We start from the raw sequence: 144179 nt of genomic DNA, 5'->3' as shown, positions 1-144179 counted from the left end.
AAGGGCGGCAGGGAAAAGCCTGGGAACGACAGACCAGTGAGCCTGACATCTGTAGTGGGTAAGTTGTTAGAGGTTATTCTGAGGGACAGGATCTACAGGCATTTGGAGAGGCAGGGACTAATTAGGAACAGTCAGCATGGTTTTGTGAGAGGAAAATCATGTCTCACGAATTTGATTGAGTTTTTTGAAGGGGTAACCAAGAATATAGATGAGGGCTGTGCAGTAGACGTGGTCTACATGGACTTCAGCAAAGCATTTGACAAGGTACCGCAAGGTAGGTTGTTACATAAGGTTAAATCTCATGGGATCCAAGGTGAGGTAGCCAATTGGATACAAAATTGGCTTGACGACAGAAGACAGAGGGTGGTTGTAGAGGGTTGTTTTTCAAACTGGATGCCTGTGTCCAGCGGTGTGCCTCAGGGATCGGTGCTGGATCCGCTGTTATTTGTTATTTATATTAATGATTTGGATGAGAATTTAGGAGGCATGGTTAGTAAGTTTGCAGATGACACCAAGATTGGTGGCATTGTGGACAGTGAAGAAGGTTATCTAGGATTGCAACGGGATCTTGATAAATTGGGCCAGTGGGCCGATGAATGGCAGATGGAGTTTAATTTAGATAAATGTGAGGTGATGCATTTTGGTAGATCGAATCGGGCCAGGACCTACTCCGTTAATGGTAGGGCATTGGGGAGAGTTATGGAACAAAGAGATCTGGGAGTTCAGAGTCATAGCTCCTTGAAAGTGGAGTCACAGTTGGATAGGGTGGTGAAGAAGGCATTCAGCATGCTTGGTTTCATTGGGCAGAACATTGAATGCAGGTGTTGGGATGTCTTGTTGAAGTTGTACATGGCATTGGTGAGGCCACACTTGGAGTACTGTGTACAGTTCTGGTCACCCTATTATAGAAAGGATATTATTAAACTAGAAAGAGTGCAGAAAAGATTTACTAGGATGCTACCGGGACTTGATGGTTTGACTTACAGGGAGAGGTTAGACAGACTGGGACTTTTTTTCCCTGGAGAGTAGGAGGTTAAGGGGTGATCTTATCGAAGTCTATAAAATAATGAGTGGCATAGATAAGGTAGATAGTCAAAATCTTTTCCCAAAGGTAGGGGAGTCCATAACGAGGGGGCATAGATTTAAGGTGAGAGGGGAGAGATAAAAAAGGGTCCAGAGGGGCAATTTTTTCACTCAAAGGGTGGTGAGTGTCTGGAACGAGCTGCCAGAGGCAGTAGTAGAGGCGGGTACAATTTTGTCTTTTAAAAAGCATTTGGACAGTTAAATGGGTAAGATGGGTATAGAGGGATATGGGCCAAGTGCAGGCAATTGGGACGAGCTTAGTGGTATAAACTGGGTGACATGGATATGTTGGGCAGAAGGGCCTGTTTCCATGTTGTAACTTCTATGATTCTATGTGGAAAACAATGACCGCGGCTTAATTCCCGCCCGTTTACAGGCAGATCAGAGAATGAACCGGAATGTGAAACAGCTTGAGATTTGAGCTGAGGAGTTGGAAATAATGGAGATTATAAAGAGAGGGGGTTCTTAAATTGCTTGAGGGAAATGAGATTTTCATGAAACTGTTATTTGATGACCTGAAATTGGTCATTGTTTCCCCGGTCATTCATTCTTTGTGAAAGTGTTTGTGAGATTGTTGAAATGTCTGGAAGAGGAAAAACCGGCGGGAAAGCTCGGGCCAAGGCCAAGTCTCGCTCATCCCGGGCCGGACTGCAGTTCCCTGTGGGCCGTGTTCACAGGCACCTGCGGAAAGGGAACGATGCTGAACGTTTGGGTGCCGGAGCCCCGGTCTATCTGGCTGCTGTGCTCGAGTATCTGACGTCTGAATTCCTCGAGCTGGCCGGCAACGCGGCCCGCGACAACAAGAAGACCCGCATCATCCCCAGACACCTGCAGCTGGCCATCCGCAACGACGAGGAACTCAACAAGCTTCTGGGAGGGGTGACCATCGCCCAGGGCGGGGTGCTGCCTAATATCCAGGCCGTGCTGCTGCCGAAGAAAACCAGCAATGTGAGCGCCAAGAGCAAGTAAAGCGGACACGATTTGATCTGATAACCCAAAGGCTCTTTTCAGAGCCACCCACTGTATCGGTGAAAGGGCTGGTTACTGTCGAAGCGAGTCAGGAATCAATTTAATAGGGGCTTGATTCCGATCCCAGAAACTAACAATAACTTGTTCAATACATATGATCCAGATCGGTCTGCTGCAGTACTCGCTTCTGGACAGCAGATGTCGCCAATCTCCCATAGATTGATAATTGCAGATTGTATGGTGAATGAGACAATAAATAACAAAATCGTCAGAATTGTCAATTGGGCGTGAGGGATACAGAAATACCAGGGACGCCTATCATTATTTTCTGTCTCATTCTCGGACAACACTGGCTCAGTCTGAGTTATTTTGCCCAGATTTGAACAGATGCTGACTGATATGCTGATTATTGTGTCAGCGATTGCTGAATTGAGAATGTGAGTGCAATTTCTTTTTGGATGTGAGTGAGGGAATTATTCTGTCCCTGTCCGTCCCACATCTGCTCCCTCCCTTTTATGCATTTCCCATTCAAACAAGTTTCTCACAGCCATGCGATTTCAACCCAGGCGATCACAGCTCTTTCCATCGCCGATTTGGTGGCTCTGAAAAGAGCCTTTGTTGAACTTGGTGCTGAAGCCGGGTCGGGTTTAGGCGCGCTCCCCGCGGATGCGGCGGGCCAGCTGGATGTCTTTGGGCATGATGGTGACTCGCTTGGCGTGGATGGCGCACAGGTTGGTGTCCTCAAACAGCCCCACCAGGTAAGCCTCGCTGGCCTCCTGCAGGGCCATGACGGCCGAGCTCTGGAAGCGCAGGTCTGTCTTGAAGTCCTGAGCGATCTCTCGCACCAGGCGCTGGAAGGGCAGTTTGCGGATCAGCAGCTCGGTGGATTTCTGGTAGCGGCGGATCTCCCTCAGAGCCACAGTGCCGGGCCTGTAGCGATGAGGCTTCTTCACTCCGCCCGTGGCTGGAGCGCTCTTCCTGGCCGCTTTGGTAGCCAACTGTTTGCGAGGGGCTTTCCCGCCGGTCGATTTGCGCGCTGTCTGCTTGGTCCTGGCCATTTTCTGAACAGATCGCAACACAACCCGAGACACAGAGACTCTTAATACAAAGTGCGCACTGGGGCCGCCTTTTAAATGGTCTAATTTGATCCGCCCCTGGCATGTGATTGGCTGAAGTCCCACACCCTGTCAGGGAGGGACCGCCCCGGGACTGTGATTGGTAGATTTGAACCGAGCTCTGTCAGACCGAAACGGCGGGAGGTATTGTGCCCAATTGGCTGAGCTGAAACTAAACATGAATTTCAAAATGCCCGCCAATTTCAGGTCATCAAATAACAGTTTCAAGAAAATCTCATTTCCCTCAAGCAATTTAAGAATCCCTCTCTGTATAATCTCCATTATTTCCAACTCCTCAGCTCAAATCTCAAGCTGTTTCACATTCCGGTTCATTCTCTGATCTGCCTGTAAACGGGCGGGAATTAAGCCCCGGTCATTGTTTTCCTGAACGGGACAAAGTCCAGCATCAATTTCAAAAATCCCGCTAGTTCCAGCCCGGTGAACCGCTCCTCAAACAGAAACTTCACATCGACCTGATAATTGAATGAAACACCGAGCAGAGAGGACACAGCGGGAGAGGTTGTGAGGCGGGATTTTACTCTGAACGGAGAATGTAATGTCTGCGGAAAAACTCTGTATCACCACCTGTTCATTTATACCGGGAATTCCGCTTTCTCTCGGGATGGCTGATCTCCCTTGACTGAATGTTGGGGAATCTCCCCATCGTAATTAAATATCGGAAACTGCTTCCCCACTCCTAAATCTTTCCTCTCCCCGTTCCCAGGTCAGTGCTCTCTCTGTGAGGCGGTGGGTGGCTCTTAGAAGAGCCTTTGTTTTGTGTTCGGTTAGAAAGGGTCCAGTTGTTCAGCCGCCGAATCCATAGAGAGTGCGGCCCTGCCGTTTCAGAGCGTACACCACATCCATGGCAGTGACCGTCTTGCGCTTGGCGTGTTCAGTGTAGGTGACCGCGTCCCTGATCACATTCTCCAGGAAAACCTTCAGCACCCCGCGGGTTTCCTCGTAGATCAGACCCGAGATCCGCTTGACACCGCCACGGCGAGCCAGGCGGCGGATGGCTGGTTTGGTGATCCCCTGGATGTTATCACGAAGCACTTTCCGGTGCCGCTTGGCTCCTCCTTTGCCCAGTCCTTTGCCTCCTTTACCTCTGCCAGACATGATGATTCTTCACTCAGATCGCTGCTGAATGAACAGCGAACTTATGCTGGTTCCCTTTTTATGCAGCCTGTCCCGACCTGACTGAAACATTCACAGGATGATAGAGGGAGGGGAGGAGACAAAGTGAGACATTAAACAGAGAGTGGAGGAGACAGAGTGAGATATTAAACAGAGAGGGGAGGAGAGAGTCAGAGTAACGGACAGAGCAGAGAGCGGCCTCTGATCTTCCAACTCCACCTCCAGCTTTCTCCACCCGCCAATTTCAAACCGTTTATCGATAACTGAACCGAAACACAGCGCTCCGCACAAACCCTTACAGACTCGGGCTTCATATTCAAGGATATGGGAAGTGGCTATTCCCAGACTCGCCCCTTCCTATATCTAACACCGGAATGTTTGCTGTCGAAAAACTTTCACCGGAATTGAAAGCACCAGTTTCGATTTAAACCCGTTTCATTGCTGCACTGATCGCGCTCTCTCACCCGATCGCTGACACGATCTCCGTTTTTCGTCTGAAATCTTGAATTGAACTCAAACCTTACCTTAATTTTTCACTTCGGAGCTCGGCAGGGGAAGAGGGCGATCCTTTGAAAGGGCGATCCTTTGAAAGGGATTTTTAAAAATTTTACTGAAAAGCGACCCGGAAATACGGCGATGTGACCGGCCACACAAACACAGTGACATTAATCTAACCCGCCCGCCCCTTTAACACACTCTCTCTGACACAATGTTTATAAACAATTTTACAACACCAAGTTATAGTCCAGCAATTTTATTTTAAATTCACAAGCTTTCGGAGGCTTCCTCCTTCGTCAGGTAAAGCCTCCGAAAGCTTGTGAATTTAAAATAAAATTGCTGGACTATAACTTGGTGTTGTAAAATTGTTTACAATTGTCAACCCCAGTCCATCACCGGCATCTCCACATCATGACACAATGTTCACATCTTCACATTCACAGGTCAAACTGGTCGCCAGATTGACAATTCCCGGGACAGGCTTTCCTCCCCGCTCGGCCTGTGCTGTAGATTCTCGGGTGTTAGTTGTAGTTTCCCAGCTCAGTAACTGTTAAACACTCTGAGGCAGGCGCTCCTCACAGTGTCTGGTCCCCAGATTCAGGGGCAGGAGCCAATCACAGCTGTTGGTGTGATAATTCACATCTGGTTTTAAAATATTATACTTTCGTACACAGAAATATGTTTGGTTAAGACGATAATACAAATTTTCCGCTCTGGGCTCTTCCAGTCTCTCTGTGTTTCTCTCTCCTCCTGAACTGCCTGACAGACAATAGTAACTGGTGTTCTATCCGTCCCATTCTCAACACCCAGAGACGGCTAGTTACAGAATAAATTCAACACTAACAGGCAGTCCAGTGTCAGGCCGTTCCAGTCTGTTTCTCCCCACCTTTCCTTATTGGACTGGAGACTGATAAATGCACCGTCAATCCGGCTCATACATAATAGAAGGGACAGTAACCGTCTCACCAACAGCACCGGAGGTCTGTTCACAAACACTGAATCAGTCTTTACCTTCCACCAGGGTGTCGATATTAAGCTCAGTAACAGTATTTCGCTTTCATTTACAGCGCTGGAGAGAGAGAAAGACAGACCGACAGATAAACAGACAGACAGAGACACACACACAGACAATGCATCAGTCTCACACTTCCTCTCAGTTTGTCCGTTTCACACTCAGTAACAGTATCCCACATTCATATGCTGTGCAAAAGAGAGAGAGAGAAACTGACCTGGAATGTCCAGTTTTCACCCAGTAACAAATTGGAAAAAATATTCCATTCCAATTGCTATTCCAAGGTGGAGTGACAGAAGATGCAGTCTCATCTCTCACTAAAATTATTTCAGAGACAGACACATTATTAATCCCATTCTCAGGGACAGTGTCACACATTTAACCCTCTCTTGCATGTTTCACCCTTTGTAATCTTGCAGCTCAGGCCCATTCAGTATTTCTCTCAGTGACCGAGAGTTTCATTCCGATTGAAATAATCTGGGACTGTTGCTGTCAGATGTTAATCCCACACGGTCGCAGCAAACATACGGACTCCCACTTTCCTCCGCTGTTTCTCCAGGATTGGTTTGAGAAATCCTCCCTCCAGTTTCGGAGTCACGCGTTGCTTTATCAGTCAGGGAGCCAAGAATGAACAGAACCCATTGGCTCATTTCACAGCCGCCCATTTTATCTATAAAAGGCCTTTTACCATCAAAAGATACCGAGAGAAACAGCAGGGATAGAAACATCGAGTTTAATAGTGAGAGATTGTAAAGTCAGTCTGGATTCCAGCGTTAGGCACTGGTGGAATCCCATCTGTTTTCCATTCTGGTGCCTGTTCCTGCACTGCCTGTGGACCCCATTCCCTCTGACCTTTCTGAGAGTGATAATACACATACTGTGTGTGAGAAGGAGTTGGCTGCACTGTTCCTTTGTCTCGGGGGGAGGAAACTTCACATTCATTCTGGATCCTTCTCGGATTTGCTCAGACTCTGAAAAATTCGAATTGGGGAAAGTTTCCATCGATTTTTGTATTGGGAATTAAACCAGATTTCTGCGCATGCGTGAATCAGCCCCGCCCCCAACGCAGATTGTTGGTGAGCAGAAGAGCGCATGCGCGCTCCCCTCCCCCAGCTCGGCCTGTGGGCGCCATTCACTCAGTGAGCGGAAGAAGATGGTTCAAAACAGCCGGGAATGGAGAGATCACGGCCCCCGGGGGAAGGGAGCAAAGAGCAGCCTCGTTACAGCAGCTCATCGCTTCGGGACCGTGTCCGAAGATGGGCTCAGAGATCGGCATTGAGTCCAGGGTAAGGGCCGGGGAGTCAGGGGTCTGTTTGTAAGAGGCGGAGTGGATCAGGAACTGGTCCCGGAACATGGAGTGAGCGGGGGAAGGGAGAGGTCATTCTCGGGCTGTGTGTGTACAGGGTGTGTCCAGGGGAAGGGAGAGAGAATGGGAAGAACGTGCTATTTAAAATCATTGCTGTTTTCTCTCCCCAAACCAGTAGTGAATGGTCCTGGTTTAGTTCCTATCTCACCCTGTTTATTGTTATTGGACAGTGAAGAGTGGAAACAGAGCCGGACAGTAAGGATGTGGGGAGTTATGCAAACAGCATCTATTGAAAGCACCAGGTGAGAAGTGTGAAGGACACATTTCAAACAGCGGCTCTTTGCTTTCTGTTGAACGGTTAGTCCCATGGGAGAGGGGATTAGAAGCCCGACCTGTACAAAGGGCCCTGCCCCATAGGGTAGTCCCATTCATGGATCAGTGCAGGGGTTGCATTTTGTCTGGATGTCACTAAATTGTTCTAAAACAGCCTAACACACCTGGTATGCTGAAGCTGAGTGCTGCAGTACTGCAGTCGAGTCAGACACTGGTTTTCATTTGTCGAAGCACAAAATAATTATTAACAGAGCTATTAAACTGATCACTTTTGTATTTTCTACCTCACCTGTTATTGAGTAACAATAGATAATTTTCTTTCTACAGGCAAATCCGAGAATGATCCAGAATGAATGTGAAGTTTCCTCCCCCCGAGACAAAGGAACAGTGCAGCCAACTCCTTCTCTCACACAGTAGGTATATTATCACTCTCAGAGCACAGAGACACAGACAGGTCATCAGTTCCACATTCTCAGACAGCAGAAGTAGTCAGTTCCACACTGATCCCAAGTTCCAGAGACACATTTTCAATCCAACAGTCAAACAGAGCAGGTGAGGCAGACGCTGTTCCATTGCACCCGAACTCAGTCCCGCTGACAGGAAGATACAAAAATCCCAGTCCAAGATCACACTATCAGATTGTCAATTTCCAAGAAGTGCAGCATTCGCCATGAATTAAAAATCAGATACCCCGAGATTCCAATTGAATACTAGCCCAGAACCCTCACACCCACACGGGAGTTTAATACATGCAGTATCCATTCGAATAGTGTACCATTCGAATACAAATTGCAAGTCCAAAAATCATGTACAATATCAGATTGAGAAATGCTGTGACAGTGTAACCTGAGAAACAAATTAGATACCAGTTTATAATATACTCATAGCATGAGATTTAAAGATACAGTATCAATTCCTTTACTGCAGGCTGATCGACACATTATATACCAATTCAAAAATGTCACCATATCAGTTTGAAAGAAATATTATCATTCACAATAGTACTCACAGAGATACTGATATGATACTAGTCCAAAAAACACAAATCTTCTGATTAAAACCTCCAGCATCAAATCCTAAAGTGTATCCATGTTTACCAATTAAATACTGGGAAAAACTGTTTAAACATTAAGATAGTAAAGCTACAGTATTGAACACCATAATGTAACCTGAGAGAATAATTATATACAGATACAGAATGAATCTCACACTCAGATACAGTACAGAGACACACAAACACAGAATGAATCCCACACTCACATACAGTACTAGAGTTTGCCAGACACAGAGTGAATCCAACACTCAAGTATGGTGCTAGAGATGTCAGATACAGAATGTATCACACACTGACATACAGTACAAGGACTGACAGATAGCAAAACCATCCCACACTCTCATAAAGCACTAGAGACTGAGAGATACAAAATAAATCCCAAACTCAAACACAGTACCTGAGATTGGCAGATACAGAATGAAGACCACACTCACGTACAGTACCACAGTCTGACAGAGTACAGAATGAATCTCACACTCAGATACAGTACAGAGACACACAAACACAGAATGAATCCCACACTCACATACAGTACTAGAGTTTGCCAGACACAGAGTGAATCCAACACTCAAGTATGGTGCGAGAGATGTCAGATACAGAATGTATCACACACTGACATACAGTACCAAGGACTGACAGATAGCAAAACCATCCCACACTCTCATAAAGCACTAGAGACTGAGAGATACAAAATAAATCCCAAATTCAAACACAGTACCTGAGATTGGCAGATACAGAATGAAGACCACACTCACGTACAGTACCACAGTCTGACAGAGTACAGAATGAATCTCACACTCACACACAGTACTCGAGACTGACAGATACAGACTGAATCCCACACTCACACACAGTACCTGAGATTGGCAGATACAGAATGAATCTCACACTCATACACAGTACCAGAGACTGACAGATACAGAATGAATCCCACACTCACACACAGTACCTGAGATTGGCAGATGCAGAATGAATCTCACACACAGCACCAGAGACTGACAGATACAGAATGAATCCCACACTCACACACAGTGCCAGAGACTGAGAGATACAGAATGAATGCCACACTTACACGCAGTACCTGAGATTGGCAGATACAGAATTAATCTCACACTCACACACAGTACCAGAGACTGACAGATACAGTATGAATCTCACACCAACATACATTATGAGAAACTGGATATATGGAAATAATTCAACACCCACACACAGTACTAGAGAATGTATATGCAGAATGAATCCCACAGTCAAATAGAGTACCAGAGAGTGACAGTTACAGCATGAATCCCACACTCACAGTCAGTACCAGAGACTGAGAGTAACAAAGTGAATCTCACAGTCACCTACATTAGTGCAGGCTGAGTTACACATTACGTACCAGAGCAAAAATCTCACAGTCGCAGATCGAAAGATACCTCATCAATTCCATCAATGCTGTCTTAGTTACACATTACATACCAGTCCAAAAATCTCATAGTGTCAGATTTAAAGGTGCAGTATCAATTCTATTAGCGCAGACTGAGCTACATATTAGATATATTGGTAAATACTCATGGAGTATTATACTGAAATAAACAGTATCAATACCATTGGTACAGACTGAACTACACATTACATACGAGTCCAAAAACCTCATAAATGATCAGACTGGAAAATAGAGTTTCAATTCTATTGGCACTGCCTGAGCTGTACATTACATACCAGACTGGAAATCCCATAAAATATTAGACTAAAAGATGTAGTATCGATTTCATGAGTGCAGACTGAGCCACACATTATATAGCAGTCCAAGAATCTCATACCTTATCAGACTCAAAGATACAATATCAATTGCATTAGCACAGACAGAGCTACATGTTACACACCAGTCCAAAAATCTCATACAGTTTAGACTGAGATACAGAATTAATCCCATTATTGCAGAATAAACTAAACATTACATAAGGGTCCAATAATTTCACCGGGAACAGATTGAAAGGTACATTATCATTCACAATAAAGTTCATAGATTAAGATGTAATACTACTCCAAAACTCACACACATTGTTTGATTAAAGAAAATTGAAAAGTGCATCCATATTAACAAATTAAATACTCGATGAATAACTGTATATAATTTAAAGTATTAAATCTACAGTTTCAAAAACGATACTGTAAACTGAAATAAGAACACCGAATGAATCCAGACTTGCACATTGTCTCAGAGACTGAATTACAGAATGAATCCCACACTGAGATAAAGTAGCAGAGAATGGCAGATACAGAATCAATCCCACACACACAGATAGCACTAGAGACTGAGAGATTCAGAATGAATCCATCACTTATATGTAATACCCCTGAGACTGAGAAATGCAGAATATACCCCATGCTCACACTCAGTACCAGAGACTGACAGATATAGAATGAATCCTACACTCACATACAGTATCCGGAACAGAATGAATCTCACTCGCGCACAGTACCAGGGACTGACAGATACAGAATGAATCTCTCACTCAAAAAGTACCAGAGACTGATGGATACAGAATGAATGTCACAGTCACATTACTGCTGACTGAGTTACACTTTACAGACCAGTCCAAAGATCTCATAGTATCAGATTGAAAGATAAAGTATAAATTCAATTAGTGCAGACTGAGCTACATATTAGATATATTGGTAAATACTCAGTATTATACAGATATAAATATTATCAATACCATTGGTGCAGACTGAGCTACACATTACATACGAGTCCAAAAATCACATAAATGATCAGACTGAAAGATATAGTTTAAATTCTTTTAGCACCGCCTGAGCTAAACATTATATAACAGTCCAACAATCTCATACAATGTTAGACTGAAAGGTACAGTATCGATTTCATTAGTGCAGACTGAGCCACACATTATATAGCAATCCAAGAATCTCATACCTTATCAGACTCAAAGACATAATATCAATTCCATTAGCACAGACTGAACTACATGTTACTCACCAGTCCAAAAACTTCATACAGTATAAGACTGATAGATACAGTATCAATTCGTTTAGTGCAGGATGAGCTACATATCACATATCGTGTCCAAAAATCACATGTCGTGTTAGACTCAGATACAGAATTAATCCCATTATTGCAGACTGAGCTACTCATTACATACCAGTCCAATAATTTCACCGGGAACAGATTGAAACGTACATTATCATTCACAATACAGTTCAGAGATTAAGATATAATACTGCTCCAAAACTCTCACACATTGTTTGAATAAAGAAAATCGAAAAATGTATCCATATTAACAACGTAAATAATCGACGAAGAACTATATATAATTTAAAGCATTAAAGATACAGTTTCAAATACGATACTGTAAACTGAAATAAGAATACAGAATGAATCCAGACTTGCACATTGTCTCAGAGACTGAATGACAGAATGAATCCCACACTGAGATAAAGTAGCAGAGAATGGCAGATACAGAATGAATCCCACACTCACATACAGCACCAGAAAATGACAGATACAGAAATAATCCCACACTCACATAAAGTACCAGAGACTGACAGATACAGAATGAATCCATCACTTATATATAGTACCTGAGACTGAAAGATGCAGAACATACCCCATGCTCACACTCAGTACCAGAGATTGACAGATACTGAATGAATCCCAAACTCACGCACAGTACCAGAGACTGACAATGACAGAATCAACCCCACTCTCATGTACAGTGCTAGAGATGACATCTACTGGCCGTAAGCGAGTACTGTAATGAGGGAACAAATTCACATGATCTGTCGTGGTCAGAGAAACAGGATAATGTGCAATGTGATGGAAGTTTCGGTCTGCAACTTTTACTCTCGTATTTTTGCACTTTTTGACGGTGAAAAATGAAGACAATTGATTCATAATAAAGTTTTTGTTTCACTCATTCGATAGTTGTGAATTTACCCCATTGTATTTCGCTTTACATTGCGAAGTATTTCTCGCTGATATCTCAGGATGATTTACATTGCACCTCTACCCCATTTAGACTCTTATTTTCCATGCAGTATGTGGCCTCCTTATTCCCCCGAGCGAAATGCACCACCTCACACTTTTCTATATTGAAATTCAATGGCCATTTGCACGGCCGTTCTGCAAGTTTATTTTGTACCAGTCTTCCTCAATATTGACTATACGCCCTAAATCGATTACAAGAATTTAACACAGCATTACAAGTAGTTTTTGGTCCAAAAAAAATGTACTTGCAGCTCGTCTCCATTTTTTCTAAATCCCACTCGTGCAATATAATGTGAAGAATGAGTTTATCTTCTGTCCCTCTCTCATCTGTAAACTTCAATGACCCGGGGTTTGGGGACATCTACTGGCCGGAAGCAGAACTGCAACAGTTCGGAACAAATTGCTGAAACCGGACAATGTGCAGTGTGAGCGTGTTTGTGATTGGTGGCAGGTACAAAATCTGATTTTTTAAACCTGCCCATTAACCTTTAGTGTTTGTTATTGAACAGTAAACAGAGCCGGACAGTAAGGATATGGGGAGTTATACAAAGAGCATCTATTGCAGGCATCAGGTGAGAAGTGTGAAGGTCACATTTTAAACAGCGGCTGTTTTGTTTCGGTTGAACGGTTAGTCCCATGAGAAAGGGGAGTGGAAATCTGATATGTACAAAGGTCCCTGCCCAATCGGGTAGACCCATTCATGGATCAGTGCAGGGGTTGGGTTGTGTCTGGATGTCACTAAATTGTAATATTGCCCAACACACCTGGTGTGCAGAAGCTGAGTGCTGCAGTACTGCAGTGGAATCAGACACTGACACTGTTTGTATCGCTGTTTTTCCTTTGTGGATATTACAATGATTATTAACAGAGAGATTCAATTGATCACTTTTGGTTTTTTCTACCTCACCTGTTCTTGAGTTAAAAGAGACAGTTTTTTTTTCCATCAGTCAATTCGTTGAAGGACCCAGAATCAGTGTGATGTTTACTCCACCCGAGGCACAAGGAGCAGTCAGTGCAGCCAGCTCCTTCTCACACACAGTATGTACATTAACACTCAGAGCATACAGACACAGACAGGTCATCAGTTCCACATTCTCAGATAGCAGAAATGGTCAATACCACACTGATCCCAATCCAACAGTCAAACAGAGCAGGAGAGACAGACGGAATTTCTATTTCACAATGACTCAGTACCGCTGACAGGCAAATAAATAATTCCCAGTCCAAAATCACACCCAGTTTCAGATTGAAAGGCACTGTTTCAATTCTCACATTATTTCAGCCTTAGCTACAAATTAAATACCAGATAGAACTGACACATGGTACTGATTGATAGATACAGAGTGAATAACAATAGTGTACTCCAAGATTAAAATTAAATACCAGCCCTCAATTCACACACATTTTGAGTTTAAAGGTGCAGTATTCATGCCAATAGTGCACCCTGAGATACAAATTAGATACCAATTCAGATGTTACCCATATTTGACTCACATATATGTTCAAAAACCTCATGTTGTCAGAATGAAATGTACAGTTTTAATTCCTTTACTGCAGATTGAGGTACACGTTAGATACCAGTCCAAAATTCTCATACAGTATAAAACTGAAAGATATAGTATTGATTTGATTAGTACAGACTGACGTACACATTACATACCAGTACAAAAATCTCTCACAGTATGGGACTGAAAAATGCAGCATCATCCCATTAGTGCAGATTGAGCTACACATTATATACCCGTCCAAAAATCACATTCAGGGTCAAACTGAAAGGCACAGTATGAATTCCATTACAGCAGACTGAGCTACACATTATATACCAGTTCAAAAAACAGATTCAGGGTCATGCCGAATGATGCAGTATCAATCCCATTAGTGCAGAATGAGTTACACATTACACACCAGTCTAAATATATTCCGCAGCATCAGACTGAAAGATACAGTATCAATTCCATTATTGCAGACTGAGCTACACATTATATATAGTCCAAAATTCGCATGCAGTGTCGTACTGAAATATACAGTATGAATCCTATTAGTGTGGACTAAGCCACACATTACAAACCAGTCCAAAAATCTCTCTCAGTGTCTGACTGAAAGCTAGAGTGTCAATTCCATTCGTACAGACTGAACTACACATTACATATCAGTCCAAAAATCACTTCAAGCTCATGCTGAAATGTACAGCATCAATTTCATTAGTGTTGACTGAACCACACATTGCATACTAGAACAAAAAAAATCACAGTGTCAGATTGACAGAAAACGTATCAATTCCATCAATGCTGAATGAGCTACAAATTACAAACAACCCATAAATCTCATACAGTGTCAGACTGAGCTACACATTACCTACCAGTCCAAAAATCACATTCTTGGCCATGCTGAAAGATACAGTATCAATCCCATTTGTGCAGACTGAGCTACACCTTACACACCAGTCTAAATATATTACACAGTAGCAGACTAAAAGGTACAGCATCAATTCCATTAGTGCAGACTAAGCGACACATTACATACCGGTCCAAAAACCTCACACGGTATCGGACTGAAAGATACAGTATCATTCTTATTATAGCTGATTGAGCCCCAGTATCAATTTGATTTGTACAGACTGAGCTACACATTCCATACCAGTTCAAAAACCTCATACTTCATCTTTAAGTCTGTTACTGTATCAATTCCATTATAGCTGACTGAGCTACACCTTACAGACTAATCTAAATATATTACACAGAATCAGACTGAAAGATACAGTATCAATTCCATTAGCGCAGACTGAGCTGCACAAGAAATACCAGTCCAATAATTTCACAGTAAAAGATGAAAGGTAAATTATCATTTACAATAGTCTTCAGAGATTAAAGTGTAATCCTACACCAAAACTCACACACGTTGTTTGATTAAAACAAAATCCAAAAGTGTATCCATAATTACAAATTAATGCTAGACAAAAGATTGTGCATACATTAATGAATTAAACATACAGTTTCAAGCAATATACTGTAACATGAAATAAGAATACAGAACGAATCCAGACTTGCACTTTGTCCCAGAGACGGAGTTACACAATGAATCCCACACTCACACGCAGTACCAGAGACTGACAAGAACAGAATGAATCCTACATTCACATAAAGCACCAGAGACTGACAGATAAAGAATAAATCCCACACACACACATACACACACACAGTACCAGAGACTGACAGACACAGAATGAATCTCACACTCACATACAGTCCCAGAAACTGACAGAGAATGAATCCCAAACTCACATACAGTCTGACATCTACTGGCTGTAAGGGAGAACTGTAACAGAGTGGAACAAATTCACATCATCTGTCGTTGATCCAGATTCAGGACAATGTGCAATGGGAGGAAATAGTTTCTCTCTGTAACTTCTGCTCTCGTATTTTTTCATATTTTGTCAGTGAAAATGAAGACAATTGATTCATAATAATGTTCTTGCTTTGCTTATTCGAAAGTTGCCCCATTATATTTCACTCTACATTGCTCAATATTTCTGTCTGATTTCTCAGGACACGATTTATATTAATTCAAATAAACCGAACTGAAACACAAATAAAAACTGAGCGCAAATCTGGTAGTTCCAATGACCGTCAAAAGTGAAAGGGATAAAACATAGAAAAAATTGAAACCGAAAATGCTGGAAAGACCCAGCAGGTCCGGCAGCATCTGTGGAGAAGGGAAGCTCGGGTTAACGGTTCACGTCAATGACCCTTCTATAGATCAGAAAGGTTAATCCGACATAATTTAAATAAGGAACTGGAATCTGCAGAGGGAAAAACTTCAGGAAATCAATTAATTTCACTGAATCCGGGCAATTGTGTCCTGTATCCACTGTACAGATCAGGAGAAATAATAATACAAAGGAACAAAGTTAAATTCAACGTTATGGGGGAAATAAATGAATATTTAAAATATTTTTTAAATATAAATTAGACCCGTTTGTGTTTTGGAAACACGATCCCTCTGAACATCATCAAATTTGATTCCAGTCTTGGTGTTTCTGAATTCAGCGTGCTGGGATTCAAACCTGTTGGAATTAACTGTTTGGAAGGCAGCTATACTCACCACGAAAGCGCCTTATTTCACGAGGAGAGAGAAGTCGAGTGTTTCTGTGGAGTTTCACACTGAATTGCGCCCTTTGGGTTTTTGGTACTTTAATCACAGACAATAAATCGTTCCCAAACATCAGCCCCTGAACAGACACAACAAGCTGGTGGAATTTCTCATTCATAGATATTAACTAAAAGGATGACAAAAGCAAATAGGAAGAGGTTAGGAAGAAGTCACAAAAACAATTACGGAAGAAAACAGGAACCACGAAATCAAATTATCAAGGAATATGAAAAGAAATAATAAATTATTCGACAGACACAAAAATAACAAAATGAAAATCAGAATAGTTTGAGTGCCACTGAGGGATGCACAAGATAAACTCACAGGTAACGTCAGCGAAATGGCAGAAATATTGAATTATTACTTTGCTCAGTATTTACCCGGGAGATTAACAGGGTGAACATGATATTAAAGGAAGAGGTCAATAAAGATATCAAGACATTTAAGTTAGAAAGGGTGGTTAAACTGGTCCTGATGGATTGTATCCGTGCATATTAAATGAAGCAAGGGAAGAGATAGCAGAGGCACTGTTACATATATAGACAAAATCATCACAAAGTGGAATAGTGCCAAAGGACTGGATGACAGCTAATGGGATTGTTATATTTTAAAACAGGAGATAGAACAAGTGCAGGGAACTATAGACCAGTTAACGAAAGGTCTGTGGTGGGGATGATCATGGAATCCTTTACTCAATGATGCAGTAGATAAACATATAGAAACCGAATATATAATAAAGAATAGTCAGCACGGATTTCAGAAAGGGAAGGTTTAATAGTTTGACAGAAGGTTTGACAGTTTAATTTACAGTTCAACAGAACTTATCTCCTTTTCAATTCTGTTCCATTAGAAATAAACCTCTGTGTTTGTTTTCTATGACATTATCAACCTGAGTTGCTACTTTAATGATTTGTCAATCTGTACCCCTAAATCCCTTTGCTCTTCGACCCCATTTAGACTCTTATTTTCCAAACAGTGTGTGGCCTCCTTATTCCCCCGAGCAAAATGCACCACGTCACAACTTTCTATAAGGAAATTCAATGGCCATTTACACCGCCTTTCAGCAAGTTTATTAAAGTCTTCTTGAATTTTGTTACATTCTTCCTCAGAATAGGCTATACCCACTAAATAATTACAAGCATTTCACACGACATTACAACAAATGTTTGCTCCAACAAAATGTTCTCCATTCCCAGTTTCTCTGAATCCCACTCGTGCAATATAATGTGAAGAATGAGTTTATCTTCTGTCCCTCTCTCATCTGCAAACTTCAATGTCCCGGGGTTTGGGGACATCTACTGGCCGGAAGCAGAACTGCAACAGTTCGGAACAAATTGCTGAAACCGGACAATGTGCAGTGTGAGCGTGTTTGTGATTGGTGGCAGATACTGAATCTGATTGGATATCTGAAGAAACCTATCAGAGAGTGAAAGGAAAAGGTGACGTTTATCACTCCCAATGTCCCAATCACAATCATTGCCTTCCACCATCCCTTATTAGCATAGGGTTGTGGGGCTGCCTATTTAATCCGAGCTCGGAGTGGATTTGTGTCATTTCTGGGTCTGAAATTGAGTTTTGAGATGCCTGAGGACAAGAAAGCAGCTCCCAAGAAGGGCGCCAAGAAAACCTTGAGTAAAGCACCAGCCAAGGGCGGCAAGAAGCGGAGAAAGTCGAGGAAGGAGAGTTACTCCATCTACGTCTACAAAGTGATGAAGCAGGTTCACCCCGACACCGGCATCTCCTCAAAGGCCATGAGCATCATGAACTCCTTTGTGAACGATATTTTCGAGCGCATCGCGGGTGAGGCTTCCCGCCTGGCCCATTATAATAAACGCCACACCATCAGCTCCCGGGAGATCCAGACCGCTGTGCGCCTGTTGCTGCCCGGAGAACTGGCCAAACACGCCGTGTCGGAAGGGACAAAGGCGGTGACCAAGTACACCAGCTCCAAGTAAAACTCCACAATCAACTGAAAAAAAATAAACACAAAGGCTCTTTTAAGAGCCACCCACAGTCTCTCTGAAGACGCTGTGCCGACCCCTCTGTATGGAATCATTTTACTGTAGATAGTTTGATAGTAACTGTCTCTCTATAACTCTTGTGCTTTTCTAATTTCTCTTGAAATCTGGAAGATTCTCATAATCACTGCCAGGTATAATAATCTATGTGTCGCTTTCTGTTTAGTTCCAATAACCAAAAACGTGTCCCTGATCCTCTCATTCCCGTTCATATTCCGCCCCTTCCCCCGCGTCTGCCCCTTCATAGCCGTCTTAAGGCGATGGATTAGACTTCATTTCTTTCTCCTTTTCACGTTTGTTTGTTCGTTATTCGGGAATATCACTTTGAGAACCGCAATCCTTTGAAATGCAGCAACCCTGAAAGGGACGTCACACCGAGTACAGAAAAGTCGAAAGGCTCTGTCACTGTTCGACTTCTTACACCAGGAGTCTGTGTTTGTTACTTTTACAAAGATTGAGCTGGAATCTGTCCCGTTACAAAATGTTACTTTACTCCCGCCAGATTGAAAGCGAACGGTGAAGGGAGCCGGATTTTAAACGGATTGTAAAAGATTCTGGAAGTTGTGACGGGAAATGTGCAATAACAGAGTAAAAGGAGAGAGATTTTTTAAACTTTGTCTTAAGGCGACATTATTTACTAAATCCGCTTCTTGTGTTACAAATATTTTGGCGGGCTTTTCAAATTTCAAAAAAACGGTTCAGTTCGGTATTTTCCGCCCTTTTCTCATTGCCGGCTATTGATTGGCGAATAAAACAGCTCTCTGATTGGGCTGTTCGCTAAACCAATGAGAGTGAAAACAGATTGACCAATTACAAGTGCCCCCACTTTATACCTCCAGAAGGTAAAGAAGGGCGAGTGCGGGAAGATTTCTTCATTCTTTGTGAAAGTGTTTGTGAGATTGTGGAAATGTCTGGAAGAGGAAAAACCGGCGGTAAAGCTCGGGCCAAGGCCAAGTCTCGCTCATCCCGGGCCGGACTGCAGTTCCCTGTGGGTCGTGTTCACAGGCTCCTGCGAAAGGGGAACTATGCTGAACGTGTGGGTGCCGGAGCCCCGGTCTATCTGGCTGCTGTGCTGGAGTATCTGACGGCTGAAATCCTCGAGCTGGCCGGCAACGCGGCCCGCGATAATAAGAAGACCCGCATCATCCCCAGACACCTGCAGCTGGCCATCCGCAACGACGAGGAGCTCAACAAGCTGCTGGGACGGGTGACCATCGCTCAGGGCGGGGTGCTGCCGAATATCCAGGCCGTGCTGCTGCCGAAGAAAACCAGCAATGTGAGCTCCAAGAGCAAGTAAATCGGCCAAGATTTAATCTGATCAACCCAAAGGCTCTTTTCAGAGCCACCCACTGTATCTGTGAAAGGGCTGGTTACTGTCTGAAGAGACTGACCTATTGATCACAGTTGACCCCGGTCTACGTTGATATATTACATCACTATAGCGGTTGAAGGAATGGGAGCCAATGTAAGTCACCGAACACAAGGGTGACAGGTGAACGGGAGTTGGAGGGAGTTAGAATAGGGCAACGGAGATTTGTAGGAGTTCATGTTTACAGAGCGTGGAAGATCGGAGGCTGACCAGGAGAGCATTGGAATAGCAAAGTCTGGAGGGAACAAGGGAATGGATGAGTGTTTCAGCACCAGATCAGCTGAGGCAGGGGCGGAGACGCGCGATGTTTCAAAGGTGGAATTAGGTCTTGGTGATGGAGCGGATATGTGGTCGGATGCTCATCTCAGGGTCAGATAGGACACAAAGGTTGCGAACGGTCATATTCCGGCTCACACAGTGGCCAGGGTCAAGTCTCTGTCCATCCCGGTCCCTGAATCGATCCAGTCCCCAAACAGGACCTGGGTCTGTCCATCCCGACCACTGAATCTATCCAGTCCCCACACAGGACCTGGGTATGTCCATCCCGGTCCCTGAATCTATCCAATTTCACACTGACTCCAGCTCTAATTCAATTCATAATAGCCACACATGACCAATCTCCATCCATTCCGGTCCCTGAATCTATCCAGTCCCCAATGACCTCAGCTCTAATTAAACTCATTTTACCCACACAGGAACTGTCTCTGTCCATCCCGGTCCCTGAATATATGCAGTCCACACACAGGAACTGGGTCTGTCCATCCAATACCTGAATCTATCCAGTCCACACACAGGACCTGGGTCTGTCCATCCAATACCTGAATCTATCCAGTCCACACACAGGACCTGTGTCTGTCCATCCAATATCTGAATCTATCCAGTCCCCACACAAGACCTGGGTCTGTCCATCCTGGTCCCTGAATCCATGCAGTCCCCATACAGGACCTGGGTCTGTCCATTCCGTTCCCTGATTCTGTCCAGTTCCCAATGACTTCAGCTCCAATAAACGCATTGTACCCACACAGTAACTGTCTCTGTCCATCCCAGGACCTGAATCTACCCAGTCCCCACACAGGATCATTCTCCATTCATCCCAGTGCCTGATTCTATCCAGTCCCATACTGACCCAAGCACGGAAAGGTACAGATTGCCTTCCACACCGATTGATGTTTATTAAACTATTGGGCGCCTCCTGTCAGCTACAAATCTGAAACTAAAACTATCCCTCTTCCAACGGTTCCGTAGCGGCATTGATTGATTTTATTATGAAAGTGATTGTGTTGGAACTGTAGTGTGCCTCATTTATTGAATTTAAATTATATATTCCGCCTTTTTTTCTGGAAACCCTTGAATATCAAGCCGGAGTCTGTAAGGATTGTCTCTGAATTTGTATTTCCTATTTGATGCTGGTGAAAATTTTATAAAGGACGGTAACTAATTCCTGGAGGCGGAGCTTGAAGTTGCACGTCCGCTTGTCCGTCATTCTGAGCCAGTCTCCTCCTCTCCCGCACTTCATGCTCTGTCTGTCATTCAAACACTCTTCCCCGGACTCTCCGATAATGTGCATTTCTCAACCAGGTCGGGGCGGGCTTTATAAATGCAGAAGAAAGGCGAGAGTCTTTCATTCAGCAGCGATCTGAGTGAAGAATCATCATGTCTGGCAGAGGTAAAGGAGGCAAAGGACTGGGCAAAGGCGGAGCCAAGCGGCACCGGAAAGTGCTTCGTGATAACATCCAGGGGATCACCAAACCAGCCATCCGCCGCCTGGCTCGCCGTGGCGGTGTCAAGCGGATCTCGGGTCTGATCTACGAGGAAACCCGCGGGGTGCTGAAGGTTTTCCTGTAGAATGTGATCAGGGACGCGGTCACCTACACTGAACACGCCAAGCGCAAGACGGTCACTGCCATGGATGTGGTGTACGCTCTGAAACGGCAGGGCCGCACTCTCTATGGATTCGGCGGCTGAACGACTCGACCCTTTCTAACCGGACACAAAACAAAGGCTCTTCTAAGAGCCACCCACCGCCTCACAGAGAGAGCACTGACCTGGGAACTGGTGCGGGGTTATATGGGGCTCGGGAATAGTTTTACAATTGAAGAGTTTTCTGTGACACACAGTACGGTGAGGTGGGATCGGCGGCGAGCTGCACCGGTTACTGAGAGGGAACTTTCCCTCATTGAGTGCACTGAATTGTCCAGGAAACGTTACAAGTGAGTTTACCCGGAGCTGAATTCCCCCCCCCGCCCCCCACCTCGCTGAAATGTTCCTTCACTCCATTCGCTCTGTTTTGGTTCTATTTATCAGTCAGATGTTGTGATGTGGGACCGGGGGTTTCCATGGGAGAACAGGTTGAGCTGAGCCGCTGTGATAAGGGCCCAGCTTGTGATATGGATTTTCTCTCTGACGGTTGTTTCTGACACTGATACTGAGAGGGTTTGTGAAATTGAACCGTTTGAGCTCAGTCATTGGGGACCTGGAATTACCACAGGCCCAACTGGCAAACCCCGCTGTAAATAGAGGCTACTTCTCATTGGTTGCTTTGCTTGAAAACTAATTTCCTTAACCAATCGGAGAGACGACAATAAGAAAACGGAGCAAATTGTTGGCCACAATTGACCGATTTTTTTAAATTTGAAAAAGGCCGCCAATTTCAGTGTATGAAATAAGTGAATTACTCGGCCATGTCGTTTTTACACAAAGACTTAAAATCTCTTTGTAATAATGTTATTCCGTATTACACGTCCCAAATTCCGAGCGCTGTTTCAAAAACACATTGTCTATAACTTGCGGAATATAACCCCAATCATAGATTGCTGATATGGACAAATTTCACTTCTACCTGTAAAAATAACAAACTCCAGGTTATCAATTGATTCCGTTGCAGGGACTGAACAGGAACCCTGTGTCCTGAAAACGGAATCATGGACGAAGCCTGAAAATGAGCCAATTCTTTTCTCCAATCGTTCATTCTGGATTGTTACACTGCGGGGAACGTGCTGCTAATATGCGGGATATTAAGATCAGTAATTAATTATTTCAGAGATTGGCTCCACAGTGAGAAAGAGGAAGGAACTAAATTCTGATTCATAGCCCTGAAAGTGGTGGTTAACGGGAAAACCGGGGGCGGTGTAAATCTGAATGAGAGCGAGAGCAAAGCAAAAGGGAATTGAACGGACCCCGGACCCGTGTTCACTTTATTGGGCAGTAAATTCTACAGAGACAAACATTAAAATGGAGTAGTTTCACTGACTTTCTTTCAATTTATCTACCAGATTCAAAGGATGATGACCGAGTAAAGCAGCAATTCTGTATCTGTCAGTCTCTGTTCCCGTATGTGAGTCGGATTCATTCTGAATCTGTCAGTCTCTGGTACTGTGTGTGAGTATCGGATTCATTCTGTATCTGTCAGTCTATGGTACTGTGTGTGAGTGTGGGATTCATTCTGTATCGATCAGACTCTAGTACTGTGTGTGAGTGTGGGATTCATTCTGTATCGATCAGTCTCTGGTACTGTGTGTGAGTGTGGGATTCATTCTGTATCTGTCAGTCTCGGGTACTGTGTGTGAGTGTGGGATTCATTCGAGATCTGTCAGTCTCTGGTACTGTGTGCGAGTGTGGGATTCATTCTGTATCTGTCATTCTCTGGTACTGTGTGTGAGTGTGGGAATCATCCTGTATCTGTCAGTCTCTGGTACTATGTGTGAGTGTGGGTTTCATTCTGTATCTGTCAGTCTCTGGTACTGTATTTGAATGTGGAATTAATTCTAAATCTCTCTGTCTCTTGTCCTGTGTGTGAGTGTGGGGTACATTCTGTATTCGTCAGTTTCTGGTACTGTGTGTGAGAGAGGGATTTATTCTGTATCTGTCAGTCTCTTGGCCTGTGTGTGAATGTTGGATTCATTCTGGATCTGTCCGTCTCTGGTACTGTGTGTGAGTGTGGGATTCATTCTGTATCTGTCAGTTTCTGGTACTGTGTGTGAGTGTGGGATTCATTCTGTATCTGTCAGTCTCTTGGCCTGTGTGTGAGTGTGGGATTCATTCTGGATCTGTCCCTCTCCCGTACTGTGTGTGAGTGTGGGATTCATTCTGTATCTGTCCGTCTCTGGTACTGTATTTGAATGTAGGATTCAATCTAAATCTGTCAGTCTCTTGTCCTGTGTGTGAGTGTGGGGTGCATTCTGTATTTGTTCGTCTCTGGTACTGTGTGTGAATGTGGGACACATTCTGTATCTGTCAGTCTCTGGTACTGTGTGTGAGTGAGGGATTTATTCTGTATCTGTCAGTCTCTGGTACTGTGTGTGAGTGTGGGATTCACTCTGTATCTGTCAGTCTCCAGTACTGTATGTGAGTTTCGGATTCCTTCTGCATGTCAGTCTCTGTACTGTATCTGAGTGTGAGATTCATTCTGTGTCTATATTTATTCTCTCAGATTACATTATGGTGTTCAATATTGTAGCTTTAATATCTCAATGTTTAAATAGTTTTTATCAATATGGATACACTTTAGGATTTGATGCTGGAGGTTTTAATCAGATAATTTGTGTGCTTTTTGGACAACTATTAAATCTGTATCTCTGAGTAATATTGTGAATTGATACTGCATCTTTAATTTTAATTTTGTAAGATTTTTGGACTTGTGTGGAATGTGTATCTCAGTCTGTGATACTGCGTCTTTAAATCTCTTAATACGAGTATATTATAAACTGGTATCTAATGTGTTTCTCAGGTTATACTGTCACAGCATTTCTCAATCTGATATTGTACATGAGTTTTGGACTTGCAATTTGTATCCGAATGATGCACTATTCGAATGAATAAGGCATGTATTGAACTCACGTGTGTGTGAGAGTTCTGGGCTCGTATTCAATTTGAATCTCGGGGTATCTGGTATTTAATTCACGGCTAATATTGCCATTTTGTGAAATTGACAATCTGAAAACGAGACTTTGGACTGGAATTTTTGTATCTACCTGTCAGCGGGACTGAGTTCGGGAGAAATGGAACAGAGTCTGCCTCACCTCCTCTGTTTGGCTGTTGGATTGAAAATGTGTCTCTGGAACTTGAGATCAGTGTGGGACTGACTACTTCTGCTGTCTGAGACTGTGGAACTGATGAGCTGTCTGTGTCTCTGTGCTCTGAGAGTGATAATGGACATACTGTGTGTGAGAAGGCGCTGGCTGCACTGTTCCTTTGCCTCGGATGGAGGAAGCGTCACATTCACTCTGGCTCGTTCAAGGGTTTGCCTGTAGAAAGAAACGTATCGCATGTAACTCAAGAACAGGTGAGGTAGAAAATACGTAAGTGATCAGTTTAATAACTGTTAACCCATCAACACATCCAGTGGCACATTTGGACAGGGAAACTACTGGCAAACAGGTACAGAATGGTCTGATTCCGGTCCTACACTTTCACGTGAGGCATCTACACCCCCAGTGTCAATCTAACTCGGACATCGATACAGGGAGAGGCTCGGGCACGCGTGCAAAGTACAAGAGATGCAAGTTTTCATTTCCGATATAGTATCAGCTTGGCACTGTTGGAAATATTTTCATCTCTAATGAACCAGACTTGGATCAAATAAAGTTTGTCTATTTTTCCTCTCCAGTTATTGTGACAGAGGCTGTTTCACTGTAACTCGCACGAATAGAACTTAAGTGTTTTCGCTCAGCGCTAGAATCAGAAGCAGTGTAAAACTTAGTGTCACATTCACTGCGGTACTCGTCACTGACACAGGAACAGACTGACAGGGACAGAATAAATCCCTCACTCAGCCAATAATAGACAAATTTCATTCATTGATTCAGCAATCGCTGACACAATAATCAACACATCCGTCACCTTCTGGAGGACAAATCTGGGTATTGGAAGTCAGACCGAGTAAGTGTTCTGGGAGGATGAGACTGTAAATAACACTTACTATAATGGCCGCAACACAATAGAGTGCCTCTTGTTGCCGATGATCAAACTCACCTGTAATTTCTGTATTCCACCCTCCCAGTTTAATGAACTGATTATTTTGTGCCTCATTTCCTATACAATCTGTAAATTTCAACCTATTGGAGGTTGGCGACATCTACTGTCCAGAAGCGAGTATTGAACAGATCATTTGTATTCAACAACATATCGTTAGTTTCTAACTAAGCGATTTATTATTAAATTAAGCTCTGACTCGCTTCAGCCCTTTCATAGATACAGTGGGTGGCTCTGAAAAGAGCCTTTGGGTTACCAGATTAAATCTTGACCGGTTTACTTGCTCTTGGTGCTCACACTGCTGGTTTTCTTCGGCAGCAGCACGGCCTGGATATTCGGCAGCACCCCGCCCTGAGCGATGGTCACCCGTCCCAGCAGCTTGTTGAGCTCCTCGTCGTTGCGGATGGCCAGCTGCAGGTGTCTGGGGATGATGCGGGTCTTCTTGTTGTCGCGGGCCGCGTTGCCGGCCAGCTCGAGGATTTCAGCCGTCAGATACTCGAGCACAGCAGCCAGATAGACCGGGGCTCCGGCACCCACACGTTCAGCATAGTTCCCCTTTCGCAGGTGCCTGTGAACACGACCCACAGGGAACTGCAGTCCGGCCCGGGATGAGCGAGACTTGGCCTTGGCCCGAGCTTTACCGCCGGTTTTTCCTCTTCCAGACATTTCCACAATCTCACAAACACTTTCACAAAGAATGAAGAATGACGGCTGTATTCACCCTTTTTATTGACTGAAAGATCATCTGATTGGTTGGGCATTATTACACCTCATTTGCCTATTTCAATAACCAATCAGATAGCTGGAAATTAGATGAGGGCGGGATTTAACGGCCTCAACGGACAGATCAGGAATTTTATGAATTTCAAAAAACCCGCCAGTGTCGTAAAGGACCGGATTTAGATCAATGTCGCCCTGAGCACAATATTTTAAACCCGTTCAATTTATCTTGTCTTATTCAGCGCTACCCGTCACCAATCGCTGGCGCTGTTTTAAAATCTGCTTTAATTTATGGCTCATTCTATTATCGCTTACAAACTGTACCGGACGGGACTAAAGCCCCATTCACAGCATTCCGTGAAGTGACACGTTTCAATTCAGTCTTTCTGAAAGTGACACGTTATAGTTTGTTCCCTTCTCACAGAGCAGGGAGTGCTTCTATGAAACGAGGGACCCGGACGGAATTCTCATTCTGCCCCTATTCCGCTGTGTTTCTGCAAGGGGTGCGTTTGCTTTTAATATGGGGATTTTCACCTCAGACATTAAACATTTCTGAGATTGAATTCATAGAGATAATGGAATTGCTCCCGGGGTCATTCAGGGTGTGTTCGTGGCTGGAATAGTAACGCTTCAAGAACAAAACGAATGGGAAGTAGCGGATCAGAAACTCGCGTTCAGTTTATGGGTCAGAAATTTCAACGGTGCAGTTACAGTATCAGTTTTGGATTGTAATAATATCGCGGTATTAAAAGATACTAAGCAATTATATAGGAAATGCAGCTCTTTCAGAGAGGTTGTGGGTGGCTCTTAAAAGAGCCGTTGTGATTTTTTTTCAGTACATTGTGGAGTTTTACTTGGAGCTGGTGTACTTGGTCACCGCCTTTGTCCCTTCCGACACAGCATGCTTGGCCAGTTCCCCGGGCAGCAGCAGGCGCACGGCGGTCTGGATCTCCCGGGAGCTGATGGTCGCCCGCTTGTTGTAATGGGCCAGGCGGGAAGCCTCACCCGCGATGCGCTCGAAAATATCGTTCACAAAGGAGTTCATGATGCCCATGGCCTTGGAGGAGATGCCGGTGTCGGGGTGAACCTGCTTCATCACTTTGTAGATATAGATGATGTGGAGATGCCGGTGATGGACTGGGGTTGACAATTGTAAACAATTTTACAACACCAAGTTATAGTCCAGCAATTTTATTTTAAATTCACAAGCTTTCGGAGATTTTCTCCTTCCTCAGGCAAATGATATAGATGGTGTAACTCTCCTTCCTCGACTTTCTCCGCTTCTTGCCGCCCTTGGCTGGTGCTTTACTCAAGGTTTTCTTGGCGCCCTTCTTGGGAACTGCTTTCTTGTCCTCAGGCATTTTCAAACTCAATTTCAGACCCAGAAATGACCCAAATCCGCTCCGAGCTCGGATTAAATAGGCAGCCCCACAACCCTATGGTAATGAGGGATGGGGGAAGGCAATGATTGTGATTGGGTCACTGAGAGTGATGTCGCAATAATTATTCACTGTAACTCTCTGATTGGATACCTGAAGAAACCAATCAGATTTAGAACCTGCCACCAATCACAAACACGCTCACACTGCACATTGTTCGGTTTCAGCAATTTGTTCCGAACTGTTGCAGTTCTGCTTCCGGCCAGTAGATGTCCCCAAACCCCGGGTCAATGAAGTTTGCCGATGAGAGAGGGACAGAAGATAAACTCATTCTTCACATTATATTGCACGGGTGGGATTTAGAAAAACTGGGAATGGAGACGAGATGCAAATACATTTTGTTAGACCAAGCATTGGTTTTAATGCTGTGTTAAATTCTTGTAATTGATTTTGGGATTATAGCCAATACTTCGACAAAATATACTTGCAGAACGGCCGTGTAAATGTGTATTGAATTTCAATATAGAAAGTTGTGAGCTGGTGCATTTTGTTAGGGGGAATAAAGGAGGCCACATACTGCTTGGAAAATATGATTTTAAATGGGGTAGAGGAGCAATGTAAATCGTGTCCTGAGAAATCAGAGAGAAATACTGCGCAATGTAAGTGAAAAATAACGGGGTAAATTCACAACTATCGAATGAGTGAAACAAAAACTTTATTTTGAATCAATTGTCTTCATTTTGCAATCACAAAACGTGCAAAATTACGAGAGTAGAAGTGACAGACAGAAACTTTCTTCACATTGCACATTGTCCTGTTTCTGCAACCACGACAGATCATGTGAATTTGTTTTCCGCTCTTTCACAGTTCTCGCCTACGTCCAGTAGAGGTCAGTCTCTTGTACTTTGCATGAGAGCGGGATTTCATCTGTATCTGTCAATCTCTGATACTGTGTGTGTGGGATTCATTCTGCATCTGTCATTCTCTGGTACTGAGTATGAGCATGGTATTTATTCTGTATCTCTCAGTCTCTGGCACTACATATGAGTTTAGGATCGTTCTACATCTGCCAGTCTCTTTCACTGTATATGAGAGAGGGATTAATTCTGTATCTGCCAGTCTCAGGTACTGTGCATAAGTGTGGAATTAACTCTGTTACTGTCAGTCTCTGGTGCTATCTGTGAGTGTGGGATTCATTCTGCATCTGCCATTCTCAGCTACTTTATCTCAGTGTGGCATTCATTCTGTAATTCAGTCCCTGAGACAAAGTGCAAATCTGGATTCACTCTGTATTCTTATTTCAGTTCCCAGTATTTTACTTGAAACTGTATCTTTAATACTTTAAAGTATATGCAGTTTTTCGTCAAGTATTTAATTTGTAAATATGGATATATTTTTCGATTTTCTTTAATCAAACAAAGTGTGTGGGTTTTGGAGTAGTATTACATCTTAATTTCTAAACTCATATGTGAATGATAATGTACCTTTCAATCTGTTCATGGTGAAATTATTGGACTGGTATGTAATGTGTAGCTCAGATCTGCAATAATGTCTGTGAGTACTGTCTGTGAGTGTGGGATTCATTGTGTTCCTGTCAGTTTCTGGTACTGTGTGTGAGTGAGCTTAATTTTTTATCTGTCAGTCTCTGGTGCTGTATGTGGGTGTGGGATTCATTCTGTATCTGTCAGTCTCTCGATCTGTATGTGAGTGTGGGATTCATTCTGTATCTGTCAGTCTCTGGTACTGTGTGTGAATGTGGGATTCATTCTGTATCTGTCAGTCTCTGGTACTGTGTGTGAGTGTGGGTTTCATTCTGTATCGATCAGTCTCTGGTATTGCATGTGAGTGTGAGATTCATTCTGTATGTCAGTCCCTGGTACTGAATGTGAGTGTGGGATTCATTCTGTATCTGTCAGTCCCTGGTACTGAATGTGAGTGTGGGAATCATTCAATATCTGTCAGTCCCTGGTACTGTGTGTGAATGAGGGTTTTATTCTGTTCCCCTCAGTGTCAGGCGATATATGTGAGGGAGTCATTCATTCTGCATCTATCAATTTCTAGTACTGTTTGTGAGTGATATGAATGTTGTCTCCGTCAGTCCATGCTACAGTGTGCGAGTGTGGGTTTCATTCTGTTTTTCAGTCTCTGGTACTGTGGAAGTATGTGATTCATTCTATGTCTGTCAGTCCCTTGTACTGTGTGTGAGTGTAGGATTCATTCGGTATCTGTCAATCACTGGTATATTGTGCGAGTGTGAGTTTCATTCTATTTGTCAGCCTCTGGTACTGCGGGAGTGTGTGATTCATTCCATGTCTGTCAGTCCCTTGTGCTGTGTGTGAGTGTCGGATTCATTCGGTATCTGTCAGTCAATGTTACATTGTTTGAGTGCTGGTTTCAATCTGCATCTCAGTATCTGGCCCTCTAACTGAGTGTGAGATTCATTCTTTATCTGTATGTAATTTGCATCTCCGTTTACACTATGGTGGTCAAAACTATCTTTAATACCTCAATGTATCAATATTTTTTCCCAGTGTTTAATTGGTAGATAATGATACATTTTAAATGTAATGTTGTAGGTTATAATCAGAGAATGTGGGCACTTTTTGGACTTCAATTAAATCTGTATCGATGGGAAAACAATTGTGAATTAGTTTATCTTCCAAAATGATATGGTGACATTTTTGAACTTTTATATCATGTGCAGCTCAGTCTGCATGAATGGAACACAGTGTATTTCAGTCTGAATCCGTATCAGTTTTTTGTAGTGGTTTATAATGTGTAGATCAATTGATAATGTATCTTTCAATCTGACACTATGAGATTTTTGGACTGATAAGTATTGTGTAACTCAGACTGCATTAATGTGTGTGACTGTGAGATTCATTCTGTATCTGTCAGTCACTGTTACATTGTGTGAGCGCTGCTTTCCTTCAGTTTGTCAGTCTCTGGCCCTCTATCTGAGTGTGAGATTCATTCTTTATCTCTATGTAATTTGTATCTCCATTTACAGTATGATGTTCAAATCTGTATCTTTAATACCTCAATGTATGCATATTTTTCCCAGTGTTTAATTGGCTGATAATGAAATTCTGTAGAATACAGTCAGAGAATGTGTGCACTTTTGAGAATACTATTAAATCTGTATCGATGTGAACACAATTGTGCATTAGTTTATCTTCCAAACTGATAAAGTGACATTTTTGAACTTGTATATGACGTGTAGCTTAGTCTGCATGAATGGAGTAATGTATATTTCAGAGTGAATTTGCATCAGTTTTTTGTCGTGGTTTATAATGTGTAGATCAGTCTGCACTAATGGAATTGATAACGTATCTTTCAATCTGATACTTCTTGGACTGGTAAGTAATGTGTTACTCAGCCTGCACTAATATGTGATTCATTTTGTATCTCCCAGTCTCTGGAACAGTGTGTGAGTGTGAGATTCATTCTGTATCTTGTCAGTAGTGTGTGTGAGTTTGTGATTTATTCCATATATGCAGTCTCTGATACTGTGAGTGTGGGATTTATTCTATGTATTTCAGTCTCCAGTCTTGTATGTGGGTGTTGAATTCATTCTATATATGCAGCCTCTCAGACTGCATGTTGGTGTGGGATGCATTCTCTATCTGTCAGTCTCTGGTACTTTGTGTGAGTGTGTGATTCATTCTCTATCTGTCAGACTCTGGTACTGTGTGAATGTGGGTGTCATTATTTATCTGTCAGTCTCTAGTACTTTATGAGAGTGAGTAATTAACCAGATATCTATCAGTCCTTGGTACTGTATGCCAGTGTGGGATTCATTCTGTATCTGTCATCTCTGGTACCATATGTGAGTTTGGGATACCTTCTGCATCTGTCAGTCTCTGGTACTGTATCTGAGTGTGAGATTCATTCTGTATTTGTATGTAATTATTCTCTCAGATTGTATTATTGGGTTCAAAATTGTAGCTTTAATATCTTCATGTTTAGGTCATATTTCTCATTATTTAACTGGTAAATATGGGTACACTTTAGGATTTGACGCTGTAGGTTTTAATCAGATAATTTGTGTGCTTTTTGAACTACTATTAAATCTGTATCTCTGTAAGTACAATTGTGAATGATAATGTACATTTCAAATTGATATGGTGACACTTTTCAAATGGTATTTTATGTGTATCTCAGTCTGCACTAATAGAATTGATACTGTATCTATAAATCTCATACTATGAGTGTATTATAAACTGATATCTAATTTGTTTCTCAGGTTACACTGTCACAGCATTTCTCAATCTGATACTGTATATGAGTTTTGGACTGGTATGGAATTTGTATCACATGATACATGCAATATCCATTCGAATAGTGTATTAAACTCACATGTGTGTGTGAGTTCTGAGCTGGTATTCAATTGGAATCTCAGGGTACATTATTGGGATACATTCTATACCTTCCAATCGGGTGCCATGTGTGATTTCGATCTGTGATTTAATTCGTACCTAATGTTGCCCTATTGTGAGATTGACACAGTGCCTTTCAATCTGATAGTGTGATCTTGGACTGGGATTTTTGTATCTGCCTGTCAACGTGACTCAGCTCGGGGGAAATGGAACAGCGTCTGCCTCACCTGCTCTGTTTGAACGTTGGATTGAAAAAGTGCCGGTGGAACTTGGGATCAGTGTGGGCCTGAGTGTTTCTAATGTCTGAGACTGTGGAACTGATGACCTGTCTGTGTCTCTGTGCGCTGTGTGTGATAATGTACTTACTGTGTGGGAGAAGGAGTTGGCTGCACTGTTCCTTGTGCCTCGAGTGGAGGAAACATAACACTGATTCTGGGTCCTTCGAGGATTTGCCTGTCGGAAGAAATTTATCTCTTGTAACTCAAGAACCAGTGAGGTAGAAAATACAAAAGTGTTCGAATTAATACCCATGTCAATGATTATTTTGAATATCCACAAATGAAAACCAGTGATACAAACAGTGTCAGTGTCTGACTCCACTGCAGTACTGCAGCACTCAGCTTCTGCACACCAGGTGTGTTGGGCAATTTTACAACAATTTAGTGACATCCTGACACAACCCAACCCCTGCACTGATCCATGAATGGGACAACCCGATGGGGCAGGGAACTTTGTGCAGGTCAGGTTTCTAATCCCCTCTCCCATGGGACTTACCGTTCAAATGAAAGCAAACAGCCGTTGTTTAAAATGTGTCCTTCACACTTCTCACCTGGTGCCTGCAACAGATGCTCTTTGTATAACTCCCCACATCCTTACTGTCCGGCTCTGTTTCCACTCTTCACTTTCCAATAACAATAAACAGGGTGAGACTGGAACTAAACCAGGACCATTCACTACTGGTTTGGGGAGAGAAAGCAGCAATGATTTTAAATAGCAGGTTCTTCCCATTCTGTCTCCCTTCCCCTGGACACACCCGGTACACACACAGCCCGAGAATGACCTCTCCCTTCCCCCGCTCACTCCATGTTCCGGGACCAGTTCCTGATCCACTCCGCCTCTTACAAACAGCCCCCGGACTCCCCCTGACCTTCCCCCGGACTCAATGCCGATCTCTGAGCCCATCTGCGGACACGGTCCCGAAGCGATGAGCTGCTGTAACGAGGCTGCTCTTTGCTCCCTTCCCCCGGGGGCCGTGATCTCTCCATTCCCGGCTGTTTTGAACCATCTTCTTCCGCTCACTGAGGGAATGGCGCCCACAGGCCGAGCTGGGGGAGGGGAGCGCGCATGCGCTCTTCTGTTCAGCAACAACCAGCTCTGGGGGCGGGGCTGAGTCACGCATGCGCAGATATCTGGTTCAATTCCCAATACAAAAATCGATGGAAACTTTCCCCAATTGTAATTTTTCAGAGTCTGAGCAAAGGAAGTGGGTCTGGGGGAAAGGTCAGAGGGAATGGGGTCCACAGGCAGTGCAGGAACAGGCACCAGAATGGGAAACAGATGGGATTCCACCAGTGTTTAACGCTGGAATCCAGACTGACTTTACAATCTCTAACTATTAAACGAGATGTTTCCATCCCTGCTGTTTCTCTCGGTATCTTTTGATGGTAAAGAGCCTTTCAGAGATAAAGTGGGCGGCTGATAAATGGCTTTGATTCATTCTTGCACTCTTTACTCATAAAACAGACGCGTGAGGAAGAAGCTGGGGCGGGGGGAGGATTTCTCAAACTAATCCTGGAGAAAAAAGTAGGAAAGAGTGAGTCGATGTGTTTGTTGGGATCGTGTAGGATTAATTTCTGACAGCACTGGTCCCAGATTAATTTAATCAGATTGAAACTCTCGATTACTGAGAGTAATACCGAACGTCCCTGAGCTGCAAAACAGAATAAAGTACAACAGGCAAGAGAGGGTTAAATGTGGCCCATTGTTTTTGTCACTCTCTGAACTGAGTGTGGGATTAATAGTGTGTCTGCCTCTGGTACAATATCAGTGAGAGATGAGATTGCATCTTTTGTCTCTCCAATTGGATATTTCTGGATTAAACGAAACTTTACAGGTTCGTCTGCAACTGATACTGTGGCACTTTGTCTCTCCGTGTTCTCTCTCACCGTGTCTGTCTCCCTGTCTCCCTCTCTCTGTCTCTCTCTGGTGCTGTATATGAATGTGGGATGCTGCTATTGAGCTTGATATGAACACACTGATAGGAAGTGTACGACTGTCAGTGTGTGTTTGTCTCTCTGTTGTGCTGGACATGAAGGTGGGATACTGTCTGACATAAAACAGAGAGAATGTGTTGTCCGGGCCGGGCCGCAGTGTAACCGGGGATGCATTCGGCTTCAGTCCCAGTTCATGGTCATTTCTTTTTCACAGATTCAGGGTGAGAGTCTCGGTGAGACGGTACCACTAGCGGAGAAACTTCGCGTCACAACTCAAACCCCAACACATGAGATTCTGGAAATCAGCTGGAATAAAGTGTTTGTAAACTGCTGAACCCGTCCGGGAGGGGATGTGTGGGGAGATAGAATCGGGTGAGACTGGGACTGAAATGGAAGGCGGTGGGTTGACTTGTTATAGAAGGGACTGTATTTAGGCAGGAATATTACAGACTGTTAATTGCAACGGGGCTTATTTAAAAGCTCCGGGTTTCTGGAAATTCTTGAAGATGAAGTCCGAGTCTGTAAGTGTTTGTACAGAGCGCTGTGTTTCGGTTCTATTATCCATAAACGGTTTGAAATTGGCGGGTGGAGAAAGCTGGAGGTGGAGCTGGAAGATCAGAGGCCGCTCTCTGCTCTGTCTGTCACTCTTTCTCCTCCACTCCCGCCCTCTCTGTTTAATCCCTTACATGGAAGCAACGCGGGTAGTTGGACTCTAAACACGGTTGACAAGTTAACAAGACGAAAGGCGAGTAATGTTTCTGATCTCCTGGGCACCAGGTAATTCACTGTCATTTGTTTCTGTACAGAGTTACATTTCAGTGATTCCCCAGTGAGTTTGATGCGTTATTTAAATAATCCAACAAAATATAACAGAAACGGAGCGAAGCGCTGAATCCCACAGATGTAGAAAGGTTAGTCGAACAGTTCTGGAGATGCTTTACGAGCCCAGCATGGCAACTATTTTAAATAAATGCAAGAAATCTGATGATGCGTGGGCTGGGGTGTGCAGGTCACCGATTAAAGTACCGGACTGTGGTCGGTGCCCCGACTCCAGTCCCAATAATACCCCATCGCGTCTGCACCGAGACAAAAGCAGCTCAAAGGAACACTGGTAGCATGATATCAGCGACTCCCTCAGACAGTAACCAGCCCTTTCACACATAGAGTGGGTGGCTCTGAACATGAGCCTTTACATCGAGTTACATCGAAACCAAGGCACAGAAACTGGCCAGTCGGCCGAATTGGTCTGTGCCGGTGTTCATGCTCCACGTGAGCCTCCTCCTTCCTTACTTCATCTAACTCTATCACAACACCCTTCTGTTCCTTTCTCCCTCATGTCCTTCTCTATCTTCCCCTTAAATGCCCCTATGTTATTTTCCTCAACGACTCCTTGGGTAGCGAGTTCCACATTCTTCCCAATCTTTGGGTAAAGCAGTTTCTCCTGAATTCCCTATTGGATTTATTAGCGATTATTTTATATTTATTACCTGAAGTTTTGGACTACCCGCAATTGGAAACATTTTCCCTGCGTCTCCCCTTTCAAACCTGATCATTATCCTGTGGACTTCTATCAGGTCAACCCTCAGCCTTCTCTTTTCTAGTGAAATGAGCCCCAGCCTGTTCAACATTTCCTGATAAGAATATCCTCTCATTTCTGGTATCACCTTTGTGAATCTTTTTTGCACCTTCTCCAATCCCTCTCCGTCCTTTCTATAACATGGAGACCAGAACTGTGCACAATACTTCAAGTGTGGTCTAACCAAGGTCCCATACAATTTTAACATAACTTCTTTGTTTTCAAATCTATCCCTCTCGAAATGAATCTTAGTGTTTGATTTGTCTTTTATGACCTTATTGAGCTGCGTCGCCACTTCTTGTAATTTTTATATCTGTACCCCTAGATCCCTTTGCTCCTCTATCCCGCTTAGACTCCTATTATCCAAGCAGTGTGTGACCTCCTTATTCTTCATTCTGCAAGTTTATTAATGTCCTCTTGCAATTTGCTACATTCTTCCTTTGTATTAAATACATCCCCCAATTTGGAGTCGTCCACACATTTTGAATTGTATTTCCGATTCCCGTATCCAAATTGTTAATGTAAATTGTGAAGAACAGTGCTCCCAGCAACTGGAACATCACTTCCCACCTTTTGCCAGTCTGAGTAGCGACCCTTAACCTCTATTCTCGGTTTTCTGCTTTGTCGCCAGCTGACTATCCATTCCACCACCTGTCCCCTGACTCCACGTGCTCTCAACTTAGCCATGAGTGTGCAATGCGGTACCTTATCGAAGGCCTTCGGAAAATCCAAATATATTCAATCTATTGCTTTAAACTTTTATTCACTTTCTGTTCCTTCTTCAAAGACTTCAATAAGGTTGGTCCTGTCCTTTGGGTTATCACATTAAATCTTTGCCGCTTTACTTGCTCTTGGAGCTGACAATGCTGGTTTTCTTCGGCAGCAGCACCGCCTGGATATCTGGCAACACCCTGAGCGATGGTCACCCGTCCCAGCAGCTTGTTGAGCTCCTCGTCGTTGCGGATGGCCATCTGCAGGTGTCTGGGGATGATGCGGGTCTTCTTGTTGTCCCGGGCTACGTTGGCGGCCAGCTCGAGGATTTCAGCCGTCAGATACTCGAGCACAGCAGCCAGATAGACCGGGGCTCCGGCACCCACATTCAGCGTATTTCTCCTTTCGCAGGAGCATGTGAACACGGCCCACAGGGAACTAAAGTACCGGCCCTGGATGTGCGAGGCTTGGCCTTGGCCCGAGCTTTAACGCCGGTTTTTCCTCTTCCAGACATTTCCACAATCTCACAAATACTTCATGCAGAATAAAGAAATCTCCCGCTCTCGCCCTTCTTATACCTTCTGGAGGAGTACAGTGGGGGCATTTGTAGTGGGTCTTTCTCAGAGTGTTTACACTGCCCGCTCACCCTCACTGACATTCTATCTTTCAACTGCTGTAATATTGTCCTTCTGCAATATTGCTGCTCCCCCTCCTTTCTCTACTTCTCTGTCCTTTCTAAAGATCTTATAGACTAGAATATTGAGCAGCCAGTCGTGCCCAGCTGGTAGTCCGGTCTCCGTAATATTTTAATGTAATTATTTAACCTCACGAAATGGGTGATGCGGCCGAGAAAAGGTGAAAGATTACTGGCTGTTGTGAAATTTCAATTGATTGGGGGGTTTGCGACATCTGATGGGCGGAGACGTGAACTGCAACAGAGCGAGAAATGATCAGTCAGAAAGCGGTTCAAATGAAGAAAAAAATCCAACATCTTGCAGTGTCTGTTCTTGGTCTGTTGTTTATCAACTATTTTATGATGCTGGGTGGTCAGCGATGGTGGTATAGTGGTGAGCATAGCTGCCTTCCAAGCTGTTGACTCGGGTTTGATTCCCAGCTATCGTAATTAAGTGTTCTCATTAGTTTATTTCCTTCAGAAGCTCTTAAGTTTGCAATTGAATTTGATGCAGTTCAGTTGGGTATTGTTTCCAAAACATAAACGGGAGTAATTATCGTAAAATGATTTCAGCCTTCATTTATTTCCCGACAGAAGGAATAGAGGAAAAACATGCTGGAAATAACTAGCTGTAAAGGATCGAATGAGAGTTAGGAAGGCAAGTGATATGGTAGCATTTATTGTAAGGGTTTTCGTATATAAGATTAAGGAAGTCTTGCTGCAATTGCAGTATGAGAAAATATTGTGTAAAATTGGCCTGTATTCTGTGGAGTTTAGAAGAATGAGAGGTGATCTCATTGAAATGTATAACATTCTTTGAGGGCTTGACAGGGTAGATGCTGAGAGGCTGATTCCCCTGGCTGGAGAGTCAAGAACTGGAGCTCATAGTCTCAAGATAAGGGGTCGGCCATTTAGGACCGACATGAGGAAAAATTTCTTAACTCAAAGGGTTGTGGATCTTTGGAAGTCTCTACCCCAGAGGGCTGTGGATGCTCAGTTGTTGAGCATATTCAATGCTGAGATCGATAGATTTTTGGAATCGAGGGGAATCAAGGGATATGGGGATCGGGAGGGAAAGTGGAGTTGAGGTCGAAGATCATCCCTGATCTGTTTGAATGGCAGAGAGGGCTCGTGGGGCCATATGGCCTACACCTGCTCCTATTTCATACGTTCTTATGTAGAGAGCCTTATATCCAAGTGTGCTGATGACACTAAGTTAGGTGGCACAATTAATATTGTAGATGGGAGCAGAAAGTTTCAAAGGGACATTGATAGATTCAGTGAGTGGGCAAAACTGTGGCAGATGAAGTTCAACGTGGGTAATTGTGAGGTCATCCACTTTGGACCATAAAAAAGATAGATCAGAGTATTTACTAAATGCGGAAAAGCTAGGAACTGTGGGGGAGGAGAGAGATTTGGGGACCAAATACAGAATTCACTAAAAATGCAAAAAAACGTTAAAATGGTAATGGAATTTTGAATTTTATCTCAAGGGATCCGGAATAAAAAGGACTGGAAGTTATGTCACAGTTATACAGAGCTCTGGTTAGACCTCATTTAGAGCACGGTGTTCAGTTCTGGGCACCGCACCTCTGGCAGGATAAGAACAGATGAAATATGAGCAGCAGTAGGCCTTACGGCCTTACGAGCCTGCTCCGCCATTCAATCGATCATGGCTGATTTTGTACCTCCACACCACTTTACTGCCCGTTCCCCATATCCCTTGATTTCCTTGTCCTAAAATCTATCAATCTCAATCTTGAATACACTAAACGACTGAACATCCACAACCTCTGGGGTAGAGAGAACAGCATCGAGGAAGATAAAGGGAATGAAGTGAAATGTGCCATACAGTTACATCTCGCTGCTCTGTCTGACCATTTTGATCACTACATCCCTGCAGAAGGATTTGAAAATTTGATGGAAAAGCGTTGGATGAAAGATCCTTTTGCTTTCGAAAATCCTGAATAAATAATCAAGCTAAACTTGATGCTTGAGCAAGAAAACGAGCGGATGCGACTCACCTGTGAGCACACTGAAAACACGCCACAAGTCATTCAGTTTGTCATGTTTTTCGATCAGTGTTTTCAAAGAATGTCCTCTGTTAAGTAAGATTAGTGTTCTGTTGTTGCTGCCGTTCAAAAAAAACTACATCTGCGAACTGGGATTTTCGACTCTGACAAGGTTAAAAACAAAAGAAAGAAACCGACTCAACAGCGCACCTGATATGCGTGGAGCGCTTTCATCTTGTGATCCAGATTGGAACGAGATCATGTACAACAGGCGGAACCATCCGCCACATTAAATAAGTGAAACTCAACCTGACCGTTTCTTATTGTACTTAAACTGTATTTAAATTGATTTTCAAGGAACGTGGATGTCTAATTTTAGTTATTACTTGAAGTGAAGTGAAGAGAAGAGCGAGCATGTATTGACCTTTATTGCGATTTGATGAAAACTCCAGTCAGAAGATATTATTGTTTTGGGTCCCTGGGGGAAGTGTTTTTCTTCCACTGGGTCACGAGGAAAAAAGTTTGAAAAACACTGTTCCTCATTGTACGGTCAGTGTCTGTTCAGCAAACCGGCTCTGAATTCCTCAGTCTGCATTTCGAGAAACGGTTCTGTGCGCGACACGGGCAATAAAAACGCTGACCGACGCACTGCGACTAATGTCGACCGGAGGCCCCACAATCCCCCGGGCCCCAGAAACCCCTCTATCACTCCAAGATGCTGATTTTCCGCTCAGACTGCGCATGCTCCCGAGGCCCGCCGTGTATTCTGGGAACGCATCGCTCATTTCCTTTGTTCCCGAGTTGGACTCGGTGGAAACGGGAGAAGAAACCGGGAAGCGGCGGGTAGGACGGGGGAGGCGCTGGATGATGGGTGTAATGGAGTCCCGGGACCCCCGCCCGCCCGATCCCCCGGGTCCCCCGGCTCTGATTCGTGGTCTGAGCCGCACTCGGTGTTGCTGAGACTCCGCTCAGTGCAAATGCAGGTTGTTGTTGATCTGCTCCCGTTGGCCTCAGCTTTGCCGGTCAGAATCAGCCAGGGACGGTGACTGTGCTGCTCCCCATGGTTGAAATGCCGGCAGCTCGCTGTACAGGCTCACAGGTGCAGAATTACCACTTGGCCGGGTACTGGAGGGCAATCAGTGGCTGGGGTCGAAACCCAACTTCACGCAGAACCTTCAGGAGAGAAAAGGAGGAAAAATAGATCCTGCGATGAATCTGGATTTCAAACAGCGAAGACGTGTCACGGAGGGAGAGTGTGTGGGACGGGGGAATTCACAGCTTAATAGGGGCAAGGAGGGAGAGTGTGTGGGACGGGGGAATTCACAGCTTAATAGGGGCAAGGAGGGAGAGTGTGTGGGACGGGGGATTTACATCCCAGTAGGGGCAAGGGGGGAGAGTGTGGGACAGGGGTTTTACAGCTTAATGATGGCAAGGAGGGAGAGTGTGTGGGACGGGGGATTTACAGCTTAATAGGAGCAAGGAGGGAGAGTGTGGGACGGGGGATTTACAGCTTAATCGGGGCAAGGAGGGAGAGTGTGTGGGACGGGGCATTCACAGCTTAATAGGGGCAAGGAGGGAGAGTGTGTGGGACGGGCCATTCACAGCTTAGGATGGGCAAGGGAGAAAAGAATGTTCCAGAGAAACTAGAACTGTGTGTTCTGAATTTCTATCCTGTATTTATGGTGATGAATTATGTAAATATGAGCACAGATGCGTAGAGGCTTGTATTCTCTTGAATATACAAGATTAAGGACTGATCTAATTGAGGTGTTTAAGATGATTAGAGGTTTTGATAGAGTAGATGGAGATAAACTATTTCCTCTGGTGGGAGAGTCCAGAACAAGGGGGAATCATCTTAAAATTAGAGCTCGGCCATTGAGGGGTGATGTCCGCAAGCAAGTCTTCACACAAAGAGTAGTGGAAATCTGGAACTCTCTTCACTCCAAAAAGCTGTTGAGGCTGGGGGTCAATTGTAAATTTAAAAATTGAGTTTGATAGATTTTTGTTTGGCCAAAGTATTAAGGGCTATGATACTAAGTAGGGTAGATAGAGTTAAGATATAAATCAGCCATGATCTAATTGAATGGCGGAACCGGCTCGTGGGGCTGAATGGCCAACTCCTGTTCCTATGTTCCTAAATGCAGCCATCCGCAATAAGATTGTGGATGGCAAGGGCCTTGCTCACAAGTGAACGGACATCTGGAGGGAGATGCGGTGAGAGGAGGTGACTGGTCAGGGAGTGTCTGTAAATGAAGTAGAAATGGGGACGGTCAGGGAGCGTCTGTCAATGAAGGAGAAATGGTGATTGGTTAGGAAGTGTCTCGAAATGAAGTCGTAATGGGGACGTTCTGGGAGCGTCTGTCAATGAAGTAGAAATGTTGACTGGTCGTGGCGTGTCCGTAAATGAAGGATAAATGGTGACTGGTCATGGAGTGTCTGTCAATGAAGGAGAACTGGTGACAGGTCAGGGAGTGTCTATAAATGAAGGAAGAATGGGGACGGTCAGGGAGTGTCTGTAAATGAAGGAGAAATGCTGACTAGTTAGGGAGTGTCTGTAAATGAAGGAAAAATGGTGACTGGACAGGGATTGTCTCTAAATGAAGGATAAATGGTGACGGGTGAGGAAGTGTCTGCCTATGAAGGAGAAACAGTGAATTATCAGGGAGTGTCTATCAATGAAAGAGAAATGGGGTCAGGTCAGTGAATGTCTGTAAATGAAGAATAAATGGTGATCAGTCAGGGAGTGTCTGCAAATGAAGGAAAAATTGCCTGATTATGGAGTGTCTGTAAATGAAGGAAAAATAGTGTCTGGTTAGGGAGTGTCTATAAATGAAATCGAAATGGTGACAGGTCAGGGCGTGTCTATAAATGAAGGAGGAATGCTGACGGGTCAGGGAGTGTATATAAATGCAGGTGAAATGGCACCTGGTAAGGGAGTATCTATAAATGGGAGAGGACTTGGTGACAGGTCAGGGAGTGTCTATAAATGAAGGAGAAATGGTGACGGGATAGGGAGTATCTATAAATGTCGGAGAAATGGTGACAGTTCAGGCAGAGTCTGTAAATGACGGAGAAATTGTGACAGTTCAGGCAGAGTCTGTAAATGATGGAGAAATGGTGACTTGTCAGGCAGCGTTTGTTAATGAAGGAGAAATAGTAACTGGTCAAGGAGTGTCTGTCAATGAAGGAGGAACGGTGATTGGTCCGGGAGTGTCTATGAATGCAGGAGAAATGTTGACAGGTCAGGTATTGTCTACAAATGAAGAAGAAATAGTGATGGGCCAGGGAGCGTCTATTAATGAAGGAAAATGCTGACTGGTGAGAAAGAGTTTGTAAATGAAGGAGAAATGGCGAACGTTCAGGGAGCGTCTATAAATGAAGGAGAAATGGTGTTTGATCAGGGAGTGTCTGTAAATGAAAGTGAAATGCTGACTGGTCAGTGAGTGTCTGCAAATAAAGGAGAAATTGTGATAGGTCAGGGATAGTCTTTAAATGAAGGAGAAATGGTGACTGGTCAGGGTGATTCCGTCGCAAAATTTTGGAGATATTACATATGGACTGCTTACAGGCAGCTGTAGGGAGGGACATAGTGTCGAAATGAGGGGCAGACCATATATACACACAGCAAGAGTGAGCATCTTCAGGAGAGGAGAGGGGAACCAGTGAGTGTAGAACTGAATCCAACCAGAGTCAGCACCTTCAGCGGAGGAGAGGAAGGGGGACCAGTGAGTTTAGAACTGAATCCAGCCAGAGTCAGCACCTTCAGGGGAAGAGAGGGTTGGGAGCAGTGAGTGTAGAACTGAAACCAGTCCGAGTCGGGATCTTCAAGACAGAAAAATTAAATAGAAGGAAAATTGTTGCAAGTGATGCGATGGGTTTGCGTTTCAGCAGACGGAGGAGGGTGAGTGTGCGGGACGGGCATTTACAGTCTGTGGGAATGAGCGGGTAGAATGTTCCATAGAAACTAGAATTGCCTGTTCTGAATTTCTATCCCGTCTTCACAGTGAGGACTTTTGTTATCTCCTTTTACAGGGCATTAGAAGGGGAGGATTTGCAGACGACAAACTCAAACCAAACATCACGTCAAGATCTGACAGTCACTCGATTCACCAGCCCCTGAAGATTATCGGCCTTAAAATATAGGAGAAATGTTGATCTGTTCCATCTGTGGGAAAAGATTTCAAACATCACTGTGACTGGAATAGCAGCGAGACACACACACCCGAGTGAGAGTGTTCCAGTGCACTGACTGTGGAAAGAAATTTAACCAGTTACACAGCCTGAAAAAACATCGTACCATTCACAGTGGGGAGAAACAAGACAAATGTTCTCTGTGCAGACGAGACTTGAACTGATCGTCCAACCTGGAGAGACACGAGGACGCCCGCACCATGGAGAAACCGTGGAAATGTGGGGACTGTGGGAGGGGATTCAGTTACTCGTCCCGGCTGGAAACTCATCGACACAGACACACTGGGGAGAGGCCGTTCACCTGCTCCGTGTGTGGGAAGGGATTCACTCAGTCATCCCACCTCATTGAACATCAACTTGTTCACACTGATAAGAGACTTTTTAAATGTTCTGCCTGTGAGAAGAGCTTTAAACGAAAAAGTGATCTGCTGACACACCAACGTACTCACACTGGGGAGAGGCCGTTCACCTGCTCCGTGTGTGGGAAGGGATTCATTCAGTCATCCAACCTGCTGACACACCAGCGAATTCACACTGGGGAGAGGCCGTTCACCTGCTCCGTGTGTGGGAGCGGATTCACTCAATCTTCCCACCTCATTGAACATCAACTTGTTCACACTGATAAGTGTCTTTTTAAATGTTCTGTCTGTGAGAAGAAATTTAAAAGAAAAAGTGATCTGCTGACACACCAGCGTACTCACACTGGGGAGAGGCCGTTCATCTGCTCCGTGTGTGGGAAGGGATTTACTCGGTCATCCAGCCTACTGACACACCAGCGAGTCCACACTGGGGAGATGCCGTTCACCTGCTCTGTGTGTGGGAAGCGATTCACTCGATCATCCCACCTCCTGAGACATCAGCAAGTTCACATCGGGGAGAGGCCATTCACCTGCTCCCTGTGCGGGAAGGGATTCGCTCAGTCATCCACCCTGCTGACACACAAGCGAGTTCACACTGGGGAGAGGCCGTTCACCTGCTCCGTGTGTGGGAAGAGCTTTACTCAGTCATCCACCCTGCTGACACACCAACGAGTTCACACTGGGGAGAGGCCATTCACCTGCTCTGTGTGTGGGAAGGAATTCACATGTTCATCCGGCCTCATTGAACACCAACTTGTTCACACTGATAAGAGACCCTTTAAATGTTCTAACTGTGAGAAGAGCTTTAAAATAACATGGGATCTGATGAGACATGAACGTATTCACATTGAGGAAATTCCGATCACCTGTTCCGTGTGTGGGATGGGATTCACTCAGTCTTCCCACCTGCTGAGTCACCAGCGGGTTCACATTTGACTGCAGGAGTTGGATTCTGCTGTTATTGCTGTATCCAGGACTAAACCACGTTCATTCTGACAGTTGGAGTTTGTTTCTGATGTTAATGACCCCCTTTAACTGGGCTGCAGTTTAGTATTCTGTACAAGTGTCAAATAAATCAGCTTTCTTTTAAACACAGTGTTTTTGACCTTCATATCTCGATGATAAAAGAAACAGTTGGAGGACTTATGACGACGTGAGTGGAATACATCTTCGTACTGAGCTCCTCCACCTTTTTAAAAGATGGATCTTCAAGATATCCAAGTCTGACAGGACATAAAATTCTATTATATCACAGGGTCCAGTTCAATCAGCCTGAGCAGGTTTCCACTCTCCTTGTGTGAAAAAGAGCTTCCTGATTTCAATCCTTGACGCCCTAGCTCTAAATTTAAGGTTATGTCCTCTTGTTCTGGATTCCCCCACCAGAGAAAATAATTTCTGTTTCTACCACTTCGAATCACTTTATCATTTTAAATCCCTGGATCAGATCACCCCTCAAACTTCTAAACTCAAAGGAATGCAAAACCAAGTTTATGCAACCGGTCCTCATAATTGAACACTTCAATGCCCAGTATCATTCTGGTGAATCTGCACTGTCCCCCCTCCAAGATCAATATATCCTTGGTGAGGATCAGTACACCAGATGGGCTCTGACCAAGGCTATGCAGAACTGAAGCATCACTTCCTTTCCTTTGTATTCCAACACTAGCATTTAGTGATTTTTGTACATGGACACCCAAATCCCTTTGCTCCTTCACCATTCGCAGTCTCTCACTTTAAGAAAATACTCCAATGTTTCCTTTTTGCATCCAAAGTGAATGATCTCACACTTCCCCACATTGAACTCCATCTGCCACAGTTTGTCCATTCACTTAAACTTTCCCTTTGTAACTTCCTGCTCCCATCTACACAACTTACTGTGCCTCATAACTTAGTGTCATCTGGAAACTTGGATCTACAACTCTCTATTCCTCCATCCAAGTTATTGATAAATATGGTGAAAAGCTGAGGCCCCAGTACAGATCCATGGGGACACCACTAGTCATATCCCGCCAATCAAAGAAAATTCCCTTTCTCCTTACTCTTTTCTCCGACCTCCCAACCAAGGTCACTTTCAATTTTGTGCCTTTTATTTATTCCATTAATCTCTTGTGCTGAACCTTTTCAAATGCATTCTGTAAGTCCATATAGAAAACCTTCATAGACAATCCCCTGTCCACCTTGTTAGTTTCCTCAACAAATCCAACGAAATTAGTCAGATATGACCTGCCGTTCACAAATCCAAGTTGACTCTAAAATGACAGGTCTGTATTGTCCTGGTTTCTCCCTCCTTCCTTTCTTAAATAAACGGAGTGACATTTTCAACATTCATATCCAAAGGCACAATTCCTGAGTCTGGAGAGCTTTGGGAAATTATGATGAATGCATCTGCAATTTCCCCACCTGTTTCCTTTAAAACTCTGGGGTGGAAACCGTCACATCCTGGAGATTTCATTCTTAGTTTGCAGTTATTTATTTATCTGACTGTGTATAACAGGACAGAGTGTCCCAGCACTGACTGTGTGTATAACAGGACTGAATGTCCCAGCACTGAATGTGTCTACAACAGGACTGAATGTCCCAGCACTGACTGTGTCTATAACAGGACTGAGTGTCCCAGCACTGACTGTGTGTTATACAGGACTGAGAGTCCGAGCACTGAGGATGGCGAGACATGCGGTTGTCGGTGGAGATTAAATAGGTTGCAGGGGATTACAGAGATAGGGAGAGGCTGAGGGCCATGGAGGGATTTGAACACGAGGATTGTAGGGCTGGAAGAGGGTGCAGAGATAGGGAGGGGGTGAGGGCCATAGAGGGATTTGAACACGAGGATGAGAATTTTAAAATCGAGGCATTGCCACACCGGGAGCCAATGTAATAGAACACGAACAGAGCAAGACACACACAGAGGCCTCAAAACAGAGCATGGACGGTCTGAAAGACCACCTCCCTCCAGGGGTCACGATACCTCCATCGCGGGTTCGTGGTCACACCATCCCGGGGTCGCGGTCCCTCCGTCCCTGTGGTAGCGGTCCCTCCGTCCCTGGGGTCGCGGTACCTCCGTCCCTGGGGTCGCGGTCCCTCCATCCCGCGTTCACGGCCCCTCCCTCCCGGGGTCGCGTTCCCTCCGTCCGCGGGGTAACATTCCCTCCATCCCTGGGATCGCAGTTCCTCCATCCCGGGGTCGACGCCCCGCTGTCCCAGGATCGCGGTCCCACCATCCCGGGGTCGCGGTCCCTCCATCCCCGGGTCTCAGTCCCACCGTTCCAGGGTCTCGGTCCCTCCATCCCGGGGTCTCGGTCCCACCATCCCGGGGTCGCGGTCCCTCCGTCCCGGGGTCTCAGTCCCACCGTTCCAGGGTCTCGGTCCCTCCATCCCGGGGTCTCGGTCCCTCCATCACGGTGTCTCGATCCCACCGTCCCGGGGTCTCGGTCCCTCCGTCCCGTGGGTTGCGACCCCATTAACGCCGATCGGGCCTGAAGTCGGAGGAGCTGTTGCCCGGGCCGGCCTCACGGCGCCATTCCAAGGCCCCGGGGCCCAGGCCACTTCCAAATGCCGACCCTCCCTCTGTCGGTCTCGAGCCCGCCCACAGCAGCGGCCCTCCGACCGCCGACCCGAGGCCGCCATCATCATCCTCCCGGGACGCGCCTGTTGCTGAAGGAACGCGGCATAGGGACCGCGCGGCGCATGCGCGGCGCCCCTCGGGCCGGAGATGTATGTGCTCATCGCGATGTCAGCGCGCAAAGGTGAGAGACGGTGCCGCGTGTCACGTGATAGGAGGAGTCAGCCCAGGACGAAGGCGGGCGGAGGTGAGGGCTGTCAATCAAAGGGCCCGGAGTCAGCACTCACTGCGCACAGGGTTTGGAGAATTTGTTCAAAAAATAAAAATAGAAATGTACAAAAAAGAGGATAAATTGCAAATTCAATAAGCTGAATTAAAAACAGAAATGTCCAAAGTCACATAAGACTAATGGTCTGGGTCCTCCTGCCTCTCTCAGTCTTCTCAACCTGGGGCACAGGATGAGCAGAATGCTTGAATATATATTTTTTAATGCAGAGTGCGCTGGATGTATGGAATGGACCAGCAAGGGAGGCAGTGGGGCCTGATTGTATCAGCAAATTCCACAGAGTTGGGAAAGTACCTGATAGCGCTACCTTGGGATATGACAGCCTAGAAATTGGGATCTTTCATTCATTTTTTACACTTGTGCACTTATTTTTATTGATTGGTGCACCTGGACACCTAAACCCCTCTGCTCCTCCACAGTCCCCAGTTTCTCACCCTGAAGAAAACACTCCCTATTTCTCACCTGATGCCTGCAATAAATGATATTTGTATAACTTCCAACATCTTTACGATTCGGGTCTGTTTCCACTCTTCAGTGTCCAATAAGAAGAGAAATAGTGAGACTGGAACTTTATTTAATATTTCAAAATATACTTTATTTCATAAAATTCATGAATATACACAGTTCAATGTGAATATTACAATTACAATTCAAAACAAATACAATAGACATCATACGATTCCATTATTACAAGTCAAAACACAGTAAATATCTTCTAACACATGCTGTACAATACAAGGTGGGATAGCCTTACACGTTTGCCTTTCCCAATAAAGCCTTTGTGTCGGCCGCACCTCGCTTCAGTGTGCACCTCAGCATGAAATACTGGACCTTGGATTGTGCCAGTGGCCAACACTTGGCCGCGGACAGTTCCCTCGGCAGGAAGACCAGCAAGTTTCGGGTGAACAAAGGGCCTCCTTGACCGAATTGATGGTCTTCCAGCAACTGTTGATATCTGTCTCGGTGTGCATCTTGGACAACTGCCCATAGAGGACAGTGACCTGTGTTACCGAGCTGTTGGGGATGAACTCCTCTTCGACACCACGGTATAGGGGTCCAGTCTCCGTGGAGGGGGTTATCAGCTTTTACCCGAATACACGGATCCATTCGCCCACATTCATGTTAGTGTTTGGCAAACACTATCTGATGTCTTTCACACACCTGTCGAACCTTGGGGTCAGAGACGTAGGGGGTATTTTCACCTACACATCTTGGGCGGTAAACTGACGGAGCAAGAATTAAAATCGGGTCGGGTGATCCGCTCTACCAGTTCAGTCCCCAGCGATGGTGAAAATTTCCCTCCACGTGTTATGAACCAATGTAATTTGAGAAAATGGACCAGCTTGTGGGCTTCGAAGATTCATTCTTGGGCGTAAGTCAGGAAAGGTGTGGCCGATTTTAAGTACCCTCGCCTGGCGGAAATAGGGTGGTCGAGGCTTGTAAATGGTGTCAGGTCATTACCGCCCCTTTAACACTGTCGTTCCTGCCTCCACCATCGTGGGTCATGTCCTGAGAAGAGCGGCCCGAGCAACACCCACCTGTTTCCGGTCAGGCCACGTGTAATATGTAAATCAGAGTATTATGACGTACAGGGGCAACCATTTAATGCTGGCTAAAAATGGTTGGAGGAGCCGCCCTTTCGATGGGCATTGAGTGGTCCAGAACACTGAGAAGTTTCTTTTTAACTCATATTTTGTGGGGCAAGGAGGAGCAGGAGAGCTTTCCCTTGGCCTGCTGCGGCCGTGTGAAATCTCCCGCCCCCAGATCGTCTCAGAAATGTATCAGCAGGTTTCCTTATAGATCTCTGTAACCAGGCCCAGCCTCATGTCCCATTAAACTCCCTGCAGTGAGCAAACATTGCTGCACAGCAGCTCAGAGAGGAAACGATCTCCGGAACTCCCCACTGGAGTTTGAAATTACATTAATATTTTACCAGTTAGTAACGGTCCGGGTGTTGGTCCATTATTATTCTGTTCTGGTCAAAACAAATGTCCCAATGAACAGGACGCTGTCTGACCCTGACAGCTCACCCTCAGTCCATCCCACAAGACAGTGTGTGTGATGGGAAATAATCATCAACCGAAATGGAGCATTTGATTTTATTCATTACAGGATTAAACATTTAATATTGAAATCATATTATTTCCCGACTAATAACAGCAAACCATTTCATGTTCGAATCACATCTTGTATTATTTCTCAAAAAGCATTTGTTGGATAAAATATAATTCCTGTCTGTTATTTCCAAATTTATTTGAAGTATTGGATTGATATCAGTTACTTCAGTGAACTCATTGGTGGCAATGGATAGTAAAATCAGGCGTAGTGAACAATGGGGGCCCGATCCGCTATCGCCGACTTACTCCACCGCCAAAGCGGAAAATCCACTCTCATTCAGCAGTTTACAAAAATCTTATTCCAGCTGATTTGTCGAATCTCATGTGTTGGGGTTTGAATTGTGAAGCGGATTTTCTCCGCCAGTTTTACCGTCTCACAGAGACTCTCACCCTGAATCTGTGAAAAGGTTATGACCATGAACTGGGACTGGAGCCGAACACATCCCCAGTTACGGTGTGGCCTGGACACCCCATTCTCTCTGTTTTATATCAGACAGTATTCCACCTTCAAAATTAGCACTCGAGAGAGAAAGCGAGACACACACCGTCAGTCTTACACTTCCTATCAGTATGTTCATATCACGCTCAATAGCAGTATCCAACCTTCATATACAGCACCAGAGAATGAGAGAGAAAGGGAGACAGATACGGTGACAGAGCGAGCGGAGAGGCACAGTGCAACAGTATCAGTTCCAGACTGACTTGTAAAGTTGCGTTTTATCCAGAAATTCCCGTTGTGGAGACAGAAGATGTAGTCTTATCTCTCACTGATATACCAGAGACGGACACACCATTAATCCCACACTCAGGGACAGTGCAGAGAGTGACAAAAACAATGTTGGCCGAATTTAACCCTCTCTTGCCTGTTGTACTACATTCGGTTTTGCAGATCAGGGCTGTTCGCTATTACTCTCAGTGACCGAGAGTTTCAATCTGATTATATTAATATGGGACTGTTGCTGTCAGATATTAATCCTACACGCTCCCAGCAAATACACGGACTCCGACTTTCATCCCATTTTTCTCCAGGATTGGTTTGAGAAACCCTGCATCCAGTTTCGGAGTCACACGTTAATTAATGGTTAATGGGGCCAAGAATGAAAAGAATCCTTTGGCTCATTTCAAAACGTCCCACTTTATCTATGAAAGACTATTTACCATCAAAATATAACGAGAGAAACAGCAGGGATGGAAACATCTAGTTTAATAGTTAGAGATTGTAAAGTCAGTCTGGATTCCAGCGTTAGGCACTGGTGGAATCCCATCTGTTTCCCATTCTGGTGTCTGTTCCTGCACTGCCTGTGGACCCCATTCCCTCTGACCTTTCCCCCAGACCCATCTCCTTTGCTCAGACTCTGAAAAATTCCAATTGGGGAAAGTTTCCATCGATTTTTGTATTGGGAATTAAACCAGATATCTGCGCATGCGTGAATCAGCCCCGCCCCCCGCGCTGCTTGTTGGTGAGTGGAAGAGCGCATGCGCGATCCCCTCCCCCTGCTGGGCCGATTGGGGCCATTCCCTCAGTGAGCGGAAGAAGATGGTTTGAAACAGCCCAGAATGGAGAGATCATGACCCCCGGGCGAAGGGAGCAAAGAGCAGCCTCGTTACAGCAGCTCATCGCTTCGGGATCGTGTCCGCAGATGGACTCAGAGATCGGTATTGAGTCCGGGGGAAGGTCAGGGGGAGTCCGGGGGCTTTTCGTAAGAGGCGGAGTGGATCAGGAACTTGTCCCGGAACATGGAGTGAGAGGGGGAAGGAAGAGGTCATTCTCGGGCTGTGTGTGCACCGGGTGTGTCCAGGGGAAGGGAGAGAGAATGGGGAGAAACTGCTATTTAAAATCATTGCTGCTTTCTCTCCCCAAACCAGTCGTGAATGTTCCTGGTTTAGTTCCAGTCTCACCCTGTTTATTGTTATTGGAGAGTGAATAGTGGAAACAGAGCCGGACAGTAATGATGTGTGGACTTCTACAAAGAGCAACTATTGAAGGCACCAGGTGAGAAGTGTGAAGGACACAATTTAAACAACTGCTGTTATATTTCTGTTGAACGGTTATTCTCCTGGGAGAGGGAATTAGAAACCTGACCTGTAGAAAGTCCCCGCCCCATCGGGTAGTCCCATTCATGGATCAGTGCGGGGGTTGGGTTGAGTCTGGATGTCACTAAATTGTTGTAAAACAGCCCAACACACCTGGTGTGCAGAAGCTGAGTGCTGCAGTACTGCAGTGGAGTCAGACACTGACACTCTTTGTATCGCTGATTTATATAATTATCATTAACAGAGCTATTAAACTTATCACTTTTGTATTTTCTACCTCACTGGTTCTGGAGTTACAACAGTTACTTTTTTCATCTGACAGAAAAATACTTGAAGGGCCAAGAATAAATGTGATGCTTCCTCCATCCTAGGCACAAGGAACAGTGCAGCCAGCTCCTCCTCACACACAGTAGGTACGTTATCATTCACAGAGACGCAGACAGGTCATCAGTTCCACAGTCTCAGACAGCAGAAGCAGTCAGTCCCAAACTGATCCCAATATCCGGAGGCACATTTTCAATCCAACACGGAAACAGAGCAGGTGAGGCAGACGCTGTTTCCATTTCCCCCTAACTCAGTACCACTGACAGGTAGATACAAAAATCCCAGTCCAAAGTCATGCTTTAAGATTGTCAATCCCACAGTAGGTTAACAGTAGCTACGAATTAAATACCAGATAGTAATCACACATGGTGCCCGATTGAAAGTTACGGAATTAATTGCAATAATGTAACCCGAGATTCAAATTGAATACTTGACCAGAACTTCACACACATGTGAGTTTAATACATGTCGTATCCATTCGAATAGTGTAGCATGAGATACAAATTGCATACAGGTCCAAAACTCTCATACAGTGTCAGATTGAGAAATGCTGTGACAGCGTAACATGAGAAACAAATTAGATATCAGTTTATAATACACTCATGGTATGAGATTTAAAGATACAGTATCAATTCTATTAGTGCAGACTGAGATACACATTACACAGCAGTCCAAAAATGTCATCATATCAGTTTGAAAGATACATTATCATTCAAATTTGTGTTCAGAGATACAGATTTAATCATAGTCCAAAAAGCACACAAATTATCTGATTAAAAACCTCCAGCATCTTATCCGAAAGTGCATCCATATTTACAAATTAAATAATGAGAAAAACTATTCAAACATTAAGATATTAAAGCTAAATTATTGAACGCTATAATATAAACAGAGAGAATAATTTTACAGACACAGAATGAATCCCACACTCGCATACCGTACCAGACACTGAGACACGCAGAAGGAATCTCAAACTCACATACAATACCAGAGACTGACAGATACAAAAAGTGAATCCCACACTCACACACAGCACCAGAGACTGACAGGTAAAGTATGAATCCCACACTCACACAAGCTACCTGAGACTGAGATACAGAAAGAATCCCAAACTAACCTACAGTATGAGAAACTGCATATGTGGAAATAATACACACACACAGTACTAGAGAAGGTATATACAGACCGAAACCCACACACAGTACCAGAGAATGTATATACAGAATGAATGCCACACACAGTACTAGAGAAGGTATATACAGAGTGAATCCCACACACAGCACAAGAGAAGGTATATACAGAATGAATCCCACACACAGTACTGGAGAAGGTATATACAGAGTGAATCCCACACACAGTACTGGAGAAGGTATATACAGAGTGAATCACACACACAGTTCTAGTGAAGGTATATACAGAGTGAATCCCACAAACAGTAATAGAGAAGGTATATACAGAGTGAATCCCACACACAGTACTAGAGAAGGTATATACAGAGTGAATCCCGCACTCACATAGAGTACCAGAGTGTGACAGATACAGAATCTATACCACAATCACACACAGTACCAGAGACTGAGAGATCCCAAATGAATCTCACAGTCACCTACATTAGTACAGGCTGATTTACACTTAACATACCAGACCAAATATCTCATAATGTCAGATTGAAAGATACATTATCAATTCCATTGGTGCAGACTGATCTACACATTACATATCACTACAAAAAAACTGACACAGATTCAGACTGAAATATACAGTATTCCATTCACACAGACTGAGCTACACATTATATACAAGTTCAAAAATGTCACCATATCAGTTTGGAAGACACACCAAATCACAATTGTGTTTCCATCGATACAGATTTAATAGAATTCCAAAAAGTGCCCACATTCTCTGATTATAACCTGCAACATTACATTTTGAAGTGTATCAGTATCTACCAATAAAAGACCGGGGAACATATTCATACATTAATGTATTAAAGTACAGTTTTGAATGCTGTACAATAAACGGAGATACAATTTACTTAAATATAATGAATGAATCTCACACTCAGATACAGTGCCAGAGACTGACATGTACATGAATCCCATGCTCACACAATGTACCAGTGACTGGCAGATCCAGAGTGAATGCCGCACTCACACATTGTGGCACAGACTGACAGATACAGAATTTATATCACTCACACACTGTATCAGAAATTAAGAGGTATGGAATGAATATCTCACTCACTTACAGCACCAGATACAAACAGAAACAGAATGAATCACTCATACACGCGCGCGCGCGCACACACACACACACACACACACACACACACACAACCAGAGACTGATAGGAACACAATTAATCCCACATTCACATACAGTACCAGTGATTGAGAGATACAGAATGAATCCCACACTCGCACACAGTACAAGAGACTGACAGATACAGAATGAACCCCACACCCACACACAGTACCAGAGATTGACAGATACAGACTGAATCCCACACTCACGCACAGTACCAGAGAATGACAGATACAGGATGAATCCCACACTCACACACAATACCAGGGACTGAGAGATAAAGAATTAATCACACACTCACACACAGTACCACCGATTGACAGATACAGAATTAATCTCACAGTCATGTTACTGCAGACTGAGTTATACATCAGATACCAGTCCAAAAACCTCATAGTGTCTGATTGAAAGATGCAGTATCAATTCCATTAGTGCAGACTGATCTACATTTTATATACATTGCAAAATACTCATACAGTATTATACTGAAACATACAGTATCAATACCATTGGTACAGACTGAGCTACACGTTACACACAAGTCCAAAAACCTCATAAATGATCAGACTGGAAGATGTAGTTTCAATTCTATTATCACAGACTGAGACACAGATTACATGGCAGTCCAACAATCTCATAAATGATGACTGGAAGATACAGTATCAATTCTATTAGCACAGACTGAACTACACATTACATATCAGTCCGAAAATCTCATACAATATTAGGCTGAAAGATACAGTATCAATTTCATTAGTGCAGACTGAACCACACATGATATAGCAATCCAAGAATCTCATACCTTATCAGACTCAAAGATACAATATCAATTCCATTTGCACAGACTGAGGTACATGTGACACACCAGTCCAAAAATCTCATAGAATATCACATTGAAAGATTCAGTATCACTTCCATTAGTGCAGACTGAGCTACATCTCACATTCCAGGCCAAAAATGTCATACAGTATCAGACTGATAGAGACAGTATCCACTCCTTTAGTGCAGGATGAGCTACATTTAATACCAGTTCAAAAATCTCATACAGTGTTCGACTCAGATACAGAATTAATTCCATCAGTGCAGACTGAGCTGCACACTACATACCAGTCCAATAATTTCACTGTGAACAGATTGAAAGGTACATTATCATTCACAATAGAGTTCAGAGATTAAGATGTGATCCCACTCCAAAACTCACACACGTTGTTTGATTGAAGGAAATTAATATTTACAGATTAAATACACGATGAAGAACTATATCATTTAAAGTGTTAAAGATACAGTTTCAAATACAATGCTGTAAACTGAAAGAAGAATACAGAATGAATCCAGACTTGCACATTGTCTCAGAGACTGAATTACAGAATGAATCCCAAACTGAGATAAAGCAGCAGAGAATGGCAGATACAGAATGTATCCCACACTCAGATACAACACCAGAGATTGACAGATACATAATGTATCCCACACTCAGATACAACACCAGAGATTGACAGTTGCAGAGTTAATTCCACACTCACACATAGTACCAGAGACTGACTGATACAGAATGAACCCATCACTTATATGCAGTACCTGAAACTGACAGATGCAGAATATACCCCATGCTCACACTCAAAAACAGAGTCTGACAGATACAGAATGAATCCCAACGTACCAGAGACTGACAGATACAGAATGAACCCATCACTTATATATAGTACCTGAAACTGACAGATGCAGAATATACCCCATGCTCACACTCAATAACAGAGTCTGACAAATACAGAATAAACCCCACCAGACACAGTACCAGAGACTGACCTCTACTGGACGGAAGCGAGAATTGTAAAAGAGCGGAAAAAAATTCACATTTCCTGTCGTGGTTACAGAAACAGGACAATGTGCAATGTGAGGAAAGTTTCTGTCTGTAACTTTTATTCTCGTATTTTTGCACATTTTGATAGTGAAAAATGAAGTCAATTGATTCATAATAATTTTTTTGTTTTACTCATTCGATAGTTGTGAATTTGCCCCATTATTTTTCACTTACATTGCGCAGTATTTCTCTCTAATTTCTCAGGATGATTTACATTGCTCCTCTGTCCCGTTTAGACTCTTAATTTCCAAGCAGTATGTGGCCTCCTTAATCCCCCTGGCAAAATGCACCAGCTCACACCTTTCTATATTGAAATTCAATGGCCATTTACACGGCCGTTCTGCAAGCTGATTTTGTCGTAGTCTTCCTCGATATAGACAATATACCCGAAATTAATTACAAGAATTTAAAACAGCGTTGCAAGTAGTGTTTGGTCCAACAGCTCGTCTCCATTCCCAGTTTTTCCAAATCCCACCCGTGCAATATAATGTGAAGAATGAGTTGATCTTCTGTCCCTCTCTCATCTGCAAACTTCAATGATCCGGGATTTGGGGACATCTACTGGCCGGAATCAGAACTGCAACAGTTCGGAACAAATTGCTGAAACCGGACAATGTGCAGTGTGAGCGTGTTTGTGATTGGTGCCAGGTACTAAATCTGATTTTTTTTCTACCTGCCCTGTTTGTGATTGAACAGTAAACAGAGCCGGACAGTAAGGATGTGGGGAGTTATACAAAGAGCATCTATTGCAGGCATCATGTGAGAAATATGAAGGACACATTTTAAACAGCGGCTCTGTGGTTTTGGTTGAACTGTTAGCCACATCGGAGAGGGGATTAGAAGCCTGATGTGTGCAAAGGTCCCCGCCCCATCGGGTCGTCCCATTCATGGATCAGCGAAGGTGTTGGATTGTGTCTGGATGTCACTAAATTGTTGTAAAACAGCCCAACACACCTGGTGTGCAGAAGCTGAGTGCTGCAGTACTGCAGTGGAGTCAGACACTGACACTGTTTGTATCACTGGTTTTCATTTGTGGATATTACAATGATTATTAACAGAGAGATTCAATTGATCACTTTTGTATTTTCTACCTCACCTGTTCTTGAGTTACAAGACTTAATTTCTCTTTCTACAGGCAAATACTTGAAGGACCCAGAATCAGTGTGATGTTTCCTCCGCAAGGAACAGTGCAGCCAGCTCCTTCTCACACACAGTATGTACATTATCACTCAGTGCACAGAGACACAGACAAGTCATCAGTTCCACAGTCTCACACTTCAGAAATAGTCAATCCCACACTGATCCCAATCCAACAGTCAAACAGAGCAGGAGATACAGATGGAATTTCCATTTCTAAACAACTCAGTACCGCTGACCGGCAGATAAATAATTCCCAGTCCAAAATCACACCCACTATCAGATTGAAAGGCAATGTGTTAATCTCACATTAGTTCAGCATTAGCTACAAATTAAATACCAGTTAGAACTGACACATGGGACCGATTGATAGATACAGAATGAATCACAATAGTGTACCCCGAGATTCAAATTAAATACCAGCCCACAACTCACACACATTATGAGTTTAAAGATGCAGTATTCATGCCAATAGTGTACACTGAGATACAAATTAGATACCAGTTCAGATGTTACCCATATTTGACTCACATATATCTCCACGAACTTCATAGTGTCAGTGAAATGTACAGTGTCAATTCCTTTACTGCAGACTGAGATACACATTAGATACCAGTCCAAAATTCTCATACAGTATCAGATTGAAAGATACAATATCAATTCCATTAATACAGATTGAGCTGCTCATTATATACCAGTGCAAAATTCACATGCAGTATCGTACTGAAATATACAGTTTCAATTCCTTTACTGCAGACTGAGGTACACAGTAGATGCCAGTCCAAAAATCACATTCAGTGTCAGACTGAAAGACACAGTTTCGATTTGACTCGTATAGACTGACCCACACGTTACATGCCAATATACAAATCTCACTGTATCAGGCTGAAAGATACAGTATCAATCCCATTAGTGCAGACTGAGCGACACATCCTATACTGGTCTAAAAATCTCAGTGACAGGTTGAAAGATACAGTATTAATTCCAACAGTGCAGATTGAGCAACACATTATATATGGTCCAAAATTCGAATACAGTATCGTAATGAAAGATACAGTATCAATTTCATTACTGCAGACTGAGGTACACATTTGTTACCAGTCCAAAATTCTCATACAGTATCAGATTGAAAGATGCATTATCAATTCCATTAGTGCAGACTGAGCTACACATTACATACAGTCCAAAAATCACATTCAGGGTCATGCTGAAAGATACAGTATCAATCCCAGTATTGCAGACTGAGCCACACCTTACAAACCAATCTAAATATATTACACGGTATTAGACTGAAAGGCACAGTACGAATTCCATTAGTACAGACCCAGCTACATATTGTATGCAGTCCAAAATTCGTATATACATATTATCATATTGAAACATACAGTCTGAATCCTATTAGTGTAGACGAAGCTACACATTGCAAACGATTCCAATAATTACTTCAAACTCATGCTGAAAGGTATGGCATCAATTCCATTATTGCGGACTGAGTTATTCCTGACATACCAGTCCAAATATAGCACAAAGTGTCAGCCTGAAAGATAAAGTATCAATTCCATTAGCGCAGACTGAGCTGCACAATAAATACCAGACCAATAATTTCACGGTAAAATATTGAAATATACATTATCATTTACAATAGTCTTTCAAGAGATTAAGATGTAATCCTACACCAAACCTCACACATTGTTTGATTGAAACAAAATACAGAAGTGTATCCATATTTAAAAAATAATGCTAGACAAAGGACCGTGCAAACATTAATGAATTAAAGATACAGTTTCAAGTAACATGCTGTATCCTGAAATAAGAATACAAAACGAATCCAGACTTGCACTTTGTCCCAGAGACTGAGTTACAGAATGAATCCCACACTGAGATAAAATTCCAGAGACTTCCAGTCACAGAATGAATCCCACACTCACAGGTGGCTCCAGAGACTGACAGATACAGAATGAATCCCACACTCACACACAGTACCAGAGACTGACAGATACAGAATGAATCCAACACTCACACACAGTACCAGAGACTGACAAATTCAGTATTAATCCCACACTCACACAAAGTACCTGAGACTGACAGGTTCAGAATGAATCCCACACTCACACAAAGAACCAGAGACTGACAGATACAGAATGAATCCCACACTCACACAAAGTACCAGAGACTGACAAATTCAGAAAGAATCCCACACTCACATACAGTACCAGAGAATGACAGATAGAGAATTAATCTCACACTCACAGACAGTACTGGAGGCTGACAGATACAGAATGAATATACAGTCTGACATCGACTGGCCGTAAGCGAGAACTCTAACAGAGTGGAACAAATTCACATTTTCTGTCGTTACAGAAACAGGACAAAGTGCAATGTGAGGAAATAGTTTCTCTCTGTAACTTCTACTCTGTTTTTTTAAAATATTTTGACAGTGAAAAATTAAGACAACTGACTCATAATAAAGTTTTTGTTTTGTTGATTCAAAAGTTGTGAATTTGCCCCATTATATTTCACTCTACATTGCGCAATATTTCTGTCTGATTTCTCAGGACATGAATTAGATTAATTCAAATAAATCGAACTAAAACACAAATAAAAACTGAGCACAAAGCTGGAAGTTTTAATGGCGACCGTCAAAAGTGAAAGGGATGAAATAGAGAGAAAAAAATACCAAAAATGCTGGAAAGACTCAGCAGGTCCGGCAGCATATGTGGAGAAGGGAAGCTCGGGTTAACGGTTCAGGACTATGACCCTTCAATAGATCAGAAAGGTTAATCCGACATAATTTAAATAAGGGACGGGAATCAGCAGAGATAAAAAACTTCAGAAAATCTATTAATTTCACTGAATCCGGGCAATTGTTTCCCGTATCCACTGTACAGATCAGTGCAAATAATAACACAAAGGCAAAGAGTTAAATTCAAAGTTATGGGGGAAAGAAATGACCTTTCAAAGTATTTTTTTAAATATAAATAAGACCCGTTTGTGTTTTCGAAACACTATCCCTCTGAACATCATCAAATTCGGTTCCAGTCTTGGTGATTCTGAATTCAGCGTGCTGGGATTCAAACCTGTTGGAATGAACTGTTTGGAAGGCAGCTCTGCTCACCATTATATATTTCACTAGGAGGGAAAAATCGAGTGTTTCTGTGGAGTTTGGGTTTGGGGTATCTGGTACTTTAATCATAGACAATAAATAGTTTCCAAACATCAGCCCCTGAACAGACACAACAAGCTGGTGGAATTTCTCATTCATATATATTAAATAAGAGGAATGCAAAAGCGAATAGGAAGAGGTTAGGAAGAAGTCACAAAAACAATTAGGGAAGCAAACAGGAACTACGAAATCAAATTATCAAGGAATATAAAAAGAAATAGTAAATTATTCCACAGACACAAAAATAACAAAAGGAAAACCAGAATAGTTTGAGTGCCACTAAGGGATGCACAAGATAAACTCACAGGTAATGTCAGCGAAATGGCAGAAATATTGAATTGTTACTTTGCCTCAGTATTTACCAGGCAGATTAACAGGGTAAATATGATATAGAGGAAGAGGTCAATAAAGATATCAAGACATTTAAGTTAGAAAGGGTGGTTAAACTGGTCCAGATGGATTGCATCCGCACATATTAAATGAAGCAAGGGAAGAGATAGCAGAGGCACTGTTACATATATAGAAAAAAAATCATCTCAAAAACGAATAGTGCCAAAGGGCAGGATGATAGTTAATGTGATTCATATATTTTGAAACAGGAGATAGAACAAGTCCAGGGAACTATAGGCCAGTTAACAAAAGGTCGGTGGCAGGAATGATCATGGAATCTTTTACTCAATGAAGCAATCGAAAAACATCTAGAAACCGAAAATATAATAAAGAATAGTCAGCACGGATTTCAGAAAGGGAATGTTTAACAGTTTGACAGAAGGTTTGAAAGTTTAAATTACAGTTCAACATAACTTATCTGCTTTTCAATTCTATTCCTCGAGAAATAAACCCCAGTGCTGTGTTTGCTTTCTGTGGCCTCATCAACCTGTGTTGCTACTTTTAATGATTTGTCAATCTGTACCCCGAAATCCCTTCGCTCTTCTACCACATTTAGACTCTTATTTTCCAAGCAGTATGAGGCCTCCTTATTCCCCCGAGCAAAATGCACCATCTCACACCTTTCTACATTGAAATTCAATGGCCATTTACACCGCCTTTCATCAAGCTTATTAAAGTCTTCTTGTATTTTGTTGGATTCTTCGTCAGTATAGACTATACACCCTAAATTAATTACAAGAATTTAAGACAGCATGCAACCAACATTTGGTCCAACCAAATGTTTCCAATTCCCAGTTTTTCTAAATCCCACTCGTGCAACACAATGTGAAGAATGAGTTTATCTTCTGTCCCTCCATCATCTGTGAACTTCAATGTCCCGGGGTTTGGGGACATCTACTGGCCGGAAGCAGAACTGCAACAGTTCGGAACAAATTGCTGAAACCGGACAATGTGCAGTGTGAGCGTGTTTGTGATTGGTGGCAGGTATTAAATCTGATTGGTTTCTTCAGATCTCCAATCAGAGAGTGAATGGAAAAGGTGACGTTGTATCACTCCGAATGACCCAATCACAATCAATGCCTTCCTCCATCCCTCGTTAGCATAGGGCTGTGGGGCTGCCTATTTAATCCGAGTTCGGAGCGGATTTGGGTCATTCCTGAGTCTGAAATTGAGTTTGAAAATGCCTGAGGACAAGAAAGCAGCTCCCAAGAAGGGCGCCAAGAAAACCTTGAGTAAAGCACCAGCCAAGGGCGGCAAGAAGCGGAGAAAGTCGAGGAAGGAGAGTTATTCCATCTACATCTACAAAGTGATGAAGCAGGTTCACCCCGACACCGGCATCTCCTCCAAGGCCATGAGCATCATGAACTCCTTTGTGAACGATATTTTCGAGCGCATCGCGGGTGAGGCTTCCCGCCTGGCCCATTACAACAAGCGGGCGACCATCAGCTCCCGGGAGATCCAGACCGCCGTGCGCCTGCTGCTGCCCGGGGAACTGGCCAAACACGCCGTATCGGAAGGGACGAAGGCGGTGACCAAGTACACCAGCTCCAAGTAAAACTCCACAAAGCAACTGAAAAAAATGAACACAAAGGCTCTTTTAAGAGCCACCCACAGTCTCTCTGAAGACGCTGTAACGACCCCTCTGTGTAGAATCATTTTACTGTAGAATGTTTGATACTAACTGTTTTTCTCTAACTCTTGTGCTTTTCTAATTTCTCTTGAAATCTAGTAGATTCTCATCATCACTGCCGGTTATAATCTGTGTGTTGCTTTTTTATTTAGTCCCAATAACCAAAAACGTGTCACTGATCCTCTCGTTCTCGTTCATATTCCGACCCTTCCCGGCTACTGCCCATTAAGAGCCGTTTTAAGGGGGTGGATTAGACATCAGTCATTTTTTTCTCATTTTCACGTTTGTTTGTTCATTATTCGGGAATATCACTTTCAGAACCGCAATCCTTTGTAAAGCAACAGCCTTGAAAGAGACTTCACACCGAGTACAGAATAGTCTAAAGGATCTGTTACTGTTCGACTCCTTGCACCAGGAGTCCCGGCTCCGGTTTCGATCGCGATGCAGCTCCTGCGAACAGGGATCAATCCACAATCTGTCGTTTGTTCCTTTCACAAAGATTGAGCTGGAATCTGTCTCGTTACAAAATGGGTCTTTATTCCCGCCAGATTGAACATGAACGGTTAATGAAGCCGGATTTTAACCGGAATGTATAAGGTTCTGGAAGTTGTGACGGGAAATGTGGAACAACAGTGTAAAAGGAGAGAGATATTTAAATTTTTGTCTTTCGCGACATTATTTACTAAATCCGATTCTTGTGTTACAGAAATATTGGCGGGCTTTTCAAATTTCAAAAAAACGGTTCAGTTCGATATTTTCCGTCCTTTTCTCATTCGGCTATTGATTGGTGAATAAAACAGCTCTCTGATTGGGATGTTCGTTGAACCAATGAGATTGAGAACAGATGGACCAATCACAAGTGCCCCCACTGCAATCCTCCAGAAGGTATAAGAAGGGCGAGTGCGGGATGATTTCTTCATTCTTTGTGAAAGTGTTTGTGAGATTGTGGAAATGTCTGGAAGAGGAAAAACCGGCGGTAAAGCTCGGGCCAAGGCCAAGTCTCGCTCATCCCGGGCCGGACTGCAGTTCCCTGTGGGCCGTGTTCACAGGCTCCTGCGAAAGGGGAACTACGCTGAACGTGTGGGTGCCGGAGCCCCGGTCTATCTGGCTGCTGTGCTCGAGTATCTGACGGCTGAAATCCTCGAGCTGGCCGGCAACGCGGCCCGCGACAATAAGAAAACCCGCATCATCCCCAGACACTTGCAGCTGGCCATCCGCAACGACGAGGAGCTCAACAAGCTGCTGGGACGGGTGACCATCGCTCAGGGCGGGGTGCTGCCTAATATCCAGGCCGTGCTGCTGCCGAAGAAAACCAGCAGTGTGAGCACCAAGAGCAAGTAAAGCCGTCAAGATTTAACCTGATAACCCAAAGGCTCTTTTCAGAGCCACCCACGGTATCAATGAAAGGGCTGGTCACTGTCTGTGGGCTCAGGTATTAACTTCAAAAGGACTTGATTCCGATTCGAGAAACTAACAATAACTTGTTATGCACAAATCATCCATTTCGGTCTGTTGCAGTAATCGCTTCCGGACCGCAGATGTCGCCAACGTCCAATCGATTATAATTTGCAGTTTGTCTGGTGAATGAGACAAAATACCAGAACCGTTAGAATTGCCAACTCGGGCGGGTGGGATACAGAAATACCAGGGACGCTTAATATTATTTACCGTCCCATCCTCGGACAACACTGGCTCAGTCTGTGTTATTTTACCCAGATTTGTACAACGGATGCTGACTGATGTGCTGTTATTGTATCAGCGATTACTGAATTAAGAATGTGAGTGAAATTTGTGTTTGGATGTGAGTGAGGTATTTATTCTGTCCCTGTCCCTCTTATATCTGCTCCCTCCCCTTTATACGTTTCCCATTTAAGCAAGTTTCTCACGACCCTGCCATTTCAACCCAGGTGATCACAGCTCTTTCCATCGCCGATTTGGTGGCTCTGAAAAGAGCCTTTGTTGCACTTGGTGCTGAAGCCGGGTCGGGTTTAGGCGCGCTCCCCGCGGATGCGGCGGGCCAGCTGGATGTCTTTGGGCATGATGGTGACTCGCTTGGCGTGGATGGCGCACAGGTTGGTGTCCTCAAACAGCCCCACCAGGTAAGCCTCGCTGGCCTCCTGCAGGGCCATGACGGCCGAGCTCTGGAAGCGCAGGTCTGTCTTGAAATCCTGAGCGATCTCTCGCACCAGGCGCTGGAAGGGCAGTTTGCGGATCAGCAGCTCGGTGGATTTCTGGTAGCGGCGGATCTCCCTCAGAGCCACAGTGCCGGGTCTGTAGCGATGAGGCTTCTTAACTCCGCCCGTGGCTGGAGCGCTCTTCCTGGCCGCTTTGGTCGCCAACTGTTTGCGAGGAGCTTTCCCGCCGGTCGATTTGCGCGCTGTCTGCTTGGTCCTGGCCATTTTCTAAACCGATCTCAACACAACACAGAGACACAGAAACTGTGAATACGGAGTCAGCTCTGGGGCCGCCTTTTAAAGCGTCTAAGGGTATCCGCCCCTGGCCTGTGATTGGCTGAGGTTTCACCCCCAGACAAGGAGGGACTGCCCCGGGACTGTGATTGGCAGGTTTGATCCGAGATCTGTCAGTCAGACCAAAACGGCGGGAGGTATTGGGTCCCAATTGGCTGAGCTGAAATTAATCTTCAATTTCAAAAAGCCCGCCAATTTCAGAGCATCAAATAACAGTTTCAAGAAAATTTCATTTCTCTCCAGCAATTTAAGAATCTCCCTCTTTATAATCTCCATTATTTCCTTCTCCTCAGCGCAAATCTCAGGCTGTTTCACATTCCGGTTCATTCTCTGATCTGTTTGTAAACGGGCGGGAATAAATCCCCGGTCATTGCTTTCCGTAACGGGACAAAGTCCAGCTTCAATTTCAAAAATCCCGCCAGTTCCGGCCCGGTGAACCGCTCCTCAAACAGAAACTTCACATCGAACTGAAAATTGAATGAGGGCAGGAAATAAAGACCGAGCAGAGAGGACACAGCGGGAGAGGGAGTGAGGAGGGATTTTACTCTGAGCGGAGAAGGTAATGTCTGGGGAAAGACTATGTATTACCGCCTGTTCATTTATACCGTGAAACCGGGAATTCCGCTCCTTCTCTCGGGATGGCCGAGAACCCCGGCCGTTGTTTCTGATCTCCCTGTACCGAGTGTTGGGGAATCTCCCCATACTAATTAAATATCGGAAAATGATTCCCCATCCCGAGATCTTTCCTCTCCCCGTTCCCAGGTCAGTGCTCTCTCTGTGAGGCGGTGGGTGGCTCTTAGAAGAGCCTTTGTTTTGTGTCCGGTTAGAAAGGGTCGAGTCGTTCAGCCGCCGAATCCATAGAGAGTGCGGCCCTGCCGTTTCAGAGCGTACACCACATCCATGGCAGTGACCGTCTTGCGCTTGGCGTGTTCAGTGTAGGTGACCGCGTCCCTGATCACATTCTCCAGGAAAACCTTCAATACCCCGCGGGTTTCCTCGTAGATCAGACCCGAGATCCGCTTGACACCGCCACGGCGAGCCAGGCGGCGGATGGCTGGTTTGGTGATCCCCTGGATGTTATCACGAAGCACTTTCCGGTGCCGCTTGGCTCCGCCTTTCCCCAGTCCTTTGCCTCCTTTACCTCTTGATGTGGAGATGCCGGTGATGGACTGGGGTTGACAATTGTAAACAATTTTACAACACCAAGTTATAGTCCAGCAATTTTATTTTAAATTCACAAGCTTTCGGAGATTTTCTCCTTCCTCAGGCAAATGTTTCAAGATCTCCTTGAAGCCTACGCATTTATACATATTGAACAATAATACATGGTGTTTACAGACTGCCCCTGCAACTGCCCGTTGCCAAGGCAATCACCGTGTTCAGACAGAGAGGTGTTACCTGCAGAACCTCCGAATACACATTCAACAAAAAAACAAACAGGGAAAAAAAACAGAGAAAAAAAAAAACACAGAGAGAGGCAGAAACATCCGGAAGGCAGAGAGAGCCAGCAAATGACCCATTATATTAAAAACAGATAACATTTGTTCGCTGGTGGGGTAACGTGTAGCGTGACATGAACCCAAGATCCCGGTTGAGGCCGTCCTCATGGGTGCGGAACTTGGCTATCAATTTCTGCTCGACGATTTTGCGTTGTCGTGTGTCTCGAAGGCCGCCTTGGAGTACGCTTACCCGAAGGTCGGTGGATGAATGTCCATGACTGCTGAAGTGTTCCCCGACTGGGAGGGAACCCTCCTGTTTGGCGATTGTTGCGCGGTGTCCGTTCATCCGTTGTCGCAGCGTCTGCATGGTCTCGCCAATGTACCATGCTCTGGGGCATCCTTTCCTGCAACGTATGAGGTAGACAACGTTGGCTGAGTCACAGGAGTATGAACCATGCACCTGGTGGGTGGTGTCATCTCGTGTGATGGTGGTATCTGTGTCGATGATCTGGCATGTCTTGCAGAGGTTACCGTGGCAGGGTTGTGTGGCGTCGTGGACGCTGTTCTCTTGAAAGCTAGGTAGTTTGCTGCGAACGATGGTCTGTTTGAGGTTGGGTGGCTGTTTAAAGGCGAGTAGTGGAGGTGTGGGAATGGCCATAGCGAGGTGTTTGTCCTCATTGATGACATGTTGAAGGCTGCGGAGAACATGGCTTAGTTTCTCCGCTCCGGGGAAGTACTGGACGACAAAGGGTACTCTGTTGGTTGCGTCCCGTGTTAGTCTCCTGAGGAGGTCTATGCGATTTTTTGCTGTGGCCCGTCGGAACTGTCGATCGATGAGTCGAGCGTCATATCCCGTTCTTACTAGGGCGTCTTTCAGCGTCTGTAGGTGTCCATCGCGTTCCTCCTCGTCTGAGCAGACCCTGTGTATTCGCAGGGCCTGTCCATAGGGGATGGCCTCTTTGACGTGGTTAGGGTGGAAGCTGGAAAAGTGGAGCATCGTGAGGTTGTCCGTGGGCTTGCGGTAGAGTGAGGTGCTGAGGTGCCCGTCTTTGATGGAGATTCGTGTGTCCAAGAAAGAAACTGATTCTGAGGAGTAGTCCATGGTGAGCTTGATGGTGGGATGGAACTTGTTGATGTTATCGTGTAGTCTCTTTAGTGATTCCTTGCCGTGGGTCCATAGAAAGAAAATGTCGTCGATGTATCTGGTGTATAGTGTTGGTTGGAGGTCTTGTGCAGTGAAGAAGTCCTGCTCGAACTTGTGCATGAAAATGTTGGCGTATTGGGGTGCGAATTTGGTCCCCATGGCTGTTCCGTGTGTTTGGGTAAAGAACTGGTTATCGAAGGTGAAGACATTGTGATCCAGGATGAAGCGGATGAGTTGTAGGATGGCTTCCGGAGATTGGCTGTTGTTGGTGTTGAGTATTGATGCTGTCGCAGCGATGCCGTCATCGTGGGGGATACTGGTGTATAGTGCCGAGACGTCCATCGTGGTGAGAAGTGTTCCTGGTTCAACTGGTCCGTGGGTGCTGAGTTTTTGTAGGAAGTCTGTAGTGTCACGACAGAAGCTGGGGGTTCCCTGTACGATGGGTTTCAGGATGCCCTCGATGTATCCAGAGAGGTTCTCACACAGGGTTCCGTTGCCTGATACGATGGGACGTCCGGGTGTGTTGGCTTTGTGTATCTTTGGGAGGCAGTAGAAGTCTCCCACGCGGGGATTACGTGGGATGAGAATGCGTAGGATGCTTTGAAGGTCTGGATCGAAGGTCTTGATCAGTTTGTTGAGCTGGTGGGTGTGTTCTTTGGTCGGATCTGCGGGTAACCGTCTGTAGTGTTCCTGGTTGTCCAGTTGTCGGTATGCTTCTTTGCAATAGTCTGTTCTGTTCTGTATGACTATGGCTCCTCCTTTGTCCGCTGGTTTGATGACGATGTTGCGGTTGGTCTTGAGAGCGTTGATGGCGTTGCGTTGTGCTCGGGTGACATTCTGGACTGTCTTCTGAGTGCGGCTGATGAATCTGGCATTGACGCATTTCCTGACAGCTTGAGCATACATGTCCAGCTGAGGGCAGCGACCCTCCGGAGGAGTCCAGTTTGACTCTTTCCTCTTCGGTTGCTGTACCGCGGATCCCTCTGTCTGCTGTTCCGGATCGTCGATTGTCTCATTGGGTTCGCTGCTGAAATCTTGGGGTTTGTGGTAGAATTCCCGGAGCCTCATTCTCCTGATGAATTCCTCTGTGTCCGCCGCGAGACTAGTGGGGTCCATTTTGGTAGTTGGGCAGAAATTGAGCCCTCGGCTGAGAACTTCGATTTCGTCTGGTTGAAGGGTGTGGTCGGATAAATTGACAATAGACTTCCCTGTGGTTGCAACCGTGGTACCAGGGGAAGCTTGGTCGTTGCTGGTGGTGATGCCGAGTTTCTCAAGCTTCCTGCTCTTGGTTTTCATGTAGGCAGCGTAGTTCCATTGCCTCGTCTGTTTGGCGGTATAACGTAGCTGGTCTGCTGTGTCCTGAGTACAGGTTGAGAGTATGGACTCTATCTTGGTTTCGAGGTTGTGGCGTCTGCTGTAGAGTTGGTGTATGAGATGGTTGCGGAGTGTGCGAGAGGTACGGCGGCAGAGTCTCTCAGCGTAATCCGAGTTGTATGTGGACTTGAGTGGGTTCGTGATCTGGAGTCCTTTCGGGATCTTGTCTGATTTCTTGCAGCTCTGTAAAAACTTGATGTCTGTGTCTAAATGCGCGATCTTCTTGGATATCCTTTCCACTGTGAGCCGGCAGTTTGTGGTGTCGATGGTAGTCATGATGTGGAGATGCCGGTGATGGACTGGGGTTGACAATTGTAAACAATTTTACAACACCAAGTTATAGTCCAGCAATTTTATTTTAAATTCACAAGCTTTCGGAGATTTTCTCCTTCCTCAGGCAAATGTTTCAAGATCTCCTTGAAGCCTACGCATTTATACATATTGAACAATAATACATGGTGTTTACAGACTGCCCCTGCAACTGCCCGTTGCCAAGGCAATCACCGTGTTCAGACAGAGAGGTGTTACCTGCAGAACCTCCGAATACACATTCAACAAAAAAACAAACAGGGAAAAAAAACAGAGAAAAAAAAAAACACAGAGAGAGGCAGAAACATCCGGAAGGCAGAGAGAGCCAGCAAATGACCCATTATATTAAAAACAGATAACATTTGTTCGCTGGTGGGGTAACGTGTAGCGTGACATGAACCCAAGATCCCGGTTGAGGCCGTCCTCATGGGTGCGGAACTTGGCTATCAATTTCTGCTCGACGATTTTGCGTTGTCGTGTGTCTCGAAGGCCGCCTTGGAGTACGCTTACCCGAAGGTCGGTGGATGAATGTACATGACTGCTGAAGTGTTCCCCGACTGGGAGGGAACCCTCCTGTTTGGCGATTGTTGCGCGGTGTCCGTTCATCCGTTGTCGCAGCGTCTGCATGGTCTCGCCAATGTACCATGCTCTGGGGCATCCTTTCCTGCAACGTATGAGGTAGACAACGTTGGCTGAGTCACAGGAGTATGAACCATGCACCTGGTGGGTGGTGTCATCTCGTGTGATGGTGGTATCTGTGTCGATGATCTGGCATGTCTTGCAGAGGTTACCGTGGCAGGGTTGTGTGGCGTCGTGGACGCTGTTCTCTTGAAAGCTAGGTAGTTTGCTGCGAACGATGGTCTGTTTGAGGTTGGGTGGCTGTTTAAAGGCGAGTACCTCTGCCAGACATGATTATTCCTTTACCTCTGCCAGACATGATTATTCTTCACTCAAATCGCTGCTGAATGAACAGCAAACTGATGTTGGTTCCCTTTTTATGCAGCCTGCCCTGACCTGACTGAAACAGACACAGGGTGAGAGAGGGAGAGGAGGAGACAGAGATAAATATTAAACAGGGAGGGGAGGAGACAGAGTGTGATATTAAACAGGGAGGGGAGGAGACAATCAGAGAGACGGGCAGAGCGGAGAGCGGCCTCTGATCTTCCAGCTCCACCTCCAGCTTTCTCCACCCGCCAATTTCAAACCGTTTATCGATAATAGAACCGAAACACAGCGCTCCGCACAAACCCTTACAGACTCGGGCTTCATAGAATCCCGGAGCTTTTCAATAAGCCCCGTTACAATGAACAGTCAGTAATATTCCTGCCGAAATACAGTCCCTTCTATAACAAGTCAACCCGCCTCCTTCCATTTCAGTACCAGACCCGATTCTATCTCCCCGCACATTCCCTCCCAGACGGGTTCAGCAGTTTATAAACACTTTATTCCAGCTGATTTGAAGAATCTCATGTGTTGGGGTTTGAATTGTGATAGCTGCCGATCTCCGCCAGTTTTACCCTGTCACGGACTGTCGCCCTGAATCTGTGAGAAAAAATGAACTGGGACTGGAGCCGAACACACGCCAGTTCCAGTGAGGCCCGGGCCGGACATCCCATTCTCTCTATTTTATTAGACATTGGGGGTCGGGCGGGGATAGCGAATGTCAGCGAGTCACCAGGACCCTGGGTTTATTTGAAATGATTTCTATCTGAAATCTGAGCCCGGCCCCGGGACAGGAATCATCTGATTCCGGGGTCAGCTCTTTTCTGAGAGACGTGGGTGGCTCTGAGAAGAGCCGTTGGGTTCAGATGGTCACAAGTTGCACTTGATTTTTTACTTCTTTTTGCCCGCTGCTTTCTTAGGCTTTGCTGACTTCGGCTTGCGCTTGGCCCTCGGTTTTTCCATCTTCTTCGCCTTCGCCTTCACTGGCTTGGGGGTCTTGGGCTTCTTAGCCGCCGCTTTCTTCTTAATTGGTGATTTCGCCGCCTTTTTCGTGGTCGATTTCTTGACCGCTGGTTTCTTGGCCATTAATTTCTTGAGGGCTGTTTTTTTGGCCGCTGGTTTCTTTCCGGGAGATTTCTAGGTCACTTGTTTCTTCACCTTCTTTCCCACTTTTGCCTGGGTTTCCTTCTTAGCGACTCTGAAGGAGCCCGAGGCGCCCGTGCCCTTGATCTGCACCAGGGAGCCTTTTTCCACATTTCTCTTGATACTTAATTTGATCTGGGACCGGTGCTTCTCCACATCCAGGCCTTTGGCAGCCAGAACCTTCTTTATCGCGGCCAGGGATATCCCCTTGCGATCCTTGCAATCCCCCACAATCTTGAGGATCTGTTCGCCCAACGGGGGTCTTGGGTCGGGGAACCGCCTTCTTCTTCTTCGGAGCCTTGGGTGGAGCGGCGGCGGCAGGAGGAGCCGTTTCGGCGGCTGCAGTGTCTGTCATGTCCGGGACTCTGTCGAAAATCTCTCTGACAGTCAGAGCTGGGTCAGAAATGAAACGAGAGGCGGCGGCACAGAGCAACTTAAAGGCACAGAGCGGACGGGGCGGAGACATCCTGCTGTCAGCTCCCGGCCCCTCCAGCCTCTCTGTGTTTCTCTCTCCTCTGAAACTCCCCGATTCCAATTGAAATCGGGCACTCCAGAGTCCCAGACTAGCCCCTTCCTATATCTCACACCGGTATGTTTGCTGTCGAAAAACTTTCACCGGAATTAAAAGCACCAGTTTCGATTTAAACCCGTTTCATTGCTGCACTGATCGCGCTCTCTCACCCGATCGCTGACATGATCTCCGTTTTTCACCTGAAATCTTGAATTGATCTGAAACTTTACCTTAAATTTCCACTTCGGAGCTCGGCAGGGGAGGAGGGCGATCCTTTGACAGTGATTTTTAAAAATTTTACTCAAAAGGCACTCGGAAATCTGGCGATGAGTCCGGCCACACAAACACAGTGACATTAATCTAACCCATCCGCCCCTTTAACACACTCTCTCTGACACAATGTTCACATCTTCACATTCACAGGACAAACTGTTCGCCAGATTGACAATTCCCGTGACAGGCTTTCCTCCCCGCTCGGCCTGTGCTGCAGATTCTCGGAGGTGAGTTGTCGTTTCCCAGCTCAGTAACTGTTAAACACTCCGAGCCCGGCGCTCCTCAGTGTCTGGTCCCCAGATTCAGGGGCAGCAGCCAATCACAGCTGTGGATGTGATTATCCATATCTGGTTTTACATGATTATATTATTCACACTCAGCAATATGTTTGGTTGAGACGATAATACAAATTCTCCTCTCTGGGCTCCTCCAGTCTCTCTGTCTTTCTCTCCCTCCTCCTAAACTGACTGACAGACAACAGTAACTGGTGTCCTATCCGTCCCATTTTCAACACCCAGAGACGGCCAGTTGCTGAATAAATTCAACATTCATCGGCAGTCCAGTGTCAGGCCGTTACAGGCTATTTCTCCCCACCTTTCCTTATTGGACTGGAGACTGATAAATGCACCGTCAATCCGGCTCATACATAATAGAAGGGACAGTGACCGTCTCACCAACAGCACCGGAGGTCTGTTCACAGACACAGAATTAGTCTTTACCTTCCAACAGGGTGTTCATATTACGCTCAATAACAGTATCCCGCTTTCATGTACAGCGCTGGAGGGAGAGAAATACAGACGGACAGATAAAGAGACAGACAGAGACAGGCATACAGACAAAGTATCATTCTCACACTTCCTCTCAGTGTGTCCGTTTCACACTCAGCAAACAGTATCCCACCTTCGTGTACAGCGCTAGAGAGATACAGACAGGCAGAGTATCAGCCATACGCTTCCCATCAGTCTCTCTGTATCACGCTCAGCAGCAGTATTCCACCTTCATATGTTGGACATAAGAGAGAGAGAAACTGACCTGCAATGTCCCGTTTTCACCCAGTAACAAATTGGAAAATTCTCCATTCCAATTGCCATTCCAAGCTGGAGTGACGGAAGATGCAGTCTCATCTCTCACTGATATTATTTCAGAGACAGACACATTATTAATCCCACTCTCAGGGACAGTGTCACGCATTCAACCCTCTCTTGCATGTTGTACCCTCTGCAATTTTGCAGCTCAGGGCCCTTCTGTATTTCTCTCAGTGACCGAGAGTTTCACTCCGATTGAAATAAACTGGGACTGTAGCCATCAAATATTAATCCTACACGGTCCCAGCAAATACACCGACTCCCACTTTCCTCCCATGTTTCTCCAGAATTGGTTCGAGGAATCCGGCCTCCAGTTACGGAGTCACAAGTTTCTTTATCAGTAAAGGGACCAAGAATGAACAGAACCAATTGGCTCATTTCACAGCCGCCCACTTTATCTCTGAAAGACTCTTTTCCATCAAAAGATACCGAGAGAAACAGCAGGGATGGAAACATCAAGTTTAATAGTAAGAGATTGTAAAGTCAGTCTGGATTCCAGCGTTAGGCAGTGGTGGAATCCCATCTCTTTCCCATTCTGGTGCCTGTTCCTGCACTGCCTGTGGACCCCATTCCCTCTGACCTTTCCCCCAGACCCACTTCCTTTGCTCAGATTCTGAAAAATTCCAATTGGGGAAAGTTTCCATCGATTTTTGTATTGAGAATTAAACCAGATATCTGCGCATGCGCGACTCAGCCCCGCCCCCAGCGCTGATTGTTGGTGAGCAGAAGAGCGCATGCGCGATCCCCTCCCCCAGCTCGGCCTCTGGGCGCCATTCCCTCAGTGAGCGGAAGAAGATGGTTTAAAACAGCCGGGAATGGAGAGATCACGGCCCCCGGGGGAAGGGAGCAAAGAGCAGCCTCGTTACAGCAGCTCATCGCTTCGGGACCGTGTCCGCAGATGGGCTCAGAGATCGGCATTGAGTCCGGGGGAAGGTCAGGGGGAGTCCGGGGACTGTTTGTAAGAGGCGGAGTGGATCAGGAACTGGTCCCGGAACATGGAGTGAGCGGGGGAAGGGAGAGGCCATTCTCGGGCTGTGTGTGTACAGGGTGTGTCCAGGGGAAGGGAGACAGAATGGGAAGAACCTGCTATTTAAAATCATTGATGCTTTCTCTCCCCAAACCAGTAGTGAATGTTCCTGGTTTAGTTCCAGTCTCACCCTGTTTATTGTTATTGGACAGTGAAGAGTGGAAACAGAGCCGGACAGTAAGGATGTGGGGAGTTATACAAAGAGCATCTATTGCAGGCACCAGGTGAGAAGTGTGAAGGACACATTTTAAACAGCGGCTGTTTGATTTCGGTTGAACGGTTAGTCCCATGGGAGAGGGGATTAGAAACCTGACGTGTGCAAAGGTCCCCGCCCCATCGGGTCGTCCCATTCATGGATCAGTGCAGAGGTTGGGTTGTGTCTGGATGTCACTAAATCGTTGTAAAATTGCCCAACACACCTGGTGTGCAGAAGCTGAGTGCTGCAGTACTGCAGTGGAGTCAGACCCTGACACTGTTTGTATCACTGGTTCTCATTTGTGGATATTCAAAATAATCATTGATATGGATATTAATTCGAACACTTTTGTATTTTCTACCTCACTGGTTCTTGAGTTACAAGAGATAAATTTCTTCCTGAAGGCAAATCCTTGAAGGACCCAGAATCAGTGTTATGTTTCCTCCACTTGAGGCACAAGGAACAGTGCAGCCAACTCCTTCTCCCACACAGTGAGTACATTATCACACACAGCGCACAGAGACTCAGACAGGTCATCAGTTCCACAGTCTCAGACAGCAGAAGTCGTCAGTCCCACACTGATCCCAAGATCCAGAGACACATTTTCAATCCAACAGTCAAACAGAGCAGGTGAGGCAGACACTGTTCCATTTCCCCCGAGCTGAGTCCCGCTGACAGGTCGATACAAAAATCCCAGTCCAAGATCACACTATCAGATTGAAAGGCACTGTATCAATCTCACAATAGGGCAACATTAGCTACGAATTAAATACCAGATCGAAATCACACATGGTACCCGATATAAAGGTGCAGAATGAATCCCAATAATGTACCCTGAGATTCCAATTGATTACTCGCCCAGAACTCACACACTTGTGAGTTGATACACTATGCGAATGGATATTGCATGTATCATGTGATACAAATTGCATACGAGTCCAAAACTCATGTACAGTATCAGATTAAAAATGCTGTGAGAGTGTAATCTGAGAAACAAATTAGATATCAGTTTATAATGGACTCATATTGTGAGATGTAAAGATACAGTATCAATTCTATTAGTACAGACTGAGCTATACATTATACGCCATTTGAAAAGTGTCACCATATCAATTTGAAAGATACATTATCTTTCACAATAGTACTCACAGAGATACAGATTTAATAGTAGTTCAAAAAGCACACAAATTATCTGATTAAAACCTACAGTGTCAAATCCTAAAGTGTATCCACATTTACCAATTAAATAATGAGAAATATGATCTAAACATGAAGATATTAAAGCGAAATTTTTTTATGCCATAATGCAATCTGAGAGAATAATTAATACAGATACAGAATGAATCTCACACTCAGATATAGTACCAGAGACTGACAGATGCAGAAGGAATCCCAAACTCACATACAATAATAGAGACTGACAGACACAGAGCGAATCCTACACTCACATATGGTACCAGAGATGACAGATATAGAATGAATCCCACACTGGCATACAGTACCAAGTGCTGATAGATATCTAGTTAATTACTCACTCTCATAAAGTACTAGAGACTGACAGAAAGATAATGACTCCCACATTCACACAGTACCAGAGCCTGAGAGATACAGAATGAATCACACACTCACACACAGTACCAGAGTCTGACAGAGAGAGAATGCATCCCACACCAACATGCATTTTGAGAGGCTGCATATACAGAAAGAATTCAACACCCACATACAAGACTGGAGACTGAAAGACACAGAATAAATCCCACACTCACAGTATCAGAGACTGCATATATCGATTAAATCGCAAACTCACACACACTACTGACAAGATACAGAATGAATCGCACACTGACACACTGTTCCAGATACTGAGAGATACAAAATGAATCACACATTAGTGCAGGCTGACTAACATTATTTACCAGTCCAAGAAGTATCAGATTGAAAGATACAGTATCAATTCCATTAGTGCAGACTGATCTACACATTATATACCACTAAAAAAACTGATGCAGATTCAGACTGAAATATACAGTATTCCATTCATGCAGACTGAGCTACACATCATATACAAGTTAAAAAATGTCACCATATCAGTTTGGAAGATAAACTAATTCACAATTGTGTTCCCATCGATACAGATTTAATAGTAGTCCAAAAAGTGCCCACATTCTCTGACTATATTCTAAAGCATTTCATTATCAACCAATTAAAAACTGGGAAAAATATGCATTGATTGAGGTATTAAAGATAAAGTTTTGAACACCATACTGTAAATGGAGATACAAATTACATACAGATAAGGAATGAATCTCACACTCAGATAGAGTGCCAGAGAGTGACACACAGAATGAAACCAGCATTCACACAATGTAACAGTGACTGACAGATACCGAATGAATCCTACATTCACACACAGTAAAAGGGACTGACAGATATAGAATGAATCACACACACCCACAGTACCAGAGCCTGACAGATACAGAATGAATCACACACGCACAGACAGTACTAGGGACTGACAGATACAGAATGAATCCCACACTCACAGACAGCACGAGGGACTGACAGATATAGAATGAATCCCACACTCACAGACAGTACTAGGGACTGACAGATACAGAATGAATCTCACAGTCACAGACATTAATGCAGTCTGAGTTGCACATTACACATCAGTCCAAAAATCTCATAATGTCAGATTGAAAGATACAGTATCAATTCCATTAGTGCAGACTGATCTACATATTATAAAGCACTATTAAAAACTGATAAAGATTCAGACTGAAATATACTGTATACCTTTCAAGCAGACTGAGCGACACATCATATACAAGTTCAAAAATGTCACCATATCATTTTGGAAGATAAACTAATTCACAATTTTTTTCCCATCGATACAGATTTAATCGAAGTCCAAAAAGTGCCCACATTCTCTGATTATAACCGAAAACATTATATTTTAAAATGTATCATTATCTACCAATTAAACACTGGGAAAAATCATTGATACATTGAGGTATTAATGAGAGAGTTTTGAACACCATACTGCAAACAGAGACACAAATTACATACAGATAAAGAATGAATCTCATACTCAGATAGAGGGCCAGAGACTGACATGCAAATTGAATACAGCACTCAAACAATGTAACAGTGACTGACAGATACAGAATGAATCCTACACTCACACACATTACAAGGGACTGACAGATACAGAATGAATCCTACACTCACACACATTACAAGGGACTGACAGATACAGAATGAATCCCACACTCACACACATTAGAAGGGACTGACAGACATAGAATGAATCACACACTCCCACGGTACCAGAGACTGAAAGATACAGAATGAATCCTAAACTCACACACTGTAGCACAGACTGACAGAGACAAAATTTATATCACTCACAATCAGTACCAGAAATTGATAGATGCTAAATGAAAGTCTCCCTCACATATAGCACCTGACACTGAGAATGAGAATGAAACGCTCATTCACACAAAATACCAGGGACAAACAGATATTGAATGAATCCCATACTCACACACAGTACCAGAGACTGACAGATACAGAGTTAATTCCACACTTATACACAGTACCTGAGACTGGCAGATACAGAATTAATCCCACTCTCATATACAGTGCCACAGACTTGCAGATACAGAATGATCCCAAACTCATATGTAGTGCCCGAGACTGAGAGATACAGAATTAACACCATGCTCACACTCAGTACCAGAGACTGGCAGATACAGAATGAATCCCACACTCACACAGTATCAGATATTGACAGATGCAGAGTAAACCCCGCTCTCACACACAGTACTGGAGACTGACTTCTGCTGGACGTAAGCGAGAACTGTAAAAGAACGGAACAAATTCACATTTTATGTCGTGGTTGCAGAAATCGGACAATGTGCAACGTGAGGAAAGGTTCTGTCTGTAACTTCTACTCCCGTATTTTTGCTCGTTTTGTTATTGAAAAATGATGACAATTGTTTTATAATAAAGTTTTTGTTTCACTCATTCGATAGTTGTGAATTTGCCCCATTATATTTCACTGTACATTGCGCAGTATTTCTCTCTGATTTCTCAGGACAAGATTTGCATTGCTCCTTTACCCCATTTAGACACTTATTTTCCATGCAGTATGTGGCCTCCTTATTCCCCCTGCCAAAATGCACCAGCTCACACCTTTCTATATTGAAATTCAATGGCCATTTGCACGGCCGTTCTGCAAGCTGATTTTGTCGTCGTCTTCCTCAGTATTGACTACACCCCCTAAATTAATTACAATCATTTAATACAGCATTACAACCAATGTTTTATCGAAAAAATGTTCTCCATTCCCAGTTTTTCTAAATCCCACCCGTACAATATAATGTGAAGAATGAGTTTATCTTCTGTCCCTCTCTCATCTGTAAACTTCATTGACCCGGGGTTTGGGGACATCTACTGGCCGGAAGCAGAACTGCAACAGTTCGGAACAAATTGCTGAAACCGGACAATGTGCAGTGTGAGCGTGTTTGTGATTGGTGGCAAGTATTAAATCTGATTTTTTTAAACCTGACCATTAACCTTTAGTGTTTGTTATTGAAGAGTAAACAGAGCCGGACAGTAAGGATGTGGGGAGTTATACAAAGATTATCTATTGCAGGCATCAGGTGAGAAGTTTGAAGGACACATTTTAAACAGTGGCTGTTTTGTTTCGGTTGAACGGTTAGTCCCATGGAAGAGGGGATTAGAAATCTGATATGTGCAAAGCTCCCCGCCCCATCGGGTAGTCCCATTCATGGATCAGTCCAGGGGTTGGGTTTTGTCTGAATGTCACTAAACTGTTGTAAAACAGCCCAACACACCTGGTGTGCAGAAGCTGAGTGCTGCAGTACTGCAGTGGAGTCAGACACTGACACTGTTTGTATCGCTGATTTTCATTTGTGGATATTCAATATTATTATTAACAGATATTAATCTGATCACTTCTGCATTTTCTACCTCACCTGTTCTTGATTTACAAGAGATACGTTTCTTTCTACAGGCAAATACTTGAAGGAGCCAGAATGAATGTGAAATTTCCTCCACCCGAGGCAAAGGAACAGTGCAGCCAGCTCCTTCTCACACACAGTAGGTATATTCTCACTCTCAGAGCACAGAGACACAGACAGTTCATCAGTTCCACAGTCTCACACAGCAGAAGTAGTCAGTCCCACACTGATCCCAAGTTCCAGAGTCACATTTTCAATCCAACAGTCAAACAGAGCTGGTGAGGCAGACACTGTTCCATTTCTCCCGAACTCAGTCCCGCTGACAGGTGGATTCAAAAATTCCAGCCCAAAATCACACTATCAGATTGTCAATTTCACAAAAGGGCAACATTAGCCATGAAATAAATACCAGATATCCCGAGATTCAAATTGAATACTAGCCCAGAACTCTCACACACACGTGAGTTTAATACATGCAGTATCCATTCGAATAGTGTATCATTCAAATACAAAATGAAGGCCGAAACTCATGTACAATATCAGATTGAGAATTGCTGTGACAGTGTCACCAGAGAAACAAATTAGATACCAGTTTATAATATACCCACAGTATGAGATTTAAAAATACAGTATCAATTCTATTAGCACAGACTGAGATACACATTATTTACCAATTCAGAAATGTCACCATATCAATTTGAAAGATAAATTACCATTCACAATATTACTCACAGATTTACAGATTTAATAGTAGTCCAAAAAGCACACAAATTATCTGATTAAAGCCTCCAGCTTCAAATACGAAAGTGTATCCATATTTACCAATTAAATAATGAGAAAAGCTATTCAAACATTAACATATTAAAGCTACAGTATTGAACATCATAATGTAATCTGAGAGAATAATTATGGACAGAAACAGAATGAATCTCACACTCCGATACAGTACAGAGACAGACATGCAGAAGGAATCCCAAACTCGCATACAGTACTAGAGGTTGCCAGACACAGAGTGAATCCCATACTCAAGTATGGTACCAGAGATGACAGAAACAGAATGAATCCCACTCCGGCATACAGTACCAAGGACAGACAAATAACGAGTTCATCCCACATTCTAATAAAGCACTAGAGACTGAGAGATAAGGTATGAATCGCAAACTCACACACAGCAGCAGAGACTGACAGACACAGAATGAATCCCACACTCACACACAGTACCAGAGAATGACAGATCCAGAATGAATCCCACACTCACTCACAGCACCTGAGACTGACAGATACAGAATGAATCCCACACTCACTCACAGCACCCGAGACTGACAGATACAAAATGAATCCCACACTCACACACAGTACCAGAGACTGAGAGATACAAGGTGAATCTCACAGTCACCTACATTAGTGCAGGCTGAGTTATAAATTACGTTCCAGTCCAAAAATCTCAGTGTCAGATAGAAAGATACAGTATCAATTCCATTAGTGCAGACTGAGCTGCACATTAGAAACCACGACAACAAAACTGATACAGATTCAGACTGAAATATACAGCATTCCATTCATGCAGACTGAGCTACACATTATATACAAGTTCAAAAATGTCACCATATCAATTGGAAGAAGCACAAATTCACAATTGTGTTCCCAATGTAGATTTAATAGAAGTCCAAAAATAGATGCCCATATTATCTTATTACATTTTTAAAAATGTCATTATCTACCAATTAAAACTGGGAAAAATTATTCAAACATTTAAGTATTAAAGATACAGATGTGAACGCCATCCTATAAATGAAGATATAAATTAGATACAGATAAAGAATGAATCTCTCACTCCGATAGAGTGCCAGAGACTGATATGTAGAATGAATCCCAAACTCATACAATGTACCAGCGACTGACAGATTCAAAATGAATCCCACACTCACACACTGTAGCACAGACTGACAGATACAGAATTTATATCACTCACATACAGTTCAGAAATTGATAGATACAGAATGAATGTCTCACTCACATATAGCACCAGAGACTGACAGGAACAGAACGAATCGCTCACACATACAAAATCAGAGACTGAGAGATATGGAATGAATCCCAAATACACACACAGTACCAGAGACTGATAGATCCAGAATGAATACCACATTCACATAGAGTATCAGGAACTGACAATCACAGAATGAATCTCACAGTCACACTACTGCAGACTGAGTTACATTTTACATACCAGTTCAAAGATATCATAGTGTCAGATTGAAAGCGACGGTATGAATTCCATTAGTGCAGACTGAGCTACATAGTAGAAATATTAGTGAATACTCATAGAGTAATATACTGAAATAAACAGTATCAATATCATTGGTTCAGACTGAGCTACACATTATATACCAGTCCAAAAACCTCATAAATGATCAGACTGGAAGATACAGTATCAATTCTATTAGCACTGCCTGACCTGTACATTACATACCAGACTGAAAATCCCATAAAATCTTCGACTGAAATAAACAGTATCAATTCCATGAGTGCAGACTGAGCCACACATTATATAGCAGTCCAAGAATCTCATACCCTATCAGACTCAAAGATACAATAACAATTCCACTAGCACAGATGACGAGTCCAAAAATCTCATAGAATATCAGATTGAAAGATTCAGTATCACTTCCATTTGTGCAGAATGAGCTACACATCACATTCCAGTCCAAAAATCTCATACAGTATCAGACTGATAGATACAGTATCAATTCCTTTAGTGCAGGCTGAGCTATATATTACATACCAGTTCAAAAATCTCATACAATATTAGATTGAGATGCAGAATTAATCCCATTATTGCTGACTGAGCTATACATTACATACCAATCCAATAATTTCACCACGAACAGATTGAAAGGTACATTATCATTCACAATAGAGTTCAGAGATTAAGATGTAATCCCACTCCAAAGCTCACACACGTTGTTTGATTAAAGAAAATTGAAAAGTGTATCCATATTTACAAATTAAACACTGGACGAAGAACTGTATATAATTTAAAGTATTAAAGATACAGTTTCAAATACGATACTGTAAACTGAAATAAGAATACAGAATGAATCCAGACTTGCACATTGTCTCAGAGACTGAATTACAGAATTAATCCCACACTGAGATAATGTAGCAGAGACTGACAGATACAGAATAAATCCCACACTCACACACAGCACCAGAGACCTGCAGATACAGAATGAATCCCACACTCACATACAGTACCAGAGACTGACAGATACAGAATTAATCCCACACTCACACACAGTACCAGAGACCGACAGATACAGAATGAATCTCCACACTCACAGACTGAACTGGAGACGACAGATATAGAATGAATGTCACATTCACATTACTGCAGACTGAGTTACACTTTACAGACCAGTCCAAATATCTCATAATGGCAGATTGAAAGATACAGTCTAAATTCTATTGGTGCAGACTGAGCTACATATTGGATATAGTGGTAAATACTCGTGTTTGCTGAAATAAACATTATCAATGCCATTGGTACAGACTGAGCTACACATTACGTACTAGTCCAAAAATCACAAATGATCAGATTGGAAGATACAATTTAAATTCTATTCGCACTGCCTGAGCTGAACATTATATATCAGTCCAACAATCTCATACAATATTAGACTGAAAGATAGAGAGTCGATTCAATTAGTGAAAACTGAGCCACACATTATATAGCAATCCAAGAATCTCATACCGTATCAGACTCAAAGATACAATATCAATTCCATTAGCACAGACTGAGCTACACGTTACTCACCAGTCCAAAAATCTCATACTGAATCTTTCAATGTGACACTGTATCAATTCCATTCGTGCAGCCTGAGCTATACATTGCATTCAAGTCGAAAAATTTCATACAGTATAAGAATGATAGATACAGTATCAATTCCTTTAGTGCGGGATGAGCTACATATTACATACCAGTCCAAAAATCACATAAAGTGTTAGACTCAGATGCAGAATTATTCCCATTATTGCAGACTGAACTACACATTACACACCAGTCCAGTAATTTCAACGTGAACAGATTGAAAGGTATATTATCATTCACAATAGAGTTCAGAGATTAAGATGTAACATGACTCCAAAACTCTCACACGTTGTTTGATTAAAGAAAATCAAAAAGTGTATCTGTGTAAACAAATTAAATGCTCGATGAAGACATGTATATACTTTAAAGTTTCAATACAATAGTGGAAACTGAAATAAGAGTATGGAATGCACATTGTCACAGAGATTGAATTGCAGAATGAATCCCACACTGAGATAAAGTAGCAGAGAATGGCAGATACAGAATGTATCCCACACACAGACAGTACCAGCGACTGATGGATGCAGAATATACCCCATGCTCACACCCAGTTACAGAGACTGACAGATACAGAATAAACCCCAGTCTCATATCCAGTACCAGAGACTGACCTCGACTGACGGGAAGCGACAACTATAATAAGGCAACGAATTCACATTCTCTGTCGTGGTTCCAGAAACAGGACAATGTGCAATGTGAGGGAAGTTTCTGTCTGTAACTTTTACTCTCGTATTTTTGCACTTTTTGACGGTGAAAAATGAAGACAATTGATTCATAATAAAGTTTTTGTTTCACTCGTTCCATAGTTGTGAATTTGCCCCATTATATATCACTGTACATTGCACAGTATTTCTCTCTGATATCTCAGGATGATTTACATTGCTCCTCTACCCCATTTAGACACTTATTTTCCATGCAGTATGTGGCCTCCTTATTCCCCTTGGCGAAATGCATCACCTCACACTTTTCTATATTGAAATTCAATGGCCATTTACAAGGCCGTTCTGCATGTTTATTTTGTCCCAGTCTTGATCAGTATTGACTATATCTCCGAAACAAATTACAAGAATTTAACACAGTATCACAACTCGTGTTTGCTCTAACAAAATGTACTTGCAGCTCGTCTCCATTCCCAGTTTTTCTAAATGCCACTCGTCCAATATAATGTGAAGAATGAGTTTATCTTCTGTCCCTCTCTCATCTGCAAACTTCAATGACCCGGGGATTGGGGACATCTACTGGCCGGAAGCAGAACTGCAACAGTTCGGAACAAATTGCTGAAACCGGACAATGTGCAGTGTGAGCGTGTTTGTGATTGGTGGCAGGTATTAAATCTGATTTTTTAAAACCTGCCCATTAACCTTTAGTGTTTGTTATGGAACAGTAAACAGAGCCGGAGAGTAAGGATATGGGGAGTTATACAAAAAGCATCTATTGCAGGCATCAGGTGAGAAGTTTGAAGGACACATTTTAAACAGCGGCTGTTTAGTTTTGGTTGAACGGTTAGTCCCATGGGAGAGGGGATTACAAATCTGATATGTGCAAAGGTCTCCGCCCCATCGGGTAGTCCCATTCATGGAACAGTGCAGGGGTTGGGCTGTGACTGGATGTCACTAAATTGTTGTAAAACAGCCCAACACACCTGGTGTGCAGAAGCTGAGTGCTGCAGTACTGCAGTGGAGTCAGACACTGACACTGTTTGTATCACTGGTTTTCATTTGTGGATATTACAATGATTATTAACAGAGAGATTCAATTGATCACTTTTGTATTTTCTACCTCACCTGTTCTTGAGTTACAAGAGATAATTTTTCTTCCCACAGGCAAATCCTTGAAGGGCCCAGAATTAGTGTGATGTTTCCTCCACCCGGGGCACAAGGAACAGTGCAGCCAGCTCCTTCTCACACACAGTATGTATAGAGTCATAGAGTCATACAGCATGGATAGAGGCCCTTCGGCCCATCGTGTCCGCGCCGGCCATCAGCCCTGTCTACTCTAATCCCATATTCCAGCATTTGGTCCGTAGCCTTGTGTGCTATGGCATTTCAAGTGCTCATCCAAATGCTTCTTGAATGTTGTGAGGGTTCCTGCCTCCACAACCATTTCAGACAGTGAGTTCCAGACTCCAACCACCCTCTGGGTGAAAAAGTTCTTTCTCAATTCCCCTCTAAACCTCCCGCCTTTTACCTTGAATCTATGTCCACTTGTTATAGAACCCTCAATGAAGGGAAAAAGCTCCTTAGTATCCATCCTATCTGTGCCCCTCATAATTTTGTACACATCAATCATGTCCCCCCTCAGCCTCCTCTGCTCCAAGGAAAACAAACCCAATCTTCCCAGTCTCTCTTCATAGCTGAAGCGCTCCAGCCCTGGTAACATCCTGGTGAATCTCCTCTGCACCCTCTCCAAAGCGATCACATCCTTCCTGTAGTGCGGCGACCAGAACTGCACACAGTACTCCAGCTGTGGCCTAACCAGTGTTTTATACAGCTCCATCATAACCTCCTTGCTCGTATATTCTATTCCTCGGCTAATAAAGGCAAGTATCCCATATGCCTTCTTTACCACCTTATCTACCTGTTCCGCCGCCTTCAGGGATCTGTGGACTTGCACACCAAGATCCCTCTGACCCTCTGTCTTGCCTCGGGTCCTCCCATTCATTGTGTATTCCCTTGCCTTGTTAGTCCCTCCAAAGTGCATCACCTCGCACTTTTCCGGGTTAAATTCCATTTGCCACTGTTCCGCCCATCTGACCAACCCATCTATATCGTCCTGCAGACTGAGGCTATCCTCCTCGCTATTTACCACCCTACCAATCTTTCTTAATATACTCTGTGAGTATATTATCACTCACAGAGCACAGAGACACAGACAGGTCATCAATCCCACAGTCTCACACAGCAGAAATAGTCAATCCCAAACTGATCCCAATCCAACAGTCAAACAGAGCAGGAGAGACTGACGGAATTTCTATTTCACAATGACTCAATACCGCTGACTGGCAGATAAATAATTCCCAGTCCAAAATCACACCCAGTATCAGATTGAAAGGCACTGTGTTAATCTCACATTCGATCACAATTAGCTACAAATTAAATACCAGATAGAACTGACACATGGTACTGATTGATAGGTACAGAATTAATCACAATAGTGTAGATGTGGAGATGCCGGTGATGGACTGGGGTTGACAATTGTAAACAATTTTACAACACCAAGTTATAGTCCAGCAATTTTATTTTAAATTCACAAGCTTTCGGAGACTTCCTCCTTCCTCAGGTAATGTTTACCTGAGGAAGGAGGAAGTCTCCGAAAGCTTGTGAATTTAAAATAAAATTGCTGGACTATAACTTGGTGTTGTAAAATTGTTCACAATAGTGTACCCCGAGATTCAAATTAAATACCAGCCCACAACTCACACCACATTATGAGTTTAAAGATGCAGTATTCATGCCAATATTATACACTGAGATACAAATTAGATACCAGTTCAGATGTTACCCATATTTGACTCACAAATATGTCCAAAAACCTCATAGTGTCAGAATGAAATGTACAGTTTCAATCCTATTGTTGCAGATTGAGCTACACATTATATACCAGTCCAAAATTTGCATAAAGTATCATACAGGAAGATACAGTATCAATCCCATTAGACTGAGGTACACATTAGTTACCTGTCCAAAAATCATATTTATCAAACTGAAAGGCAGAGTATCAATTCCCTTACTGCAAACGAAGGTTCACATTAGATCCCTGTCCAGAAATCACGTACAGTACCATACTGAAAGAAATAGTATTGATTTAATTAGTACAGACTGACCTACACGTTAATTACCAGTACAAAAATCTCACACAGTTTCAGACTGGAAGATACAGTATCAATCCCATTAGTGCAGACTGAGGTGTACATTAGATACCAGTCCAAAAGTCACATTCAGTGTCAAAATGAAAGATACAGTATCAATTCCTTTAGTGCAGACTGAACTACACCTTACAAACCTGTCTAAATATATTACACAGTATCAGACTGAAAGGTACAGTATGAATTCCATTAGTACAGACTGAACCACACATTACATACCAGTCCAAAAATCTCAGACAGTGTCAGACTGAAAGATACAATAATTATTCTATTAGCACAGACTGAGCTACAAAATAAATACCAGTCCAATAATTTCACAGTAAAAGATTGAAATACACATTATCTTCACGGAGATTAAGATGTAATCATTCAACAAAACTCGCACACATTGTTTGATTGAAACAAAATCCAAAAGTGTATCAATATTTACAAATTAATGCAGCACGAAAGATTTGCATACATTAATGAATTAAACATACAGTTTCAAGTACCATACTCTAACCTGAAATAAGAATACAGAACGAATCCAGACTTGCACTTTGCCCAGAGACTGAGTTACAGAATGAATCCCACACTGAAATAGAATACCAGAGACTGACAGATACAGAATGAATCCCACACTCACAGACTGTATTGGAGACTGACGGATACAGAATGAATATCACACTCACATACAGTACCAGAGAATGACAGACATAGAATTAATGCCACACTCACATGCAGTCTGACATCTACTGGCCATAAGTGAGAACTGTAACTGAGTGGAACAAATTCACATTGTCTGTCGTTGTTCCAGATTCAGGAGAATGTGCAATGTGAGGAAATAGTTTCTCTCTGTAACTTCTACTCCCGTACTTTTTCTAATTTTGTCAGTTAAATATTAGACAATTGATTTCGAATAAAGTTTTTGTTTTCCTCATTCGAAAGTTGCCCCATTATATTTCACTCTACATTGCGCAATATTTCTGTCTGAATTCTCAGGAGACGATTTATATTAATTCAAATAAACCGAACTGAAACACGAATAAAAACTGAGTGCAAATCTGCAAGTTTCAACGGCGACCGTCAAAAGTGAAAGGGATAAAATATAGAAAAAAATCAAACCGAAAATGCTGGAAAGGCTCAGCAGGTCCGGCAGCATCTGTGGAGAAGGAAAGCTCGGGTTAACGGTTCAGGACAATGACCCTTCTATAGATCAGAAAGGTTAATCCGACATAATTTAAATAAGGAACGGGAATCAGCAGAGGGAAAAACTTCAGAAAATCAATTAATTTCACTGAATCCGAGCAATTGTGTCCCGTATCCACTGTACAGATCAGGGCAAATAATAATACAAAGGAACAGAGTTAAATTCAACGTTATGGGGGAAGAAATGAATTTTAAAAATATTTTTAAATATAAATTAGACTCGTTTGTGTTTTGAAAACACTATCCCTCTGAACATCATCAAATTCGGTTCCAGTCTTGGTGTTTCTGAATTCAGCGTGCTGGGATTCAAACCTGTTGGAATTAATTGTTTGGAAGGGAGCGATACTCACCATCATAGCACCTTAGTTCACTGGGAGGGAGAAATGGAGCGTTTCTGTGGAGTTTCGGACTGAATTGCTCCCTTTGGGTTACTGGCACTTTAATCAAAGACAATAAACAGTTCCCAAACATCAGCCCCTGAACAGACACAACAAGCTGGCGGAATTTCTCATTCATAGATATTAAATAAGAGGATGACAAAAGCGAATAGGAAGAGGTTAGGAAGAAGTCACAAAAACAATTAGGGAAGCAAACAGGAATCACGAAATCAAATTATCAAGGAATATAAAAAGAAATCGTAAATTATTGCACAGAGCCAGAAATAACAGAAGGAAAATCAGAATATCTTGAGGGCCACTAAGGGATTGACAAGATAAACTCACAGGTAACGTCAGCGAAATGGCAGAAATATTGAATTATTACTTTGCCTCAGTATTTACCCGGGAGATTAACAGGGTGAACATGATATTGGAGGAAGAGGTCAATAAAGATATCAAGGCATTTAAGTTAGAAAGGGTGGTCGAACTCCTGGTCCAGATGGATTGCATCCGCACATATTAAATGAAACAAGGGAAGAGATAGCAGAGGCACTGTTACATATATAGAAAAAATAATTACAGAAAGGAATAGTGCCAGAGGACTGGATGACAGTTGATGTGATTCTTATATTTTGAAACAGGAGATAGAACAAGTCCAGGGAACTGTGGACCAGTTAACTAAAGGTCGGTGGTAGGAATGATCATGGAATCTTTTACTCAATGAAGCAACAGAAAAACATCTAGAAACCGAAAATATAATAAAGAATAGTCAGCACGGATTTCAGAAAGGGAAGATTTAATAGTTTGACAGAAGGTTTGACAGTTAAAATTACAGTTCAACATAACTTATCTGCTTTTCAAATATATTCCTCCAGAAATAAACCTCTGTGTTTGCATTTCATGGCCTTATCAACCTGTGTTGCTACTTTTAAAGATTTGTCAATCTGTACCCCTAAATCCCATTGCTCTTCTACCCCATTTAGACTCTTATTTTCAAAGCAGTGTTTGGCCTCCTTATTCCCCCGAGCAAAATGCACCACCTCACACCTTTCTATATGGAAATTCAATGGCCATTTACACCGCCTTTCAGCAAGCTTATTAAAGTCTTCTTGTATTTTGTCGTAGTCTTCCTCAGTATAGGCTATACCCCCAAAATTAATTACAAGCATTTAATACAGCATTACAACTCATGTTTTGTCGAACAAACTGTTTTCCATTCCCTGTTTTTCGAAATCCCACCCGTGCAATATAATGTGAATAATGAGTTTATCTTCTGTCCCTCTCTCATCTGTAAACTTCAATGACCCGGGGTTTGTTGACATCTACTGGCCGGAAGCAGAACTGCAACAGTTCGGAACAAATTGATGAAACCGGACAACAAGCAGTGTGAGCGTGTTTGTGATTGTGGCAGGTATTAAATCTGATTGGATATTTGAAGAAACCAATCAGAGAGTGACAGTTAATTATTGTGACCTCACTACGAATGACCCAATCACAATCATTGCATTCCTCCATCCTTCATTACCATAGTAAACAATTTTACAACACCAAGTTATCGTCCAGCAATTTTATTTTAAATTCACAAGCTTTCGGAGGCTTCCTCCTTCGTCAGGTGAACGATGTAAAATTGTTTACAATTGTCAACCCCAGTCCATCACCGGCATCTCCACATCATCATTACCATATGGCTGTGGGGCTGCCTATTTAATCCGAGCTCGGAGCGGATTTGGGTCATTTCTGAGTCTGAAATTGAGTTTGAAAATGCCTGAGGACAAGAAAGCAGCTTCCAAGAAGGGCGCCAAGAAAACCTTGAGTAAAGCACCAGCCAAGGGCGGCAAGAAGCGCATCGCGGGTGAGGCTTCCCGCCTGGCCCATTATAATAAACGGCGCACCATCAGCTCCCGGGAGATCCAGACCGCCGTGCGCATGCCGCTGCCCGGGGAACTGGCCAAGCACGCCGTGTCGGAAGGGACAATGGCGGTGACTAAGTCCACCAGCTCCAAGTAAAACTCCACAATGCACTGAAAAGAAAATAAACACAAAGGCTCTTTTCAGAGCCACCCACAGTCTCTCTAAAAAACTGTACCAACACCTCTATGGAATCATTTTACTGTCGATAGTTTGATACTCACTGTCTCTCTAACTTGTGCTTTTGTAATTTCACTTGAAATCTGGAAGATTCTCATAATCACTGCCCGGTATAATCTCTGTCGTTGTTTTATTTAGTTTCAATAACCAATAACGTGTCCCTGATCCTCTCGTTCCCGGTCATATTCCGCCCCTTCCCCCGCATCTGCCCCTTCAGAGCCGTTTTAAGGTCATTTCTTTCTCCTTTTCACGTTTTTTTTGTTCATTATTCGGGAATATCACTTTCAGAACCGCAATCCTCTTTAAAGCAACAACCCTGAAATGGACTTCACACCGAGTACAGAATAGTCGAAAGGCTCTGTCACTGTTCGACTTCTTACACCAGGAGTCTCGGCTCCGGTTTCGATCGCGCTGCAGCTCCTGTGAACAGGGATCAATCCACAATCTGTGGTTTGTTACTTTTACAAAGATTGAGCTGGGATCTGTCCCGTTACAAAATGGGACTTTATTCCCGCCGGATTGAAAGCGAACGGTGAATGACGCAGGATTTTCACCGGATTGTAAAAGATTCTGGAAGTTGTGACGGGAAATGTGGAATAACAGAGTAAAAGGAGAGAGATTTTTAAATCTTTGTCTTAAGGCGACATTATTTACTTAATCCGCTTCTTGTGTTACAAATATATTGGCGGGCTTTTCAAATTTCAATAAAACGGTTCAGTTCAGTATTTTCCGCCTTTTTCTCATTGCCGGCTATTGATTGGTGAATAAAACAGCTCTCTCATTTGGCTGTTCGTTGAACCAATGAGATTGAGAACAGATGGACCAATCACAATTGCCCCCACTGTACTCCTCCAGAAGGTCGAAGAAGGGCGAGTGCGGGAAGATTTCTTCATTCTTTGTGAAAGTGTTTGTGAGATTGTGGAAATGTCTGGAAGAGGAAAAACCGGCGGTAAAGCTCGGGCCAAGGCCAAGTCTCGCTCATCCCGGGCCGGACTGCAGTTCCCTGTGGGCCGTGTTCACAGGCTCCTGCGAAAGGGGAACTACGCTGAACGTGTTGGTGCCGGAGCCCCGGTCTATCTGGCTGCTGTGCTGGAGTATCTGACGGCTGAAATCCTCGAGCTGGCCGGCAACGCGGCCCGGGACAACAAGAAGACCCGTATCATCCCCAGACACCTGCAGCTGGCCATCCGCAACGACGAGGAGCTCAACAAGCTTCTGGGACGGGTGACCATCGCTCAGGGCGGGGTGCTGCCTAATATACAGTCCGTGCTGCTGCCGAAGAAAACCAGCACTGTGAGCTCCAAGAGCAAGTAAAGCAGCGAAGATTTAATCTGATAACCCAAAGGCTCTTTTCAGAGCCACCCACTGTATCTATGAAAGGGCTGGTTACTGTCTGAAGAGACTGACCTATTGATCACAGTTATCCCCGGTCTACGTTAATATATTACATCGCTATAGCGGTTAAACTTATGGGAGGCAATGTGAGTTACCGAGCACATGGGTGACAGGTGAACGGGTCTTGGTGGGAGTTCGGATAGGGGAACGGAGTTTTGGAGGAGTTGAAGTTTGCAGAGGGCGTCAGATAGGAGGCTGACCAGGAGAGCATTGGAAGAGCCAAGTCTGGAGGTAACAAGGGCGTGGATGAGGGTTTCAGCACCAGATCAGCTGAGGCAGGGGAGGAGACGCGCGATGTTTCGGAGGTGGAAGTTGGCGGTCTTGGTGGTGGAGCGGAAATGGGGTCGGATGCTTATCTCAGGGTAAATTGGACGCTGAGGTTGCGAAGTTTTATGATTCCGCTTCACGCAGTGGCCAAGGACAAGTCTCTGTCCATCTCAGTCCTTGAATCCAGTCCCCACACAGGAAATGTCTCTGTCCATCCCAGTACCTGAATCGATCCAGTCCCCACACAGGACCAGTCTGCATCCATCCCAGTACCTGAATCTATCCAGTCCTCACACAGGACCAGTCTCCATCCATCCAGGTCCCTGAATCAATCCAGTCCCCACACAGGACCAGTCTGCATCCATCCCGGTGCCTGAATCTATCCAGTCCCCATACAGGACCAGTCTCCATCCATCCAGGTCCCTGAATCTATCCAGTCCCCACACAGGACCAGTCTCCATCCATCCCAGTGCCTGATTCTATCCAGTCCCCACACAGGACAAGTCTCCATCCATCCCAGTGCCTGATTCTATCCAGTCCCCACACAGGATCATTCTCCATCCATCCCAGTGCCTGATTCTATCCAGTCCCCACACAGGATCATTCTCCATCCATCCCAGTACCTGAATCTATCCAGTCCCCACACAGGACCAGTCTCCATCCATCCCAGTACCTGAATCTATCCAGTCCCCACACAGGACCAGTCTCCATCCATCCCAGTGCCTGAATCTATCCAGTCCCCACACAGGACCAGTCTCCATCCATCCCAGTGCCTGAATCTATCCAGTCCCCACACAGGACCAGTCTCCATCCATCCCGGTGCCTGTATCTATCCAGTCCCCACACAGGATCATTCTCCATCCATCCCAGGACCTGAATCTATCCAGTCCCCACACAGGACCAGTCTCCATCCATCCCAGTGCCTGATTCTATCCAGTCCCCACACAGGATCATTCTCCATCCATCCCAGGACCTGAATCTATCCAGTCCCCACACAGGACCAGTCTCCATCCATCCCAGTGCCTGATTCTATCCAGTCCCCACACAGGACCAGTCTCCATCCATCCCAGTGCCTGATTCTATCCAGTCCCCACACAGGACCAGTCTCCATCCATCCCAGTGCCTGATTCTATCCAGTCCGCACACAGGACCAGTCTCCATCTATCCCAGTGCCTGATTCTATCCAGTCCCATACTGACCCAAGCACGGAAAGGTATAGATTGCCTTCCACACCGATTTATGTTTATTGAACTATTGGGCGCCTCCTGTTAGCTACAAATCTGAAAACTAAAACTCCCTCTTCCAACGGTCCCGGAGCGGCACTGATTGATTCTGTTATGATAGTGATTGTATTGGAACTGTAGTGTGCCTCAATTATTGAATTTAAATTGTATTTTCCGCCTTTTTTTTCGAGCAAACCTTGAATATCAAGCCGGAGTCTGTAATGATTGTGTCCGAATTTATGTTCCGCATTTGATACTGGTGAAAATTTTAAAAAGGACCGTAACTAATTCCTGGAGGCGGAGCTAAAAGTTGCACGTCCGCTTGTCCGTCATTCTGAGCCAGTCTCCTCCCCTCCCGCACTTCATGCTCTGTCTGTCATTCAAACACTCCTCCCCGGCCTCTCCGATAATGTGCCTTTCTCAATCAGGTCGGGGCGGGCTTTATAAATACAGAAGAAAGGCGAGGGTTTTTCATTCAGCAGCGATCTGAGTGAAGAATCATCATGTCTGGCAGAGGTAAAGGAGGCAAAGGACTGGGCAAAGGCGGAGCCAAGCGGCACCGGAAAGTGCTTCGTGATAACATCCAGGGGATCACCAAACCAGCCATCCGCCGCCTGGCTCGCCGTGGCGGTGTCAAGCGGATCTCGGGTCTGATCTACGAGGAAACCCGCGGGGTGCTGAAGGTTTTCCTGGAGAATGTGATCAGGGACGCGGTCACCTACACTGAACACGCCAAGCGCAAGACGGTCACTGCCATGGATGTGGTGTACGCTCTGGATTCGGCGGCTGAACGACTCGACCATTTCCAACCGGACACAAAACAAAGGCTCTTCTAAGAGCCACCCACCGCCTCACAGAGAGAGCACTGACTTGGGAACTGGTGCGGAGTTATATGGGGATACGGAATAGTTTTTTTATTATAAGGAGTTTTCTGGAACACACAGTAACGTAACGTGGTATCGGCGGCGAGCTGCACCGGTTACTGAGGAAAATTTCCCTCATTGAGTGCACTGAATTGTCCAGGGAACGTTACAAGTGAGTTTACCCCGAGCCGAATTCCCCACTCAGTGAAATGTTCCTTCACTCCATTCGCTCTGTTTTGGTTCTATTTATCAGTCAGATGTTGTGATGTGGGACCGGGGGTTTCCATGGGAGAACAGGTTGAGCTGAGCCGCTGTGATAAGGGCCCAGCTTGTGATATGGATTTTCCCTCTGACGGTTGTTTCTGACACTGATACTGAGAGGGTTTGTGAAATTGAACCGTTTGAGCTCAGTCATTGGGGACCTGGAATTACCACAGGCCCAACTGGCAAACCCCGCTCTAAACTGAGGCTACCTCTCATTGGTTGCTTTGCTAGAAAAATAATTTCCATAACCAATCGGAGAGTCGACAATAAGAAAACGGAGCAAATTGTTGGCCACAATTGACCGATTTTTTAAAATTTGAAAAAAGCCGCCAATTTCAGTGTATGAAATAAGTGAATTACTCGGCCATGTCGTTTTTACACAAAGACTTAAAATCTCTTTGTAATAATGTTATTCCGTATTACACGTCCCAAATTCCGAGCGCTGTTTTAAAAATATATTGTCCACAACTTGCGGAATAAATCCCCATTGATAGATTGCTGATATGGACAAATTTCACTTCTACCTGTAAAAATAACAAACTGCAGGTTATCAATTGATTCCGTTGCAGGGACTGAACAGGAACCGTGTGTCCTGAAAACGGAATCATGGACGAAGCCTGAAAATGAGCTAATTCTTTTCTCCAATCGTTCTTTCTGGATTGTTACACTGCGGGGAACGTGCTGCTAATATGCGGGATATTAAGATCAGTAATTAATTACTTCAGAGACTGGCTCCACAGTGAGAAAGAGGAAGGAACTGAATTCTGATCCATAGCCCTGAAAGTGGTGATTCACGGGAAAACCAGGGGCGGTGTAAATCTGAATGAGAGCGATAGCAAAGCAAAAGGGAATTGAACGGACCCCGGACCCGTGTTCACTTTATTGGGCAGTAAATTCTACAGAGACAAACATTAAAATGGAGTAGTTTTACTGACTTTCTTTCAATTTATCTACCAGATTCAAAGGATGATGACAGAGTAAAGCAGCAATTCTGTATCTGTCAGTCTCTGGTGCCGTATGTGAGTGGGATTCATTCTGAATCTGTCAGTCTCTGGTACTGTGTGTGACTGTGGGATTCATTCTGTATCTGTCAGTCTCAGGTACTGTGTGAGTGTGGGATTCATTCTGTATCTGTCAGTCTCTAGTACTGTGTGTGAGTGTGTGATTCATTCTGAATCTGTCAGTTTCTGGTACTGTGTGTGAGTGTGGGATTCATTCTGTGTCTGTAAGTCTCGGGTACTGTGTGTGAGTGTGGGATTCATTCTGTGTCTGCAAGTCTCGGGTACTGTGTGTGAGTGTGGGATTCATTCTGTGTCTGTCAGTCTCTGGTGCTGTGTGTGAGTGTGGGATTCATTCTGTATCGATCAGTCTCTGGAACTGTATTTGAATGTGGGATTCATTCTAAATCTCTCAGTCTCTTGTCCTGTGTGTGAATGTGGGATTCCTTCTGGATCTGTCCGTCTCTGGTACTGTGTGTGAGTGTGGGATTTATTCTGTATCTGTCTGTCTCTGGTACTGTATTTGAATGTGGGATTCAATCTAAATCTGTCAGTCTCTTGTCCTGTGTGTGAGTGTGGGATTCATTCTGGATCTGTCAGTGTGTGGTACTGTGTGTGTGCGTGCGATTCATTCTGTATCTGTTAGTCTCTGGTACTCTCTGTGAGTGTGAGATTCATTCTGTATCTGTCAGTCTCTGGTACTGTATTTGAATGTGGGATTCAATCAAAATCTGTCAGTCTCTTGTCCTGTGTGTGAGTGTGGGGTGCATTCTGTATTTGTCAGTCTCTGGTACTGTGCGTGAGTGTGTGATTTATTCTGTATTTGTCAGTTTCTGGTCCTATGTGTGAATGTGTCGTACATTTTGAACCTGACAATGTCTGCTACTGTATGTGAGTGTGGGATTAATCATTTTTCTATCAGTTTCTTGTCCGGGATGTGAGTGTGGGATTCTTTCTATCTCGGCAATCGCTGGTTATGTATGAGTGTAGAATTCATTCTGTATCTGTCAATCTCTGGTAATGTATGTGAGTGCTCGATTCATTCTATTTCTGACAGTTTCTGGTGATGTGCGTGAGTGTGGGATTCATTCTGTATCTGTCAGTCTCTGGTGCTGTGTGTGAGTGTGGGATTCATTCTGTATCTGTCAGTCTCTGGTGCTGTGTGTGAGTGTGGGATTCATTCTGTATCTCTCAGTCTCTGGTGCTGTGTGTGAGTGTGGGATTCATTCTGTATCTGTCAGTCTCTGGTACTGTGTGAGAGTGTGGGGTTAATTCTGTAGTTGTCAGTCTCTGGTACTGTGTGTGAGTGAGGGATTTATTCTGTATCTGTCAGTCTCCTGTACTGTGTTCGAATGTAGGATTCATTCTGGATCTGTCCGTCTCTAATACTGTGTCTGAGTGTGGGATTCATTCTGTATCTGTCAGTCTCTGGTCCTGTGTGTGAGTGTGGGATTCATTCTGTATCTGTCAGTCTCAGGTACTGTGTGAGTGTGGGATTCATTCTGTATCTGTCTCTCTCTGGTGCTGTTTGTGAGCTTGGGATTCATTCTCCATCTGTCAGTCTCTGGTACTGTATGTGAGTTTGAGATTCATTCTTAATCTGTCAGTCTCTGGTCCTGTGTGTCAGTGTGGGATACATTCTGTATCTGTCAGTCTCTGGTACTGTGTGTGAGTGTGCGATTCATTCTGTATCTGTTAGTCTCTGGTACTCTGTGTGAGTGTGAGATTCATTCTGTATCTGTCTGTCTCTGGTGCACGACATGAGCGAGGGAATCATCTGGTTACTGTCAGTCTCTGATACTGTGTGTGAGTGTGCGATTGATTCAAAGCCTGTCAGTCCCTGGTACTCTATGTGTCAGTGTGATTCATTCTGAATCTTTCAGTCTCTGGTCCTGTGCGTGAGTGTGTGATTTATTCTGTATTTGTCAGTTTCTGGTCCTGTGTGTGAATGTGTGGTACATTTTGACCCTGACAGTGTCTGCTACTCTCTGTGAGTGTGGGATTAATCATTTTTCTATCAGTTTCTTGTCCGGGATGTGAGTGTGGGATTCTTTCTATATAGGCAATCTCTGGTTATGTATGAGTGTAGAATTCATTCTGTATCTGTCAATCTCTGGTAATGTATGTGAGTGCTCGATTCATTCTATTTCTGTCAATCTCTGTACTATAAGCGAGTGTGGGTTTAACTCAGCATCTGTCAGTCTCTGATACTGTGTGTGAGTGTGGGATTCATTCTGTATCCGTCAGTCTCTGGTACTGTGTGTGAGTGTCGGATTCATACTGTATCTGTAAGTCTCTGGTACTGTGTGCTGGTAATATTCATTGTGTTTCTCTCAGCCTCTGGTAATGTGTGTGAGTGTGCGATTCATTCTGTATCTGTCAGTCTCTGGTACTGTATGTGAGTGTGGGATTCATTCTGCATCTGTCTGTCTCTGGTACTGTGTGTGGGTGTGAGATTCATTCTGTATCTGTCAGTCTCTCGGACTGTGTGTGAGTGTGGGATTCATTCTGTATCTGTCAGTCTCTCGGACTGTGTGTGAGTGTGAGATTCATTCTGTATCTGTCAGTCTCTGGTGCTGTGTGTGAGTGTGTGATTGATTCAGTATATTTATGTCTGGTGCTGTGTGTTAGTGAGATTCATTCTGTCTCTCAACCTCTGGTAATGTGTGTGAGTGAGATTGCTTCTGTTTCTGTCTGTCCCTGGTAATGTATGCGTGTGTGATTAATTCTGTATCTGTCAGTCTCTGGTACAGTGAGAATCTGGGATTCATTCAGGATCTGTCAGTCTCTGGTACAGTACAAAAGTCTGGATTAATTCCTTGTCTGTATTTTAATTGGAGATCAGTTGACAGTTTGGTGTTTGAAACTCTATCTTGTATATATAAACCTATAAATAGTTTTCCCCATAGTAGTTAATTTTGTAAATATCGTGCACGTTAGAATTTCTTGCTGCAGGTTTTAATGAGAAAAACTGTGTGCTTTTTGGACCGATATTAAACCTGTATCACAGCGAGCACGAATGGAATTAATACTGGATCTCAGTCTCAAACTGAGATTTTTGGATTGCTCTGTAAGGTGTAGCTCAATCTGCACTAATGCAATTGCTACTCTATCTTTCAGGTTGTCACTGTACGAGACTTTAGCACTTCTATGTAATGTGTTGCTCTGGATCTAATCGAATTGAAATTGTAACTTTCAGTTTCATAAAATGAGTGAGTTCTGAACTGGTATCTGATTTTGTTTCTCAGGTTATACTGTCTTTAAGAATCTCTCACTCTGATACTGTATGTGAGTTTTGGACTTGTATGTACTTTGTATCTCAGGTTACAGAATTGTGATGGATACTGCATCTTTTAATGTCATAATGAGTGTGAGTTCTACTCGTTATTTGAGATGAATCTTGGGGTTACATTATTGGGGCTAATGCTGTATCTTTCAATTGGACACCGTGTGTCAGTTCTATCTGTTATTTAATTTCTAGCTTAGGCCACACTATTGGGAAATTGACACATTGCATTTCAATCTGATGGTGGGTGTGATATTGGACTGGGATTTATGGATCGACCTGGCAGTTGTACTGAGTTGGGTTGAAATGGAAACAACATCTGCCTCTCCTCTGACTGTTGAATTGAAAGTGTGTCTGTGGTACTTGGGATCAGTGTGGGACTGACTACTTCTACTGTCTGAGACTGTGGAACTGATGACCTGCTGTGGCTCCGTGCAATGTGTGTGATAATGTACTCACTGTGTGGGAGAAGGAGTTGGCTGCACTGTTCCTTGTGCCTCGAGTGGAGGAAACATCACATTTATTCTGGGTCCTTAAAAGATTTGCCTGGAGAAAGAAAAAGTATTTCTTGTAATTGAAGAAGACATGAGTTGGAAAATACAAAGTGATCAATTTAATCTCTGTTAAAAATCATTATGAAAACCAGCCATACAAACAGTGTCAGTGTCTGATTCCACTGCAGTACTGCAGCACTCAGCTTCTGCACACCAGGTTTGCTAAAACAATTTAATGACATCCAGAAACAACCCAACGCCTCCACTGGTCAATGAAAGGGACTGCCCGATGGGGCAGGGACTTTTGTCCAGGTCAGGGTTCTCATCCCGTCTCCCATGGGATCAACCGTTCAACCGAAACCAAACAACCGCTGTTTAAAATGTGTCCTTCACACTTCTCACCTGGTGCCTGCAATAGATGCTCTTTGTATAACTCCCCACATCCTTACTGTCCGGCTCTGTTTCCACTCTTCACTGTCCAATAACAATAAACAGGGTGAGACTGGAACGAAACCAGGAACATTCACTACTGGTTTGGGGAGAGAAAGCAGCAATGATTTTAAATAGCAGGTTCTTCCCATTCTCTCTCCCTTCACCTGGACACACCCTGTACACAAACAGCCCGAGAATGACCTCTCCCTTCCCCCGCTCACTCAATGTTGCGGGACCAGTTCCTGAACCACTCCGCCTCTCACAAACAGCCCCCAAACTCTCCCTGCCGTTCCCGCGGACTCAATGCCGATCTCTGAGCCCATCTGCGGACACGGTCCTGAAGCGATGAGCTGCTGTAACGAGGCTGCTCTTTGCTCCCTTCCCCCGGGGGCCGTGATCTCTCCATTCCAGGCTGTTTTAAACCATCTTCTTCCGCTCACGAAGGGAATGGCGCCCACAGGCCGAGCTGGGGGAGTGGAGCGCATGCGCTCTTCTGCTCACCAACAATCAGCCCTGGGGGCGGAGCTGAGTCGCGCATGCGCAGATATCAGGTTTACTTCCCAAGACAAAAATCGATGGAAACTTTGCCCAATTGGAATTTTTCAGAGTCTGAGCAAAGGAGGTGGGTCTGGGGGAAAGGTCAGAGAGAATGAGGCCCACAGGCAGTGCAGGAACGGGCACCAGAACGGAAAACAGATGGGATTCCACCAGTGCCTAACGCTGGAATCCAGACTGACTTTACAACCTCGAACTATTAAACTGATGTTTCCAAACCAGCTGTTTCTCTCGGTATCTTTTGATGGTAAAGAGCCTTTCATAGTTAAAGTGTGCAACTGTGGAATGAGCCAATAGGTTCTGTTCATTCTTGGACTCTGTGCTGATAATTGAACGTGTGACTCCGAAACAGGGGGGAGGATTCCTCAAACCAATCCTGGAGAAATATGGGAGGAAAGTGGGAGTGGTGTATTTGCTGTGACCGTGTAGGAATAATATCTGACAGCAACAGACTCAGTTTATTTTAATCGGAGTGAAACTCTTGGTTGCTGAGAGTAATACTGAGCTGCAAGATTGCTGAGGGTACAAATGGAAGAGAGGGTTAAATGTGTGACACTGTCCCTGAGAGAGGGATGAATAATGTGTCTGTCTCTGAAATAATATCAGTGAGAAATGAGACTGCAACTTCTGTCACTCCACTGTTGTTAGCAATTGGAATGGAATATCTCCCTATTTGTTATTGGATGAAAACAAGCAATTACAGGTCAGTTTCTCTCTCTCTCTTTTGTACTGTAAATGGAGGTGGGATACTGATCTTGAGCGTGATACAGACACACTGAAAGGAACCGTAAGGCTGATACTGTGCCTGTCTGCATCTCTCTGTCTAGCGCTGTACGTGAAGATGTGATACTGTTTAAAATGTGTGAAACGGACACACTGATGGGAAGTGTGAGACTGGTACTGTGTCTGTCTGTCTGTGTCTCTGTCTGTATCACTCTCTCTCTAGCGCTGTACGTGAAGGTGGGATACTGTTTACTGTGTGTGAAACTGACACACCGATGAGAAGTGTGAGACGGATACTATGCCTGTCTGCCTTTGTGTCTCTGTCTATCTGTTTATCTGTCTGTCTGTCTTTCTCTCTCTCTAGTTCTGTACGTGAAGGCGGGATACTGTTACTGAGCGTAATATGGACACACTGAAACAAAATGAAAGACTGATTCTGTGTCTGTGTGGTGTTGTTGAGACGGTCACTGTCCTTTTACTATGTATGAGCCGGCCTGACGGTGCACTTAACTGTCTCCAGTCCTGTAAAGAAAGATGGAGAGAAACAGCCTCAGTAACGAGCCGTCTCTGGGTGTTGAGAATGGGATGGATAGGACACTAGTTACTATTGTCTGTCAGTTAGTTTAGGAGGAGAGATAAACACAGAGAGACTGGAGGAGCCCAGAGCGGAAAATTATTATTATCTTCAGAACCAAACATATTCCTGTGTGCGAACAATCTAATAATGTAAAACCAGATGTGGATTATCACAGCCACAGTTGTGATTGGCTCCTGCCCCTGAATCTGGGGACCAGACACTGTGAGGAGCGCCGGCCTCAGAGTGTTTAACAGTTACTGAGCTGGGAAACTACAACTAACCCCCGAGAATCTGCAGCACAGGGCGAGCGGGGAGGAAAGCCTGTCCCTGGAATTGTCAATCTGGAGAACAGTTTGTCCTGTGAACATTGTGTCAGAGAGAGTGTGTTAAAGGGGCGGGCGGGCTAGATTAATGTCACTGTGTTTGTGTGGCCGGTCTCATCGCCGGATTTCCGAGACCCTTTTGAGTAAACTTAAAAAAAAATCACCGTTAAGCGATCGCCTTCCTCCCCTGCCGAGTTCCGAAGTGGAAATTTAAGGTTAAGTTTCAGTTCAATTCAAGATTTCAGCCGAAAAATGGAGATCATGTCAGCGATCGGGTGAGAGAGCGCGATCAGTGCAGCAATGAAACGGGTTAAAATCGAAACTGGTGCTTTTAATTCGGGTGAAAGTTTTTCGACAGCAAACATTCCGGTGTTAGAGAAAGGAAGGGGCTAGTCTGGGACTCTGGAGTGCCCGATTTGAATTGGAATTGGGAAGTTTAAGAGGAGAGAGAAACACAGAGAGGCTGGAGGGGCCGGGAGCTGACAGCAGGATGTCTCCGCCCCGTCCGCTCTGTGCCTTTAAGTTGCTCTGTGCCGCCGCCTCTCGTTTCATTTCTGACCCAGCTCTGACTGTCAGAGAGATTTTCTACAGAGTCCCGGACATGACAGACACTGCAGCCGCGGAAACGGCTCCTCCTGCCGCCGCCGCCGCTCAAACCAATGCTCCGAAGAAGAAGAACGCGGTTCCCCGACCCACCGGTCCCAAATTGGGCGAACAGGTCCTCAAGATTGTGGCGGATTGCAAGGATCGCAAGGGGATATCCCTGGCCGCGATAAAGAAGGTTCTGGCTGCCAAAGGCCTGGATGTGGAGAAGCTCCGGTCCCAGATCAAATAAAGTATCAAGAGAAATGTGGAAAAAGGCTCCCTGGTGCAGATCAAGGGCACGGGCGCCTCGGGCTCCTTCAGAGTCGCTAAGAAGGAAACCCAGGCAAAAGTGGTAAAGAAGGTGAAGAAACAAGTAACCTAGAAATCTCCCGGAAAGAAACCAGCGGCCAAAAAAACAGCCATCAAGAAATTAACGGCCAAGAAACCAGCGGTCAAGAAATCGACCACGAAAAAGGCGGCGAAATCACCAATTAAGAAGAAAGCGGCGGCTAAGAAGCCCAAGACCCCCAAACCAGTGAAGGCGAAGGCGAAGAAGGTGGAAAAACCGAGGGCCAATCCCAAGCGGAAGTCAGCAAAGCCTGAGAAAGCAGCGGGCAAAAAGAAATAAAAAATCAAGTGCAACTTGTGACCATCTGAACCCAACGGCTCTTCTCAGAGCCACCCACGTCTCTCAGAAAAGAGCTGATCCCGGAATCAGATGATTCCTGTCCCGGGGCCGGGCTCAGATTTCTGATAGAAATCATTTCAAATAAACCCAGGGTCCTGGTGACTCGCTGACATTCACAACCCACGCCCCAAGCCCACTGTCTAAAATAAAATAGAGAGAATGGGATGTCCGGGTCGCGCCTCACTGTAACTGGCGTGTGTTCGGCTCCAGTCCCAGTTCCTTTTTTCACCCAGATTCAGGTCGATACTCCGTGTCAGGGTGAAACTGGCGGAGATCCGCCGCTATCACAATTCAAACCCCAAATCATGAGATTCTTCAAATCAGCTGGAAGACAGTGTTTGTGAACTGCTGAAACCGTATTGGGGTGCGAATTTGGTCCACATGGCTGTTCCGTGTGTTTGGGTAAAGAACTGGTTATCGAAGGTGAAGACATTGTGATCCAGGATGAAGCGGATGAGTTGTAGGATGGCGTCCGGAGATTGGCTGTTGTTGGTGTTGAGTATTGATGCTGTCGCAGCGATGCCGTCATCGTGGGGGATACTGGTGTATAGTGCCGAGACGTCCATCGTGGTGAGAAGTGTTCCTGGTTCAACTGGTCCGTGGGTGCTGAGTTTTTGTAGGAAGTCTGTAGTGTCGCGACAGAAGCTGGGGGTTCCCTGTACGATGGGTTTCGGATGCCCTCGATGTATCCAGAGAGGTTCTCACACAGGGTTCCGTTGCCTGATACGATAGGACGTCCGGGTGTGTTGGCTTTGTGTATCTTTGGGAGGCAGTAGAAGTCTCCCACACGGGGAGTACGTGGGATGAGAGCGCGTAGGATGCTTTGAAGGTCTGGATCGAAGGGCTTGATCAGTTTGTTGAGCTGGTGGGTGTGTTCTTTGGTCGGGTCTGCGGGTAACCGCCTGTAGTGTTCCTGGTTGTCCAGTTGTCGGTATGCTTCTTTGCAATAGTCCGTTCTGTTCTGTATGACTATGGCTCCTCCTTTGTCCGCTGGTTTGATGACGATGTTGCGGTTGGTCTTGAGAGCGTTGATGGCGTTACGTTGTGCTCGGGTGACATTCTGGACTGTCTTCTGAGTGCGGCTGATGAATCTGGCATTGACGCATTTCCTGACAGCTTGAGCATACATGTCCAGCTGAGGGCAGCGACCCTCTGGAGGAGTCCAGTTTGACTCTTTCCTCTTCGGTTGCTGAATGTCGGTGGCTGAATGTCCTTGACATTCAGCCACCGACATTCAGCAACCGAAGGGTAAGCGTACTCCAAGGCGGCCTTCGAGACACACGACAACGCAAAATCGTCGAGCAGAAATTGATAGCCAAGTTCCGCGCCCATGAGGACGGCCTCAACAGGGATCTTGGGTTCATATCACGCTACACGTTACCCCACCAGCGATCAAATGTTATCTGTTTTTAATATAACGGGTCAGTTGCTGTCTTTTCTATGTTTCTACCTCTCTATCTCTGTTTTTTTTTTGTTTGTTGTTTTTTTTGGTGATTTGTATATTCTGAGACCTGGCAGGTAACACCTGTCTGTCTGCACACTGATTGCCTTGGCAACGGGCAGTTGAAAAAACTGTCTGTTATCACCAAGATTGTTCTGTGAATTATAAATGCGACTTCAATTCGAGGACTTCATTTCCACATCGTTCACCTGAGGAAGGAGGAAGCCTCCGAAAGCTTGTGAATTTAAAATAAAATTGCTGGACTATAACTTGGTGTTGTAAAATTGTTTACAATTGTCAACCCCAGTCCATCACCGGCATCTCCACATCACTTTCTAAAGAACTTATAGACTTGCATATTAAGCAGCCAGTCGTGCCCAGCTGATAGTCAGGTAACCGTAATCATTTAATGTAATCATTTAACCTCACTGAATGGGTGATGCGGCCGATATTCGGTGAAGGATTCCTGGCTGTTGTGTAATTTCCATTGATTGGGGTTGGCGACATCTACTGGGCGGATACGGGAACTGCAACAGAGCGAGAAAGGATCCGTCAGAAAGCAGTTCAAATGAAGAACAAAATCCAACAGCCTGCAGTGTCTGTTCAGGGTCTGATGTCTAACAACTATCTTAGCATCCTGCATTGTCAGTGATGGTGGTATAGTGGTGAGCATAGCTGTTTTCCACGCAGTTGACCTGGGTTCGATTCCCAGCCATCGCAATTAAGTGTTTTTATTTGTTTATTTCCATCAAAAACTCTTGAGTTTGCAATCGAATTTGATACAGTTCAGTTCGACATTGTTTCCAAAACATAAAAGGGTTTAATTATAGTAGAATGATTTCAGCCTTCATTTCTTTTCCCTCCAGAAGGAATAGAGGAAAAACATGCTGGAAATAGTGAGCTGCAAAGGGTGTAATGAGAGTGAGGAAGGCAAATGATATGGTAGCCTTTATTTTAAGGGTGTTGGAATATAAGAGTAAGGAGGTCTTGCTGCAATTGTAGTATTAGGAATTATTGTGTAAAATTGGCCTATATTCTGTGAAGATAGAAGAATGAGAGGTGATCTCATTGAAATGTGTAACATTCTTAGACGGCTTGATAGGGTAGATGCTGAGAGGCTGATTCCCCTGGCTGGAGAGTCAAGGACTGAAGCTTATCGTCACAAGATAAGGGGGACGGCTATTTAGGATCGACGTGAGGAAAAATTTCTTCACTCAGAGGGTTGTGAATCTTTGGAATTCTCTACCCCAGAGGGCTATGGATGCTCACTGGTTGAGTATATTCAAAGCTGCGATCGATAGATTTTTGGAATCTCGGGGAATCAAGGGTTATGGGGATCGGGAGGGAAAGTGGAGTTGAGGTCGAAGATCAGCCCTGATCTGATTGAATGGCAGAGAGGGCTCGTGGGGCCGTATAGCCTACTCCCGCTCCTATGTCTTACGTTCTTGTGTAGAGAGCCTTATATCCAAGTGTGCTGATGATACTAAGTTAGGTGGCACAAATAACATTGTAGATGGGAGCAGATAGTTGCAAAGGGACATTGATAGATTCATTTGTAGGCAAAACTGTGGCAGATGGAGTTCAACGTGGGGACGTGTGAGATCATCCACTTTGGATCATAAAAATATAGATCAGAGTATTTTCTAAATGGCAAGAAACTAGGAACTGTGGATGAGCAGAGCAATTAATGGGACCAAGTACAGAATTCACGAAAAGGTGCAAAAAATTTTTAAATGGTAATGGAATTTTGATCTTTATCTCAAGAGATCTGGAATAAAAAGGAGTGGAAGTTATGTCACAGTTATACAGAGCTCTGGTTAGACCTCATTTAGAGTACTGTGTTCAGTTCTGGGCACCGCACCCCTGACAGGATAAGAATACATTAAATATGAGCAGGAATAGGTGCCTCGAGCCTGCTCCGCCATTCAATAGATGATAGCTGATCTTGAACCTCAAATCCACTTTACCGCCCTATCTCCATATCCCTTGATTTCCTTGTCCAAAAATCTATCAAACTCAATCTTGAATACACTAAACGACTGAGCATCCACAGCCCTCTGGGGTGGAGAGAACAGCATCGATGAAGATAAAGGAAATGAAATGAAATGTGTCATACAGTTACATCTCGCTGCTCTGTCTGATCATTTTCGTCGCTATTTCCCTGCAGAGGGATTTGAAAATTTGATGGAAAAGCGTTGGGTGAAAGATCCTTTTGCTTTCGAAAATTCTGAATCAATAATGAAGCTAAACTTGATGCTTGAGTAAGAAAACGAGCTGATGCGACTCACCTTTGAGCACACTGAAAACACGCCACACGTCATTCAGTTTGTCATCTTTTTCGATCAGTGCTTTCAAAGAATATCCTCTGTTGAGTAAGATTAGTGTTCTGTTATTGCGGCCGTTCACAACAACCTACATCTGCGAACTGGGATTTTCGACTTTGAGAACAAGAGAAAGAAACCGGCTTAACAGCGCACCTGATATGCGTGGAGAGCTTTCATCTTGTGATCCAGATTGGAACGAGATCATGAACAACAGGGAGGCCCACCCGTCACATCAAGTAATGAAACTCAACCAGACCTTTTTTTTACTGTATTTATACTGTATTTTAAAAAAAATTCAAGCAACGTCGATGTTAATTTAAGTTGTGAAGTGAAGAGCGAGCATGGATTCACCTTTATTTGGATTTGCTGAAAACTCCAGTCAGAAGATATTATTGTTTTGGGTCCCTGGGGGAAGTACTTTCATTCCACTGGCTCCCGATGAAACCAGTTTGAGAAACACTGTTCCACATTGTACGGTCAGTGTCTGTTTCGCAAACCGGTTCTGAATTCCTCAGTCTGTATTTCTCGACACTGTTCTGTGGGCGACGCGGGCAATAAAACACTGACCGACACCCGGCGAGTAATGGCGGCCGCAGGCCCCACAATCCCCCGCACCCCAGAAACCGCTCTGTCTCTAAAAAGGTGCTCATTTCCTGATCAGACTGCGCATGCTCCCAGGCCCGCCTTGCATTCCACAGCGCCTCGGCCTTGTCGCTTGTCGCGAGTCCGACTCGGTGGAAACGGGAGAAGAAACCAGGAAGCGGCGGGTCGGACGGGGGAGGCGCTGGGTGATGGGTTTAATGGAGCCCGGGGATCCCCGCCCGCCCGTCCACCCGCCGGGTCCCCCGGCTCTGATTCGGGGCCTGAGCCGCACTCGGTGTTGCTGAGACTCCGCTCAGTAAATGCAGTTTGTTGTTGATCTGCTCCCATTGGCCTCAGCTTTGCCGGACAGAATCAGCCGGGGACTCTGGCTGTGCTGCTCTCCATGGTTGAAATGCCGATAGCTCGCTGTGTAGGCTCACAGGTGCAGAATTACCACTTGGCAGGGTACTGGAGGGCAAACAGTGGCTGGGCCCGAACCCCACCATCACGCAGCACCTTCAGGAGAGAAAGGGAGAAAAATCGAGGATGCGATGAATCTGGATTTCAAACATTGAGGACGTGTCAAGGAGGGAGAGTGTGTGGGATGGGTGATTTACAGCTTAATATGGGCAAGGAGGGAGAGTGTGTGGGACGGGGGATTTACAGCTTAATAGGGGCAAGAAGGGAGAGTGTGTGGGACGGGGGATTTACAGCTTAATACGGGCAAGGAGGGAGAGGGTGTGAAACGGGGCATTTACTGCCTAATTGGGGCAAGGAGGGAGAGTGCAGGACGGGGGATGTACAGCTTAATAGGGGGAAGGAGGGAGAGTGTGTGCGACGGGGCATTTACAGATGAATAGGGACAAGGAGGGAGTCTGTGTGCGACGGGGGATTTGCAGCTTAATATGGGCAAGGAGGGTGTCAGTGTGCGACGGTGGATTTACAGATGAAAAGGGACAAGGAGGGAGAGTGTGTGGGACGGGGGATTTCCAGATGAATAGGGGCAAGGAGGGAGAGTGTGTGGGACGGCGGATTTAAAGCTTCATATGGGCAAGGGAGAAAATAATGTTCCACAGAAACTAGAAATGTTTGTTCTGAATTTCTCTCCTGTACTTGCAGAGATCACTTTCGTCGATGATGAGGACAGATTGCATGGACTAGGCTTGTATTCTCCTGAAAACACAAGATTAAGGGGTAATCTAATTGAGGTATTTAAGATGATTAAAGGATTTGATAGGGTAGATCGAGAGAAACCACTTCCTCTGGTGCGACAGTCTGGAAAAAGGCGGGGATCACCTTAAAATTAAATCTCGGCCATTCAGGGGTGATGTCAGGAAGCAATTCTTCACACAAAGTGCAGTGGAAACCTAGAGCTCTCTTCACTCGAAAAAGCTGTTGAAGCTGGAGGTCAATTGAAAATTTGAAAATTGTGATTGATAGATTTTTGTTTGGACAGAGTATTAAGGGTTATGATACCAAGGAGGGTAGATAGAGTTAAGATACAAATCAGCCATGGTCTAGTTGAATGACGGAACAGGATCGTGGGGCTGAATGGCCTACTGCTGTTCCTATGTGGCCAATGGCAGCCATCAGCAATAAGGCTGTCGAAGGCAAGGGCCTTGTTCACAAATGAACGGACGAGGGAGATGTGGAGAGAGGTGGTGACTAGTCAGGGAGTGTCTGTAATTGAAGGAGAAATGGTGATGGGTCAGGGAGTGTCTGTAAATAAAGGAGAAGTGATGATTGGCCAGGTCGTGTCAGTAAATGAAGGAGAAATGGTGACTGGTCAGGGAGTATCTATAAATGAAGGAGAAATGGTGACGGGTCAGGGAGGTCTGTAAATGAAGGATAAATAGTTACAGGTCAGGGAGAATCTGCAAATGAAGGAGAAATTGTGACAGATCAGTGACCGTCTTTAAATGGAGGAGAAATGGTGACTGGTCAGAAAGATTCCATCGCCAAAATTGTGAGATATCACAGATGGACTGCTTACAGGCAGCAATAGGGAGGGACATAGTATCGAAATGAGGGGTCGAGGATATACACCCAGCTAGAGTCAGCATCTTCAGGGGAGGAGAGGGATTGTAACCAATGAGAGTAGAACTGAAACCAGTCAGAGTCAGCACCTTCAAGGGAGGAGAGGGATTGGAACCAATGAGTGTAGAACTGAACCCAGACAGAGCCAGGACTTTCAGGAGAGGAGAGGGTGGGCAACCAGTCAGTGTAGAACTGAAACCAGCCAGAGTCAGGACCTTCAGGGGAGGAGAGTGAGGGGAACCTGTGAGTGTGGAATTGAACCCAGTCAGAGTCAAGGCTTTCAGGGGAGAGAAAAAGCTTAAATAGAAGGGAAAATGTTGGAGATGGTGCGATAGGTTTGGATTTCAGCAGAGGGTGGAGGGTGAGTGTGTCGGACGGGGATTTACAGTTTGGGGGAATGAGCGGGAAGAATGTTCCATAGAAACTAGAATTGCCTGTTCTGAATTTCTATCCTCCATTCACAGTGTAAACTCCTTTTACAGGGTATTAGAAGTGGAGGATTTGCAGACGGGAAACTCAAACCAAACATCACGTCAAGATCTGACAGTCACTCATTTCACCAGCACCTGGAGATCATCGAGCTTTGAATATAGAAGGAGAAATGTTTGTCTGTTCAGTCTGTGGGAAAAGATTTCAAATATCAGTTTAACTGGAAAAGCACCGAGAAACACACACCCGAGTGAGTGTTCCAGTGCACTGACTGTGGAAAGAGCTTTAACCAGTTGCACAGCCTGAAAAAAAATATCACACCATTCACAGCAGGGAGAAACCATAGACGTGTTGTGTGTGTGGACGAGGCTTCTACTGATCGTCCAACATGGAGAGAGACAAGGACAGCCATACCATGGAGAAACCGTGGAAATGTGGGGACTGTGGGAAGGGATTCAGTTCACCGTCCCAGCTGGAAACTCATCGACGCAAACACACTGGAGAGAGGTCGTTACCCGGCTCCGTGTGTGGGAAGGGATTGAATGCGTCATCCAGCCGACTGAAACACCACCGAGTTCACACTGGGGAGAGGCCGTTCACTTGCACTGTGTTTGGGAAGGGATTCACTTGTTCATCCAGTCTTCTGACACAACAACTTGTTCACACTGATAAGAAACCTTTTAAATGTTCTGACTGTGAGAAGAGCTTTAAAAGTACAAAGGATCTACTGGCACACCAACGTATTCAAACAGGGGAGAGGCCGTTCACCTGCACTGAGTGTGGGAAGGGATTTACTCTGTCATCCAACCTGCTGACACATCAACGTACTCACAGTGGAGAGAAGCCGTTCACCTGCACTGAGTGCGGGATGAGATTCACCCAGTCAGCCCACCTGCTGACACACCAGCGAGTTCACACTGGGGAGAGGCCGTTCACCTGCTCCAAATATGGGAAGAGATTCACTCGTTCATCCTACCTCATTGAACATCAACTTGTTCACACTGGTAAGAGACTTTTTAAATGTTCTGACTCTGAGAAGAGTTTTAAAAGTAAAAGGCATCTTCTATCACACCAACGCACTCACACTGGGGAGAGGCCGTTTACCTGCTCTGTGTGTGGGAAGGGATTCACTCGGTCATCCCACCTCATTGAACACCAAATTGCTCACACTGATAAGAGACCCTTTACGTGTTCTGACTGTGAACAGAGTTTTAAAAGAATGGGGGAGCTGCTGACACACCAACGCACTCACACTGGAGAGAGGCCGTTTACCTGCTCTGTGTGTGGGAAGGGATTCACTCGATCATCCCACCTGCTGATACACCAGAGAGTTCATGAGTGACTCCAGGGGTTGGACTCTGCTGTTAATCACATCCAGGACTGAACCACGTTCATTCTGACGGTTGGGGTTTCTTTCTGATGTTAATACCCCCTTTAACTAGGCTGGAGTTAATATTCTGTACAAGTGTTAAATAAATTAGCTTTCTTTTAAACACAATGGGCTCAAAATTGGGTCGTGTAGCGCCCGTTGTTTCTGCGCTACGTGGCATCTCGAAGTGCCAAGATAGCTCCGTGCGGACGTTCCCAGCGTGACGTGCACCGGTCGCCATCTTGGACTAGGTATTAGCACGTGCGCAAATACCGAACGCCGGCAGCTTGTAAAGTAAGGAGATAATGGATACAATCAGTGTGCAACGCTGATTTAAAGTGACAGACACCATTTTGGATCTTAAGGTTCAACTCAATGCAGTCCTACCCATTGACCATCTGATCATGTCTTAGAGTGCCTGGAGGACCCCCGACCAGCGCTTTTTAAAGTGACCATGCAGGATGTACAGGATAGCGGGTGGATTATTGGTCGTGGCTGCTGATGCATTTGTGACTGTTTTTGGAGGTATCCTAAGCTGGGACATAGCCTAACAGTTAGAGCCAGGACTTGCAGGAGTGAAGTTAGGAATCACTTCTACACGCAAAGTGTGGGAGAAGTTTGGAACGTTCTTCTGCAAATGACAGTTGATGCGGGCTCAATTGTGAATTCTAATTCTGAGATTGATAGATTTCTGTGAATCAAGGGTGTGAAGGGATATGGGGCTCAGGCCGGTATACGGAGTTAGGCCACAGGTCCATCATGATCTCATTGAAAGGCGGAACAGGCTCGAGAGGCTAAATGCCACTTCCACTTATTGCCTCCTGTTATGAGCCACCTTCTCCTGCATGAAAGCGAGACATGCATCTGGGTGATGTGCTTGTCATGGGTGAATAGCTATCAGTGAGTGTGTCCTGTGGCTTGCAACAGTGGTAATGTGTAATGGTGAGAGGAAGCATCTGACTGAAAGAGTTGAGTAATGATTGTTGAGTGTGTTGGCATGTGGGCGATGGGGGGAGGAGTGGGTGTACAATGCCTGGTGCAGTTGGTAGGAGACGACACTTGACAGTTGACCTTACTCAACTTTGACCACTCGTGTCAAAGTATTGAATTTCTTCCTGTAAGGCATCCATGTTCATGGTGCTGTGCGCCTGGCATTGACTTCGTCCCCTGGTGGCTCCCACTGCCTTTTGGTCATTTGTCTGGAGGGCGTCTTGACCCCTTGCGGATATAGGATGTCCCTTTGTCTGACCACCTCCTGCACCTCTGCAGAGAGCCATGTTGCACGCACTCTTGCAGGCTCAGATTGGCAGATTGGAGAGGTCTGGCATACAGATTGTCGGATGTGAGATTTCGTAGTGTGCAACCTTTATTCAATGTTTAACACAACTCATCAGTTTGTAAACATAGGGTAAGGGTAAAATAGTGTAAAGCATCTGTGCTTTACATGTGTGATGTGTGATCTCCGTGCTTACATTAGGCTTAGTTTTATCTTCAAAGAGATTTGAAGAGACACACTCTCCCTTTAAGAGATTGGAGCCACCCACCACTCCCCCAACCCCCCCACCCCCCATGCTGGTCGAAAATGAGCATTTCTATATCTACCCTATCGAATTCCTTTATAATTTTAAATATCTGTTTCAGATCACCCCTCAACTTTCTAAACTCAAGGGAATGCAAACCAAGTTAATACAACCGGTCCTCATAATTGAACCATTCAAGCCCCAGTACCATTCTGGTGAATCTACACTGTCCCCCTTCCAAGCCCAATATATCCTTGGTGAGGATCAGTACTACAGATGGGCTCTGACCAAGGCTCTGTAGAACTGAAGCATCACTTCCTCCCCGTTTTATTCCAGCCCTCGATATAACGGCCAACATTCCATTCGTCTATGGTTATTTTTTGTATCTGTGCATTAGCTTTTAGCGACTTGTGTACATGGACATCCAAATCCCTTTGCTCCTCCACCGTCCCCAGTCTCTCACTTTAAGAAAATACTCCAATGTTTCCTTCTTGCATCCAAAGTGAATGATCTCACACTTCCCCACACTGAACTCCACCTGCCACAGTTTGTCCATTCACTTAAACTGTATCTTTGTAAATTCCTACTCCCATCTACATCACTTACTGTGCCTCCTAACTTAGTGTCACCTGGAAACTTGGATCTACAACTCTCTATTCCTTCATCCAAGTTATTGATAAATGTGAAAAGCTGAGGCCCCAGTTCAGATCCATGGGGACAACACTTGTCATATACCAACAATCAAAGAACTTTCCATTTGTCCCTACTCTCTTCTCCAACCTCCCAAACAATTCCAACCCAAGTCACAAAGTCAATTTCAATTCTGTGCATTTTTATTTATTCTATTAATCTGTTGCGCTGAACTTTATCAAATGCCTTCTGGAAGTCCATACAGACAAAATCCAAAGACATTCCCCTGTCCACCTTGTTAGTTACCTCAAAAAATCCAACTAGATTAGTCAGACATGTCCTGCACTTCATAAATCGATGGTGACACTCTTGAATCAGCTCAGACTTGTTAAAGTGCTGAATCATTTTGTAACTTCCCCACAACTGACCTTAAACAGACAGGTCTGTATTTTCCTGGTTTCTTCCTCCCTCCTTTCCTAAATAACGGAGTGACGTTTTCAATTTTCATCTCCAAAGGCACAATTCCTGAGACTAGAGAGATTTGGGAAATTATGACTAATGCATCTGCAATTTCCCCACCCGTTTCCTTTTATACCCTGGGGTGGAAACCATCAGGTCCTGGAGATTTCATTCTTTGTTTGCAGTTATTTATTTATCCGATTGTGTATATCAAGACTGAGTGTCCCAGCACTGACTGTATACATTACAGGACTGAATGTCCCAGCACTGACTATGTACATAACAGGACCGAGTGCCCAGCACTGACGGTGTCTGTAACAGGACTGAGTTTCCCAGCACTAACGGTGGAAATAACAGGACTGAGTGTTCCAGCACTGACGGTGTACATAACAGGACTGAGTGTCCCAGCACTGACTGTGTGTATATAACAGGACTGAGTGTCCCAGCACTGACGGTGGAAATAACAGGACTGAGTGTTCCAGCACTGACGGTGTATGTAACAGGACTGAGTGTCCCAGCACTGACGGTGTATATAACAGGACTGAGTGTTCCAGCACTGACGGTGTATATAACAGGACTAAGTGTCCCAGCAGTGACTGTGTGAATAACAGGACTGAGTGTCCCAGCACTGGCCAGATAACAGGAATCTGTATCCCAGCACTGACTGTGTGCATAAGAGGAGTGACTGTCCCAGCACTGACTGTGTGTCTGAGAGAACTGACTGTCCCAGCACTGACTGTGTGTCTGACAGGACTGAGTGTCCCAGCACTGACTGTGTGCCTGACAGGACTGACTGTCCCAGCACTGACTGTGTGTCTGACAGGACTGACTGTCCCAGCACTGACTGTGTGTCTGACAGGACTGAGTGTCCCAGCACTGACTGTGTGTCTGACAGGACTGACTGTCCCAGCACTGACTGTTCTTCCAGTGTACATGGTCTGTGGTGGAGATAAATGGGTGGGGTGGAATCCATGATAGGGTGGAGTGACATGCGGTTGTCGGAGGAGATTAAATCTGTTGGAGGAGGTTACAGAGATAGAGAGGGGGCGAGGACCATGGAGGGATTTGAACACGAGGATGAGGATTTTAAAATCGAGATGTTGCCGGGTCGGGAGCTAATGCAGTAACACACGAACAAAAACTGACGGTTCACTTCCCGGCGAGTTCGGAGAATCCGCCAGTCAGGTCACAGGTGCAAATGGGAACTGCTGGAAGAAGACACACATACACACTCACACAGATCTTACAACAGAGTACGTGACGGTTTCAAAGACCACCTCCCTCCCTTGTCTGAATCCACGATCACCGTCTTCTCCATCACCCAAAATCAATCTGCGGACTTATCCTCCCACTGCTTTCTACTCACCGAATTACAGCTTCCAGATCCCCAGCGCAACACACTTAATAAAAAATAATAATTGTGGAGACAACAGATAAGTTGAGATTTCTCTCTTTGGAGCAGAGAAGGTTGAGGGACGATTTACCAGAATGGTATCGGGGATGAGGGACTTCAGTTACATGGAGAGACTGGAGAAGCTGGGATTGTTGTCCTTAGAGCAGAGACGGTTAAGGGGAGATTTAATAGAGGGGTTCATAATGAGGAGGGGTTTTGATGGAGTCGATGGGGAGAAACTGTTGCCACTGGCGGGAGGGTCGGTAACCAGAGGACACGGATTGAAGGGAATTGAGAAAAGAGCCAGAGGGAGATGAGGAGAATGTTTTTAGGCAGCGAGTTGTCCTGAGCTGGAATTCACTGCCTGAAAGGGCGGTGGGAGCAGATTCAATAATAACTTTCAAAAGGGAATCGGATTAATCCTTGAGGGGGGGAAATTTGCGGAACTGTGGGGAAAGAGCAGGTGAGTGGGATTAATCGGATCGCTCTTTCAAAGAGTCAGCACGGGCGCGATGGGCCGAGCGGCCTCTTTCACAGAGCCGGCACTGGAGCGATGGGCCGAGCGACCTCACTCTGTGCTTTTTGATTCTCGCTCACTTTTGGGCTGCGACCCACTGCCCGTTTGAATGGGAGGCGGCAGAATGACTCCCCCCACCCAGCCCCGAGCCCAGCCTGACACCGGGCGCTGCCAGAGTAGAGATTCACGGAGCCCGCAGGAGGCTCCGAGTAACTCCGCCCTTCTCCACCACGACCGGCCACGCTCTCCCCTCTCAGGCCACTCCCGGGTGCGGACCCTCCCTCTGTCGGCCTCGCCCCCGCCCACAGCAGCTCCCTCCTGCCCGCCGGCCCAAGGCCGCCAACATCTTCCTCCAGTGGTCGGCCTGTTGCTAAGGGAACGTGGCACAGAGACCGCGCGGCGATATGTGGCATCCCTCGGGTCGGAGCAGCACGTACGCGTCGTGACGACAGCGCGCAAAGGTGAGTGACGCTACCAGGTGTCACGTGATGGGTGGAGTCAGCCCAGCAGCATGGCGGGGGGAGGTGAGAGCGATCACTCAAAGGGCCCGGAGTCAGCACTCACTGCGCACAGGGTTTGCAGAATTTGTTTTAAAATGCAAAATCTGCAAGAATGAAATTAAAATAGAATTGAACAAAAAAAGGAAAAAACTCTAAATGCAAAATTCGGAATTAAAAGCAGAAATGTCCAAACTCACATAAGGCTGATGGTCTGGGTCCTCCCGCCACTATTAGTCTTCTCTACCTGGGGCATAGGATGAGCCGAATGTTTGAATGTAACTTTTTTGATGCAGAGGGTTCTGGATGTATGGAATGGACGAAGAAGGGAGGCAGTGGGGCCTGATTTTAGCAGCAAATTCCAGAGGGTTGGCTAAATACCTGATAGCGGTAACTTGGGATATGATAGCCTCGAAATTGGGATCTTCTAAATTATTTTGGTACATGTGCACTAGTTTTTAGTGATTGGTGTCCCTGGACACCCAAACCCCTATGCTCCTCGACAGTTCATATTTTCCCTCTATTAAGAAAATACTCCTATTTCTCACCTGGAGCCTGCAAAAGGTGCTCTTTGTATAACTCCCCACATCTTTACTGTCCGGCTATATCTCCACTCTTCACTGTCCAATAATAACAGACACGGTGAGACAGGAACAATTTTTTTAATATTTCAAAATATAGTTTATTTCATAACATTGATGAATAGACACAGTTCAGTGTAAATATCAAAGTTACAATTCAAAACAATACAATACAGATCGTACACACTACCATTCCATTATTACAATTCAAAACACAGTACATATCTTCTAACACGTGCTGTACAATTCAAGGTGAAATCGCCTTACACGGTGGCCTTTCCCCATAGAGCCTTTGCATAGGCCGCACCTCGCTTCAATGTGTCCCACAACACTTACTCCTGGACCATGGAGTGTGCCAGTCGGCAACACTCGGTCGTGGACAGCTCCTTCAGTTGGAAGACCAGCTTGTTTCTGGCGGAAAAAAGGACCTCTTTCACCGAGTTCATGATCTTCCAGCAGCAGTTGATATCTGTCTCAGTTTGCGTCCCAGAAAACAGCCCGTAGAGCACAGCGCCCTGTGTCACCGAGTTGTTGGGAATGAACTAGGACAGATACCAACGCATCTCTCTCCACACATTCTGCAGGAGATAGACGATGGTATCGCTCCGCTGCAGCCTCGAGGGAAGCTCACGGTGGCGGTGCAGCAAAGACAGCACTGGGAGGGCCCTTCTCACCACCATCCAGGCTATATCCTGGTGCCTGTTGGTCAGTTCCGGCGATGAGACGTTCCAATAAATAGTTTCTGGTCGGGGAACTGACCAACCGGATCTACCCTCCCCTTTCCCTGCAGGACACTCAAAACGTTCTGTGCCGTCTACTGTTTGATGACCTTGTGGTAGAAAGGGTTAACTTCACGACAAATGGTGGGGTACGGACTTGCTGGACGAGACATCCTGCATCTGCTCGGCCAGCGTGGCCAGACCCAACTTGTTGTCAAACCTCAAACTTGTTCCATTTGATCAGACGGCTTGAGGGTGTAACAGGCAGAGCTGCAGCGTTTCAATTTACATTCATCTGAAGTTCCCATGAATCACTCATTTATATAACTATCTTGGCTCAAATTTGGAATCTGACTACTTTCTGTGAGATTTAAAATTTTTTGGATCCGGGTCAGTAAAAATTCTCCGAACATCTTCTGCTGGTGGGACCTCAAGGGTATCGGTGGGCAATCGGTGATTCGGGCCAATCAGTGATTCGGTTACGAGACATATTTCCCTCTTTAATTCGGTCTTTTGTTTGGAAGAGCCCTGGACTGTGCTGTATGTAAACTTTAACCTTCTGACCTCCAATGATGTGGAGTGACTTAGAGAGGGCGCAGTACAATGGAAGTACCTGCGTCTCTCTTTCTGTTTAGTTTAGCCCAGCTCCCCGGAGACGAGTTGATGTAAAATTAATTGGATTAGTCTTACCATGATAGACCGGTCCAAGCATGGTGACGGAACTCTCTGATGGGAAGGGGTAAAGGGCACAGTACTTTGAATAATGGGGTCGGCAAGCATCGGACCAGTAACAAGTCCAGTATTAAGGGTGGTGATGATGTTGATGTGCCTCTCTGTCCACTGCCGTTCAACTCCCTGCCGGAGTAGCCCATACAGGGGAGCAGCAATTTCTGTATCGTCAGAGATACAATCCCCACACAATCCTGTCATACCCAGAAACAAGTGCAGGGAGGTCTCATCAGTGGACCGTGGTAAGGAGGTGATAACCTTGACTTTATCTTGGTCCACAGACCGGGACCCTGCCTCTAGGATGACACCAAGGAACGTGATCTGAGTTTTCATCAACTGCAGCTTTGTAACATTGATTCTAATTCCAGAGGACTCCAGTCGATGAAAAACCTCACTCACCATTCGCAGGGGATCTTCCCGTGTCTCGGTCTATATTCGGATTTCATCCACAAAGTGGATCACAGCCTGGGGATTCACAGCCCTATCAAAGCTCCTTTCATGTGAGCAGGGAAAATAGCGGGGCTGTTGTGGGAACCTTGAGGGAGGACGGTCCATGTGTACTGATGTCTTTCGAAAGTAAAGGCGAATTGATACTGCGAATCTGGATGGAGCGGCAGGTTCCAGAACCCGTTCGAGATATCTCTCACAGAATATCAGTGAGACCGATGGACCATTCGAGATATCTCTCACAGAATATCAGCGAGACCGATGGACCATTCGAGATATCTATCACCGAATAACAATGAGACCGATGGACCGTTCGAGATATCTTACTGTCGCTCACAAGCTCTCCACCGCCTCTCTCAGATAGGGGTCCTGTCTCAATGGAGGGGGGTTATCACTTATTACACGAATAGACGAATCCATTCGCCCACATTCATGTCAGTGTATGGGAAGTACTATCTGATGTCTTTCACACACCTGTCGAAACTTGGGATCAGAGACGGAGGGGGGTAATTTCACCTTCACTGCTTGGGCGGTAAACTGAAAGAGCAGAAATTAAAATCAGGCCGGTTCTGTAAGGGGTGGGTGATCCGCTCTATCATTTCAGCCCCCAGCAATGGTGAAAATTTCCCTCCAAGTGTTGTGAACCGGTGCAGTTTGAGACAATGGACCAGCTTGTGGGCTTCGAAGATTGATATGAGGGCGTAGGTCAGGAAAGGTGTGGCCGATTTTAAGTATCCCCGCCTGGCGGAAATGGGGTGGTCGAGGATAGTAAATGCTACCAGGTCATTTAACGCCCCTTTAACACTGTCGCCCCTGTTTCCGCCATCGTGGGTAGGGTCCTGAGAAGAGCGGCCGGAGCATCACTCACCTGTTTCAGGTCAGGCCACGTGTAATATGTAAATCAGGGTATTGTGACCTACACGAGACATCATGTTGGTTACAAATCGGTGGAGAAGCCGCCCTTTCGATGGGCATTGAGTGCTCCAGAACACTGAGAAGTTTCATTTTAAATTATATTTTGAGTGGCAAGGAGGAGCAGGAAAGCTTTCCTTTGGCCTGCTGCGGCCGTGCGAAATCTTCCCGTCCCTAATCGTCTCAAAAATGTATCAGGGGGTTTCCTTATAGATCTGTGTAACCAGGCCCAGCCTCGTGTCCTATTAAACTCCCTGCAGTGAGTGAACATTGCTGCACAGCAGCTCAGAGAGGAAACGATCTCCGGAACTCCCCACTGGAGTTTGAAAATACATTAATATTTTACGAGTTAGTAACGGTCCGCGTGTTGGTCCATTATTATTCTGTTCTGGTCAAAATAAATATCCCAATGAACAGGACGCTGTCTGACCCTGACAGCTCACCCTCAGTCCATCCCAACGGGCAGTGTGTGTGATGGGAAATAATCATCAACCTAAAAGGAGGATTCGATTTTATTAATTTCAGGATTTAAACATTTAATATTGAAATCATATTCTTTCCAGACTAATAACAGCAAACCATTTCATAGTAAAATTACATCTTGTATCATTTCACAATACCGTATTTGTCGGGTAAAATATAATTCCTGTCTGGTATTTCCAAATTTATTTAAAGCATTGGATTGATATCAGTTACTTTAGTGAAATCATTGATGTCAATGGATGTTAAAATCAGGCGCGGTGAAAAACGGGCACCCGACGTGCAACCGCCCGACGTACGCCATCGACAAGCGTGTAAATCTACTCGAATTGACTTTAATTCTTGATGACATGTCTTCAGAAGTTTCTATGATTTAACGAATGTAACAATTAGATTTAGTGGGTATTTCACCCCGTTCTTCAGCTCCTCTCTAAATTTACTCTGGGCCACAGCATAAATACACGTGTTGGTGCAGGAACTGAGAAGTTGAAGCATAAATCCGGCTGACTCAATGTCACTGGCCCTGTAGTACTGTACATTTGTTGTATGCACAGAGATAATATAAAAAACTGCTGTGCTCAATAATAATATAAAACTGCCTGATACACTGAAGAGTAAAATGATGGATTTCCTTCGGTTCTCCATCTCTTGATCCTGGTGATTGTCTCCATTGCTGCGGCCCCGGAGTCCCCTGCGGACTCTACTGGCCGCCAAAATGTGCTTGGCGGTGAGAACATTGAACAACAAAATTAGAATGAATGGGAGACAAGGCATTAACACAAGATAAATCAATTGAAACGCTGCCCATGATGGTGAAGTGAAAAGGGTCGGTTTCCAGGCACAACCCCGGGGTAGATTGTCCATTATATATTCCGGGTCAAATGCAAAGTACAAGGGAATGTTTTGTAAACAGCTCAGCGCACTCACCACCCCGATAACAACAGCCGCCGTTTTCTCGGTGCAATATTTTGTTTTCAGCTTCTGACAACTAATGGCCACAAATCGATCAAAGGTGAAAGCGACTGTGAGCCAGACAGAGGTCGATATGGCCGCAAAACTCAGGGTGAGAATGAGGCTGCACACGGGGGTAATGTTCAAAAATGAAACTGGGATGTAAATAACAACAATGCGCCACATTATGACATCAGTGATAACGACCAGGAGATCGGCCGCCGCCATTCCCACCAGGTAGCGAGTGATACATTTGGAGAGTCCGCACTTTCCTCGGGACAGGATCACAATCGCCACCAAGTTAACTGTAAAAGAGAGAAGCGAAAGCAGAAAAATTATTAATCAGACCTGGAGCCAAAGCAGCAGTTTGACAGGATATGGGGTAGAATTTCCAGTTTTGTTGCTGCATCAAACGGTGGAAACTGATTAACTGACTTGTGCAGCGCTTTCGGGCAGAGAAATGTTTGTAAACACAATTATCAATAATGAATTGGGAAATTGATACAGAAAGTGAATAAAGTGAACACCGGATCAACTGGAAGGGTGGAGTCAGGGTGCAGTGCCGGTGGGGAAGGGAGAAACATAGAAACATGGAAAATAGGAGCAACAGTAGGCCATTCGGCCCTTCGGGCCAACTTCGCCATTCAAAATGATCATGGCTGATCACTCGGTACCTTCTTCCCGCATTTTCGCCATATCCCTTGATCCCTTTCGCATTAAGAAATATATCTCTTTCCTTCTTGAATACATCTAATGACTTGGCCTCCACTGCCTTTTGTGGTGGAGAATTCCACAGGTTCACCACTTTCTGAGTGAAGAAATTTCTCCTCATCTCGGTTCTAAATGGCAGACCCCGTATCCTGAGAATGTGACCCTTGGTTCAGGACTACCCAGCCATCGAGAACATCCACCCTGCATCTAGTCTGTCTAGTCCTGTTAGAATTTTATATGTTTCGATGAGATCTCCTCTCATTCTTCTATACTCGAGTGAATATAGGCCTAGACGACCCAATCTGTCCTCATACGTCAGTTCTGCCATCACAGGAATCAGTCTGGTCAACCTTCGTTGCACTCCCTCCATGGGATGGACATCCTTCCTCAGATAAGGAGACCAAAACTGCAAACAATACTCCAGTTGTGGTCTCGACAAGGCCCTGTATAACTGCAGTAAGACATCCCTGCTCCTGTACTCAAACCCTCCTGCAATGAAGGTCATCACGCCATTCGGCTTCCTAACTGCTTGCTCCACCTGAATGCGCGCTTTCAGTGACTGGTGTACAAGGACACCCAGGTCTCGTTGCACCTCTCCTTTTCCCAATCTATCACCATTCAGATAATAATCTGCCTTTCTGTTTTCAGAACCAAATTGGATAACCTCACATTTATCCACGTTATACTGCATCTGCCATGTTCTTGCCCAGTCACCCAACTTGTCGAAATCACATTGGCGCCTCTTTGCATCCTCCTCACAGCTCACATTCCACTCCAGCTTTGTGTCGTCTGCAAACTTGGAAATATTACATTCCGTTCCCTCATCCAAATCATTGATATATATTGTGAATAGTTGGGGCCCAAGCACTGACCCCGGCGGTACACCACTAGTCAATGCCTGCCACCCAGAAAAAGAGCAGTTTATTCCTACTCTCTGTTTCCTGTCTGTCAACCAATCCTCAATCCATGCCAGTATATATCCCCAATCCCATATGCTTTAATTTTGCACACTAACCTCTTGTATGTGACCTTATCAAAAGCCTTCTGAAAATCCAAGCATACCACATCCACTGGTTCTCCCTTATCGATTCTACCAGGTTGCATCCTCAAAAAACTCCAGTAGATTTGTGAAGCATGATTTCCCTTTCATAAACCCATGCTGACTTTGTCCAATCCCGTTAATGCCTTCCAAGTGTTCTGTTATCACATCGTTTATGATAGACTCTAGCATTTTCCCCACTACTGATGTTGGGCAAACTAGTCTGTAATTCCCTGTTTTTTTCTCTCCCTCCTTTTTTAAATAGTGGAGTTATATTTGCCACCCTCCAATCTTTAGGAACTGTTCCAGAGTCTATAGAATTTTGGAAGATGTTCACCAATGCATCCATTATTTCCAGGGCCACTTCCTTTCGTACTCTGGGATGTAGATTTTCAGGCCGTGGGGATTTGTCAGCCTTTAGCCCCATTAATTTCCCTAGCACTATTTTTTTTTACTAATTCTGGTTTCCTTCAGTTCCTCCCTCTCACTGGACCCTTGGTTCCCTAAGATTTCTGGGAGGTTATTTGTGTCCCCCTTTGTGAAGGCAGAACCAAAGTATGTGTTTAATTGTTCTGCCATTTCATTGTTCCCCATTATAATTTCCCCCATTTCTGACTGTAAGAGACCTACATTTGTCTTCATTAATCTTTTTCTCTTGACATATTTATAGAATCTCTTACAGTCAGTTTTTAGGTTTCCTTCTAGTTTACTCTCATACTCTATTTTCCCCTCTTATTAAATCTCCTTGACCTCCTTTGCTGAATTCTGAACTGTTCCAAATCTTCAGGCTTACCACCTTTTCTGGCAATTGTATATGTCTCCTCATTGGATCTAATACTATCCCTAATTTCTTTTGTAAGCCTCGGTTGAGCCACCTTTCCTGTTTCATTTTTGCGCCAGACAGGAATGAATAAGTGTTGTAATTCCTGCATACGTTCTTTAAATATTAGCCATTGCCTATCCACCATTATCCCTTATAGTAAATTTCCCCAATCTATCATAGCCAACTCGCACCTCATACTTTCGTAATTTCCTTTCTTTATATTCAGGATCCTAGCTTCGGATTCAGCTACTTCACTCTCCATCTTAATGAGGAATTCTATCATGCTATGATCGATCTTCCCTAAGGGACCCCGCACATCAAGATTGTTAATTAATCCTTTCTCATTGCACAGTACCCAGTCTAGGATCGTCTGTTCTCTAGTTGGTTCCTCAACGTATTGGTCTAGAAAACCATTACGAACACACTCCAGGAATTCCTCCCCGACAGTATTATTACTAATTTGTTTGACAAATCTATAAGTAGATTAAAGTCACCCATGATTATAGTTGTACCCTTTTTGCATGCGTCTATAATTTCCTGTTTACTCCTCTCCCCTAAATCTCCAGGGGTCTTAAAGACCGGAATGCAACGGAATAAATCAGGATTTGGGCTCCAGCGGATGGGAAAGTGAGCGAGGGCCGGGCAGATTAGCAGCAGGGGAAGGTGCTGCTGGTTTGTTGCTCTGGGTTAAGAGAACCGACACGGGCCGGCACAAAACGGGACAGACTGAGATCCGCGGCCTTGAATTTGAAGCTTCGGATTGGATTGGAAGAGGCAGCTGGACGCCGAGCCAGTGAGCAAGATTGGGAGGGAGACAAAGAAAAGGTCATGTAGGAGGTGGAGGGGAGTCAGGAGTAGATGGTTTGGGAAAGTGGATAAAGTGAAGCAATTGATGAGGAGACAGAGGATTGAATGCAGTGGGAGGAGAGGCTGGGATTCACAGGGAGAGACTGCAGCAGAGTGTTAGAGGAAATCTCAACTATAAGTCCCAGGAACACAACGCAATTGATGAATTCAACCTTAATGTCTGTGGTTATTGATATCAGCGATCAGCTCGTTGGTTCAATAACGTGTTCAACAAATTTACTTTGAACATTCAATTAAAATTAAACTAAAATGCATTCATTAAATTAGCCTCGTTCTTTATTGAAAGAAGCTGTACCATAGCTTCTAGAATAAAATATCCTGATAATTCATTGCGATCAATAAATCACTGATTTTATTCTTTAAATACATTTCAATTCTGTTTTTGTTTTCAGTCAGTAAACAAGTAAAACGAACATTCACATAAACAGACTGAGGACCTCACAGTGATAAACACACCAGAAGAGAGTACAATAAAACTCTCACAATCTGACAAATCCTAATAACACCTTCAATTCACATTTCCTCTTCATAATTGTACTTGAAGTTTCAACAGTTCATTCAGATGAATTGTTCACACCGCTGCTGCTCCTCCTCTCTCCTCCCCTCTCTCATTCTCTGTCTCTCTCTCTTCCCCTCCATACTTCTCCCCCTCCCTCTGGTTTTCCTTCCCAGTCACATTCTACATCTCTCGTCTCTATCTCTCTGCACTCTCTCAACTCTTTTCTCAATGCCCCTTTTCACATCCGAGGAAATCCTCACATCCTGCGCCTGCTTTCTCTTCTCCAGCCCCGTGTTTCAACGATCCTATTCTTAATGTCAATTCGTCAAATGTTGAAGCCTCTGTGAAAAGTTTAATGTTTCTACAGATTATCCAAGTTCCAACTGTTCAACTATACTGTTCACTTTATCTGTACTATAAGGAATAAACGGAATAGAATGCATCTTCCAGACACACCTCTCAATAATTGAAATTCCTTCTCCTGTAATTATAAATTACAGCGTTAGATGGCGGCATTGTTCAATTAACAAAACGTCAACATCACCACTGCCACTGATAACCGACAGATAAATAGAAGGGCTCATGACTCCAACAGACAAAGTGCAAACTTAAACAACATAACCTCAACACATTGCATTTTACAGTGAATTCATCCACAGTGAAGCAGGAAATGAGATGTGAAAGAATCAGCAAGAAGCTTAGATCAGTAACCAGACCTCTGGAGCTACGTCAGATAAAAACATAATTAAATAATATTTCAGAACAGTAACAACCAATAAATACACTGAAATCCCAGTTAAACTGAACCATGTTATTGTGGAGGGAGGACATTGCGCTGCCTCCGTGTAACACTGAAACCGTGAGCTGTCTCATTATCAATCACTGAAAGCAAATTGATGAAAAAATATTGCAGGACAGGTTAGTTCCACAACATGAAATTGTTAACAGCTCCTGATGGTCTGATACCAGCTCTTAGCCCAGACATCTGATTCCAATATATTCAGTACAGTGAATAATCCAGCAACAATGCCAGGGATGGACATTCAACCGTCACTACAGAAATAACACAATTGCTGCAATACCGACGGAGCAGAGATGAAAACAACTCATCATTATGCTAATAGAACTGAACAGGAGGCTGTGTTGTTTTTGTTAAACATGGTGGGAGAAAAAATAATTTGTCAAGTACAGCAGCACTTTTAACACCGATTTACAATATTCACAGATAAGTTAATGGCTTACCGGGCACTCCAAAGACTGCAAGAACAGGATAGTAAATGCGTTCTATCTGAAACATTACTAAATATCCCATTTCTGTGAGAGACAGTGACTTCAGTTGATCTGAAAACCGCAGCTCCAGCAGGCACTCTGAACTGATACATTGCAACAAGCCCTGATTTATACAGGGTATAAATCTCCACTGACACGGTTATACCCCTGATCATTGCTATTAGTTACAGTCACCTGAACAAACACATTACATCAGCAGCTTTCTTTCCAATGTAAATAATGACGTGGCTGTATTACAAATATCTCAAAGTTCAGGACAATATCTTAATGAGACCTCTCTCAGCAATAAAGTTAAAAGCTGTGTTCAGAAAGGACTAGTCCAACAACTATGAGCGGCTTCATTTACAGTTTTCATATAATTGTATTGACCATGTTCACTCCTGCCGATTCATTTATATATTGTACCGATTTCTCCCCGTGTGCACTGAATCCAGGGACACAAGCAGACCCGTTTCACTCTGTTCCTGCAGTTTCCCAGTTAAAATATGATCACTGAGTCTCTGACACGGGGATAGTTAAAGGCCACGTTGAGGATTGCAGCCGAGAAATGACTGTGGGTGATATTAGGGGTCGGACACTGAACGAGCTTCATTGCCATTCCTCTCTCCGTTATTTTACTGCAGATGTTTACCCGTTTAATTTACATTGGTTGACGGCTCCAGTAAAATTGCTCTCCTGCATACCCTGCTTCCCTCAGCCGCCTCCTTTCCTTCCTCAGCCCATTGTCATTGAAACCCTCATCGATGCATTTGTCCCCTCCAGACTCCATCCCTCCAATGCACTCCTGGCCGGCCACACAATCTCCAACTTCCAACCGGCACCAGGTCCTGCTCGGCCTCATTGACCTTCACTGACACCCAGTTCCCCATGCCCTAACATTTTACATTTTCATCCTGGGGTTCAAATACCTTCATGGCCCAACCCTCTCTATCTCCACCCTCTCCACCCCCCGACAGGAAACCCATCAGTGACCTCCTCAATCATCGATCACTGGCCTCTTTTGGTGGGACTACCCTCACTTGGTTCCACTCACCTATCTGATCATAGCCAGGAGAAGCTTCTCTTCCCACCCTGTCACCGTTATATCTGATGTCTGAAAAGGTCCAATCCTTTGCTCCCTCCTCTTCCTCATCTACATGCTGCCCTTTGGTGACATTGTCCTCAGACATGGACCAGCTTTCAGAAGTACTTTGACCCTTAAAATGCATTTGTTTGTCAGACCGACACACTGTTTTAGATGAATCACATTTTCCTCTCGTTTAAAATTGGGAAGTCATGATCTTTGTCCCCACAATCTCCACAACCTGGCAAAAGAGTCCATCACCATCCTTCTCTTTTCGATTGGTTAGTATCTCACCAATCACCCAAGTCCTTACTGACCTGCATTACTTTCCAGCCTTCAAAAGCCAGTAGTTTATTTTTATACGTTTTTGCATTTAAATCCAACAGGGCCTCATCCCTCCCTTTCTCAGTTACTTTCTCCAGCGCTGCAGCCCCTGTCAAACACTCCGCTCCTCCACCTCTGGCCGCTTGTGCAACCGCAGTCCATTTGTCCTACTTTGACAGCCGTGCCTTCAGCAATATCCACGATTCAGAATGCCCTCCTTAAGGACCTCCTTATCTTCCCCCACTTTCAGGTATCAGGCGTGGTTAGAAGTTTGTGAGTTCAAATCCTACTCCAGAGACTTGAACACGTAATCCAAGCTGAGAATGCAGTTCAGTACTGAGGGAGCGATGCACTGCCGGAGTTGCCGACTTACACAGGACACGTCAAATCGAGGGCCCATCTGCGCTCTGAAGTAGATGTAAAATATCTCACGGCAATATTCGAATAAGAGCAGTGGAGTTCTCCCTGGTATACTGGGCAATATTTATCCATCAATCATCAATACCAAAACCGATTTTCTGGTCATTTACCTCATTGCAGTTTGTATGAGATTGCTGTGTACAAATTGGCTGGTACATTTCCTACATTACCACAGTGGCTACATTTCAAATTTCACTTCATTGACCGTAAAGCGTTTTGGGGCGTCCTGAGATTTGGAAAGGCGCTTTTAAAGGCCAACTGTGTCCTGCTTTCATACCTTCCATGAAAGCCATTTCTTGCTTCATGAATTTGTCATCCCTCCTAATATCTCCTTCTTTGGCCAGAGGTCCATTTTTTCCTCATTATAACTCAGTAAATCGGCTCAGGATATTTATCTATGATAAACGCGCTAGATAAATACGAATAGTTATTGTTATATTTTATCATCCTCCACTCTCTTCATCCCACCATTGGTCGCCATTTGTTCAGACATCTGAATTCTACTCTCGAAAAACAGCCTTATCCCCTCCATCTCTCCATTTGCTTCTCCTCCTTAAGCCCGCACTTTGATCAAGGTTTTCGCCAGTCCCCCTGACATCATCATATTCCTTTCGTGCCCGTTTTTACAAACTCCTCCGTGAAGCCACTTGGGAATGTTTATTACATTAAAGGCGGTCAGTGGGTGGGAGTTGTTCTTGACGTTCATTGGAATGTGTTCATTAGTTGTCCACTGTATGAGCAAAAATAATTTTTCGGCTAATATTCTTGTACCAGAAAGAGATTTATACAATAGACGGAATTATTGAGATTAATTAACATTGGCAGATACTCATGGACACTGTTTCGCTCGAACAACATAACTCGGTTTATCTTCAGACATGACACTGAAATAAGTTTGTACAACTGTGAGACAGCCTTTAGGGAGTCCTGTATCTAAGATGAGACCAGCTGCAGTGAGCAGGATGAAGGTTCAATGTTATTTATCTTTTTTCTCTTTGGTTATAACCCATTTTACTGCTTTCTTGGGCTGATGGCAAGGATGTAGCTTAATTATTTATTCTCTTTGGTTAAAGCCCGTAGATCCAGAGTATAGTGTGCAGTTTTGAACGCACCATTACAGAAACAACATTAAACCCATAGCGAGCACAGTGCAGATTCTCTCGAATGAGGTCAGGCAAGGGAAACTGTATGAGGAAAGATTTGAAATATCTGGATTATTGACAACGAAAATGACGAAGATGTTTGATAGATTAATAGAGAATCACTGTATCATCTGTTGTGAGGATCAGCGATAGAGTAATGGAGAATTACTGTATCCTCTGGTTGTGAGGATCAGCGATAGAGTAATAGAGAATTACTCTATCTTCTGGTTGTGAGGAACAGTGATAGAGTAATAGAGAATTACTGTATCCTTTGGTTGTGAGGATCAGTGATAGAGTAATAGTGAATTACTGTATCCTCTGGTTGTGGGGATCAGTGATCGAGTCACAGGGAATTACTGTATCCTCTGGTTGTGAGGATCAGTGATAGAGCAATAGGGAATTACTGTATCCTCTGGTTGTGAGGATCAGTGATAGAGCAATCGAGAATTACTGTATCCTCTGGTTGTGAGGATCAGTGATAGAGCAATAGAGAATTACTGTATCCTCTGGTTGTGAGGATCAGTGATTGTGTAATAGAGAATTACTGTATCCTCTGGTTGTGATGATCAGTGATTGTGTAATAGAGAATTACTGTGTCCTCTGGTTATGAGAATCAGTGACAGAGTAATGGAGAATTACTGTATCCTCTGGTTGTGTTTCACCACACGGAATGGAATAAAACAGAAAATAGACAATTGCAACTTTTACCATTGCATCATTTAAGAGAAAATTGAATATATATTTGAAATTGATGAAGATAAAGTGCATTTAGAAGAAAGTTTGCCATGACATACGTTTTTAATTGCTTTAACCATGAACTGGCACTGACACCATTGGCGAAATTGCCTCCCGCTGTTCTGTAAACCACTAATCTTCTTGTTTTTTCTAGATTGAGATTTGTGATGTGCTTGAATGATCCTGGACGCCGGTGTACTGCCCCTTATCTAACAATACAGTACTGTAACCTATCGCTGTAAAGGAGGTTTCCCTTTATTATCTTAACTGAATATTCCTGTGTCTACATTGCCCAATATCGAGCAATACGATAGCATAACCCAGGGATGTAACAATAGTTCCCATTTCTAATCTGAAGTTGGCGTTCCTATTTCTGCTCTGTCCAATACCTAACAATACGAGAGTGTAACCCGGGAATGTAACAATAGTTTCTTCTTGATAATCTGAACCGGATATTTCTGTTTCTGCACTGTCCAATATCTAAGAATGCGATAATGTAACCCAACGCTGTAAAAAACACTTCCCCTTTAAAATCTGAACCAGATATTCATGTTTCTGCATTGGCCAATAACAATGTGACAGAGTAACCCACTGACGCAACAATCGTTCCCCCTATAATTTGAAGTGGATATTCGTGTTTCTGCACTGTTTAATATCTACCAATATTATAGTCTCACCCAGGGACGCATCAAGGGTTCCCGTTTTAATCTGAACTGGATATTTGTGTTTCTGCACTGCCCCATATCAAACAGTACGACAGTGTAACTCACTGATGTAACAACAGTTCCCTTTTATAATCTTAACTCTATATTCAAGTCCCTGCACTGCCCAATATCCAGCAAAATGACAGCGTAACCCAACGATGCATCCATTGTTCCCTTTTTTATTCTGTCCTGGATATTCATATTTCTGTACTCTCCAAGTTCCAACGATATGAAAGTGTAACACGGGAATGTAACAATAGTTGCCCCTTATAATTAACTGGATATTCGTGTTTCTGCACCGCCCCATATCTAACAATGCGATTGTGTAACCCGGGGATGTAGCAGATACTAGATATTCGTGTTTTTTTACAATCTTTCAATATTCAGACACAGGAAACACTTGGTAAGATGAAACTGATTCCAATCGATAATCTGCTTCATCCCACGCCAAGCAAACTTACAAACCAATCGGTATTATTGGGTTCACACATTCTACCAGTACGATTTAACTGTACCTTTTAATATAAAATAAAGTATATGCCGCATTTCCCCACATCAGCGGGTCGTTTTGATTGACCTAAACAAAATGCCTTCTACCTGTCCTCCTGTTGTGTAACCTTCTGAGTCTGTGAAGGCTTGTCCTCCCCGGAGATCACTCTAACTCTGATAATTCTACACAGTACTTAGCTTTTGGATGAAGTGAACACCTCCCCAGCCATAAACAAGTCCAGCTCTCGCTTGAAGGAATTCAGAGGATCAGCGTCCACTGCACAGCCGACAACCTGTTCCAGAGGTTCACTATTCTCTGGGAAAAGAATCACTTCCTGACATCTAATCTGGACCTGGCTTTGCACAGTTTAAAATTGTGACCCGTGGTCCTCCCTAACCTATTTAGTTGGCACAAACTGCCTACTCGAGCACAACCTACTCCCTTCATAATCTTGTACACCTCGATTAAATCACCCCCTAAGTCTATGCTTCTCTATCGTGTTGAGTCCCGGCTCTTTCAGCCTATCTTGATAACTAAGAGGTTTCAAACTGGGAATTAATCGAGTGGCCCTCCCCAGCACCCTTTCCAAAGCCTCAATATCGATCACCATGTGGGGAGATCAAAACTGGACAAAGTATTCAAACTGAGGCCTGACCATGCCTTGTACAAGAAGAAAATAGTAGGTGTTGTTTTGTAATAAATTGGAGCTCAATGTGGGAAAGTGGGGGTCATCCACTTTGGACCTAAGAAAGATTGATCGGAGTATTTTCTAAATGGCGAGAAGCTAGGAACTGTGGAGGAGCCGAGAGGTTTAGGGACCATTAACTGGAATCAATAAAAGCTAGTGGAGAGTTACAAAAAATAATTTAAAAGCCTAACGGAACGATGGCCTTTATCTTAAAGGGGCTGGAATACAAACGGGGTGCAAGTTATGTTACAGGTGTACAGAGCTGTGATGAGACCCCATCTGGAGTACTGCTTTCAGTTCTGGGCATTGAACCTCAGGAAGTATATATTGGCCTTTGAGGTGGTGCAGCGCTAATTCACCAGAATTATACCGTGGATAAAACGCTTAAATGACGAGGACAGGTTCCATAGACCAGGCTTGTATACCCTTGAACATCGGATATTAAGGGGAGATCTAATTGAGGTGTTTAAGATGATTAAAGGATGTGATATGGTAGATAGGCAGGAACTATTTCCTCTGGAGTGGGAATCCAGAACAATGCGGCATAACCTTAAAATTAGAGCTAGGCCATTCAGGGTGATGTCAAGAAGCACTTCTTCACAAAAATGGTGGTGGAAATCTGGAACACTGTTCCCCCATAGAGCTGTTGAGGATGGGAGTCAATTAAAAAATTCAAAACTGAGATTGACAGAATTTTGTTAGGTAAGGGTTACAAAACCAATGCGGGTAGATGGGATTAAGATACAGATCAGTCATAATCTAAATGATTGGCGGAACAAGCTCACCGGACTGATCGGCCGACTCCTGTTCCTTTGTTCCTCTGTTCCAATGTCCAAAAATGCACCCCAGTACCCTATTCGTTTTCGCTATCGTATCACAGCATTGCTCATGAACCTTTAAAGCTCTATGCACTAAAACACTCAGATCTACTTCTTTCTCCACCTGCTTTAATGCTTTTCCCTGAAGTATGTATGTATGTTCAGCATTCACCCAACTCACATGCACAAAACAGCACTTTTCCAAGTTAAACATCATTGGTCAGTCACGAACCCAAAACCCCAACGCATCAAGATCCGCCTGAAACAGACGAGAATCATCTACAGTCCTGACACTCGCACAAATCTAAATATCATCTGAAAACTTGCCGACCTTACCCTCAACACCAACATCTACATCATTAATAAAAATAGTAAAGCGCAGTGGTACTCACACCGATCCCTGCGTGACACCACTGGTGACTGGTCTGCAAACAGATCGAAATAAATGTGTAACTACTTTCTGCCTAAGGCCTTCCAGTCAGTTCTTAATCCAGCTGAATATATTATCACCAATACCAGAGGCTTCGATCTTGCAGAGCAGCATCTTGTGCAGTACCTTGTCAAAAGCTTATTGGATGTCCAAGTAAAGAATGTTTATTGGGCTTCCCACATCCAACATCTTGGTGACTTCTTCAAAAAATACGTTCAAATTTGTAAGACATGACCGCCTTTCTTTAAAGCTATGTTGGTTGGCCTTAATATGTCGTTCTCTATCTAAGTAGTCATACATTGCATCCCTAATGATGTCCTGAAGCATATTCTCTAATACGGCCGTCTTGTCACTTTTTTTAAAGATGGGAACTTTTAGCCTCCTTCCAGTCTGAGGAAACCGTCCCAGAGTGCAACGAGCTATTAAAGACAAGGACAAGGGGCTCGCACCGTGCCTGCCCCATCGCCCTAAGGACTCCCAGGTGGATATTATCCGGATCGGCTGTCCTAGCTATTTTAAGCTTCGTGATTGCATCTAAAACAATATGTTCATCTACGTCAATATAAACCGTTTGATTATTACAACGTTATTATATTCTTACAGTCGAGCATTGTCTTCAAGAGTGAAGATCGAGGCAAAGTTCTCATTTCATATTTCCGCCATACCCCGTGAGTCCTTCGTAACCTGTCCTTGATCATCCCGCAATGGCCCAATACAGTCTTAAATGTTATGAAATAAAGCATATTTTGAAATTTTAATAAAATCTTGGGGTACAAATACAGCAATCACTAAAAGTTGGTTTACAAAAAGGCGAGTCAAGAACTGGGATTCAATTCTAGAGGGATAGAATTGATAAGCAAAGAAGTTATGTTAAACTTGTATGGAGCCTTGCTTAGGCCACACTTGGATTATTGTGCACAGTCTGATCTCCATATTATAGAAAGGATAGACAGGAATTGGAGAGGGAGCAAAAAAGATTCACAAGGTTGATACCAGAACTGAGGGGATATCCTTATCAGGAAAGGCTGAACAGGCTGGGATTCTTTTCTCTTGAAAAGAGAAGGCAAAGGGGTGACCTAATAGAGGTCTTTAATATAATGATAGGGTTTGATAGGGTAGACGGAGAAAAAATGTTTCCAATTGTGAGGGAGTCCAAAATTAGAGATGATAAATGTAAGATAGTTACAAATGAATCCAATAAGAATTCAGGAGAAACTTCTTTATCCACAGAGTGTTAAGACTGTGGAACGCGCTGCCGCAGGGAGTAGTTGAGGGAAATAACGTAGGTGCATTTAAGGGGAAGCTAGATAAGCACAAGAGGGAGAAAGGAATCGGGTATCCTGATAGGGTTAGATGAAGTATGGAGGGTGGTGGATGTTGTGGTGCACAAAATCTGGCATCAACCAGTTTGGGCGAATGGCCTGTTTCTGTGCTGCAGTTTAGAAGTAACTCGATGAACTTAATGTATTATTTTTGGGGGTGGTGGAAGAGCAGAGGGACCCTGGGGGCGCATATTCACAAATCTTTGAAAGTGGCAGGACAAGTTGATAAGGCGGTGAAGCAAGCGGATGGGATATATGGGTTTGTAAAGAGTGGTATAGAATACACCAATAGGGAGTCATGTTAAACAATTCCAAAAGGCTGGTTAGGCCTTAGCTGGATTATTGTGTATAAATCTGGGCACCACACTTTAAGGAGAATGTCAAGGCCTTGAAGAGGACACAGAAGAGATTTACCAGGGTGATGCCAGGGACGGGGGACTTCAGTTATGTGGAGGGATTGGAGAAGTTGGGATTGTTCTCCTTAGATTAGAGAAGGTTAAGGGGAGACCTGATAGAGGTATTCAAAATAATGAGGGTTTTTTATTGAGAAAATAAGGGAAATCGTTTACTCCAGCAATTGGATTGGTAATCAGAGGTCATAGGTTTAAAACAATTGGCAAAACAACTAGAGGAGAAATTAGGAAAACATTTTTCACACGGATGGTTGTTAAGCACTGCCTGGAAGATGGGGTCCCGTTTAAAGGCTGTCCTCGTATCAAAATTCATATTTTAACTGGGACTCTGCAGGAACAGATTGAAACGGGTCTGCTTGTGTCCCTGGATTCAATGTACAATGTGGAGAAATCGGTAAAATGTATGAATGAATCGGCAGGAGTGAACATGGTCAATACAATTATATGAAAACTGTAAATGAAGCCGCTCATTGTTGTTGGACCAGTCCTTTCTGAGCACAGCTTTTAACTTTATTCCTGAGAGAGGTCTCATTAAGATAATGTCTTGGATTTTGAGGTGTTTGTGATATATCCACGTCATTAGTTACATCGGAGTCAAAGCTGCTGATGTAGTGTGTTTGTTCAGGTGACTGTAACTAATAGCAATGATCATGGTTATTACCGTGTAAGTGGAGATTTATCCCCTGTATAAATCAGGGATCTCTGTAATGAATCCGCTCACAGTACCTGCCGGAGCTGCGGTTTCCAGGACAACAGAAGTCATTGCTACTCAAAGAAATGGGATATTCAGTAATATATCAGATAGAATGTATTTATTATCCTGTTCTTGCAGCCGTTGGAGTTCCAGGTAAGCCGTTATCTCAGCTGTTAATGGCGTAAATCGATATTATCTCTGCTGCTTGACTTGGCACTGTTTTTTCTCCCATCGTGTATTACACAGTGGAATGTTTTGTTCTCAGTCTCTGCTCTTTTGGTCTTAGTTGCATTACATGCGTTACCATCTTCCACATCCAACCCTGGCATTGTTGCTGGATTATTCTCTGTACTGAATGTATTGGAATCAGGTCTCTGGGCTAAGAGCTGATATCAGACCATAAGTAGTTGATAAAAGTTTCATGTTGTTGAATATACCCGCGCTGCAATATTTTTTCATAAATGTGTTTTCAGTGATTGATAATGAGATATCTCACGGCCTCAGTTTTAAAAGGAGGCAGCGCAATGTCCTCCCTACGCAATAACATGGTCCAGTTTAACTGGGATGTCAATGTATCTGTTGGTTATCACTGTGATGAAAGATTACTTAATTGTGCCTGCATCTGACGCCGCTTCTGGTTCAGATATCTGGTCACTGAAATGATTTTGCTGCTGATTCTTTCACATCTCATTCTCTGCTTCACTGTGGATGAATTCACTGTAAAATGCAACGTTTTGAGGTTATGCTGTATCAGTTTGCAGTTTATCTGTTGGAATCATGAGCCCTTCTATTTATTTGTAGATTATAAGCAGCAGCTGTGATTTTGGCGTTTTGTTAATTGAACAATGCCGCCATCTAACGCTGTACTTTAAAATGTCTGGAAGAGGCATTCGATTCTGTTTATTCCATGCATTGTAGATGAAGTGAACAGTGTGGGTGAACAGGTGGAGACTTGGATGATCTTTAGAAACATTAAACTGTTCACAGAGGCTTCACCATTTAACAAACTGACACTAAGAATATGATCGTTAGAACACTTGGCTGGTGTAGAAAAAGCAGGTGCAGGATGTTAGAATTTACTCGGATGAGAAAAGCGGCATTGAGAAAGAGAGTAAAGACAGAGCGGAGAGATAGAGAGGAGAGATGGAGAACGCGACTCAGAAGGAACACAAGAGGGGGTAGAATTAAAGAGAAAAAAAGACAGACAGAGACGAAGAGAGACCAGAAATTGAGCCGGGCTGGGGGAGAGCGCCAGCGGGGTGCATAATTAGAACATAAGAACATAAGAAATTGGAGCAGGAGTAGGCCAATCGGCCCCTCGAGCCTGCTCCGCCATTCAATAAGATCATGGCTGATCTGATCCCAACCACAAATCTAAAGAACACAAGAAGTCGGAGCAGGACCCGGCCACATAGCCCCTGGGCCCTCTCCGCCACCCACAGGGCATTGACCGATCCGAACTCAGCTTCATGTCCAATTTCCTGCCCGCTCCCCATAACCCCTAATTCCCTTTACTTCTAGGAAACTGTCTATTTCTGTTTTAAATTTATCTAATGATGTAGCTTCCACAGCTTCCTGGGGCAGCAAATTCCACAGACCTACCACCCTCTGAGTGAAGAAGTTTCTCCTCATCTCAGTTTTGAAAGAGCAGCACCTTATTCTAAGATTATGCCCCCTAGTTCTAGTTTCACCCATCTTTGGGAACATCCTTACCGCATCCACCCGATCAAGACCCTTCACAATCTTATATGTTTCAATAAGATCGCCTCTCATTCTTCTGAACTCCAATGAGTAGAGTCCCAATCTACTCAACCTCTCCTCATATGTCCGCCACCTCATCCCCGGGATTAACCGAGTGAACCTTCTTTGTACTGCCTCGAGAGCAAGTATGTCTTTTCTTAAGTATGGAGACCAAAACTGTATGCAGTATTCCAGGTGCGGTCTCACCAATACCTTATATAACTGCAGCAATACCTCCTTGTTTTTATATTCTATCCCCCTAGCAATAAAAGCCAACATTCCGTTGGCTTTCTTGATCACCTGCTGCACCTGCATACCAACTTTTTGATTTTCTTGCACTAGGACCCCCAGATCCCTTTGTACTGCAGTACTTTCCAGTCTCTCGCCATTAAGAAAATAACTTGCTCTCTGATTTTTCCTGCCAAAGTGCATAACCTCACATTTTCAAATATTATATTGCATCTGCCAAATCTCCGCCCACTCACCCAGCCTGTCTATATCCCCTTGCAGGTTTTTTCTGTCCTCCTCACTCTCTACTTTCCCTCCCATCTTTGTATCATCTGCAAATTTTGATATGTTGCACTCGGTCCCCTCCTCCAAATCGTTAATATAGATTGTAAAGAGTTGGGGACCCAGCACCGACCCCTGTGGAACACCACTGGTTACTGGTTGCCAGTCCGAAAATGAACCATTTATCCCAACTCTCTGCTTCCTGTTCGATAACCAATCCTGCACCCATGCCAGAATATTACCCCCAATCCCGTGATTTTTTATCTTAAGTAATAATCTTTTATGTGGCACCTTGTCGAATACCTTCTGGAAGTCTAAATACACTATGTCCACTGGTTCCCCTTTATCCACCCGATACGTTACATCCTCGAAGAACTCAAGCAAATTTGTCAGACATGAGTTCCCCTTCATAAAGCCATGCTGACTTTGTCCTATTAAATTATGCTTATCTAAATGTTCCGTTACTGTCTCCTTAATAATAGACTCCAAAATTTTACCCACCACAGATGATAAGCTAACTGGCCTATAATTTCCAGCCTTCTGCCTACTACCCTTTTTAAATAACGGTGTTACATTAGCAGTTTTCCAATCTGCCGGGACCTCTCCTGAGTCCAGGGAATTTTGGAAAACTATCACCAAAGCATCCACAATCCCTACTGCCACTTCCCTTAAGACCCTAGGATGGAAGCCATCAGGTCCAGGGGATTTATCCGCCTTGAGTCCCATTATTTTACTGAGTACCATCTCCTGAGTGATTTTAATCGTATTTAGCTCCTCCCCCCCGAGAGTCCCCTGTTTGTCCAGTGTTGGGATATTCTTAGTGTCCTCTACTGTAAAGACTGAAACAAAATATTTGTTCAGCATTTTTGCCATCTCCATGTTTCCCACCATTAATTTCCCGGTCTCATCCTCTAAGGGACCTATGTTTGCCTTAGCCACCCTTTTTCTTTTTATATAACTATAGAAACTCTTGCTATCTGTTTTTATATTTTTTGCTAACTTCTTTTCATAATCTAACTTCCCTTTCTTAATCAATCCTTTAGTTACTTTTTGCTGTCTTTTGAAGAATTCCCAATCTTCTATCCTCCCACTAAGTTTGGCTACCTTATATGTCCTTGTTTTTAGTCGGATACTATCCTTGATTTCTTTACTTAGCCACGGATGGCTGTCATTTGTTTTACACCCTTTTTTCCTCAGTGGAATATATTTATTTTGAAAGTTGTAAAATAACTCCCTAAATGAACACCACTGCTCATGTACCGTCTTACCCTTTAATCTATTTTCCCAGTCCACTTTAATCAATTCCGCTCTCATACCATCATAGTCTCCTTTATTCAAGCTCAGTACGCTTGTTTGAGAATCAACCTTCTCACCCTCTAATTGGATATGGAATGTAACCATGTTATGGTCGCTCGTTCCAAGGGGATCCTTAACTAGGACATTATTAATTAATCCTGACTCATTACACAGGACCAGGTCCAAGGTTGCCTGCCCCCTTGTAGGATCAGTTACATACTGCTCAAGAAATCCATCCCTGATGCACTCAATGAACTCGTCCTCAAGGCTGCTCTGCCCAATTTGATTTGTCCAGTTGATATGATAATTAAAATCCCCCATAATTATGGCTGTTCCCTTATTACATGCCCCGACTATCTCCTGATTAATACTTCTTCCAGCAGAGTTGCAACTATTAGGAGGCCTATATACTACGCCCACTAATGTTTTTTTTCCCTTATTATTCCTTATCTCCACCCAAACTGTTTCATTATCTTGATGCTTTGTCCCAATATCATTTCTCTGTATTACAGTGATTCCTTCCTTTATTAACATAGCCACCCCACCTCCCCTTCCTTCCTGCCTGTCCTTCCTGATTGTGAAATACCCTGGCATATTTAATTCCCAGTCGTTGTCACCCTGCAGCCATGTTTCTGTAATGGCCACAAGATCATACCCATACGTAGTTATTTGTGCCGTTAACTCGTCCATTTTATTACGAATGCTACGTGCATTCAGATAAAGAACTTTCAAATCTGTTTTGTGACGCTTAGTTCCTGCTTTTTCCTTTTTTAACACTTTACCTATTACTCCATACCTTCTGTCCCTTCCTGTTACGCTTTCCTCTCTCTCCCTGCTCAGGTTCCCAACCCCCTGCCACTTTAGTTTAAACCCTCCCCAACAGCACTAGCAAACACTCCTCCTAGGACAGCGGTCCCGGCCCTGCCCAGGTGCAGACCATCCGGTTTGTACTGGTCCCACCTCCCCCAGAACCGTTTCCAGTGTCCCAGGAATTTGAATCCCTCCCCCTTGCACCATTCCTCTAGCCACGTATTCATTTGAAATATCCTCCTATTTCTACTCTGACTAGCACGTGGCACTGGCAGCAATCCTGAGATTACTACCTTTGAGGTCCTATTTTTTAATTTACCTCCTAACTCCCTATATTCTGCTTTTAGGACCTCATCCCCTTTTTTACCTATATCGTTGGTGCCTATGTGCACCACGACAGCTGGCTGTTCGCCCTCCCCCTCCAAAATGTTCTGTAGCCGCTCCGAGACATCCTTGATCCTTGCACCAGGGAGGCAACACACCATCCTGGAGTCTCGGTTGCGGCCGCAGAAACGCCTGTCTATTCCCCTTACAATTGAGTCCCCTATCACTATAGCTCTGCCACTCTTTTTCCTCCCAGCCTGTGCAGCAGAGCTACCCGTGGTGCAGGAAGTTGGCTGCTGCTGCCTTCCCCTGATAAGTCATCCCCCCCAACAGATCGGATTGAACTGCCGGATGTGGAAATGTGACTTGAAGGTGTAATTCGGATGTTCTCAGATTGTGAAAGTTTTATTGTACTCTCGCCGGGTGTGTTTATCGCTATCAGGTCATCAGTCTGTTTATGTGAATGTTAATTTTACTTGTTTATTGACTGTATACATAAACATAATTGAAATATATTTAAAGAATGAAATCGGTGATTCCTTGATTATTTTTTTATTCGTTCACGGGATGTGGGCGTCGCTGGCGAGGCCAGCATTTATTGCCCATCCCTAATTGCCCTCGAGAAGGTGGTGGTGAGCCGCCTTCTTGAACCGCTGCATTCCGTGTGGTGACGGTTCTCCCACAGTGCTGTTAGGAAGGGAGTTCCAGGATTTTGACCCAGCGACAATGAAGGAACGGCGATATATAGATCGCATTGAATTATTCGGACACTGTATTCTAGAATCTATGTGTCAGCTTAATTCAATAAAGAATGAGGCTAATTGAATGATTGCATTTTGATTTAATTTTAATTGAATGCGCAAAGTAAATTTATTGAACACGTTGTGTAACCATCGAGCTGTTCCCTGACACCAATAACCATAGAAATGAACTGTTGAATTTATTAATTGGATTGTGTTACTGGGGCCTATAGATTAGATTTCCACTAACACTCTGCTGCAGTCTCTCCCTGTGAATCCCAGCCTCTCCTCCCAGTGCATTGAATCCTCGGTCTCCTCGTCCATGGCTTCAGTTTATCCCCTCCACCTCCTCCGTGTTCTTTCCTTTGTCGTCCTCCCAATCTCATTCTCTGGCTCGGCCTTCATCTGCTTCTTCCAACCCGATGCGAAGCCTCAAAATCACCGCCGCGAATCTCGTTCTTTCCCGTTTTGTGCCAGCCCCTGTCGGCCCTCTTCACGCAGAGCAACAAACCAGCTGCATCGCCCCCTGTCCCCTCACCGACCCGGTCCTCGCTCACTTCCATCTGGAGCCCAAATCCGGATTTAACCCTTTGGATTCCCGGTCTTCAAAACCCATTCTCCTTCCCCTCCGGCACTGCGCCCTCACTCGACCCTTCCAGTGGATCCAGTGATCACTTTATTCACTTTCTGTATCAATTTCCCAATTCATTATTGATCATTACCTTTTAAAACATTTCTCTGCCGAACATACTGCACAGGCCAGATAATCAGTTAACACCGTTTGATGCAGCAACAAAGCTGGAAATTTCACCCCCTGATGAAACTGCTGCTTTGGCTCCAGGTCTGATCAGTAATTTCTCTGCATGTGTTTCTCTCTCTTACAGTTAACCTGGTGGCGATTGTGATCCTGTCCCGAGGAAAGTGCGGACTCTCCAAATGTGTCACTCGCTATCTGGTGGGAATGACAGCGGCCGATCTCCTGGTCGTGATTACCGATGTTTTATTGAGGGGGATTAGTGAGATTTATTTCCCAGTTTCATTATTAACCATTACCCCTGTGTGCCGCCTCATTGCTCTCCTGATTTCAGCAGCTACAGCGGCCTCTGTCTGGTTCACAGTGGTTTTCACCTTTGATCGATTTGTGGCCATTTGTTGTCAGAAGCTGAAAACAAAATATTGCACCGAGAAAATGGCGGCTGCTGTTATCGGGGTGGTGAGTGCTCTGAGCTGTTTACTAAACATTCCCTGGTACTTTGTAATTGAACCGGAATATAAAATGGACAATGTACCCCGGGGTTGTATCTGGAAATTGATCCTTTTCACTTCACCCGCTTGGGCAGCGTTTGACTTGTTTTATCTTGTATTAATACCTTGTCTCCCATTCATTCTGATTTTACTGTTCAATATTCTCACCGCCAGACACATTTTAGCGGCCAATAGAGTCCGCAGGAGACTCCGGGGTCGCAACAATGGAGAGAATCACAAGAATCCAGAGACGGAGAACCGAAGGAAATCCATCATTTTACTCTTCAGTATATCAGGCAGTTTTATATCGTTATGGAGCGCATTCGTTTTCTTTATTATCTCTCCGCGTATAACAAACATCAAGAACGATACGGTCAGTGACATTGAGTCAGCCGGAGTCAAGCTTCAACTTCTCAGTTCCTGCACCAACACGTGTATTTATGCTGTGACCCAGACTAAATTCAGAGAGGAGCTGAAGAACGGGATGAAATATCCACTGAATCTAATTGTTACATTAGTTAAATCATAGAATCATCTGAAGACTTTTCATCCGAAATTAAATAAAACGTGAATCAGTGTAGGTTTTCACGTTTGGCGGTGATGTGAGACTCGCGGTAGGGATCGGACGCCCGTTATTCACCGCACCTGATTTTACTATCCATTGACATCAATGTGTTCACTAAAATAACTGATATCAATCCAATACTTCTAATACATTTGGAAATAACAGACAGGAATTATATTTTACCCGACAAAGGCGGTGTTGTGGAATGACAGAAGATGTGATTCTAACATGAAACGGTTTGCTGTTATTAGTCTGGAAATAATATGATTTCAATATTAAATGTTTAAGCCTGAAATGAATAAAATCAAATCCTCCTTTTCGGTTGATGAATATTTCCCATCACACACACTGCCCGGTGGGATGGACTGAGGGTGAGCTGTCAGGGTCAGACAGAGTCCTGTTCATTGGAATATTTGTTTTGACCATAACAGAATAATAATGGACCAACACGCGGACCGTTACTAACTGGTGAAGTATTAAT

At 44.3% G+C, this 144179-nt stretch overlaps 6 protein-coding genes, 1 long non-coding RNA gene and 1 other non-coding gene across 8 annotated transcripts; 7 read left to right on the top strand and 1 right to left on the bottom strand.

The window, feature by feature from the left end:
- The first annotated feature begins 1657 nt into the window (after positions 1 to 1657).
- LOC137312671 (histone H2A-like) lies at positions 1658 to 2155 on the top strand. The gene has a single exon (XM_067979187.1). It carries the CDS (start codon positions 1663 to 1665, stop codon positions 2050 to 2052), a length of 390 nt encoding a protein of 129 aa, XP_067835288.1. The 5' UTR covers positions 1658 to 1662; the 3' UTR covers positions 2053 to 2155.
- Positions 2156 to 19569: 17414 nt separating this feature from the next.
- Positions 19570 to 19959, top strand: LOC137312676 (histone H2A-like). Its single transcript, XM_067979192.1, has one exon. It carries the CDS (start codon positions 19570 to 19572, stop codon positions 19957 to 19959), a length of 390 nt encoding a protein of 129 aa, XP_067835293.1.
- Positions 19960 to 26277: 6318 nt separating this feature from the next.
- LOC137312675 (histone H2A.J-like) lies at positions 26278 to 26667 on the bottom strand. Its single transcript, XM_067979191.1, has one exon. The coding sequence runs from the start codon at positions 26665 to 26667 to the stop codon at positions 26278 to 26280; it is 390 nt and encodes a 129-aa protein (XP_067835292.1).
- A 16332-nt stretch (positions 26668 to 42999) lies between these two features.
- On the top strand, positions 43000 to 112290 carry LOC137312591 (zinc finger protein 850-like). Its single transcript, XM_067979120.1, has 5 exons — positions 43000 to 43565; positions 43697 to 45138; positions 47694 to 47925; positions 103270 to 103487; positions 111187 to 112290. Exons 2-5 carry the CDS (start codon positions 44056 to 44058, stop codon positions 112132 to 112134), a joined length of 2481 nt encoding a protein of 826 aa, XP_067835221.1. The 5' UTR covers positions 43000 to 43565; positions 43697 to 44055; the 3' UTR covers positions 112135 to 112290.
- Positions 51952 to 60289, top strand: LOC137312684 (uncharacterized). The gene is made up of 3 exons (XR_010960787.1): positions 51952 to 52169; positions 52533 to 52623; positions 57834 to 60289. It is a non-coding gene; the product is annotated as an uncharacterized lncRNA (long non-coding RNA).
- On the top strand, positions 63933 to 64755 carry LOC137312668 (histone H2A.J). Its single transcript, XM_067979183.1, has one exon. It carries the CDS (start codon positions 63970 to 63972, stop codon positions 64357 to 64359), a length of 390 nt encoding a protein of 129 aa, XP_067835284.1. The 5' UTR covers positions 63933 to 63969; the 3' UTR covers positions 64360 to 64755.
- On the top strand, positions 92222 to 92620 carry LOC137312673 (histone H2A-like). The gene has a single exon (XM_067979189.1). It carries the CDS (start codon positions 92231 to 92233, stop codon positions 92618 to 92620), a length of 390 nt encoding a protein of 129 aa, XP_067835290.1. The 5' UTR covers positions 92222 to 92230.
- trnag-ucc (transfer RNA glycine (anticodon UCC)) lies at positions 106069 to 106140 on the top strand. Its single transcript has one exon. It is a non-coding gene; the product is annotated as a tRNA-Gly (tRNA).
- Positions 112291 to 144179: the final 31889 nt, after the last annotated feature.

The sequence above is a fragment of the Heptranchias perlo genome, unplaced genomic scaffold, assembly GCF_035084215.1.
Source record: "Heptranchias perlo isolate sHepPer1 unplaced genomic scaffold, sHepPer1.hap1 HAP1_SCAFFOLD_43, whole genome shotgun sequence".
NCBI lineage: Eukaryota > Metazoa > Chordata > Chondrichthyes > Hexanchiformes > Hexanchidae > Heptranchias > Heptranchias perlo.
This window is presented reverse-complemented; position numbering and strand designations above follow the sequence as displayed.

Bases quoted from the DNA above. Each gene is read 5' to 3' on its own strand.
- LOC137312671 (XM_067979187.1), top strand. From the start codon at position 1,663: ATGTCTGGAAGAGGAAAAACCGGCGGGAAAGCTCGGGCCAAGGCCAAG.
- LOC137312676 (XM_067979192.1), top strand. From the start codon at position 19,570: ATGTCTGGAAGAGGAAAAACCGGCGGTAAAGCTCGGGCCAAGGCCAAG.
- LOC137312675 (XM_067979191.1), bottom strand. From the start codon at position 26,667: ATGTCTGGAAGAGGAAAAACCGGCGGTAAAGCTCGGGCCAAGGCCAAG.
- LOC137312591 (XM_067979120.1), top strand. From the start codon at position 44,056: ATGGAGAAACCGTGGAAATGTGGGGACTGTGGGAGGGGATTCAGTTAC. The intron at 47,926-103,269 runs GTATGTGCTCAT...TTTCTGACCCAG, and splicing joins GCGCCCCTCGGGCCGGAGAT to CTCTGACTGTCAGAGAGATT. The intron at 103,488-111,186 runs GTTCTGGCTGCC...TCCAACATGGAG, and splicing joins CCCTGGCCGCGATAAAGAAG to AGAGACAAGGACAGCCATAC.
- LOC137312668 (XM_067979183.1), top strand. From the start codon at position 63,970: ATGTCTGGAAGAGGAAAAACCGGCGGTAAAGCTCGGGCCAAGGCCAAG.
- LOC137312673 (XM_067979189.1), top strand. From the start codon at position 92,231: ATGTCTGGAAGAGGAAAAACCGGCGGTAAAGCTCGGGCCAAGGCCAAG.